Below are 144179 nucleotides of genomic sequence, written 5' to 3' on the forward strand. Positions count from 1 at the left end.
CATCGCTATTAGCGTCGCATTTATACCGACACTGATAGCGACGGTTTGCGACGCTGATAGCGACGCCAATACCGATGCTGATAGCGATGCCAATACCGACTGTTCTATGGCGTCGCCAATAACGATGCTTTTTGCGACGACGGGGGAAAATTTATTGTTTGCATTTTCGTCGCTTTAAACGTTGGTATAAGGCCTATATCTTATAGTGTTTGACAGTACATCAACTCATCAGGCATATCTCTTGTAACAGCACTATGAGTTATTCTATCAGCCCATAAAGCATAAGGGAGCAATCGTTGCCACTCTTTTACCTTCTCTCCACATGCTTTTGCCAATGCCTTCACAATAGGCAAGTGATCTCTTTTACTTTTACCATTTTCTTCAGGGTTATAAGTTGAAGTTAAAGCAAGCTTTATTCCCAACCATGCAAAGAAATCATGGGCTTCATCCACATCCAATGTATCCCTATCTATTGTTATTTATCCCACATAGTCATACCAACATCTCTTCTAAGAGAAAAGTACACACAAGATACCTTATTTGCCAAAGATCTATTGGTATCATGACTAAATCCATCACCCACTTAAAATGAAGAGACAAGGGATATGTGGGATATGCAGTCCATCTTGATGTCTCACAAATGAATACATTTGACATGTCATACATGTTTCCACAAAGTGAGGAACATCCTTATACATGTCCTGCCACCAATATCTTTCTTTGATTTTTGCAAAATACTCCAAATGCCTCTATGGCCAGCCCATAAGCTTTCACAAAATTCCTGCATAACATTTACTTACGAAGCTCTATCATCCAGAACTCGCAATGGCATACCCTATTTCTTCTTAATATGTTTCAATAAGTACCTATCCTTTCAGAGAAACCCATAGGCTTCCTCTTGATCTTTTTAAACTCCTCATTTGACTACTCTTCTCTCTTTGTTAATGTTATGAGGTATTGATCGATTCTCAACCACTCTCTTGCATATTTGTCTCCGAAAAACACTTCTACACAATATACATAGCATCTAAAGAGTTTTCTCTTTGTTGTCCAAGCTTCTGTTATTAGTGGTGTAGTAACTCCTTAGATTACTGAATTCACTATTACAACACTTGTACTTGATAAGCAAGTTGTTGTACTTAATGTATTTAATATTTTCCTTCCATTAATGAGATTTGTACCTGTAGTTACAACAGTTGCTAATTCAATTTCACCAATAAAGAGCAATAAAGTCATCTTCTTCCTCATCATCCATCATCCCATCTTCATTCTCATAGCATGCATGAGATAACACGTCTACCATCTGGTTATCTCTTGTTGCAATATACTGAAATTCACGATTCAAAGATTTGATGTATAAAATCTAGTGAAGCATAGCAATGTCTGGGGTAGCACATCTAGTAATCATACCCAATCCCATCAAACATTTAGTCTCAATGACTACAAAAGGGTCCATAGAATACTCCTTATCACATTTAAGGGCTGTCAAAATTCCCCATAATTCTCTTTTTACCTGTGGATACCTTCTCAGCCGTTTTGTCAATACTTTTGTACCAAATCAAATTGCATATCTTTGCTCAATAAAGGAAAAGATTTCAAGACTGCTTCAATTTCTTCATTGCTTTCTTATGCTTCCTTGCCTAGTGAAACCTCTAACCTTTTCTCAAGAGTTGTACTGTCAATGATTTTGTCATGAAATTCCTATTGGTGATATCAAGCACCTCTCCCAAGGTAAATTCCACCCAATTGTTTAAAATCCGTTCTTCAAGGACCTTCTTGAGATTGGTGGCTATCTCAATATCAGGCTATAGCTTATATCCCAACTATTTGCCTTTCTTTTTGCTCTATTGTTTGCTATCTTGTTTCTGCTAAGGCCCAACATCTTCCATAACATGCTTCGGAGGTGGTTGATTTGTAGCTTTAGGTTGCTCCACACTTCTTCTTGTCACTCTCTTAGATGTCCCTACATTATCTTCATCTCTCTTCCATTTCTCTTCCACAAGTATATGTATGTTTTGCACTTTGCTAAATATGCAGACATTGAATATGCATCTACCAATAGGGCAAAAAATGCTTCAAAAAATGTACTTTTGTTAATCACAGGATCAAGGAAAGGGCCAAAGAGAGTTTGCCATGTGTGCAAGAATATGGTATTCTTGTCTCCTCCTTTTTGGAGATAGTAGAGTCGACTTTGTGGTTCTCTTCTCTCTTTTAGCCAAAATCTCCAAACTCTGACATGTTTTGATGGTCCCGAAGTCCTTATTTAATTATAAAATCTAACAAAATCGATTATGATAATGATGTTGTGAAGTTAATACTAACTTTTTTGAAAGTTGAGAGCTTTTGGCGCCCCGACTATATTTTCATTAGTCTTTTCACTATTTCTTCTTTGTTCATTCGTCTTTCTCGGTGAGCTTCTTTCTTTGCTCATTTGCCTTTCTTAGTGAGCACTTTTCTCTGTGATTTCAATCTAAGTATGGCATCCAAAAGGCGCCCGTCTCGTTTAGTAAACTCGTGCACTATCTATGGCCAAGGAGTAGACAGAAAATGGGAGCCCAAAACCTTTTGCATAAACGATTGGGTGACCATGTTTCCATCTTGCAAAGGCTCTCACAAGGTCAAAAGAAGAAAAAGAGAGGATATAAAATATCACTGGAAAGGGCGTATTATTGCTTTCAAAATTACACATGAAGGGTGGTTAGTTAAAGTGCAACATGTTTACATGGCCAGGGATATGCACTTATCTCCTAATGAACGTGTTTGCCAGCAAACACATTGTAAGTATTAAGTTGATAACATATTTGATTTTTAAAAAAAGTTAAGCAAGTATTAATATTGAAGTCTTCGTCGTAGATATATTTCCATCAACAAGTATTGAATGGCAACCAGTGGAGAGTTTGAGTGGAACTTTGAATGTGATTCATAAGGCGTTTGCAGACATTATATATGCTGATGAGATCGTCGGTTCTTTCAGTGAGAGAAGAATTTTTATATATTATGCACAATATGTGGTTCCATCTAAAGAGGGTACATATGGACATATAGAGGATTTGCCATTGCCAAGTCTCTCCTCTCTTATTTGGGAGGTTCTTGATAAGGCAACCATGCATAGTTTTAAATTCAAAATATGTCATGATATTCAAAAGTCCATGACAACTGGAAGGATCTCAAGAAGAATAAGCCTGTCATGGTTTATCCCCTTACATATCTTTGTGGGTTGCTTCAAAATAGCAAACTTAGAGATGTTGACTATAAGGGCGACACCATGAGGTGTATTGTATGCCCCCAATCCTTGTCTCTGTGTTATAATATAGCACGATAAACTCTTGCTTTGGGTTTTGATTATAGGAGATACAAACTTAAACTAGACATGTGGATTCCCTTGAATTCAGATACAGATTGCATGCCCTTCAATCTTAAGGTGCAAGTTATAGAAAAGGAGGTAAATATCACTTCCAATTGGAATCTTAAAGATGTAAGGGATACCTTGGAGATGCTAGACTGTACATCCCCAGAATATAAGTTCAAAGTAAACGGTAAAGTAGTAGGGAAAAGAGTTGAACTCTTTTTCTCTTGTATGAGTTGCTTGCCTTGTTTAATTGTAAGCTGCGAGACATAAAATTGGAAACATTACATTGGACAAAAATCTTTTCATTGAATGAAGAGTTACAAAATTGAAGTGTAGATATACAAAGATCTTGCCATTTGTATCTATTTGTCTTCTTTCATCATTGTAACTTCTTCGTCACTTTTTGAAAAGATAGATCTTGTAGTTGCAGTGGCTTTTTTTTTTGGTTGGTTGAAGAATTTAACTTGGACATGCGCCCTCTTCTCTTGAGGGGGTAGATGAGAAGATGGATGAGAAAGTGTTGGTATTTATGTCTTTGTGGAGCTTGCCTTACTTGTCTTTCCAGATGACTTGCCTTTTGCCTTACTCTTAGTTAAGGATTTATGTGGAGGAGAGTCGGGGTTGACTAGTGTGATTACCCTATCCAAAATTAACTCAATACATCTCTCTCTTATCCACCATGTGTATGAATCGGGAAAATTGTAATAAGTTGTAAGGTGAGTGATAGTTCATACTTGTAGGGAGTAAAAACAAAGAAATGGAATGATTACAAAATTTGATAATAACGTTGTTGCTCAAAATCTAATAACGTTGCTAAAAATAGAATGTGAAAGATACTTACATTAACCCCATGTATCTTGAGAATCTTTGAATCTATTGTCCTACAAACATTTGAAATTACTCTCCATCCACGAGAATACACATCATTTTATAAGGGCACTTCTTGTAAGAGAAAACTATATGGTTTTTGAGGATCACCAATATCCTCATATGTAGTATCCAAAAAGGTTACCACCAACCTCCCAGCACTGTCAATGGAAACATGTTATAAAAAAAGGACAATAAATAAAATAAACAATAAACCAAAAAGTGAGGATTTGTATTCAATGCACATTTTTGCTTGACCGTGGATACTCCTAAGAGAGTTCATAAGGATAATTTCTCGAGTGAAAATATCAATACATATTAAGCTCCAATGTCCTCTGCAAAGTAAAATGTTAGTAAGAAATGCATACTATAAAGAAGTATATATAAATAAGTATACATTAAATCCTTTGCAAAATTGCATACCTTTCAATGTAAGGAAAAAAAATATGGTAGTTTATAATTGGATCAAACGATTTGAAAAATAATTCTATGTTTAAATGAGATTTTGAAAATAATTCCACTAATAACAGTGGATAAACGATAACCTTATGCAACAAAAGACTACTGAATTTGACAACAAAATATCTTTCTTAACAAACATTCCTTTGTCCTCAGGGGAAATACTAAGATAGTCTTCTAAAGAAGTGCAAGAGAAATTCACAACCATTTTCCCGTATACCTCATCCATTCTCTTCAGATTAACAGGACCAAGGACATCGAATTTTCTCTTGCAAACTTCATCCTCTGACTCTATAGTCTCTTATGGTTGTTCTTGATGGGCGACTTCTTTAGGTTCTTGATAGGCATACACTTTTCGGAGGTGGTCTTTGCAAGGTGTAAATGTGTCACGTCCTCAATCACTGGCCATTTGGCTCTCCATCTCAAATGCTTTTTTATCAGTAGTGGGCAAGGGCCTCAATACTTGTCAAACCTATACCTGATTCTGCTAAACATACTAAAGTCTTTGTTCATCAAAGTCATTCTATGAGCATGGGCAGCAGCAATGTAAGCATCGTTAATAAAATCAATAACGAAGTCTTCAGCAGCCTCCTGAAGGCAAAGAATGGTTGCAAGCTGCCATTTTTTTTGCATGCCAACTTCAGTGGACACCCTTGATAATCTAAAAGAAATATCTTTGACAACCCTAATAAATGCTATCTTTGGAATCACATGCTGTGTAGCTCTTTGTGCCTTCCTTATCTCACTAAAAATTTTCTGAACATAAAAAAATCTAGACTTTCTCTTTCTCCTTGGCTTGGAAGGGTCTTCTTCTCCATGGGCATAAGAGGGTCCAGGTTGCTCTGTCTGTTGAATAGGGGCTCTAAGGGAGGTTGGAAAATTAGCAGTTGTTGTAGGGTAGGACTGTACATGATGAAGCTTACTCTAGGTAGGAGAAGACACTGTCTCTGCACGAGATTGTTTAGATTCCATGGCAGGAGACTGAGGGCAACCAGGGGTAGGTGGGATCTTAGGATGAAAAGATTGAGAAGTTGAAAGCCTTGTCTCCTCCTCACTCTCTTTGCTGTCTATATATACCTTCCTTGCAGTCTGCTTTGTCCTAACCATGAACCTGCAGAAAAATGACACGCGTTAGAACATTTAAAAACTATGAGTAAAAAATGAGACTAGTTAGAATATTAAAAAACCATAAGTAACCCAAACAGAAATAACAAATACGATGCGATAGGAGAAAAAGCCTGTGTTTGAAGTGAAGCTCCTCGCACCGTATTTGCGGATGACCGATACAACGCGATAGGGAAAAACCGTGGGTAAAAAATGTAACTCCTCATGTTGTATTTGCGATAGGCTAAAGCATGGTTTAATTGATATGATGCGAATGTAGTGAAACGAAGTTTTAAAAAGCAACCTCTCGCACCGTATTTATGGTGAATGATATGACGCGAAAACAGTGAAAACAATGAAGCACGGATTTGTAGTGTTCGATATGGTGCGAAAATAATAAAGTGCATGTTTAAAAAGCACCTACTCGTGCCTTATTTGCGGTGACTGATACGGCACGACTATGTTTAAGCGCAGGTTTAAAAAACAACTTCTCGCATCGTAATTGTAGTGACCGATATATGGCGAAGTTGATCTCGACATGGCTGTGTATTCGCGCTCTAGATTTGAAAAGTGAGCCACGTAAGCTACAATCGATCTTTTCTAACTGTGGGGTCCATGACATGTGGCAGTGTTTAATTGGCTAGGTTTTATGCGGGCCATCCACGTGGGTGTCTACGTGGCATCGCACGTGGTAAATATTTTTTGCTCTATATAAACACAGTGGTCAGGCAATTTTGACTTTTTTTGCAAATTTACAAGCTTGTTTAGAGTTGAGGTCCACTTTCAATGTTTTGTTATGTGAATATGCGCGATTTTGTTTACCCCTTGATACGAAGTAAGGAGATATTATTCTTGAGGTCGCTTGGCCAAATTCGCGTTGTATCGTCGATTAGTAAATACGAAGCGAGAAGGCATCGCTCGTGAAGTGGTTGCATACTTTCGCGTGGTATCGTACTTTCACTCATGCCTGAACCTAAGGATGTTGTAGGCTCCCAAGAGCAGATAACCCCTTCTAAAAAAAGAAGAAGATTGTCATCAAGGTCACAAGAGCTTTTGGTTGTGCTGCCTTCTCCCCTGAAATCCCCACAGCTTCCTCCCCCTGTTTAGCAGCAAGTGTGGAAATTCCTAAGAAGTCTCCAATCAAAGGCAAGTCACCATTGAGGGTTTCTGGATTGTCTTAAATCACAGAGGTTTCTCCATCTGAAAGGCTCCTAGAATTTCTTCTTCAGAATGGCATGGAGTTATCTTATTACGGAACTGCAAAGGATATTTTCAACCCTGATTGGGATACTGACCATGTATTGAACTCATGTAAGAAGTTTTTCTTGGAGGAGTTTGCTGAGTTTGAAAGTCTTGCATTTCCATTGGTTGAAAAGGATGTAAAGGAATATGTTTACATACCTATTGGGAGCTCACCTTCAGAGAAGGCTTCGTTTTCAAGAAAGTGTACATCTCATTCTCTTGACTGGTTTTGTACATCAGATTTGTTTTGTTATGCTCATTCTAGGAAATGCAGGCTTATGTCCAAAATAACTGCATTCATTACATTTTCTCTTGTTAAATATCCTGTGAAATTTGATGAAAAACAATTAGAAGGTCCAAAATGTTTCAGCTTTTTCCTTTTGGATGAGGTAGCAAATTACAAGGATGCAGAGGAATGTTTGGACCCTGAGCAAGAAGAAAATATTACTGGCAAACTAAATGTTGCCCAATTCAAAGCTGAGACCATTATTGAAGAAAACCATGCAAATGCAGATCTTGTTTGTGACTCTTCTTTTTATACTGTTGCTTCACTTACAACTTTCCCTATCAAGGACAAAGAATACATACTGCTAGCAGACATTCAAAGGCTCTTCAATCTTAGGGAGGATTATTGTTTAGCCATCATTGCAAAGGCTTCTGATGCTGCAAATGGCATTGTTGACATCGAAAATGAATCGAAAGAAGAGTTACTTAAACTTGACATTGAAATTACAGACGACAATTTTATTGAAGCAGGGGATGCCCTTTCTCTTTGTTTTCGAAAGCCAAAGAATGCTGAGGAAGAGTATGGGATTACTGAAGAGGAATTCCACGGCTTTCAAGACCGACTTGGAATTTCCCATTTTGAAAGAGAAGAGTCGCAATATGTTAAAGAATTGGAAGATACCAATGAGGCACAATCATCAATTAACATATGGAATCCGACTAAACTAGAAAATGATGAAAATCAATTGGTACTATTATCTCAAATTTTGTAAGATGTATATACATTAATATGTTTGATTTCAACATTCATTTGACATTTATCTTTTTTTATAGTTGGAGATTGAAGATTTTGATAACTTTTTAGGACGGGGTAAAGGGACAAGAGTTGTATTAGTTCACATAAATATGTTGCACTAGGCCATTACTTAGCAAGGATTGATCCGCATGTTTTCTTGGTATTTCATAACATCTTCTCAGAGGAAGCAACATGGCCTATACTATGTATTAAGGCACTTACAAGGCTACTTGGTTTCTCTGGGTTACAATATAATGCACACAAGGTGATGATTTTGGAGAAGACTGCGGCAATTAGGATTTTTGGTTATGGTCCTGGTTTCTCTGCTTCTAGAGCAGGATACTTTCTGGCCCTCTCATCTTATGCTTTGGCAGCAAATCAAACTGATATAAAATCAATAGTTGGCTACAAGAGAAGAAAATTTTTGCGTTATAGAGGAAATATCCCGGAAAGAGAGGATGATGTAAAGGCTCCTGAGAGCTAGCTTTGTACTTTCTTTCTTGAATTCTCAAGTTAAAGTATTCATTCTTTGAAGTTGTCGTCAAAAAATACTATGAATTCTTAAGTTGAAGCATTCATTCTTTGAAGCTGTCATCGAAAAAATCAATTGAATAGCTCCTCAAGAGCATTGCTTTTTGGAACTCCACCTCCATGTCTTGTGCTTCGAAAAAAACTTGTACGTGCTTGATAGTGAGATTTTTCCATGCCTTGGCCGCTATAAGTTGCGCTGAGGGGGCCTTGCTCTTCCACAAAGTAAGGCCCATGGATATGAAGGATATGCTGCAAATTCATAAGAGTAACAATCAGTTTCTGCCAATGGAAATTTTATCGAAGAAAGCTTCGATTAAATATTCTCTCTTACCAAATAAAAAGTGATATCTTTTTCTCCCCATGCCTCCTTTATTGCCTGAACAAGATTTGTAATCAAACATTTGAACTCTTCTGGATACGTGTACGTTTTTGTTTGTTGCTTGAGGAGCTTTAGGAAGACATCAACATGTCTCCAAACCTCCATCCTTAGAAATGCAAGTCGTGGTGTGGTTGCAACGTTTGTCATTATCCCACATAGCTCTCTCCAATGCTCCCAAGTAATGCTCACCTATTTTCCTATATGGTTACCTAAAAAACGTCTAGCTTTTGAGCCTCCCATTGAGACATCAGCCAAGACATCTCTTGTTTTTCCTGAAAGTGTTGGATCTTTTCTTAAATGAACTTGACCTCCATGAAAACCCATTTTGGAGAGTAATGCCTCACATTTGTCAATACACTCATTCGATAAAGACAAAGGCTTAATTGAGTATGCAAAGTCAAGATGCAACCTGAGAAGTTTATCAATAATTCTAATCTCTGCATGCAAAGTACATATATGAACATTAGTAAGAGGAATTGAAAGAATTGGATCCCATATATCTTCCTTGTTTTTTTTAACTTAGATCTATAGAGTCTCTAGTTGGGGCTCTTTTTACAGGGCGCAAGTTGCTCCAATTTTTAGACCCAACACTTTCCATGCAATAAATACAAGGATATTTTGCATTATTGTTCTACTTTGGTTTGCCAATTGGATAAGCCACTGTGTAGGTTGCATTCCTTGCAAGCCAAGATTCTTCATTGTCACATCCATCATGATATTCAGTGATGAGCCTCCATCAATCAATGCATCTAATATAAAGCATCCTTCAATCCACATGCCAATCTTTGGGGTACCAGGATCTAGGAAGGCGTTAGCTATATCCAATTCTTTTACAAGTTCTAGGGCTTTATTGGGCTTGGTTGCCATTGAGGGAGCAATCATTAGGCCTCTTCTTCTTGTTAGTATGCTTTTGAATTTCTTTCGATAGCTAGGAGACAACATCAGAAACTGTTGGAATGTTAGATTAGGTTTAAAGGTGTCTAGGTCTTTGGCCAAGCCATATTCCTTGTTAGGATCCACGGGCTTCTCCAATCGACTACTAGGGAATGGGGAAACACCTACTTTTATCTTCCCTCTTTTTTCTAGGAGCGGAAACATATGTACGTCTTCTACCTCTGGAGGTACTTTGGAATCCTCTATCTCTTGGACTTCTAGTGTTGTCTCTACAACTCTCTCTGTAGCTCTATGTGGCTCTGGTAATGCTTTGTACTACATTGTTTTGTGCTGCACTATTCTGTTTCTCCTTGGGGAGATTGAACTTCACAATCTTAGCAGAGGAAATGTTCTCCTTTAGAACTATGAGTTCTCCTTTCTTAGCACGCATTATTGCAGAAACTTTTAGTTCCACCAAATTAGAAGCAAGTTCTTGGGTCTCCTGTTAGGTATCAGGAGTAGCTTTCACAAAAGATGGACTAGGACAATCTTTCACAATATGGCTTTCTCCTTTGCATTGACTGGTACAAGGGCTTGTAGTCCATGGAATTTCTAGGGTTTGGATAGTTTGATGAGATATGACCTTTTTCTCCACATCTGTAACACTTGACCTTTAATCTCTAGCCATCACCAGTAGACTGTCGTCTTCTATAACTTTGAGAGTGAAACCTCCTTGGACCAAAATTAGGAACAAACTCCCTAGGCTTTGGTCCAATGTCTTGCGTTGTCATCTTGGATTCCAGTAAGTTGAATCTTACTTCTTTATCTTTCTTCCTTCTTTCCTACAGCTCCTTCAGAGAACAAATATCCTTTGTATGGTTCTTCCTTAAAAAATATGAATAGAAGGCTTCTGGAATGGTTGGTCTTCGTGTACATTCAGTGGCTAAATGTCCCACTTGGTGGCACTTTTCACACCATGTATTAGAACACATCACATCTCTCCCACCTCCCACAAGAGTGGATATGTTGGTGGTATTCACATTCAACATCTGTAGCTATTCTATGATCATATCCATCAACTCCTTCTTGATGCTTGTGACTTAATTGAACATGTAGTCCTTCAGATTTTCACTTCATAGAGTACTTGTAGTAGGGTTTTGGGAAGCTTTATAATCACTACATACACTAGTTGAGTTGATCCAGAGGGTTCTTTGTTCTGGTTCTAATTTAGAGCTCTTGTTGAGACTTAGGGTTATTGATTCTGTAAGGTGAGAAGGATCGGATCTTGCACTCAAGAGCTATGGCCCACTTAAAGGTGAATTAGCCCTAGTGGGGAGTGAAAAGAAAAAGAAAAGAGACAGTACAACATGTACACATGTATAGCAGGATGAGGAAAGACGTCATCTCATCCCACGCCCATCAACCTCCTGAGGAAGGCAAAGCCCTCTGTAGAGAGGCTTTTCGTGAGCACATCTACAGGATTCTGGTTAGTCAAGATCTTGACAAGATCAACAAACTTGTCCTCAACGACCCCACGTATGAAGTGATACCTCACCTCAATGTGTTTTGTCTTCGCATGGAAGACCAGATTCTTGGCTAACTAAATAGCACTCATAGAATCTGAATGCAATGTAGGGATACCATCAATACCAAGGTCAGCAACCAAATGACCCAACCAAATGGCCTCCTTGCAAGCCTCAGTGGCTGCAACATACTCAGCCTCTGTAATAGAAAGGGCTGTGCATTTCTGCACCCTAGACATCCAAGAAACAACACCTCTAGCATAGGTGAATACATAGCCGGAAGTGGACTTCCTACTATCTGCATGTCCTGCTTAATTAGAGTCAGTGACTCCTGTATCCTGGCTGCCATAGCATATGCACATATCTGTAATGCCCTTCAGGTACCTCATGATACCCTTCATGACATCCCAATGCTTCTTGCCAGGTGTAGCTATATAGCGTGCCATAACACCAACTGCAAAGGCAATATCTGGACAAGTGGCTATCATGGCATACATGTTGAGATGACAAGCTCAACACATGCGGACATTGATGATGGACCGCCTGGTTAGATGGGTCCACACGTCTACACTTAGCACGTCGGTGGTCATTATGACTCTCACATGGCCACTGACTCATTACCTATTATATTCAGGTTGTTACACCTATTTACAGCTGGCATAGTTATAGCGCCAGTCGACTAGTGTAGTCGGTTATGCATTGTTTGACTTAGTAGGCCACTTTCCTTTTATGTTGTATCTTATCTATACTTTGTGTACATTGTAAAGAGTGTGGAAGAAGAAAAAGAAATCAGCAAGAAAACGTTTTGGCCTCCATCTCTCTTCTTGTCTCTTGAGTGAGCTTCTCCTTGTGCATTCTGTGTGTGTTCGGCGCAGCATCTTGAGCAACCCTCTCCACCACGCGATTCTTGACATGGTATCAGAGCCGCGCCATTGAGAGAGGCTGATTTCTAAGGTTGAAGCAAAGGAGAAGAAGCAAGGTTCGAGCAAGCAAGCCACGGGTAAGAAGCTCTCCCATCCTTCAACTCTTTCTCTTGGATAGTGCCTGTGGAGGCACCGGAAGCAGGGCAAAGCAAAAATCTCAGATTGCAGTGAGATTTGGTGTGCGCGAAGAGCGCTGTGTATTCTGCAGATAAGCCCTATAGGGCTTGCCACAGTTATTTTGGGCATCTGAGGCCGTTTCAGGGCCCGTTTTAGAGTCGCAAGGTTGCGGACAACAGTTTCAGGGTACGCAGTGACTTTGACTGTATTGACCGAAAGTGGGTGCACAGGTTACAAATTTCAGATCTGTAAGTTCAAAGGTGTTTACCAGCGAGTAAACACAAGGTTTATCTGCAAACTGGTTGCAGATTGCATGTATTGTTGGGCAGACAGTGAAAAAGGCTATTTGGTGTATTGCTGTGCACTACAGGTCGAGGGTTGCAGAAGATTTGCTTGTTGTTTGGTATTAGTTCTGTGATAATGGTAGAGAACAGTGGAAGCCCCATCATTGAGAAGCTCGACAAGAACAACTAACCTTCATGGAAGTTCCGTGTCATGAACTTCCTTATTATTTGGAAAAGGCCTCTACGAGTTCGTTTCAGGTGAAGAAAAGGAGCCGGAGATGAGTGATCCTCCAACTGCAGAAGAGACAAAGGCACGGAAAGAATGGAATGCAAAGGATAAAAAGGTCATGTATTAGTTGTCTGCAGTAATTGACAATAATATGTTGGGACACATTAGAAATGCAGAGAATTCATATGTAGCTTGGACCATACTTGAAAGTATGTTTTATGTAAATACAAAGGCACGAAAGATTCAACTCAAGCAAGAGTTGAATACATTAAAGAAAGGGAAGATGTCTATCAATGAGTATGCACTGAAGGTAAGAAGCATTGCAGATGCATTGGCAGCGATTGATGCAATGCCCGATGATGATGATTTGGTGTCGTCTACCTTGGGTGGACTTAACAATGAAAAGGCTTGGAAGTCTTTTGTAACTTCCGTATATGTCAGAAAGCCATTTCCAGATTTCGATGAATTGGTCTCCCTTATGATCACTGAAGAGATCAACATGCAGAGTGAGACATCTGAAAGAAGTGGTGAACAGGTCCAAGCTTTCTACTCCAGTTCTGGAAGGGGACGTGGCAGGTTCTCTTCAAGAGGCCGTGGTACAGGACGTGGTAGTGACAACCAGCAAAACAGATTGAATCAGCAATTTGGCGATATGCAGGTTTCAGGAGGTCGTGGTAACTTAAGAGGTAGGGGGAGCTTTAGAGGAAGAGGTGGATGGCAGAATAGAGGTTCTAACAACTCTGGTATTGTGTGCCACTACTGTGGCAAAACAGGTCATGTTGTAGCCCAATGTTATGCTAAGAAAGATGATATCCGCAGTGGTAAGTTGCAGCAAGGAAACTATGCATCGTCTTCACGACAGAATGAAGACAAAAATGAACGTTTGTTCGTTATGCAGCATATATTGAATGCTATTACAGGAAAGGGAACACATGAAGATGTTTGGTATGTTGATTCAGGTGCATCCAATCATATGACCAGCCATGCAGAATGGTTTGGAGAGATGCAAGATTTGCAGAATGCAGGTTATGTGCAGACGGGTGATGACTCATGCCACCCAATTTCACACATTGAAAAAGTTCCCTTGTCCTTGCATGATGGTAAGACAAAGAGTCTTTCAGATGTATTACATGTGCCATCTATTACAAAGAACTTGGTGTCACTCGGTCAAATGGTAGAGCAAGGGCTGCAAGTCAGATTTAATGCAAAGGGCTGCTTTGTGGAAGACTTCAATGACAAGTGCAGGTTGGTAGCAAAGGGAAGTAGAGTTGGACGTATGTTCACTCTAGATGCTGGAATTCCTACTATGAATGCTGCTATCTATGCCAAAGGAAAAGGTATTGTTGCAGGCATTGAAATTTGGCACAGACGCATTGGACATGCAAATGTACAAAGGCTGAAATTAATGCAGTCCAAAGGGTTGGTTACAGGTTTGCCTACATTTAGAGTTGTAGAATTTCAGAAGGTATGTGAAGCATGTCAGTTTGATAAGCAGGCAAGACAACCCTTTTCACATGACAGAGATGTAAGCAAAAATATCCTTGATGTTGTGCATACAGACATTTGGGGGCCTAAACAAAATGTATCTCTTGGAGGTAGTTCATACTTTGTCACATTCATTGATGATTGTTCTAGAAAGCTGTGGGTATATTTTATGAAGGAAAAGAGTGAAGCGTTTGAGCACTTTAGAACTTTCAAGGCTGCAGTTGAAAGAGAAACCGGCTTGAAAGTAAAGTGCTTGAGGTCAGATGGAGGGGGAGAGTACCTCTCTAATGAGTTCAGTGATTTTCTGAGGTCTCATGGGATAAAGAGATAGTTCACATGCAGGTATACCCCACAGCAAAATGGGGTTGCAGAAAGGAAAAATAGGCATATTGCAGAAGTTGCACGTGCCTTGATGGCTGAAAAGAATATGCCTAAGCATTTTTGGTCTGAGGCTATTCATACTGCTGTTTATATTATGAACAGAACTCCCATAGCTGCAGTTAATGGTATGACCCCCGAAGAATGTTTTACAGGTAAGAAGCATGATGTTTCACACTTGAAAGTATTTGGCTGCATTGCGTATGTTCATGTGCCAGATGAGTTGCAGAAGGAACTGGATCCAAAGGCTGAAAAGTGTGTCTTTATTGGATACTCTTTAGAGCAGAAAGGGTATCGCTGTTACAACCCTGTCACATGTAAGTTCAGAGTGAGCAGGGATGTCATCTTTGATGAAATGAGCAGTTGGTATGCATCTAATGGTGATGCATTGGATGATGATGATGATCATGACACTCATGTGCAGGCTGAAAAGCAAGAATCACGAACTCTTAGCAGACCAGAGACATCATCTGGTAGTCCTTGGTCTGGGAGACTAAGGAGTACCTCTACATCTTCGGGTGCATCTAGTAGCACTACAGGTAAAGACAAAGGAAAGAATAAAGTGTCAGAAGACATTGATGCAGTTCTTGATGGAGACTCCAGTGGCTCAGAGAGCTTAGATGATGAGCTTGGCATTCCTTCAGTGAGGACTCCAGGTGTGCAGAGAGCACGCGTTAATGCAAAGACTCCATTGAGTGATCCAGTGGTACGCAGGTCTAGCAGGGTGAAATACCCTGTTAAAAGATTTGGTTTTGAAGGTTATGCAGCTCACCATTATGCTTATATGGTGAAACTAGTTGAGGATGTTGAGCCCACATGTTTTGAGGAGGCTGTTGGTCATGCTCATTGGGATGCAGCAATGGATGAGGAGATGGCTGCATTAGAGGCCAATAAGACTTGGGATCTAGTATCATTGCCGAAGGGAAAGAAAGCTATTGGATGTAAGTGGGTTTATAAGATTAAGCACAATGCAGATGGTTCTATTAGCAGGTACAAAGCTAGGCTGGTTGCAAAAGGCTATGCCCAGACATATGGCATAGATTATGATGAAACCTTCAGTTTAGTTGCTAGGATGGCAACTGTCAGATGTGTGATTGCTTTGGCAGCAGCCAAAGGTTGGAGGTTGCAGCAAATGGATGTAAAGAATGCCTTCTTGCATGGTGATTTGCAGGAAGAAGTGTATATGGATCAGCCATCAGGTTATGAAGATTTAGAGCATCCCACGTATGTGTACAGGTTGAAGAAGGCACTGTATGGGCTCAAGCAAGCACCTAGAGCATGGTCTGACAAGATTAGAGAGTATCTTGTCAATATTGGCTTTTATGTTTCTGATGCTGATCACTCACTTTATGTGAGAAATGGAGATGCAGGTTTGGTCATCATAATCATCTATGTGGATGACTTGATTATTACAGGTGATAGTGATAGTGGGATTACTGAAGTCAAAGGCTGTTTGAAGATGAAGTTTGAGATGAAGGATTTAGGTGAGCTAAGGTACGTCCTTGGCATTGAGGTGATCAGATGTGATGATGGTATATGGCTGTCCCAAAGACAGTATGGCTTGGATATGTTGTCCAAGTATGGTATGACTGCATGCAAACCACTTTCAGTCCCGTTGGAGCAAAATGTAAAGCTGAGTGCTGATGTTGGGGATGAGATAGAAGACCCTACTATGTTCAGGAGGATAGTGGGGAGTTTGATCTACATGACCATTACAAGGCCAGACTTGAGCTACACTGTTGGTCTTGTGAGTCAGTTTATGCAAGTGCCTAGAAAGCCACATTTGGATGCAGTCAGACACATATTGAGATATATGAAGTCCACATTACATTATGGACTTTTCTATGAGGCAGGTACAGATGTACATGTATTTGGATACACAGATGCAGATTGGGCTGGTAGTATGTCTGATAGAAGATCTACCAGCGGGGATACATGTTCTCTCTTGGTAGTGCAGCAGTTGCATGGAGCAGCAAAAAGCAATCTACAGTTGCTTTGTCGAGTACAGAGGCTGAGTATAGAGGTGCTGTTGTTGCAGCATGTGAGGTAGTATGGCTGCAAAAGCTATTGGCTGATTTGGATGTGCAGGTGGAAGGTCCAGTTGTCATTTATTGTGACAACATGAGCAGTATACAGTTGGCTAGGAACCCTGTGTTCCATGCCAGGACAAAACATATTAAGGTACACTACCACTTTGTGAGAGAAAAGGTACTAGCAGGTGAGATTGACTTGGTGTATGTCAGCACATAGGATCAAATAGCTGACATCTTCACGAAGGCATTGGGTACAGAGAAGCTTCAAAAGTTTCGAAGCTTACTTGGAGTTGCAGAGATGCAGTTGATCTTGAGGGGGAGTGTTGAGATGACAAGCTCAACACATGCGGACATTGATGATGGACCGCCTGGTTAGATGGGTCCACACGTCTACACTTAGCACGTCGGTGGTCATTATGACTCTCACATGGCCACTGACTCATTACCTATTATATTTAGGTTGTTACACCTATTTATATCTGGCATATTTATAGCGCCAGTCGACTAGTGTAGTCGGTTATGCATTGTTTGACTTAGTAGGCCACTTTCCTTTTATGTTGTATCTTATCTATACTTTGTGTACATTGTAAAGAGTGTGGAAGAAGAAGAAGAAATCAGCAAGAAAACGTTTTGGCCTCCATCTCTCTTCTTGTCTCTTGAGTGAGCTTCTCCTTGTGCATTCTGTGTGTTCGGCGCAGCATCTTGAGCAACCCCCTCCACCACGCGATTCTTGACAATACATAAGACTACCCAATGCGGATGCATAGGGAATCTTGGCCATCTCAGCTCTCTGCTCATCTGTCTGTAAAAAATCAGCCTGTGATACCTTCACATAAGAAGGCAATGGACAACCAATAGGCTTTACGTCCTGCGTGCGGAAGCACTCAAGGACTTTATGAATGTACTCCCTCCGTGACAAGTAGAGGAGTTCCTGATGCGTGTCGCGTCTAATGCGCATACCAAGTATGTGAGCGGCCTGTCCCAAATCTTTCATCTTAAGCTCTTCTTGAGCTGAGCTTTAAGAGCATCTAGCTCATCATGAGCTTTATTTGCTATCAGCATATCATCCACATAGAGTACTAAAATCAATAAAGAACCATCACGGGCTTTCTTCGTGTAAAGACATGCATCCATAGCACTCCTGCTGTAGCCCTGTGACTGCATAAAGGCATCAAACTTATGATACCACTCCCTAGGTGCCTGCTGCTTCAAGCCATAAAGACTTTTCTTCAATTTGCACACTAGGTGCTCCCTGCTGCCAGGTTCTGCAAAGCCCTTAGGCTACTCCATACAAATCTCATCATGCAAGTCCCCATGTAAGAAAGCCATCTTGACATCCATTTGGTATAAATCCAAGTCAAGATGAGCAACCAAAGCCAAGAATAAGTGCAGGATGGTCATCTTAACCACAAGAGAAAAGACCTTATCAAAGTCCACACCATGCTCCTGCTTAAAACCCTTTGCTACCAATCTAGCCTTGTATGCCGGCTTGGGGTGTCCAAGGGTACTTTCAGCTTGTACACCCACTTGCGTGGCAAAGCCTTCTTGCTCGTAGGCAAGGAAACCAAATCCCAAGTGTCATTCTTATGCAAGGAGTCTATCTCAGACTGCATAGCCCTCTCCCAGGAGTGACTATCACCCTTGCGCATAGCCTCATCATAAGTGAAAGGATCTGCTGCATCTATAACCAAGACATAATGCATCGAGGGCTAAAATCTATCAGGTGGATGTCTGTCTCTAGTAGACTGTCTCACGGCACACTCTGCTGCCTGCCTAGCTGCATGTCCAACACCTTGACCATGAGCATCTGCTACAGCTGTAGGCTATCCAACTGGATGTGTGGGAGCTCTCGGCTCCTCTTGAAATATGACCCTGCGGATCTCAACAACTCTCTCAGGCTGCCGATGCATCTTGTCTTCATGGAAGACTACATCATGACTGCGGATGACTTTCCATGCCTGTGGATCCCAGAGATGGTAACCCATCTCGCCTGCATCCCCATAACCAAGGAAAATGCATTTGACACTTTTAGGATCCAGCTTACTTCTCTTGTCCCTGGGCACTTGGCAAAATGCCTCACATCTAAAGACACGGAGATGTGCATAAGAGGGAGGTTTTTCAATCCATATCTCCTTTGCAACTTGGAAATCCAAACCACTAGAAGGTGATCTATTTATGACATGCATAGCTGTACTAACTGCCTCAGCCCAAAAACTCTGTGGTAGGTCTGCATGGCTAAGCGTACTACGTACACGCTCCTAGATGGTTCTATTCATCCACTCAACCAAACCATTCTGGGGGGGTGTAGGGGTGGCCAACTGACGCTTAATACCAAATCACTGTACCAAGTTAAGAAATGACAGCTAAGATATGACCAACCATAAATGGGCATAAATCAGCACCAAACAGTCAATCAAGACCCTGAGCAAACACCCAAACATGTCAAGCATTCGTCAGCGAGTAGGCGTATCCCCTCGACAATAGGGCAAAGTATATATAACACTGGCAAGACTTCACACCAATAGGTGTATGCTCACAAGAGTGCAAAGCCCAAGCTCAGGTCAAAAGCAACTCTAAGATATCAGTGCATGAACCATGCAACATTTAAGTGTAAGAGATTCAAAAGTCTCAAGTATCTGCAAAATGCTCAAAATAGCGTAAACCTCCTGCTCAATGTCGGTCAAGCATACAAGATGCTCCCATTGGCTCAAAAGGCGGATAAACGAGCTCAATAGCTCAAGCAAACCAAGTCAAAGTACCAAAGACATGTAACAAAGACAATGCCTCAATAGCATCCAAAGTCGTAATGGAAAAAGCCAAGTCATACTAGAAAAATCCAAGTCAATGTCCAACTGCTCAAGGGAATACTCAAATGAATGTCGGGACGAGCTCAAACAGCTGCGATCCCACAGCCAAAGCGTAAAGCATTCACCAAGACATCATAACCCGTACTGGGTAGCCTAGGCATAAACCATGTCATAGATGAAATGCCTGAGAGCAGAGTTTTGAGCCTGGGATGTGCCTAAAATTTCCCAAAAAATCCAAAATTTAGGGGAAAAATATTTAACATTGAAGGCGGCGGCTCCAGCTAGGATGATTTTAAGCACCAAGTGAAAGACGGCTCTTAAAAGGCGCCCAAGCGACACTTGTTGATTTTTGATAATTTTTCAGACTACTGTGCGGGTTGTCAGGAGTTACCAGTCAATGTGCGATGTCAATCCAAACGCGCAGAAATTTACAGCACTCGAATTGGAGCCCGGACGGGAAAATGGCCACAAAAGGGGCAATATATGAAAAGGTGGATATTTGAGAGGGCCAAAAGGGGTGCCCTTTGGGGGAATTTTAACCCCCCTTCAATTTTTGAGTTTGGGGGCCATCAAAAAACATAGAGAGAGAAGGAGAAGCATGGCGTGAAGAATGCGCCCGAAATTTGCGCCATGGATCATGGAGATGGTGATTGCACGTTACAAACAACCCATCCAACTGATGTTATCCCTGATTTTCTCCCTCTTTGCCGGTCCTATCGCCTGTCTTCGCCCGTCCAATGGTGGCCTGAATGAAGAGAGCCAAATCTAGTCTTTCTCTCTCCTCCCTCTCTCTCTCTTAAGGGGCTGTTCTTGTGTGGAAGAAGACAATGAAGAATGGTGGAGGAAAGCTTGTCGGGATGAGACCGGATTGCTTCCGGATGGATGAAGAATTGAAGGGTGATGTTCTTGAAGATGCTGAGCATTAAATGCATGCTAGAAATCAGTCCCGTAACCAAGAACTAGAAACTGAGACCTGAAAATAAGCGGTAATGCTATTTTTACAAAGAAAAATGATCTTTTTATGCTATTTGCTTTATGAGACCTTGTTCATACGGGATGAAAGTTCATCATGATATTGTTTTCCATGAGTTTCAACAGTTTGCAACCTGAAAATAAGAAAATATAAGGCTACATGGCCAGAATTAGTGTCAAAATACATGAAAACACGCGTTTTAAGGGTAAAATTGGGGTTTCTTCTATATAAATGAGAAATATGATATGTCACGCCAACTAAATTTGAGTTTTGTTGTCAATGAGCCTAAGGGCCACAGCCCACAATTAACTTTCATTTTCAGTCATTATTTATTAAGAAAAATAGTGAAAAAATGCCCAAAAATGGAAAAAATGAGTTTAAAAATTAGGGACAAATAGAAAACGGGCTGAGGGAAATTAGGAAAAATTATATCTATGTTTGTGCAATGTATAACGATGGAAAAGTATGAGGTTAGCCTCGGTTTGTCCCCGTTCCTATGTTTTGTGCGTATTTATCATTCTTTTAAAAGGGAGAAATGCATAGAAACCATATCTAACCGATCAACGATACAAAATGCTAAGAGTTGGATGAAGAGGGCCTGAAACACTGAAAGATAAAGAAAAGATTTGATTTATGCATTGCACTTGGCATATAGGAAACAGTTTGAATAAAGAGGATGATAGCATGAGCATATGGCTCAGTGCCTCCTTTCAATGCAGTACGCTGTCGAAGGGTTTTCGAAAGCAAAGTCGCAACCACAGAGGTTCTTGAAAAATTCCAAGACGGAAGATCAATCAAGTGAATAAATACAAATTAACAACAGCAACTTTGACTTATTGTGCATTGAGCAAAAGAATATTTTTAACAATCATGCCCCAGCAATACTTAGTTTCAGTTCCAAGCTTGATATGATTGCAATTGTCTCATGTATACAACTTTTAGAAACCATATGTTCTATGACAGGCACTGAAGATGGATTTGTTGGATAAAACTCCCTCTTGAAAGTTCTCACTTGGAGATGCAGACAGAAAGGATGCATACAAGAGTATCTCTACCAGGTGGAAAATTGCCTCCTCTGTGTAGGAAGCCACTAAATGCATCTTATTCCTTTCTTGTATTTCCTGAACCTCCTAGACCAAATCCTTCTGACAAAAATTGTATGTATGCAGTGATCAACACAGAATTGTCTGACAAGCCAAGGGGTGACATATTTCTTGTAGCACCCTTATTATTAGCCTCAAGGTCTCTCAAGAATAACATAAACACAAATCCTGATGTGTGCACTCTCTCAGATACAGACAGATCCACATCTTTGTCTATTTAAAAAGGGTCAAATTCAAGCAGATGCCCTCAGAGCTTCCATTGTAACTCTTCAACCTGATTGAAGTTTAGCATAACTCCTACGTGGTATAGTAACACCATCATATCCAGGAACTCATCTTTCTGAATGGAGTCAGAAGTAACCAATCTGGAGCTATTTTTCTTTATTAAATGGAAAGATTAGCCTCTAGATACAGATTCAACCCCACCACTAGAACTTGTCTTTACTTCATCCTCCTCCGAATAGTTCCTTACACCATGTTCTGGTCTTGGTGTTGCACTGCTCTCATTTACTCTACTAACATGTATGTTGAAGCCTTTGTTGAAGACTCTTGCAGATCCCTTGCTGCACAGCTGATTGGACTTGTGGATAGTCCAGAGCAACAACACGGTTTCTGTTTACCCAGATGTGTAACTCTCCTCTCACTGTCTTCCATACAGCCTTCTTCCCATTCTGCAACTTCGTAATCCTCAGGAGTCAGGACAATTGTCTTGAGAAGATGACTAAAGGTTCCCCCAAGCCTTGCAAAATCATTTGCATACAGATCTGAATTCAGAAACAACTGTACATTAAAGCTTCTATTGCCTCCTTTAAGCGCTTTAAAAGATCACTTGACGTCTTCTCTGAGCGGATCTGTTTATTAGCATCGTCTAGTTGTGAGATACACTGTATCTGATGCTGTAGGTAATAAGCAGCCTGGTTATGTGCCTGCGATCATCTTCTTCATCGATTGAATTGCCATAATGCATGACAAACTCTCCAATTATTACAGCTGCACCTATGAGCTATTGCAGAAGAGTGCGAAGCCCATTCTCCAAGAGCTGGTTTTCATCCTAGATGTTAATCGTTTGCTTCTGATCGTTTTGACAAAGGAAAGAATTGGGCATGAAACAACAAGATGCGACCACAAAACATCACATCATTGGCCTTTGACAAGCGACGAAGCAACTAATTGCCTGTTCTTCTTCTCGGAATTCAAAGTACTGTTCTTTCATGGGAACAAAAAAAAACAACCATGGAATTACGAATTCTGCTTTTTCCCCTGGAAGATGTTTTTCAAACTCTTACTCCTTTCTCATTATGATGACACTCCGATTCTTTTTTGTTTTTCCTCCCACCCAAGTTTGCGTCTTCAGCTTTCTTTTGCGTTTTCTCCCCAGGCCTCCATACAAAGCAGGTCCTTTTTTATTTTGAGCCCCTTTTTCCCCTCCAGAAAAGCGGCCCCCTCAGAAAAGCAATGGTCTTCTTCTTATCCAACTGCTTCTCTTTCCAATGCAAGAATTTGGTGCTTCATTTCTTGCCTGTCAACAATCTCTCTTCCCTCTTCTTCTTTGACATCTTTAGCTCCTGCCAGGATTTCACCATTTGCATGAATATTTCCAACTTCCACAAAGCTGTGGCATTCTGCTGAAGGCATCTCCAAAAGGCTAGCCTTTTGCCCCGTCTACTCATGACTCAGTAGGATATCTGAGGATGAGAACTCGCAGGAGTTAGCATCAGCTATAGCTGAAGGTGGCACTTCTGACACAGCAACAGTATGCAAGTCAAACTGACTGTTGGGCTTCTTGAATATGTGTATCATTTTCCCTTGCCTCTTTACAATCATGAGTCAGCACAGCACCATTATCAGAATATGAGATATTTCTCTCTTTGCACAAAAATGTGCCAGCATCCAAGGATAGTCCTTCTTCTTGCATCTCCCTGAAACAGTTGAGCACTTCCTCACTGAGCCCATATTTGGAGTATCCAGCAATCATTGCCTTCCATGAGTTTGCATCTCAAACCTGCAATCCATTGAATACGTTTTGTCCTTCTGGAAGCAAGCCACCTTTGCCATACATGTCCACCACTATGCCTCCAAACTTCTCTCCACTGTACTCACACGCAGAAAATAAATGTAAACACAATGACTAAGTATGTACAAAGTAACAAATGTCACACATACAACATCTGGGTGGATTTCACACCTCGGATGCGCAGCAATACAACATCCACCCCCTCTAATCCTGCATATCCTCCGGATGGGCCAACTACCCATGATCATTATCATCAAGATCCACAAACAAATCAATCTCTTCATTGTGCATTTCCGGTATATTAACAAGATTATTTGTCATATCATCTGTCTCTTCCATTGGAGTTTCTTCTCGTTGATCTTCTCTTGCAAATTCTTCCAATGCATAATCCTCATCATCTATTTTCTTGAAAATCTTGATCCTTTTTCCTGCAATAGGCACTCTAAGCATTGTCCCATCCAATTCTGTCAACTCATATGTTGCATTATCAAAGACATGTATGAGTATGTACAGCCCAAACCATCTTTTCACAATCTTCCGAAGTGCAGTATATTGATTTTCAAGGCTGCTATCAAAGACTAATACCCAGTCTCCCTCTTCTATTGCTCTAGGCTGCAAGTGATGCTTGCTGTCAAACCTATCCTTATTTCTTAGTCTAGTAACCTTCAACCTGTCAATAGCTAGTTGAATATCCTCTGGTCTTCTCTCTAACTGTCAAATCCGAAGAGCTAAGAGCTCCTCTCTTGTCAAATCCTCCTGCCAAGGTAAAACTGACCAAGTCAAAGCACAAGTCTCAGTCGACATAACAGGTTTCTGACCATACATCAACTCTGCGGGCATATATCCTGTGGTAACACTGTGAGTCATACGATCAGCCCACAAAGCAAATGGTAGAAGTCTCGGCCATTCTCCAATTCATCCTCTGCATGCTTTAGCTAATGCTTTCACTATCGGCGGATGCCCTCTTTCACTCTTCCCATTTCCCTCTGGATTGTATGCTGTGGTTAGAGCCAACTTGATTCCTAGTTGAGAGAAAAACTCCCTAGCTTCATCTACATCCAATTCACCGCAATCCGCAGTGATCTTACCCACACAGCCATACCTGCAGAAAATTTCTTCCAATAAGAACTTACACACTGCACTAGTGGTCTTCGTTCTCAAAGATCTGCCCTCAACATGATTGGTAAGATCCTCTCTAGCCAAAACAATATATCTCATCTGCCATAGACCCATAGGCATAGTAACCAAGTCAACTACCCACTTATAATGAATGCATAGCGGATAGGTCGGATGAAGCTCATCTCAATGACGCACTACCGAATACATCTGGCAGTCTCTGCAAGTCTTTACAAAGTGAGAAACATCTCTATACATGCCTTTCCACCAATATTTCTCCTTGATTTTCTCATAAGTAGCCCACACTCCTCTATGACCAGCCCAAGGACTCTCATGAAACTCCCTCATCACCTGTAACTGTGTCTCTCTATCGCAGACAACCCGCAAAGGTAATCCGCCTCTTTTCTTCGGATGCTTCCAAAGAAATCCGTCCTTGAGAAAATAACCATAGGCTTTTCTTCTGATCTTCTTGAACTCTTCATCTGTCCATTCATCTCTTTTGCTTAGTGTACTAAGGTACTTACCAATCTGCAACCAATCTCCAACATAGAGTTCTTCTATGAAAGCCACAATATCATAGACATGGCAAACATGATCAACCATAATGGCTGAAATTTCTGCATCATCCTCTTCTGCAAGTAGTATTTCCTCATCATCATATTTCGCTCTAGATAGCATATCTGCCACTGGATTATCCTTCCCAGCTATGTGTTTAAATTCTGGATTTAATGACTTGATGTATGCAATCCATCTCAGCATAGCTATATCCGGAGTAGAGCAACTCGTAATCATACCTATCAATGGCAAGCAATCTGTCTCTACCACAACTGAAGCTCCAATAAAGTACTCCTTGTCACATTTGAGAGCCGTAACAATCCCTAGTAACTCCCTCTTGATTTGCGGATATCTCCTCTGTCTCTCGTTTAGGACTTTCGCCCCAAAGCGAATAGCATACCTGTTTCCATCTGCATCATCTTGACCCACAGCCCAACCTATGCCAATTGAACTAGTGTCAACTGTCAATACAATAGGCCTTCCACAATTATAATCCGCTTTCTTGAGAGTAGGAGCAATCTGCAATAACTTCTTCAATTTCTGCATTGCTCTAGTGTGGCTCTCATCCCAATAGAATTTCTGCCCCTTTTGAAGCAGCTGATATAAACAATCTGCTATGTGTGCAAAATGGGGAATCCAAATCATATAAAACACACAAGCTCCAATGAATCTCCGTACCTCTGAAGTGGTAGAACAATACTCCGTAATCTTGCCTATAGCATCCACCTTATCAGGTGAGGGTTTCCTGCCATAATATCCACACATATGTCCAACAATGACAACCTCATTCACTCCAAAAACAGATTTTTACCCTGATAGTGTTAAGTTCACTTCTTCTAACCTGGCCAAAATATTCTCACAAGCTGAAATATGATCAGCCACAAAGTATTTGCATCCTTGCTCATTTAGACTCTCATTCTTCTCTTCTTCTGCACACCCCTTAATGGGCACATCATCCAAGAAAGGCATGGTAAGCTGAGGTATATAATCACGAAGGACCTTATGCATGGCATTCATCATATGAGCAACAAAATTAGTGGCACCTTGAGGCAAGGTACACATCCTGACAAGCCCAATAGGAGTTCTCATAGTGGTTATGTCCCTGCTTTCCAAAGCCAGCTGAAACTGATCATATCCCGAATACAAATCACCTAAAGAATAGATGGCACATCCAGCAAATGCTTCTGCAAACTCATCCACAACTGGACCTATACCAACATTCCTGATAGTAACTCTGTTTACTGGCTGCATGTCCTGTATAAATCGGAGAGTACCATTCTTCTTTGGAACCGTAAACCATCTATTTGAGTATGGTGCAGATGAAGGATCTAGGATTCCCATCCTGATTTTCTCATTCAATAAATCAATCAGCTTTGGCAGGTGTGCCTTAGGCACTGGAATAGGTCGGAGGTTCCATGGAATATGAGGAATAGTAAAAATGACCATAGGAGCAACAATATCTGGATTCACACATCCAATCTCATGCGGGAAAAAAGCAAACCCCCTTCCATGTTGCTCAAGCATCTCCTGAAAGCATTGCTTCTCTGTGGGTAGCAAGAAATCACCATTTCCAATTTTCAATTCAGCAAGAATCTCTGCTGAAAATTTATGGCCTATATGCTCCGGATTCCTCAAAATTGGCTATTTGGTAGCCCTCTCTATTTGTTGATCACTGTCAAGTGGAAGCGGTACAGCTACCGGCTTCACCTTCTTATCCACAGTCTTGTATTTCATGTCAACCCTGGCTTCATTATGATTCTCTGCATTACTCAAATCTTGCTGTAAATCAGCAATTCTGCACTGGCTGAATATCCTCAGCCCTCTGCTCTATGGACTGCATAGGAACAGCCCTAAACTCTGGATGCTGAAATATCTCAGCAGTAAACTCTGTTGGTTGAAAGTTTTCAGCCCTCTGTGTCTTTGTAAGCTGATCATAATCAGCTGGAAACTCTGTTTGCTGAATTTTTTCAGCACTCAACACTTTTTGCTGAGCCACCTCAGCCTCTGACTCAATCTGTGACACAAAATCTGCAATAACATAAAACATGTCCAGGGATTGCACTAATACATTACTGTGACAACTCTGCATATCAGTTTTCAGCATATTTTCCATCTCTGTCATCGTATCTACACAAATCATACTGTCATACATCCCATCTATGTGCTCATCATCCTCTAAAATTCCTGCATTTTTCAAAATTTTCTCCTTCCTGCATATGTACTGCCTGGCAGCTCTAGGCAACTTAGAAGTCTTCTAATAACTCATCAAACTGTTTGCTGAAATCCCAACAAAACCGGAGGAGAAAACATTGCTACTAGGAGGCGAGAACTCCAATCTCCTCTGCTCTGTACCACCGTCGTCTCACGAAACGACGGTACCTAATGAAAACCCGAATCCCTCACAGTGAACAAAGGTGCATCTCTAAGAGTATCCCTGTTTCTAACATGGTTTACACACACAGTCATAAACTGTACTGCTCTCATGTCATCTTTACTGCAAATCCGTGCATAAGCAGATCCATCATCCATTACCTTTGTTTCCATGCGCATCTCTGTGATGAATGGCTGTCCAAGAATTATGGGATAAGAGCATGAATCCTGCACAAAGAAATGGAAATCCTCCTCTACATCTCCAATAGAAACCCTGACACTAGGACAGGCAGCATACAAATCCCCTGCAGTGTTGTTGGAGGCTCTCATACGCCACCCATGCTCTACATCCATAGGCCATCTATTACTTTCATAAACTCCACGTGCTATGAGATTAATCTCTGAACCATGATCCACCAAAGCAACATAAGGCACTTGTTTCTCTCCAATTTTTACGTTTCTGTAGTTGCTCTAGCCCAATGACTCCGCGAAAAGTGACTATGCGGTATCAAGACAGGCTCATCAATTTCAGCATAATGCATAGGTTGAACCCTCTTCTCTATCTGTGGAAAAACAGAAGCATTCTCAACCATAACCTCATCCTCATCCTCATCCAACTCCCCAATCAAAACTCCCTGTGTATCAGTAGTAGGCAATGCATGTCTTTTCCTCTTCAGGACCTCTTGGAACTGATCTTGAAACTCTCTTTTCGAGATGCCCAAAACCTCAGAAATAGTAAAACTCACCTCACTGCCAAGTATCTTGTCATTAAAGATTTTCTTCATGTGTGTAGATGTCTCAATATCGGACATCAATCTAAACCCTGGATGCTTTCTCTCTCTAGGCTCTTGCCTCTTTTCTCTCTTTTGAGCATCTTCCATCTGTCATTCTGGCCCTGGTCTCAAAGACGGTCCTGTAGTAGGTGGAGTAACAAACTCACCCCCTCTAGTCTTTTTAGCTGCACTTGGATTTTCTTCATCCCTCTTACGCTTCTCCTCAACAAGTACATCTGCTCCCTGAGACTTAGCCAAGTAGGCATAAATAGAGTACCTGTCAACAGGCGAATCCCAACCTGTCTCAGATCTGATGCTAGAGCCTGCACTAGTCAAAACAGTTTGCTGAATTTTTTCCTTGTTTGCCGTCTCCATAGCATAAGTCCATAATGCTGACTAATTCTCTGATCCTTTCTCAATCTGGACTCCATATGCTGAAGCATCTCCTCTAGCTGCCACATAAGAAGTACGCGCAGCCATGTCATCCACTAACTTCTTCATTCCGCCTTTCCCAAAGTTGGTAGCAAGCGGAGCTCTTGTTTCAGTCAACCAAATCTTACCATCTTGTCCCCAAAATACCAAATTCTTCCTCCTTGCATCCTGAAAATATTCACAATCCCTGCAATGCTGATGGTCCGTACTATCACACCAAATACATCTTCGATCTCTCCTAGGTGCACTAGGAGCACTCCTAGGTGCAATAGGAGCACTAGAAGAAATAGTAGGCGCAGTTGAAGCAAACTGGTCTTTCAATTTTCCCACCAACTCCGCTTTAACTGACTCCAGTGTCAAATCCGTTATGCCTTTGATTATGTCATCAAGAGAGGTAGGCACCGATGGAGTGGATGGTTTTGGAGCAGAAGGAGCCGGCATCGGTCTTGGAGCAAGAGGAATAGGAGGAGTGGAAATAGTAGGCACTGGCATAGGCCAAGAAACTGGCTGAGGAGGAGAAGAAATAACAGGGATAGAAGCAGGCATAGGAGCAGAAGACGGTGTCGGTATCATAGAACCATTCTGTAGGCGGGTCTTCCATATCCTCCTCTTGGTCAAAGTCGAGACTGCATCCTGGGCATCTTGCCAATCCGTTTTAAGACCCATAGGCTTCGTGCGATCTTCAAGAAGCTCTCCCAATTCTTCCTGAAGAGCAGGATCTGCAGCTTGCAAGAAAAGCTCAACTTTCTCAATATCCAATGCTCTTTGTTCAATGGCATCAAGCTGACTATACCTCTCTTCAAATTCTCGAATCAACTCTGAAGCAGCTAGACCTTTGTTTGGCATGTAGACCCACTCTCGGAATGACCGCCATGTAGCCATCCCAAAGTCCTCAAGGAAATACTCTTCTTTCAGAGCCTTCTTAAAATCTTGCCAATGCGAATTTTGAATAAAAAGATCAGTCACTTTAGCCCTCAGGGCGGGTGTGACTAGACGAAGGAAATACTTACTCATAAGTCCAGCCGGAACTTCAAAAAACCCCATCTTGATCTCATATGTCTTCAAATATGCTAACATATTACGGCCATCAAATAGCTTCTTCTCATTCTCAGCTACTTCAATCGCCTTAGTCGTGCTAATTGCATTCTTCTGCTCCGAATATAGTTGCCTTTGTTGAGACAACTGCTGTTGATGCAATTGCTGCTGCTGCTGCATATACAATTCTGTCTGCTGATTTTGAAGTTGCATATACATGGACATATTCTGCAAAATCTGCTTTAGATCATCCGTTGAAGTACTTGACGCAGCAATCAATGATGGAGCTGAAGTAGAGGATGCAGCAGGAATCGTAGAAGAGGCTGAAAATGATGCTGAAGTATCTCCCATCCTGAAATTTATGCGACGCTTTCACGTCGGGTTCACCAAAGATGTCGAAGGGTTTTTGGAAGAAAAGTCGCAACCATAGAGGTTCTTGAAAAATTCCAAGATGGAAGATCAATCAAGTGAATAAATACAAATCGACAACAACAACTCTGACTTATTGTGCATTGAGCAAAAGAATATTTCTAACAATCATACCCCAGCAATACTTAGTTTCAGTTCCAAGCTTGATATGATTGCAATTGTCTCCTGTAATGATGATCAGTTGGGAAGATACAACTTTTAGAAACCACCTGTTCTATGACAGGCACTGAAGATGGCTTTGTTGGATAAAACTCCCTCTTGCAAGTTCTCACTTGGAGATGCAGACAGAAAGGATGCATACAAGAGTATCTCTACCAGGTGGAAAATTGCCTCCTCTGTGTAGGAAGCCACTGAATGCATCTTATTCCTTTCCTGTATTTCCTGAACCTCCTAGACCAAATCCTTCTGACAAAAATTGTATGTATGCAGTGATAAGCATAGAATTGTCTGACAAGCCAAGGGGTGATATATTTCTTGTAGCACCCTTATTATTAGCCTCAAGGTTTCTCAAGAATAACATAAACACAAATCCTGATGTGTGCACTCTCTCAAATACAGACAGATCCACATCTTTGTCTGTTTAAAAAGTGGCAAATTCAAGCAGATGCCGTCAGAGCTTCCACTGTAACTCTTCAACCTGCTTGAAGTTTAGCATAACTCCTACGTGGTATAGTAACACCATCATATCCAAGAACTCATCTTTATGAATGGAGTCAGAAGTAACCAATCTGGAGCTATTTTTCTTTATTAAATGGAAAGATTAGCCTCTAGATACAGATTCAACCCCACCACTAGAACTCGTCTTTACTTCATCCTCCTCCGAACAGTTCCTTACACCATGTTTTGGTCTTGGTGTTGCACTGCTCTCATTTACTCTGCTAACATGTATGTTGAAGCCTTTGTTGAAGACTCTTGCAGATCCCTTGCTACACAGCTGATTGGACTTGTGGATAGTCTAGAGCAACAACACGGTTTCTATTTACCCAGATGTGTAACTCTCCTCTCACTGTCTTCCATACAGCCTTCCCATTCTGCAACTTCGTAATCCTCAGGAGTCAGGACAATTGTCTTGAGAAGATGACTAAAGGTTTCCCCAAGCCTTGCAAAATCATTTGCATACAGATCTGAATTCAGAAACAACTGTACATTAAAGCTTCTATTGCCTCCTTTAAGCGCTTTAAAAGATCACTTGACGTCTTCTCTTAGCGGATCTGTTTATCAGCATCGTCTAGTTGTGAGATACATTGTATCTGATGCTGTAGGTAATAAGCAGCCTGGTTATGTGCCTGCGATCATCTTCTTCATCGATTGAATTGCCATAATGCATGACAGACTCTCCAGTTATTACAACTGCACCTATGAGCTATTGCAGAAGAGTGCGAAGCCCATTCTCCAAGAGCTAGTTTTCATCCTAGATGTTAATCGTTTGCTTTTGATCGTTCTGACAAAGGAAAGAATTGAGCATGAAACAACAAGATGCGACCACAAAACATCACATCATTGGCCTTTGACAAGCGACGAAGCAACTAATTGCCTGTTCTTCTTCTCGGAATTCAAAGTATTGTTCTTTCATGGGAACAAAAAAAAACAACCTACAAATTTTGCTTTTTCCCCTGGAAGATGTTTTTCAAACTCTTACTCCTCTCTCATTATGATGACACTCCGATTCTTTTTTGTTTTTCCTCCCACCCAAGTTTGCGTCTTCAGCTTTCTTTTGCGTTTTCTCCCCTGGCCTCCATACAAAGCAGGTCCTTTTTTATTTCGAGCCCCTTTTTCCCCTCCAGAAAAGTGCCCCCCTCAGAAAAACAATGGTCTTCTTCTTATCCAACTGCTTCTCTTTCCAATGCAAGAATTTGGTGCTTCATTTCCTGCCTGTCAACAATCTCTCTTCCCTCTTCTTCTTTGACATCTTTAGCTCCTGCCAGGATTTCACCATTTGCATGAATATTTCCAACTTCCACAAAGCTGTGGCATTCTGCTGAAGGCATCTCCAAAAGGCTAGCCTTTTGCCCCGTCTACTCATGACTCAGTAGGATATCTGAGGATGAGAACTCGCAGGAGTTAGCATCAGCTGTAGCTGAAGGTAGCACTTCTGACACAGCAACAGTATGCAAGTCAAACTGACTGTTGGGCTTCTTGAATATGTGTATCATTTTCCCTTGCCTCTTTACAATCATGAGTCAGCACAGCACCATTATCAGAATATGAGATATTTCTCTCTTTGCACAAAAATGTGCCAGGATCCAAGGATAGGCCTTCTTCTTTCATCTCCATGAAACAGTTGAGCACTTCCTCACTGAGCCCATATTTGGAGTATCCAGCAATCATTGCCTTCCATGAGTTTGCATCTCAAACCTGCAATCCATTGGATACATTTTGTCCTTCTGGAAGCAAGCCACCTTTTCCATACATGTCCACCACTATGCCTCCAAACTTCTCTCCACTATACTCACACGCAACAAATAAATGTAAACACAATGACTAAGTATGTACAAAGTAACAAAGGTCACACACACAACATCTGGGTGGATTTCACACCTCGGATGCGCAGCAATACGACAACGCGTTAGTGAAATTCATGGAAAGAATGATTTATGCACGATACACAATGCTGATTTTCTTTTGTTTGTGTACTAAACCATACATGATTTGCATTAAGCATAATAATCAAAAGGTATAAAAAAAAAACCTCCTGAACTGCATAGCAATTGTTTTCTTAGAACTTTGACCCACGATTGAGAGTGTGAGGTTATCCCTTGCCGTAGGGTAGAGGGTTGGTTTCCTAAGGGACTGTTAAGTGAGGAAGCATGGTATATCTCCTGGAAATACGAGAAATATAAAAGAGAGGAGTTTGTGTTTGTTTGTGTCATATGTTAAGCAGCGCATCAAAGGGCCAATCCCTGCGATGTACGAGAGCTGCAGTGGGGCTCCGACTATTAGTCCGTGGAGTGCCTCCATATGTGTGTGATCGTGGCATTGCCAATCTGTGTGGGTTCTCCCTTTGAGGAGTTTAAGGGAAATGTTGGACTATGAACTATAAACACATGAATTAAGCTTTAGGGCAGTTTGTCCTTTAGCATTAGATTGACGCTCCTGGTCCGCGAGGCCATGAGGGTGTTTGTGTGTCATGAGCATGAGGTATGGCTAGTGCTATAGCCAGTGCCGGCCCATTTTAGGTCCCATCAGTGGTGCGTCTGCCGAGAGCTACCGATAAGTGGTGGTCTCTGAATCTTGGTCTCATAAGGGACCTATTAGCTTTATTCTATTGGTCGATAGTTGCCTTGAAGCGGTGGATCTCAAGTTAGTCTGATAAAAACCTTGGTCATCAGTATGATGGTCAATCCAAGAAATCCCCAACACCCAAAGGATACTTTGTCTATCTTGAACAATCTAGTGGGATCTTTGACACGTTGGGTGATTGACTATTTTACCCTTTGCCCTCAAAGTGATACCATGCTTGAGTTTGGGTCACTATGGAAAAATACCCATGGAGCTACCTCTAAGATTAACAGCCCATGGAGATTAGAGAAAAGGGAAAGTGAAAGTAGTGCTAAGATGACACAGTCATCTATGATCATTCATGATGATAATGTCATAGAAAAGACTATGACAACAATGGTTAATATGCACATAGGAGGACATGATGATTAGGATCTAAAGATACATCCGATGCTAGTGCCCAATGCAGTTGGGTACCGTAGTGTGATTGCCAAGATCCATAAAGCATTGGATGATGTCCATGTGTGTGGAAAACCATTGTTAGTAAGGAAGACATCATTAGGACCTATCCTAAGTTCTAGCAAAGTGGTGGCAGATGAGAATAGGCTTACTAGAACACCACTAGCAGATGATGGGATAGATTCCCTATTGCATAGTGTTGGACTCCCTAAACCAGTTTGTGAGTTGGCAAAAAGGGAAGTTCATGGAATTAGTGACTCTTCCACACCGGTAAAGGTGGAAATGGAAGAGATTAAAGACCCTAACACACTGGTATTAGGTCAAGAGGAATAAGAATGATGACCCAGTCTTGATCCCAAAGGAGAGGACTAAATGCCCTCCTCTTTATAGGGATCTCCCAGTGTTTTATGGGTTGCCAAATGAGGATCCGATGATTCATTTAAGAGAATATGGCCTAACTTGCATTGCAAGTGGGTTTGACAATATACATCGGATGCTCGTATTCCCAAGTACCCTAAAGGGGGAGGCAAGGAAATGGTACTGGAGCCTCCCAAGAGGGTCGATCAAATCATTTGAGGAGTCTTGTGATAGATTTCTAGATGAGTATGAAAAGCAGCTCCCTATGATTCAGGTCTTAGGGCAGCTTAAGCAGTTTAGACAGGAATCTTATCCTTCTGTTAAAGAGTATGCTAGAGCCTTTGATAGCACTCTCAGGCTTTGGCCAAGAAGAGCCAGTGCACTACCAGATGATGTGCTATGTGAGCTCTTTCTGAATGGCTTAGAGATTAATACACAAATCCAAGTGGGACTGCGGAATCCTAGGTCGTTAAGGGAAGCAAAAATGCATGCCATTGATTATGAGGGTCATGTTCAAAGATGTTGGGAAAACTTTTGGAGTTTTCCCCGCTTAGTGCAAGTGCATCCTAGCTTCCAATCATTTCTGCAATAAGAAGACAGCTCACTTGTTGATACCAAGACAACCTATGAGGGGAACCTTGGTGGCCAAAATCTCAAAGCAGAAAATGGCCATCCTATGAGTAGTAATGACATGCCTCTTAGTGAAAAGATTCCAAGTCATGTAAGTCCCATTAGGGCTTGCAAAACTTCCACGAGAGGTAGTTTGTATGGCAACATGGATAGAACCATTGGGCCTATGAGTGCTGATAAGAATTCTGTGTGTGGTTCTAATTCTGTTGCTAGTAAAGCTTTTGAGAGACCTTTATCGTCTCCAAGTGAATCATGCTTCCGAGTGGATGTTGTTCCCTTTAGTGAAAGCATGGTCCCTACGAGTAACAAGTCACAGTGTGGACGCAAACAAGTAAAGACATCTTTTGTAAAGAGGATGCAAAATGCTAAAAGTCCACCTGTGCTTCATAAAGGTCATAAGGATGTGAGGCCATTTGGCCATAGGGATAAGTTTGCATTGAGTTTGTTAGACCAGTGCAGCGAATTGAGGGAATGCAAGAATATTAAGGGAAATGTGAGATGGGTTTGGGGACCCAAAATCTCCAAAAGTATGGCAGGAGTGTCGAATGCAAGGCCAAGGATCCCATCTGGATATATTTTGTCGAACCCCCAAGAGGATAAGATTGGATATACATCTGACAATATACACTGCCTTGCGATACACCCATGTGATGTGCCTAGGCTTGAAGCTCTACCTAGTTTGGGTTGCAGCACTAATTTATGTGAAAACCCAAATAGGGGAGGTTCGAATGAGTATAATGCTATGATGCTTTCTCCTGAAAGAGCCACTCAGCCACTTGAAGGACTAGTTTATTCGGATTGCAATAAATGTGGGACATGCGAGCCCATGGAGGCCGTTCATTCAGCTCATAGTGCCAAAGAAGGGATCGGACTTATTGATGAGTTATTTATGGAAAGGCTTGGACTTGTAGCTCTACAAAAAAAAAAAAAAAAAAAAAAACCTAAGATAAAAAAATACAAGATCAAGCTTTTAGCTAACTTGCATGAGTAGCATGGGGCTAGTTGACCTATGATATGCTATCCTTGGCACCCTGGGTATTCTGTTAGGGTGTAATGTATATGCCAAGGACATCAGTAATACGTGGACTAAAATGACCTATCTAGTTTTAAGCTAGGAAGGCTAGCTGCTTTGGATATTACGTCCAGATTTCGTTAGGCCAAGAGGGCTGATCAGTTTTTATCGTGAAATGCTTTATTTCATTAGGCCAAGAGGGCCAGTTGTCTATTTAGTATAGGTGCGGTTAACATTTTCTTGTTTTAATTTTGTGCTAGATAGGTTCAAAAGAAGAGCTTGGAAGGAGCCTTTTGTTGCACGGAAGCTTCTCGTGGCCCTATCCAGGTGTTATTTCTCCTTTATGAGTACCATGTTTTATGCTATATGTGTCTGTGTACTTGTAGGGGATTTTCTTTTCTTGATTGGGGACCGGCGACCAAGGCATGAAGTCCCAGGTTTAGGTTAAGTATGACTGAGGGAGGCCTGAGTAGTCGTTGCCTCTTGTAAAGACATTGTCAGGCATCAAAAGACCTATTTTTGAAGGGAGTCTTAGTGACCCTGTTCTGCTAGCTTGCTAGGCAGCCGTTCTAGGAGTTCTTGCTAGTTGTGAGGCAGTTAGAGAAGCCTGCTAGAAGAAAAATGATAATGATAGAGACGAAAAGAAACCCTGAATATCTTAAACAAAATAAATATATACAAAGGTGTGTAAAAAGGGGTTCTAACCCCCTATCAAAATAGAATAGAAAAGAAATGAAAATTTATAAGCAGTTGATCATCGCCTTGCGAAGGCCTGGTAGGTTCCTGGGGACGAGTCAGACCTGGGGCCGATGCCTTGTCTTCCTAGGGGTGGCATCTTGCTGGAAAAGAAGAAAGTAAGGAAGGTTGGAGCGAAAATAAAAGTGAGCATCAGAAAAGGATTAAGTGTCACCTTGCAAGGGCTTGGTAGGTTCTTGGGTACCGAGATAGGACCTGAGGCCGATGCCCTATTCTCCTTGGGTCACTACGCTCAGCTTCCTCCTTTCTACACGCCCGAGTATGGAAGAATAAAAACCCCTAAAAGAAGAAATGTGCTAAAAGAAAATACTTCTTGATCAAGCTATAGGAGTCCTCACCTAGTAGGAGCTCCTGGTTGTGTTGTCCTTAGTTAGGTAGGTAGTTTAGACCATCACTTAGGGCAACCTCTTTGATAGTTCTTTTTAGTTTGGCCGTGTTGGAGCAGTTGGTTAGTGACTAGCTTCGGATCTTCTATCAGATTATGCTAGGCCTACTCCTTGTGGATGTCATGCCTTGGTATTGTCAGGGGGTAGGGTGAGCATTGTGCTGTATTTTAGTATGTATTTCTTTTGTATCAGCTTGATGCTTTCTTTGGTTGTTTTGTGCAGATCTGTTGTGGGATTCGACGGGCTGAGTCGCCATATCCCATGGTCGCCAATGAGAGCGGAGTTTTGAGCCCGGGATGTGCCTAAAATTTTCCAAAAAATTCATAATTTAGGGGAAAAATATTTAACATCGAAGGCGGCGGCTCCAGCTAGGACGATTTTAAGCACCAAGTGAAAGACGGCTCTTAAAAGGCGCCCAAGCGATACTTATTGATTTTTGATAATTTTTTAGACTGCCGTGCGGGTTGTCAGGAGTTACCAATCAATGCGCGATGTCAAGCCAAACACGCAGAAATTTATAGCACTCGAATCGGAGCCCGGACGGGGAAATGGCCACAAAAGGGGCAAGATATGAAAAGGTGGATATTTGAGAGGGCCAAAAGGGGTGCCCTTTGGGGGAATTTTAACCCCCCTTCAATTTTTGAGTTTGGGGGCCATCAAGTGAAGCATGGCGTGAAGAATGTGCCCGAAATTTGCGCCATGGATCATGGAGATGGTGATTGCAGGTTACAAACAACCCATCCAATTGATGTTACCCCTGATCTTCTCCCTCTTTGCCGGTCCTATCGCCTGTCTTCGCCCGTACAATGGTGGCTTGAATGAAGAGAGCCAAATCTAGTGTTTCTCTCTCCTCCCTCTCTCTCTCTTAAGGGGTTGTTCTTGTGTGGAAGAAGACAATGAAGAATGGTGGAGGAAAGCTTGTCGGATGAGACTGGATTGCTTCCGGATGGATGAAGACTTGAAGATTGAAGTTCTTGAAGATGCTGAGCATTAAATGCATGCTGGAAACCAGTCCCATAACCAAGAACAAGAAACCAAGACCTAAAAATAAGCGGTAATGCTATTTTTACAAAGAAAAATGATCTTTTTATGCTATTTGCCTTATGAAACCTTGTTCATATGGGATGAAAGTTCATCATGATATTTTTTTCAATGAGTTTCAATTTTTGCAACCTGAAAATCAGAAAATATAAGGCTACATGGCCGGAATTAGTGTCAAAATACATGAAAACACGCGTTTTAAGGGTAAAATTGGGGTTTTTTCTATATAAATGAGAAATATGATATGTCACACCAACTAAATTTGAGTTTTTGTTTTCAATGAGCCTAAGGGCCACAGCCCACAATTAACTTTCATTTTTAGTCATTATTTATTAAGAAAAATAGTGAAAAAATGCCCAAAAATGGGAAAAATGAGTTTAAAAATTAGGGAAAAATAGAAAACGGGCTGAGGGAAATTAGGAAAAACTATATCTATGTTTGTGTAATGTATAACAATGGCAAAGCATGAGGTTGGCCTCGGTTTGTCCCCATTTCTATGTTTTGTGCGTATTTATCGCTCTTTTAAAAGGGAGAAATGCATAAAAACCCTATCTAACCGATCAACGATGCAAAATGCTAAGAGTTGGATGAAGAGGGCCTGAAACACTGAAAGATAAAGAAAAGATTTGATTTATGCATTGCACTTGGCATATAGGAAACGGTTTGAATAAAGAGGATGATAGCATGAGCATATGGCTCAGTACCTCCTTTCAACGCAGTACGCGTTAGTAAAATTCATAGAAAGAATACTTTATGCACGATACACAATGTGATTTTCTTTTGTTTGTGCACTAGACCATACACGATTTGCATTAAGCATAATAATCAAAAGGTATCAGAAAAAAAACCTTTTGGACTGCATAGCAATTGTTTTCTTAGGACTTTGACCCACGATTGAGAGTGTGAGGTTATCCCTTGCCGTAGGGTAGAGGGTTGGTTTCCTAAGGGACTGTTAAGTGAGGAAGCATGGTATATCTCCTAGAAATACGAGAAATATAAAAGAGAGGAGTTTGTATTCGTTTGTGTCATATGTTAAGCAGCGCATCAAAGGGCCAATCCCTGCGATGTAGGAGAGCTGCAGTGGGGCTCAGTGGAGTGCCTCCATATGTGTGTGATCGTGGCATTGCCAATCTGTGTGGGTTCTCCCTTTGAGGAGTTTAAGGGAAATGTTGGACTATGAACTATAAACTCATGAATTAAGCTTTAGAAAAGTTTGTCCTTTAGCATTAGATTGACGCTCCTGGTCCGCAAGTCTATGAGGGTGTTTGTGTGTCATGAGCATGAGGTCTGGCTAGTGCTATAGCCAGTGCCGGCCCATTTCAGGTCCCACCAATGCCAGATGCAAAGAAGTGACAGTCAAACCAAAATCAAGCTCTAATATCAGCTCAAAAGCATTCGAGAGCATAAACAAGACATGTGGCATAGTCCAAATACATCATGACATCATACCGAGTAGCCAGGAGCACCCCATGACCAATAGGCATAATCCAACTTAGCATAAATAGCTTTAGCCCTGAAGTTTCTAGCAGTATGTAACCTTTGTAAACTGATCCAAGCTCAAATCCATAGGCAAACCATAGGCATACCTTCCTGTATGTATAGACACCAACCGGGCATAATCGGGCATCAAATGCCAAGACTTGTAAGCATAAAATTGAAGTAACAGGTGGCTGCCCTATTTTGGACAGATTTGGGATTGTTCAAAATAGTCAATGGCTGAGCTAAATCAGCTCCAAATGTGTCTCACATAAGAGACATAACATCCACAATTGATCTGATATCAATAGACATCAGTAGAAGCATCACATAAGCCATAGGCATACAAATACATACTGTCTCAGACCTGAAATCTGTTGCAGAATATTTTTTTATCAGAATTTGGAAAATCTGACATCACCATTGCGTTTGGAGCGTGCCAAAACCCCAACTTAGACTCTTACCTTGCCTGAATTGGGTTTCAAACTCTCGAGATATGACAAAAAGAGTGATTTTTTGGCTACATTTTGAAACATGCGCAAAAAAAACGTGAGCTGGTTGGGGGGATCTGTTGTCCCACGTGTCAAAAATGGGGCCCAAACGGGGCACAAATGGGGGCCAAAGAAGGCCTACACCAAGCCTTAACAAGCCTTGATAGGTTGGAAGCAAGATCTAGGTGAAGGAAGCTCCAAGAGGTATGAGCAAGATCTAGGTGAAGGAAGCTCCAAGAGGTGTGAGGAAGATCCAGGTGAAGGAAGCTCCAAGAGGTGTGAGCTATGACTGCCCACAACCTACGAAAAGCTTGTTTACCTAGACCTATGGACTGAAGTAAAACTCTGAAATAATGAAGCAATACCTCAATGTCAATGCCCTGATGGTGCCTCAATAGGCCGGGAAGAAGCAGAAGCTCAGGAAACCGGGGAGTGATGGGAGCTCAAGAGAATGAGCTATGGCTGTCGAGAGGGAGACCCAATGTGAGTGAGGAGTCGATGGGAAGCTAAAAAATGCCACGAGCAAGGTTCAAGGGTCGGGAAGTCGTGCTCTGATACCAGTTGAAAGGTGAGAAGGATCGAAGCTTGCACTCGAGAGCTATGGTGGGAGAGCAAGAGCAAGAAAGAGAGAGATAAGAAATGGGAACTCCAACAGTCACAATGTGTGACCGGGCCTTCCTTTATTCAAACTGTCACTAAAAGAATAAAGAATAAAGTGACGGTGATGGGCACCCGCTACCTGCAGTGTGCAGCGAGACTGTGACTGTTAGTGTAATAATACATGAGCGGCTAGGCGGAGGCGCCTTTACCCCCAATAGATTCCAGTTGGTAGGATTCCAATGTTGTTGAGTCGCCATTGGGGGAATTGTTTGAGGCCATTGTTATTGTGGTTGAACCATCATTTGAGGCATTGTCATTTGTGGTGGCTATTGTGGATTCAGTGCACTGTATTTTGCGGTACTTTTTGCATCCATTAGGAAAAAAATGAACTCACAAATGGGCCCTTAAAAATTAATATAGTTTAAGATGTGGGCCTTTTGGATTGTCCAATGCGAAGACTAGATGTTGACATCCATGGAGGGTGAATCTTCTCTCTCCAAATCTTGGTTTTCTATTAAAAAAAGGGGTAGTGAGTGATTTAAAAAAGGGAGAATGAATAGTACACAAAATTTGAGTTTCTCTCACCTCGTATTTCTCCCCTTTTTTGGAGAATTTTCAATTTTGGTTTTTTTTCCTCTCACAAAATCAGTTTGAGCCAAAAGTTGAGTAACAAACCACTTTCCCTCTCTTCTCTATACTCGTGAATTTTCATCTCCATTGAAGCTCCATACTGAGAGTAATTAGGGTTTTGAGCATTTTGCTTACCTCTACACTTTCTTCTCCATGTAACTTCAGATTTTGGGCAAAATACAAGTGCCCATCTCTCTTTGCATTTTCTCTTGTTTGCTATTTTTTCAATAGGGTTTGATGTCGTTTCTTATTGTTATTGTTGTTTTATTGTAGAGGTTGTTTGGGGCACAAGACAGATGTGCTCATCTCTCTCTCTCTCTCTCTCTCTCTCTCTCTCTTTTCTTTCCTCCCTCTCTCTTTGTGTTATTTCTCTTTTATGTTGTGTTTTCTATAGAAATTGATGTTGGTTCTAATTATTGATTTCTGCAGAGTTTATTTGTAGCAAGAGGCAAATGTGTTAATCTCTCTCTCTGTTTGGTTTTTTTTTGCTAATATCTTTTCAATACAACATAAGGTTAGTTCTAACCCTCGTTGTTGTTTTATTGCAGAGATAATTTTGGGTGACATTGCATAAGTGCTCATCTCTCTCTCCCTCTCTCTTTCTCTCTCTATGTTTCCTCTTTTCTACTGTTTTTTCAGTATACCTTCATGTCAATACTAACTCTTACTATTATCTTTTGCAGAGATCAATTTGGGCAAGATTGGATAGGTACTCATTCACTACAAGGATACGGAGGCATAGGGGTGGTGCTTTCCGATGCAAAATAGTAGCGTCGCTATTTGCATCGCAAATGTGACGCAAATAGCGACAGTGCTCAGATGAAAAAACACAGGTCGAAACCCGAGCGTGTTATTTTGCGCGAACAAACAAAAGAGAGAGTGAAAGGGAGAGTGAACTCCATCTTGCATTTGAGAGGGAGAGGGAGAGAAAGAGAGAAAGAGGGAGAATTAAAGCTTCTCACCGCCGCTACTACCGTTTGCGAAGAAGAGGAGGAAGTATACGGAGGGTGAAGAGGAGCCGCCGAATCCATCCTCGGGCCTTTACTGTGAGTGCATTGTTCCTTCTTCCTTTGTTTTTGTTTTTTCTCTTTTTCTTTTACGTGTTTTTATTAAAAATCATGTGTGGAAAAAACAAAAACAAGGGCTCGAGGATGGGGAAAGAGAGAAAGAAAACATTAAACATAATGGGGAAAGAGAGAAAGAGAGGGAGAGGGAGAGGGAGGGAGGAAGGGAGGGAGAGAGAGAGAGAGGAAGGGAGAGGTTGTTGTTATTGTTGTTGTTGTTTTATTTCTTCTTTTCTTTTTTTCTTGTTTGTAGTGGTAGTGGTAGTGGTAGTGGTAGTGGTTGTGGTTGTTTAATTTCTTATTTTCTTGTTTGTGTAGTGGTAGCAGAGCGGTAGTAGTAGCGGTAGTGGTAGTTGTTGTTTAATTTCTTATTTTCTTATTTAATTGTTATTGTGGTAGTCGTAGTAGTAGTAGTAGTAGTGGTAGTGGTAGTGATAGTAGTAGTAGTTGTTGTTTAATTTCTTCTTTTCTTATTTGTTGTTGTTGTGGTAGTCATAGTTGTGGTCGTAGTCATCATAGTCGTGATTGTAGTAGTAGTACTAGTAGTAGTAATGGTAGTTTTCTTGTTTGTTATTACTGTAATAGTAGTAGTTTTTTTTCTTTTCTTGTTTATAGTTGTTTAGTTTTCTTGTTTCTTGTAGTAGTAGTAGTAGTAGTAGTAGTTTTTTCTTCTTTTCTTTTTTGTTATTATTGTAGTAGTAGTAGTTGTTGTTGTTGTTTTTTTTTCCTTTTCTTCTTTATTTTAGTGGTAATGGTTTGTTCTTGTGGTAGTCGCAATTGTAGTCGTAGTCGTAATCCTAGTCGTAGTAGTAGTAGTAGTAGTAGTAGTAGTAGTAGTAGTAGTAGTAGTAGTAGTAGTAGTAGTAGTAGTAGTAGTAGTCTTATTTGTTGTTGTAGTAGTAGTAGTTTTTTTTTTCTTTTCTTGTTTATTGTTATTTAGTTTTCTTGTTTGTTGTTGTTGTTGTAGTAGTGGTAGTAGTAGTAGTTTTTTCTTCTTTTCTTATTTGTTGTAGTAGTAGTAGTAGTAGTAGTAGTTGTTGTTGTTGTTTTTTCTTCTATTCTTGTTTATGGTAGTGGTAGTGGTAGTGGTAGTGGTAGTGGTAGTGGTAGTGGTAGTGGTAGAGGTAGAGGTAGTGGTAGTGAGAGAGAGTTGTTGTGATAGTCGTAGGTGTGGTGGTAGTCGTGATCGTCGTAGTCGTGATTGTAGTAGTAGTACTAGTAGTAGTAATAGTAGTTTACTTGTTTGTTGTTGTTATAGTAGTAGTTTTTCTTTTCTTTTCTTGTTTATTGTTTTTTAGTTTTCTTGTTTGTTGTAGTAGTAGTAGTAGTATTTTTTTAATTCTTTTCTTATTTGTTGTTATCGCAGTAGTAGTAGTTGTTGTTGTTATTTTTCCTTCTTTTCTTGTTTATTGTAGTAGTAGTGGTAGTGATAGTGGTAGTGGTAATGGTTTTCTTGTTTGTTGTTGTTGTTGTTGTAGTAATAGTTTTTTTTTGTTTTCTTATTTATTATTTTTTAGTTTTCTTGTTTGTTGTTGTTGTTGTAGTAGTGGTAGTAGTAGTAGTTTTTTCTTCTTTTCTTAGTAGTAGTAATAGTAGTAGTAGTAGTTGTTGTTGTTTTTTTTTTTTTTCCCTTCTTCTTCTTTTCTTATTTATTGTAGTGGTAGTGGTAAAGGTAAAGAGAGATATATTTTGTTAAAGGAAATTGGTAGTAGAGAGAGATTGATGTTTTGTGAAAGGAAATGAGAGAGGGAGAGGAAGAGAAAAAGGAAGAAGGAATGAGAGAGAGGGAATAAACATGTAACATAATAAAGAAAGAGAAAAATAGAGAGAGATGGAAGGAGAGAAGAGAATGAATGGATAAAAAACAAAGAGAGAGTGGTGGCGAGGTCCGGTGAGGTCTAGTGCAATACCACGAGATGGGAAACACTCTGACATACATTAATTTGTGGGTGGATGGAGACTTTACATATGTTAATTTTGTTGAGTTATAAGAGAAGAAATCCCTTCTCAAACAATTTAAAAAAGAAAAAAAGAATGATAACAAAAACAAATTGTTTGTCATAACGTAGAAAAAATAGAAAACGATGAAGGTCGTGATATTCAAGATCGCAAGGTGTATCTTAATCAGCATGTCCTATGTTCTTGCTCTCAATGTAAGTTGGAAATTAGATGAAAACATCGATTGTCTATAGAATACGTACGACGCTTTGGCGAGTTTCAATATGAGATCATTGATCATGCGATCTTAAATTTTGAGCAAACGGTAAGAAAAGTATATATCAATCATGCATTGTATTCACAAGCTAATTGAATACCATATACGAAAACATTGGGTGTGGTAAGCAATTTTTCTATCAACGGAGGTGACTTCTTGTCCCAAGGAGGAGTGCATCCTTTGTGGCTAGTTAGAAGAGTTCGTGGGCATGTGATTGATGGAGTTCATGAGCCAATCCACCACTTGGAAGGTACCACCTAATCTGTACCGTCAATACCAGAGGAGACATGCAACCTTCCAGACTTACCTACAATCTTGGAGCCTGAGATGGATGCAATGATTGATGCATTGATGCCCATGGATGTCAGGACTTCAGATCCACTTAGAGAGGAAGCATCCATACCATTATATGATGGGTGCTGAGTATCTCGCCTGAAGACACTACTTGCACTCCTAAGTGTGCAAGCAAAATACGGGTGGAGCGATGTGAGTGTAACCAAGTTGTTCAGGTACCTTGTACGTACGCTTTGTTGATTTCTTTTTGGCACTATCATTAAAAATATTTGTGCTTTTTTAAGGTTTTTTATGATTTTTTTTCAAGTTACTGAAGTATCATATATTACCACTTACAAATACCATGCCTGAGTCTCGTGATGATGCACGATATGTTTTACGAAAGCTTGGCATGGACTACAACAATATCCATGCATGTATCAACGATTGCATACTATTTTGAGAAGAATAGGAGACTATGGAGACATGTCCAAAGTGTGGTGCTCACAGGTATCGATAGGGCTTGCAAGGGCAAACCGTCCCTCAAAACGTTCTTAGACACTTTTCGCTTATCCCCTGCATAAACCACATGTTTTGTACGTCCGACATGGCGAACTTGACAATGTGGCATGCGCAGAATAGATCCACAAATAGAGTTCAATGAATATCAACGGATTCACGCACATGGATCCACATTGACTCTACCTTCCCAGGCTTTGCCCGGAGCCAAGGAATCTTCGGCTCGGTCTTGCTATGGATGGCATGAACCCATTCGGTTTGCACTCAACTTCTTATAGTGTGTGGCCTATAGTCCTTGTCAACTACACTATCCCTCCATGGATTTCTATGAAGAAAGGACATCTCATCCTTAGCTTACTCATTCCCGGCCACTACAAAGTTAAAAATATGGATGTGTATCTTCATCCATTGGTCGATGAGCTTAAGATTTTGTGGGAGGAGAGCGTCACCGTGCAAGATATGAGCAAGCGCAATGGGTCCGCCAATATTCGAGCCATTCTCATGTGGACGATGCATGACTTTCCAGGATTCGGAGAGTGTTCAGGTAAGTAGGCTTCCATTCTCGTTGGTAATATCTATTATAGCTCATTCAAGTTTGTATTCACTGGATAGAGGTGTTGGGACATGCCTGGTTACCTTAGGTTATCATGCATGTCCATTGTGCGGGCCATAGTAAGACTCCTAAATATCACAAACCATGAGGAAGATGGTATATCAATAACATATCACTTTCTTGCCAGAGGGTCATGAACTCAGGGAAGGTTTTCTTGGAGGACCTATAGCACATACGAATGCCCAAAGCTGGTACGAGCTGAAAATGGTCCACACGGAGTCACATCCAAATGGAATGCGGTGGTTCTCATTTTTCTACGAGTTGCCATATTGGACCCACTTACAGATCAACCACTTGTTGGATCCCATGCGTGTTTTCAAGAATATGGGCAGCTTGCTATGGGATCACATCACAGGAAAGAAAGACACTGTAGGGGCACGAATGGATTTAAAGGAGGTAGGCAAGATGGAGGTGCTTTGGTCGTAGTCGAGTGCTGATGGTTGCTTGCAACTACCTCGCACTCCTTGGGTTTTGTCCACTAAAGAAGAGCACATTGTGAAGCAAATAGTCAAGTCTATCCACACTTCGATGGATATGATGCGTTCTCTCAGGTCTACGTTTTCTAAAGACGACCAATTATCAGGGCTAAAATCCCATGATTGGCATAAGATATGTTAGGTTTGTACTACGAATGGATTGTAAGTGGCCTACGTATTTTCTTATTTGGAGTGTAGTCGTTGTTCATAATGCTTTCTCGTTTGTGGCAGTTTGTACTACCGATCGCGATTGCAAGATACCTTACTCCAGAAATACACGGGGCGATTTACAGGTTATCGAATTTAGTGCAATGGATCTCACAGAAGGAGATTAAGACGTCCTGTATTGAATCTGTGAGGCGGGGAGTAGTGGAGACTGTCTGTCTCTTTGAGAAATACATGCCTACCAGCATGCTCACGATACAAATCCACCTTCTTGTGCATCTTGTAGATGAAGTGGAGATTGCTGGACCTGTCTATATGCGATGGATGTTCTTCTTGAAGCACTTCATGAAAACCTTGAAAGGCTTTATATGTCAATGAGCTCAGCCAGAAGATAGCATGTCTAAAGATTGGTTGGTGTCTGAGGTGCTAGTGCATATTTCACAATGGCTACCAATGGTGGATTCAGACAACAATATGCTATGGTCGCTGAAGGATGATGATAGACTGATGACCGGAGATGTGGTGGTTGGAAATGGGGTAGAAAAAAGAATGGATGCTGCAATGGAGGACAAAGTGAATCACTTTTGTATGTTGCACCATTCCTCTATGGAGACGTGGCTCGCTAGGTACTAGCAAGCTAGGAAAGATTGAGAGGAAGTGCGATCTGAATTTTGACGCAGTGCGTGCCATCGACTGATTCGATATCCTGAGGGCATGGAGGAGATGCCTCAATTTATATCAACGTGATGGTTGCATGGAGCTTTGACCACATTGTCTCGCGAAGGGGTGGAGGTCTCAACCGAGGAGTCAGAATTCTTGAGGGGATGTAGTCCAAAGGTGATGACGTATTTAGGGTTTTTCGTATCTATATTTTATATGCAACAACTAATTGAGTGTTTCAATGTACAATACAAAATACATAGCGTAGCGTGGTCACGTAGATGGCATTTTCGCGTGGAGCATATTGAGAAAATGCGCTCCACAACATATTGTGGTATCATGGCAAGGTTCAAGCAAGAGAGCCGAGGATGAGCAACGGATCCAAACACAGCTATAGATGAGATAAAGTATTTTGGAAACTTGCAAAGTATTGTCACGGTGGATTACCGTAGCTTCTCCATAATCCTATTTAATGTGTAGTGGTTCAAAGTGGTACTTGAAAGAGCTGGAGCAACAGTTTGATGAGGTCCATCTGGATTTCTCAAAATAGATTCTGAAAAAAAATGGATGGGCGATACATTTGTGTTGTCGATCCATTGTGAACAGGTGCATGAACTCATGTATTTTTTAATTGTATTATGACATGGTACATGTCACAATAGTTAAATCTCTCTTGTATGTGATAGTGAACATGTAATTTTCTATCCAAACCCCGACAGCCTCGATGGTGGTATTTATACCTTCAGCTCCCCGAAGTGCTAGAGTATATGATCAAAGCGATGTTCCAAGCATAGATGGAAATACAAGAGTCCAAGAATTCTTTGAGAATGAGGTGGACTCATCCTTTTGTGGTGACATGTCTATCAACCTTCCAATATATGCGGAGTTGTGTTAAGAGATTGATATGGGACCATAGGGTACTTCATACTTGGAGCATCCACCTACTCAATTTGTTGACGAATCGCGTATAAGGGTACATAAGATATGAATTTTAAGTAAGATTATTTTTTAAAGATTTATATTGCCCTGCTTTGTATGATTTATATTGATTATGCTAACATCATTTTTTGTCTGTACAGGTGACATTTGTGGATATTTAGATCATCAGGATGAGTCGAGGGCCCAGGAGTTGTCTTGGACACCGTCAGGCTGCTCTATTAGATCTATTTCAGCGTGGTTTGATGCTTCAGTTTCTAGCAGATGAGGTCAATGCTCTAGACTTGGGCCAGACGAAGGGAGTGGTTCAGGGGGATGCTGTAGAGATCCAGATGCAGTGAGCCCGCGGTTGGCTCAGGATACATGTACTACTTCTCGCTCTCATGGGTGGCGGTTTGAGAGAGCATAGCTCAGGTGGTTACTGTGGAGGTACGGACGCGGTGTCTCCGTCTCCTCGTTCTGCTGGAGTTGCGTCATCTTTGGGATTTTTCACACTTGTGGGGACGTCTACTCCACTCACTCCGGCTTTTGCTCTCAACCGTCTGCAAGTGGCACCCCTATGGGTGCTACTTCGATAGAAACTACCCCGATAGATACACCAAATGTACAAGGGTCTCCTGGATATGCCTAGGAGCGTGGTCATAGGTGGGAGAGGACCCATCTTAGGCATATCCCAGAGGGGTATGCCTACTTTGTAGATGATAGGTCAAGAGCCATCATCATGAATGATAAGGGAAGGAGGGTGATGGATCGCATGAGAGAGTTGTGCCAATAAGTTTTTTGGCACAACGTCTTGGATCATTGGAAGAACATACCGGAGGGGAGTAAGGACTATATAGTAGCATCCTTGCATGAGGATTTTTCGGTACGAGCCGCAACAGATAAGTTTTCTACGGGCTGGATGATGGAGTGCATGTGTGCATATATGTCACACAGACGATCGGACGCATGCAAGGCACTCAAGAGTGGGGCTTCAAAGCTCGAGTGGCTAGACGTGGATGGCTGGCGCTGAATCAGGGAGGAAGATACAAATTCTCCAGGACGTTGGAGACAGCAACACGAGGCGGCGAGGGCATGAGTGGAGGCCAGAGCGGTCCATCATCTTGGGAGTGGCGGCCACAGGACATATCTGGAGGACTTTATAAGTTTTTCTTTTGTTTTGCTTGCTTATTTATCCTTTGTACTGACAATCGTGTTTCTAATAGTTGTATTTTGTTTTCTTTGCAACACTCCATTACAAATCGCGATCCCACCTGCTTTGAGACTCGATATGCAGAGAGGCACGATCTCACTGCATTGATCGACCGATTGTATGGACGTGGCGGCCGTGTAAGTCACTCATCTTTCTTGTCCATAGTTACCATGTTTGATTAGAATGCATTATTGTATGGTGGACTGATATGTAGTTGTTTCTTTTTTTGCAGAGTCTGTTCGATGCTCCTTTGCGACAGGACTAATATAATAATTTTGCACATGGCTTGACAATTGCAGATTACCTTCTGCCCTGATGTTTCTAATCAGTGCCCCCTTTCCTCCTTGCCTTCATGACTGTAGAAAAGGGAAGGAAAAAGTATTGTACCGAGCGAAGGAGTGCAAAAATATGAGCCATGGGCCTGCATAGAAGAAGCTGAGATGGAGAGCCAGAATAATGAAAATCGTTGGGTTCTTGCGCCATGGCTGACAGAAGAATGCGAGGGAGAATGTATTGTTCTTGTAGCCTTGGAAACCCAAGCAGCCACTTGTATAAAAGCAGAATTGATGGCTTAATAATCTTTGCAGTGATACTCTTGACAATCTGATGATGATAGCAATAATGATGATATTAGTGATAAGAATAGGAATAATGATGAAAGGGAAGAAGGAAGAGGTGGTGATGTGACTACTTCTACCATAGCCAGTCACAATTGAGAGGAGAAAATAGCAACAAAACTAGAAGAGAAGGGAATGACGTCCTCTTTGTCCTCCCCAAAAATCACGTAGCTTTCTCTATGCGAGATGACTAATATTAGCTTTGCTTTTCCAAAGCTTTATGACTTTTCTCAAATTTAGCCTCGTCATGCCCATGCATATCAATGCCATCATCATGTAGGATAGCCATTTTTGCCATTCTGCTTAAATTAGCAACTATAGCTCCAAGCAATGCCTAATGATTGTTGAGGCTACGAATTTGCACAATGAAAGCATGAACACCATAATCATGGCCATCTATAAGCAGACATGCATAAACAATTGCATGTGTTAAGACTTTCCCTAAGCCTCTTGGCCACCATTTGGTAGCTGTTAAAGTTGGAATTTGTATGACAAACTCATCCATTGAAGGGTCAAAGGTTGCACATAGTTTCCAACCCTTGTGCATTTGATCCATGCCCAAGTTCTGGTGTTTGTGCATAGCATCCTGTAATAGATTGTCTATATGCAAGAAGCATGTGATTCTTTCCTCTTCAGTAAATACATAGAACATGAAGCCATCTCAAAGCATGAAAGGTAGAAGTTCTCCCCTTCCTTCCCTCTTAGGTAGTGCACATGTGAATAAATCACATGACAAACCATAGATCTCCATCTGCATGTTCCCCTTGACTGCTGCAAGTGAATACAAAATTTTTTAGGATGGAACCAAGTAAAATCAAATTTTCAAACTGAACGGAAAACAAAAAGACACACAGAAAGGAAAACAAATTCCTAATGATGCTGACTAATGAGTTCAAATTCCAAGCGAAAAACTCTGCCGTCAGGTTCGTAATGGTTGATGCACAACGTCACAACATCTACGTCCCCCTCCAAACCTACATATCCTTTGGCATGTGCCAACTTGTTTACCACTTATAGCATTGTTCCCACTAGGATCATATGGGTAATCATCTAGATATTATGGCAAGTAGGTAAGTTGGCATAGGTTATCACAACATCCTCCTAGATCATATGGACAAATCAAATTAGGTAAGTTTTCGTAGATCATCACATCATCCACTGGCCTGGTCTTCTCTCCTGCAAAAATCTTCTCCATAGCATCTTCCTCTTCTTTGGCTGGTTGATCATCAGACAAATCCCGTGACTCCAATCTTCCTTTGCTCCTTCAATGGAACAAGTCTTATTTGTGCCTTGAACACATTGACATTTATATCCATATCCATCTATGTAAATGGCATAAACATTGACAAATCCTCATCAATGTCCAAAGATAACGGTTCTGCAAAACTGATCTAACTTGCTTGTCAACTGAATTATATTTTGTTTGTACTCTAGCTTCTTTGCTACAACTTGCAAATTTCAACCTTTGTTGTAAATACCCTAGTAAACACGAATTTTGTTGCGTATAAATAGCACCCAACTCTTTTGACTGACAAAAATCATCCATATCTTTTTTCGACCACATATGAATAGCCCAACACTGAGACTCACAGCTTACTTTAGCTGTAAATTGTGTTTGTTATTGTAAATTAGCACCCTATAAATGTTTTTGCTAAAATATTTCAGTAAAGAATACTTTTTGCTAAGAATTCTTAGCACCCAAATTTTATTGCAGCATGAAATCAGCAATTTTGCAGTACATCATCAGAGAATGGACGTGTAAGATATATGACAACTCTTGAATTTTTGATTTTTAGTAATGCTAAAAGATCCTCCATAGTATCGAAGCATGACAACTTGTCATAGAGACCATCCACCCTATCTTCATCCTATAAAAGTTCTACAAGCTTGAATTCTTTTTCCTTTCTCTTCAAGTACTACCTGGCAGCGGCATGTTCATAATATGCTGAAAACACAAAGTACTTTCAGTAGACACACCATAAACTCTTGAGAAAAAACTATCCCGCTGCTAGGCGAGGGCTTTCCCTATCTCGTACCACTGTCATCTTGCAAGACAGTGGTACCTAACAAAAATCCGACTCTTTTGCTTTACTGGAAGAGGGGAATCCCTCAAAGAATCCTTATTCCACTGATGGTTGACACAAATTGTCATGAACTAGACAGCCATCTTTCCATCCTTGCTTCTGATCGACGCATAGGCAGACCCATCATCTAAAACCTTAGTCTCCATCAGAGACTCAACACAGGAATGAATGGCTGCCCTAAAATAATAGGATAGGAATAAGATTTTTGCACAAAGAAATGATAAGTCTCATCCACATATCCAATAGAAATCTTCAAGTTTGGACAAGCAACATACAAATATTTTGCAGTGTTGTTGACCGCACGCATGTGCCAACCATGATCCACATCAACTGGCCATCTATTAGTATCATACAATCCACGCACTATGACATTAATCTCGAAGCCGTGATCCAAAAGAGAAACATAAGGGGTCTTCGTATCACCAAGCTTGACTACCATCTTCATAGTCGCATGAGCCCAGTGACTGTGAGAAAAATGGCTATGAGGCACCAATCTAGGCATGTCATCACTCTATGCATACTATACAGGCTGAAGTAAAGGTTGAAGAGTCTTCTTGGACTGCATACATAAAGCTCCATCTATAGACTCCTCAGTAATCTCCTCATTAGAATAAATCTCCTCAATTTGCAAAGCAATAGATAATAGCCTCAACAATTGCTAAAGTTTCTCGATGGATCATATCTTGTGTCAGGTTTTCAGTAATCTATCATTTCTTTTAATGATGTCAATGATAACATCATGAAATTCTCTTTTGGCAATTTCCAAGACTTCTCCAAGAGTGAATTCAATTTTGCAGTTTAAGAATCCAATCCTCAAGTACCTTCTTCAAGTTCGTAGTTGTCTTAATGTTAGAAAGTAGCTTGAAACCACATTGCTTTTTTGGCTTCAGATCCTTTGTCTTCGGGGCTTTCTGATCTTCCTTACTTTCAGCTTTTGAATATTAGCCATACTTTGCTCTTTTCCTGAAGAAGAAGACTGAGAAACTGGACCACTCCTCCTAGTCACCCTCTTCGAACCTTCATGCTAATCATCATCTCTTTTTTGCTTCTCCTAAACAAGCGCTTCGAATCCCTGAGATTTTTTCATATAGGCATAGATAGAAAACACATCAACTTGATCATCCCATCTAGTCCCTTTCTTGATTGCATCACCTTGGCTGAAAGTTCAAATGTTCCCCTTTTTCTTTGCATGCAATGCATAGGATCATAAAGGAGATTTGTCCTTCAGCAAAACTACTCTAATTGAAGGCCATAGGCAACAATTTCTCTTGCCACCTCTCACATCACATAGAAAGAGTGCAAAATATATTCCTCTAACAATTTCTTCATACCACCCTTACCGATGATTTGATCAGTTGCTCTATATCTCCAAAACATATCATCTTGTCTTTCTAGACTACCAACTTTAGCCTTCTCGCCTCTAAATCTTAAACAATCCTTTCTCTCATGATCTCGACTGTCAAACCACATGCAACGATAGATAGGATCACTCCTGTAAGAATTTGCAGGAGTAGAAGAAGTTGGGGCTAAAATAGGAGCTGGACTAAGCGGTTGTTGCTCCATTCTAGTCATCTTGATTTGTAGGTCTTTTAAGTTCTTTGATATCTTTTCCACCATATCTTTGACAATTGATTTTGTAGTTGGTCTCACAACCACATCAAGAATAGGCATATGCATAGACACAGGCTGAGAAATAGGGGATGGTGCAACAAGAGAAGTAGGAGAAGTTGTGGTAGGAGAAGACATCACTCGTGGTGACTGCATCCCATTCTACCAAGTGAGCCTTCCATCTCCGTCTCTTAGTCAGTGTAGAAACCACATCAACATCATCATGCCAATCTGTCTTCAATCCCATAGGCTATGTACGGTTCTTTAGAAGGTCTCTGCACCTCATCTCCCAAAGTGCAAGATCAGTCGCTTATAAGAATAACTCTACTTTGTTTGAGTTCAGAGCTCTTTGCTCTAGTGCATCCAACTAGTTGTATAACTCTTCAAACTCTTGCAACAAGTCCTTCGTTGGGTTGATAAATCCAATACAAACAAACTCGGATAAGTTTCTCATGAAATATATGTGTGCATCATGTGGGTTCAAAATAATTTATTTTTAAAATACTATTTTTATACATTTTTTACATATAGAAGGGTGTAATATAAAGGGGCTATTTAAAATGCACGTGATGTAAAGGATATACATATAATAACTTCCCCGAGCAAATAGATCTGTCACTCTAACCCACAAAGTAGGCTTGACAAGCCGTAAGAAATAGTTGCTCCAGCTGGTTGGAACTCCGAAGAAGCGCATCTTGCTTTCAAAAGACTTAATTTAGGCTGAAACATTCTATCCATCAAATAATTTTTGCTTACTAACCACAGTCTCGATTGCCTTGGTCACACTAAGCGTATGCTCCTGTTTTGCTGCTCATGTAAGTGTTGCTGATACTCCATAGATAATTGCATTTACTAATTTTTCATCATAATGGTTGAAGAAAGATTTTGTAACAAAGTTTTCATCTCATCGGTCGAAAAAGAAGAAACAGTCGCACGATGAAGGTGTAAAATATTACACGGCGCAGTGAACAGAATCTGAGAAAGAGATAGAGAGTACACAACAGATAAGAAGAGAATCAGTAAATTCTTTAACTTCAAACAACTGATACAAAGATGGCTCTGTCCACCTGTGCACTTCCACTATGTGAAGCTTAGATGGGAATCTAGACAGAAGATAGGTGAAGAGCTTAAGGCTAGCTGGAACAACAACTCTGATGACTAGGTGAAAGATAAGTGAAAAAAGGCTGCGAAGGGGTTTAGCTTTTATAGCCAGCGAAGGTCGTTAGGTCGCGGCCTGCTGACCGACCTACCATATGAGCCTCCACTAGTCGGCCATGGAATATTCCAAGGAATATTCCCTTTACCATTGGGCGGGGGGCGCTGCCCCCGGACCCCTGCCAGGGGGGCCGTTGGTGTCAAGATTGTGGGAGAGAAGGAAGGAGTCTCACTTGTAGCTTTCTTGCTTGCACAATGGGGGAATACACACAAGGGTGGAGGCTGAAAACAGTTTTCCTCTTCTTAGTTGTGTAAGCCAAAAAGAAGTCTCATACAAAGAAATAGAAGAACCCTATATATGGGTCTCAAACCAAAGACAACTAACTAAGGTGGCATACTAACTGAGCCACGAACTAGAGTAGATAAGGATAGCTGTCATCTAGCTATTATTCATGGGCAGTGTACCAACCGCATCTACAATTGACAAGTCGGTGACATAAATGCACAACAGTCACCCTGGCATATCATGAGTGGAGCTCGATATCTCAACAGCTGGCCCCCCTGGGAACCCCCAACCAGGGGCCGCTTCTGCGGCCCCCGGACCCCACAATAGGGGCCCCTTTTAACTCCCTTACATCGCAACTCGATGCAATGCGCCTCGAGTTGCTACCAACTTAACCACTCCATCTAGCCCAAAGATTAGACCCAAAACAATCACCTTTTTGCCATCCGGTCACATAGACCTCATCTGATATACAAGTCAGGACTCAACCAATGTCCGGGCTCACATTTGGCTTCTCCTCATAATGGGGGCCTTACAACTTTGAGCAACATGGATCATTGGTAGCACCTAATGAGGGTAGGGCATTGATCATATCTAACACCCCCCCTCAATGTCCACCTATAGGTGAACTATCTCCTCGGCCCAATGCCGAGTCTCTGAAGATGAACTTGAAGCAGATCCTTCGTAAGTGCTTTGGTGAAGATATCTGCTGCATTCTCCTCTCTTGGACAGTAGACCAGTTTCACTATCCCATCCTCCATCAAATCACGCACATAGTGATACTGGATCTCTATATGTTTGGTGCGTGCATGAAACACTGGATTTTTGGCAATGGCGATGCAACTTTGATTGTCACATCTTAGCACAGTCGGTTCTTCATCCTATACTCCCATATGCCATAGAATCCTTCTCAACCATACGACTTCACATGCAGCAAAACAAGCTGCCTTGTACTCTGCTTCGGTAGAAGACAATGCCACTGTTGGTTGCTTCTTACTAATCCAAGAGAAAATTCCTGAATCCAAAGAGAAACAATAACCATAAACTGACTTCCTGGAATCAATGTCTCCTGCCCAATCTGAGTCACAAATCCCCACAAGAGAAGTTCCGAAACTGTATGTGATACCATAGTCAAGAGTTTTCTTCAAGTATCTGAGCACCCGCATCCTAGCCTTCCAATGACTCTCATGAGGTTTGTTTGAGAACCTGCTCAAAACACCAACAGCAAAACTGATATCTGGTCTGGTGTTATACAAGTAGATCAGACTGCTCACCAACCTCTTATACCTCCCAATGTCTGCTAGTGCTGATGTATCCTCAACGGATAACTTTGCATTCACCTCCATAGGTGTAGCTATCTCCTTGCACTCGGTCATGCCAAATGCCTTCAAAATCTCCCATGCATACTTCTTCTGAGAGATGAAGATCTTTCCTGGCTCTTGCCAAACTTCAATCCCCAAACAATAGTGCAGCAAGCCCAAGTCTGTCATTTCAAACTCAAAACTCAAAGCCTTTCGAGTTTGGTTGATCATATCTTCATAGTCACCTGTAATAAGAAGGTCGTCCACATATAGGACAATCACTACAGACTTTTTACCATCCCTGTAAACATACAAGTTAGTATCTGAGGCACATCTTTTGAAGTTTAGGTTTAAAAAAAACTTATCTATCTGCTGGTACCATGCTCTGGGGGCTTGTTTCAGCCCATATAATGCCTTCTTCAGCTTACACACCTTGTTCTCAGAATGGGGGGCCTCAAACCCTGGTGGCTGAGCCACGTACACCTTCTCCTTGAGGTCACCATTTAAGAACGCTGACTTAACATCCATTTGGTACACTGGGCACTTCTTGTGGGCAGCCACTGCAAGTACTGTACGAATAGTGGTCATTCTGGCAGTTGGAGCAAATGACTCTTGAAAATCAAACCCTTCAACTTGTGAAAATCCTTGGGCAACCAGTCTAGCTTTGTACTTTTCTAAGGTACCATCAGCCTTGTACTTTACCTTCCAGATCCACTTGGTGCCAATAACCTTCCGCTTTGCTGGTCGATCCACTAGCTCCCAAGTGTCATTCTTCATTATGCTGTCATACTCCACCTGCATAGCAGCCTTCCATGATGGATCTGCAAGTGCTTCTTCTAATCAGTTGGCTCCTTTACTTCTCTCATAATCTCAACCATCAAGGCCATATTGACTATGTGAGCAGAAGCCCTCCTTTGCTCCTCTATTCTCTGAGACCTCCTTGGTCCGTCAATGGCTTTTCCGGTGGGGTGATGTCAGGTTGGTAAACTTTTTCCTCATCATCTGAAGATGATGCTTCCTCCTCCTTAAGGATAGGGATAGCTCTCGGGACAGGTTCATAGTGGACTACTTCTTTGCTTGATGATAAAGTGGAAGAACTTGCCTTCTCCTCCTCCACTGTATGCGGCTCCTCCCTGAAAACCACATCACGGCTCGTGATGATCTTCTTTGCCTCTTGGTCATATAATTTGTAAGCCTTTTGCTCATCACTATAACCCAAGAAGATACATTTTCTGCTTTTTGGTTGTAACTTGTTTCTCTTCTCATCTGGAACATGTGCATAACATTCACATCCAATAATTCTGAAATGTGAGACAGATGGTTTCTTACCAGTGTAAGCCTCATGAGGTGTTTTTCCCTTGAGAGCCTTTGTGTAGCTCCGATTTAGAATGTAGATTGCAGTATTAACAGCTTCAACCCAAAAATGGTTAGGCAATCCCTTGCCCTTTAGCATGCATCTTGCCATCTCCACAATGGTGCGATTCCTGCGTTCCACAATACCGTTCTGCTGAGGTGTGTGAGGCGTCGTCAATTGATGCTTGATCCCTTTGCTCTTGCAAAAGCCTTCAAACTCCTTTGAGTTGAAGTCACCACCACCATCTGTTCTAAATTTCTTCATACTTTTCCCTGTTTCATTCTCAACAAGTTTTAGCCATTCTTTAAACTTATCAAAAGCTTGAGCCTTATTACGAAGGAAGTACACCCACATCTTCCTACTGTAGTCATCGACAATCAACATAAAATAAGAAGATCCCCCCAAGGCCTGTGTAGGCATCTTACCACACAAGTCAGTATGCACCAACTCTAGAGGAGCCTGTGCTCTATTCTTGCTTTCTTGTGGAAATGCCTTTCTCTGTTGCTTGCCCATCATACAAGCTTCACATGGTTCCTTCAATTCAGTTATTGTAGGTAGGTGAGCAACCATACCTTGCTTTTGCATCTCCTTCAACACTGCAAATCCGATGTGTCCAAACCTTTCATGCCAAAGCTTACTTGTACCCACTCTAGCAGTGGCTGTAAAAGCACTTAGCTCATACAGGTTGTTCCTTCTTTCTCCTTTGCCAACAATTGTGCCAGCACTATCAAGAATTTGTGCACCTGTCTTCTTGAACCTCACTTCATGACCAAGATCAGTTATGGCAGCAAACTGATAAGAGATTTCTCCTAATTTCGGGAACATACAACACATTTGAAAGCTTTTTGACTTCACCATTTGCAGCAACAAAAGAAATAGTACCTGTGCTCGCAGCAGGGCATTTAGCATCATTTCCAACCGTCACAGTGATGGATTCTTGTAGAGGCTGCATAGAACTGTATAGACCTTTCTTGTTGGTCATGTGACGAGAGGTCCCACTATCCAACACCCATGAGTCAGTGGTAGATTCTTCTTGCGCCGAGGAGCACACTTCCTCAATGGTCGCCATGAATAATTCCAGCTCTGTTTCAGCCATATTGGTTGTCTCTTTCCCTTTACTTTTAAGGGTACCATTCTTTTCATCTGCCTTCTTGACACGACAATCTGCAATTGCATGTCCTTTCTTCTTGCAGTAGAAGCACTCTCCTTGAAACTTATTCTTTCCGCCCTTCTTCTTTTTGTCACCATCATTTTTGGTGGAGGAACCACCTTTGCCTTTTGCATTGGCAGAGAATGCAGCATCTCCATTGTTGCTTCCTTCTCGGGCTTTCAGCCTCAACTCCTCCTCCATTAATAATGCACAAAACTCCTCAAAAGTCAAAGTTTGAGGTCTCACCTGAGTATTAAGGGCAGTTACTAGTCCATCAAACTTTTGTGGACAAATCCGAAGACACCTCCGAGCTAGCTCTTCGCTAGTCTTTTGTGTCCCAGCGCCAACCATCTGGTCGCGCAGATTCTTAATCCGAGTGATGAATGCTTCAACCGTCTCTCCTTCAGCAAACTTCTTCGCTGCTAGTTGATTCTCCAAGTTTTGAATTCTCGTTTGGTTTCGTGTTTCATACTGACTCCTTAGTACATTCCAAGCTTCTGACGCTTTGGTTGTATGCTGAATCAAAGTCAGAACACTGTCAGAACAGCTTGTAATTGAGGCACACAATGCGTCTGCATTCCTTCGTTTCCAAGCTCGTAGAAGATCTGCATTCGGAGGAATCATCACACTAGGATTTGATGGGTCGGGGATAGGCTGTGGTTCTGCGTCAGTCCCCAGCGCAGTCTCCAGAAGCTCATAAGAATCAAGGATAGTTGTAATTTTGAACTTCCACAAGGTGTAGTTTGTACCACTAACTTGCCTTCGTTGAAGGTTGGTGGACGAATCCTCAGTGTTTGAATAGCCGGTACAACAACACCACCTCCTGCACCGCTTCCTGATGCGCTAGAACCGCTTCCGGAAGTCGACATAGTTTCTCTTTGCTATTGAATCCTTTGTCTCTTGCACACTCTCCGATCTCTAGAGCCCCCTGGGCTCTGATACCATGTAAAATATTACACGACACAGCGAACAGAATCTAAGAAAGAGATAGAGAGTACACAACAGATAAGAGGAGAATCAATAAATTCTTTAACTTCAAACAACTGATACAAAGATGGCTCTGTCCACCCGTCGGCTTCCACTGTGTGAAGCTTAGATGGCGATCTAGACAGAAGGTAGGTGAAGAGCTTAAGGCTAGCTGGAACAACAACTCTGACTGGGTGAAAGATAAGTGAATGATGGCTGTGAAGGGGTTTAGCTTTTATAGCTCGCGAAGGTCGTTAGGTCGGCCTGCTGACTGACCTACCATATGAGCCTCCACTAGTCGGCCAGGGAATATTCCAGGGACCCCCCAACCAGGGCCCCTTTTAACTCCCTTATACCGCAACTCGATGCAATGCACCTCGAGTTGCTACCAACTTAACCACTTCGTCTAACCCAAAGATTAGACCCACAACAATCACCTTTTTGCCATCCGGTCACATAGACCTCATCTGATATACAAGTTAGGACTCAACCAATGTCCGAGCTCACATTTGGCTTCTCCTCATAATGGGGGCCTTACAACTTTGAGCACCATGGATCATTGGTAGCACCTAATGAGGGTGGGGCATTGATCATATCTAACAGAAGGTGGATTATTTAAAGGGTCTCCCATCTCGATGAACACAAGTGATGCTTTCACGTTGGGTTTATAGCAGATGTTGCACAAAATACGCGCAAGAGTTTGTAAAATTAGCTCGTTGCTGGGATGCTATGCAAGATGGGAGAAAAGGATTATGAAGAGTACTCAACTCAAGGTTAATACATGGAGTACGAAGAATGGTTAGGATACACATTCAATCAAATTCATATGTCAGCAAGGTAAGATAAAGCACGGATACAAGGAATTCAATCTTCACAATACATCTTTTTAGCTTAGATGAGCATGTTCATGTTTACGTATGAAGAGTTCAAGGTGTGTGCAAATATATATTTTATTGGCATAGCTTCATAATACACATGGCATCAATCTTGCTATTGATCTATCTATGTTTCCTTGTAGTTTCCTTGATGAACTAGACTTCAAAGCTCTCTTTAATAGCTCCTTGATGCCTTTTGGCCTCCCATCTTACGGCCTCATCAATGTAGATATTACTTGGGTAAGTTACTAATGAATATATATGTGCATCACGTGAGTTCAAAATAAGGTATTTTTAAAGTACATTTTTTACATACAGAAGGGTATAATATAAATGTTTTATTTACAGATTGAATAGAAAAGGGTTATGCTTTATCCATAAAAAATTCATAGATAAGGATATTTATAAATAGGCCTTGAACACACGTGATATAGAGGATATACATATAATAACTTCCCCGAGAGCTATTATGAATTCAAGATTCTTTCCTGATGTATACCCATAGTAGTAAACTTGAAGCGTGCCTTCTAGATATGAACATGACAAATCTCCAAAACTAAGAGAAAAAAATGAGCTCATTCAAAGAGCTCCCATCCTTTCAAGTATCGTCACCTTGTCCTTGCACTCGGCTTTCTCGCATGAAGTTATAGTTCTTGTGAACACGATAGGCCATGATCATGATGGCACCGTGCATGTGTTGGTTAACCCTTAGGCTTTGTCCATTAGGGAAAGGTTTCCAATCACACTAGTCAACATCAAACATGTAGCTTTAGCATGTAGAAAATCAGCCTCTTCCTTCATTCACGCTAATACACTGGCCCTGCCTTTTGATCAAGACATCGCCACCTCCTTTTGAATGTTGATGACTGCAATTTAAAGATGATGACTAGCCTTCTACACTACTGACTTCATGCAAGGAAAGGTCCCACTCTAATTATGTACTGATGTTGCTCTCCTACTCTGGTCAGATGTCTTCTAAAGTAGCGCAAACTCGGTAAACTGCCCCCGTTTGACATTCGCCTGATGCTCCTCTTGTTGTCACGTTCTTCTTCAATAGACATCAGTCCAGCACCCTAAAGCACATGGCTTGACAATTGCATATTACCTTCTGCCCTGATGTTTCTAATCAGCCCCCCCTTTCCTCCTTGCCTTCACGACTGTAGAAAAGGGAAGGAAGAAGTATTGTTTCGATCGAAGGAGCACAAAATTATGAGCCATGGGCTTGCATAGAAGAAGCTGATGATGCGGAGAACTAGAATAATAAAAATTGCTGCGCTCTTGCACCATGGCCGAGAGAAGAACGTGAGGGAGAATGCATTGTTCTTGTAGCCTTGGGAACCCCAATAGCCACTTGTATAAACGCAAAATTGATGGCTTAATAATCTTTGCAGTGATAATACTCTTGACAATCTGATGATGATAGAAATTATGATGATGATAGTGATAAGAATAGGAATAATGGCGAAAGGTAAGAAGGAAGAGGTGGTGATGTAAGTGCTTCTGCCATAGCCAGCCACAATTGAGAGGATAGAATAGCAACGAAACCAGAAGAGAAGGGAATGACGCCTTCTTCATCCTCCCCAAAAAGTAGTAACTTTCTCTATGCGAGATGGCTAATATTAACTTTGCTTTTGCAAAGCTTTGCTCCTTTTCTCCAATTTGGCCTCGCCCCCATGCATAGCAATGCCATCATCATGTATGGCAGCCGTTTTTGCCATTCTACTTAAATCAGCAACTGTAACTCCAGGCAATGCGGCTACGAATTTGCACAAAGAAAGCATGAACGCCATAATCATGGCCATCTGTAAGCATACGTGCATAAACAATCACATGTGTTGAGACTTTCCCTAAGCCTCCTGGCCACCATTTGGTAGCTATTAAAGTTGGACTTTGTATGACAAACTCATCCGTTGAAGGGTCAAATGTTGTAGTAGTTTCCAACCCTTGCTCATTTGATCCATGCCTAAGTTCTGTCTGTGCATAGCATCATGTAGATTGTCTATACGCAAGAAGCATGTGTTTCTTTCCTCTTTAGTAGACTGCACATAACATGAAGCCATCTCAAAGCATGAAAGGTAGAAGTTCTCCCCTTCCTTCTCTCTTAGCTAGTGCACATGTCAATAAATCACATGGCAAACCATAGATCTCCATCTGCATGTTCCCCTTGACCGCAAGCGAATACAAAAAAATTTAGGATGGAACCAAGTAATCAAATTTTCAAACTGATAGTTCAAAGTGAATGACAAAGAAAAAGACACACAACCGAAAATAAATTCCTAATGACACTGACTAATGAGTTCAAATTTCTCTGGCAAAAAACTCTGCCCTCAAATTCGCAGTGGTGGACACGTAGCATCATGACAATAGTCCCTTACAATGGGCACTGTAAGTCGACTCCCAAAAGAATCAAAGTCTTTGTCAATGGGTGAATACCTCCTGCCTGAACTCGAATTGACTTCTGAAGTCACCAGTGACTACAAGATAGAGGCATGGATGAATTGTTCTCCCTGTTACATGGTGACAACACCTATAAACAATGCCTAATATTGAAACTTTTTTTTAGCAAAATTGTACATAATTTGTTACCAAATTTTTACGTTAATTTAATGTAGATATGGTGCTCGTTGTTGTACAGGAGAAAGGTAGTCCTATAGATAAAATCTGATAGATTTCCTTAGTGAATCCCAACCATGACCAATCTAAAATTTTCCCATAGGGAATTATTATCACCTAGAGAAGATAAGATCTTGTCTTCTCTCCCATGATTCCCCTCTTTCCAACACCAAATTTGATTTTGATTTAGTGAAAAGAGGCAGGTTTAGGAGCTTTGTGGTGGTTCGGCACATCACCTAAGTAACAATTGCATGCCCCTCATAACTCGCAATGCAAAGCACATGATATCTCCTTAACCAAAGTATCCTTACCTTGGCCACCAAGCCAAAGTGTTACACTCTATGAGCTCAAAGTAAGGATCATTTGACACACCCTTATTCTTTTAAGGGTTTGATGCATGAACCCTGTACGAATACCTTGCACCTAGTCTATCCACAACTATATACAAATCTAATGACTGTATGTAATTTGGCAGTCAACAATGAGAGATTGTACCATTAGATTTCAAAGTTCTTAAGAGTGCCCATTCTAAGGTTTAGAGGATTGGAGAGAGAGGAGTTGATTTGGAACTACTGTTCACAAATGGTATGGGGAACAAAGGAAGAGTTGGATTTTTTTGCAAAGGAGGACATTAAAGCAGGGACTGAGTTGACATACAAATTACAACTTTGAATGGTAATGGGGGTTGTGGATTGCCTTGCCAATTTGGGGTTAATACTATGTTCTATGCAAAAAATGCATGTGGGCAATGTTGCATCAATCAACACAAGAACTATAATAATGATTTTATTAAGGTTTAGAAAGGTGGGGGGGTTGGGGGGGGGAGGAAATGAGTTAAAAGAAACAAATGAAAATTAGAAAAGAAAAAAAATAAAATTGCAGGACGTCTCAAGAAAGGAGTGGTCATGAGCAACAGGAAGAGGCGTCGATTGATCGATACTATTGAGGAAGACTATCAACGCAGGCAAACAAAGAGAGAGAGAGAGTGAGAGAGAGAGAGAGAGAGCGAGCCATGGGCCACCCCTCAACCTATTGCCATGCCGCGACCTCCTCCACCCCATGCTCAAAGTTCAGAAATAAGTCTAGAAGATGCATCACAAAAATGTGATGATAGTAAAGTAGAGGGCGTGCACCATAAAACCAATATAGAATGTAAGAATGAGAAGGAATTTGTTGGTGATCAACTAGTTCTTCTCAGAAATGACATTGAAGCCTTACAAAGAGAGCTTCTTGAGTTAAAAATGCAAAATAGAAGCTTGGAATGATCCCTCAAGGTAATGGCATCCAATCACTTCAGTGAAGCATCAAATACAACCACATCCCTTGTTGACCTTGACAGAGTTTCAAACGCATCAAGGAAGCACCCTCATCATGATCATGCCGCCGCAACTGCAACAACAAAGGAGCTTCTATACCTTCCAAAGGAGGGCACAAATCCGCCACTTCCACCACCACTTCCGGGGTTGCCATAGAAGTAGTCGTAGCCTCCTCCACCTTCTTCCTCAAGTGGAGCATGAAAAATCTCTGGCTGACTGAAATTAGTAAAACATCATCGTATATTGCTGATGAGTAGAGAAGTTAGTAGTGTCGTGGATGACCTGTCCTGCCAGCCCGTTGTGCTATTGATTCCTTACTTATCCATTGTATTTCATACCCTGTCATACACAGATTGGTATCCAATGCATAAGCAACATCTGAATGCAAGCAACCTATAGTTGCACTCTTTAGTACTGAGGCAGAGTATAGAGGTGCTGCATAAGCTGCATGTGAGGCAGCATGGCTCATGAAGCTTCTTGATGATTTGGGCATGCAGAAAGTCAGGCCTGTCACACTCTATTGTGACAACATGAGTAGTGTGCTCCTAGCTACTAATCCTATCTGTCATGCTAGGACTAATCACATTGAAGTACACTATCACTTTATCAGAGAAAAAGTGATTGCAGGTGACATTGATTTGGTCCATGTGAGGACAAAAGACCAAGTTGCAGATATCTTTACCAAGTCATTGGGTAAAGATAAGTTTGTGCATTTCAAAGAACTACTTGGAGTGAAGTACCCCACTTGAGCTTGAGGGGGAGTGTTGAGATTCAAGCTCATAGGCTGACCCTAGTTGAATAAAGTTAAGTCATACTGACTTAACCATGGTTAGTACTAGGTCACTTTGTTTTGTATGTGTGTAGTACATACAGTTGATTTTTGAGACTATGATGATGGAATGTAATGAACACAAGGGAGCATGTTTGCTACCCTTTAAGCATGTGCCTTTGTCATGGCCCACCTCTCTCTCTTAAAATGTTAATGTATCCTTGTATTATGCCGTATAGGACATAATCTCATTCCCAAATGTAGGTGAGGTCCTCAAGGGTTGCAGTTTTGTGAAGGCTCAACACCATGGCACTTTCAGGAATTGCGGTCCATCTGTTCCTTGTGTTGCAGCAGTGGCCACTCCCAAGCGTCTTAGTTTGGGCCTCAACAAATAAGTCAAGTTTAAGACCTCAGATATAGACTAGACAATGGAGTACATGTGTGCATACATGTCACATAGACAATTGCATGCATGTAAGGAACTCAAGAGTGGTGTCTCAAAGCCCGAGTGGCTAGATAACCACAAGAATTATTTGGAGGACTTTGTAATTTTTTCTTTTGTTATTCTCTCTTTCTTATTTGCAATATCACTTGTACGTAAAATCTTCTTTCTAACAGTTGTATTCTATTTTCTTTGCAACACTCCATTACAAATCGCGATCCCACCGTCCTAGAGACTCAATATGTAGAGAGACAAAATATCACTGCATTGATCGATAGACTGTATGCACACAATAGCCTAGTAAGTCACTCATCTTTCTTGTCCATAATTACTATTTTTATTAAAATTCATTATGTATGGTGGACTAATGTGTAGTTGTTCATTTTGCAGGCTTCGTTCAATGCTCCTTTGCATCGGGACGAGCTTTCGGATGGCAAGGATCTATAGCTCGCATTTGGATTCATGGAGCACACATCCTCTTTCTTTTTGGTCTTGTGATTTATGTAGACATCTTCTATGTACTATTTTATTATCATACTTTGTATCTTGCCATAATTCCATGAGTTTTCATCAGCGATCTTGTATTTATTCTATGTATCAATCTTGTGGATTCAAGTACATTTTGCGCTCATCTTGATGACCATTGCACACTCAACATGTAATCCATTTGTAGAATATAAATACATCACATAGTGTTATATGTGTCAAGGCAGCTTAGTGCCCTGCCAAAATTTTTTTTCTCTGTAAAACTATCGCTATTAGCGTCACTAGTTCACTGCACATGTCGCTATTGCCATCACAATACACATCGCAAACCGTCGCAATTTGTGCCGATATTTGCATCACAAAACCAATGCAAATTGCAGTGCAAATACCGACACAAATTGCGACGGTTTCATGGAGATGCTAATACCAACGCAGTTAGCAAAGATGGAGGCAAAAAATTTTATGAACATTTTCATCGCTTTGAACGTCAGTATGAGGCCTATATCTTGTAGTGGTAACAACCCGAATAGAAAGAATACAATCAGCAGTGAGTGAGCAGAGATCCTTGGTATTGAAGACTATCACAAACTCAAAGAATTAGTAGATCATACATCCCATAAGCATATCCATCATGCATGTAAAATATCTCAAGAGCAACTATAAAGATCCACCAATTGCATAATGATTGAGCAAAGAGCAATGTTGCTCAATACATAACCAATATGCATGTAATATAACTGAGAAACTCTTGATAGAGGGAAGTGATAGTGTCCAAAGCATACAAAATAAAATTAGCCCACAAGTGGAGGTAGATGCATCCAATAACATCACAAATCTATATGGGAGCATAAGTATCCAATTGAAGCTTCAATATCCATAAGTGAGTAAGTATCGAAGCTCAAAGAAATTGACCAAATTCCAAGTACATCAAATGTAGCTCAAATTCAAGTTCCAAAGCATATTATAATGTAATATTTCAGCTCGAAATATTAAAGGACCTTGATCACCACACACCCATTCAAAAGCCGTGCAAAGTCATCTCCCGCAACGGAATAATGATAGTGACAAAGTCCCTACTCCGCACATGCAATAATGAGCCCATCCGCATTGTACAAATGAGGCCGTGGCTTAAAAACCGCAGCCACATGAGAACACCCATCTAGAAAAAGGAAAATTTGGATAATGGGTAAGATTAGTGCAAATTTTTTTATTAATTACCCCTCCCCTCAGCCGATGCATGGCAGGGGGAGAGGGAATGTGTGGAGGAGTGAGTTAAGGAGGAGTGTGGTGTGGATGCATGAGGGAGGAGGCGCACGAAAGCCTCCACGTGGTGGATCTCCCCACCTCCCTTACACTATATAACCTCCCCCTTAGACTTGGGGGGGAGGCATGATTAGACAGAGGAGACCAAAATCTGCCGCCTGCCATGGAGAAGCCGCCGAATCACTGCCAGGCTGCCATTTGCAGCCACGCTGCTGCCGCCCACGATCATCCTCATCATCATCATAATTTCTCCCCCCCTTTCGTCATCATCTCCTCTCCACCAATCATTGCCCCCTCCACCCACGTAATTCTAGGAAGCAAAAGCTTCTTGGAAGCTTCTAAAGGCAAGCCCCTTAAGCCTTGTGCATATGCCTTGTCCCTGAGGTTTAAAATCCAAGCCTCCAAGGGCCTAATCCCATGCAGAAGAGAAAGATGGCAGACTGCAAGTCTTCAAGACGCACAAATAACCCGAGGGAACCTGCTACAACAAAAACTACGCTGCATAAATGGCCCCAAAACAAAAGATGCAAGGCGCACGTGTGGAGGTCTCAAACCCGAGCATACGCGTTGATATCCTCGCAAGCCCTCAAGCCCAGGTTCTACGAGTTTAATTCCACGTAAAAGAATTGCATTAGACACGTTAAATTTCATGGGAAGAATGCATTTGTGCATGTTCAAATTCACGTAGCCTAGTTTAAAAACATAAGGGAACTTATTCCCTTGGATGATCTATGAAATTTGTGCATAGCGTGCATTTCCAAAAGTTATGAATGTAAATTACTTATCCGTCTTATGAGCTTAATTTCATGTTTCCCTTTTGTGCATTTCCAAAGTGACAAGCCTAAATGCATATTGCTTAGGGTTAAAAGATGAAATCGTTAAGTGTATCTTTGATTGGCCGTGGAAAGAATAAGCGTATATTGCATTTAGGCAATAACTTCGTTGTTGTGATTCGCATGAGGAAAAATCGTTAACATCTGTTAGATGTTGTCCGAAAAATAGCATAGCATGAAAATGAAACCATGGACTTGCAAGGTGCATGCGAAGATGCTTGTAAAATGGATTAAGTCAACATTAGTCTTATAATATTCATTTTGCATGAACTTCATTAACGATGTTGTATCTAGAAAAGGGTTGCATGTTACATATTCGTCATGCGTAAATTTCATTCATCGAAGTTGCATTTAGAAAAGATTGCATGTCATATCAAAGCATGAAATTCAATTGCATTAAATGAAAGATTGTAGGCATAGTTCCTTGACGTAAATTGTTGTAGGTTTTATGTAAGTTATTCTCCAAAAAGTTATTCGTCATGACTTTAGCAAGAAAAGAAAGGGTTATTGCAAACCTTATAGTGCATGGAGATAATGAATCACATATTTGAAAGTAATATGATGTCTTGAAATTATTTACACCTTTAGAACAAGATTAGCATCTCAAAGAAGAGATCGTTTCTTGTCGAGAGACAAGTAGACCAATTTGGTTAGATCACTTGTAAGGGTATAACCCTCAAGGGATTCGTATAAGCATAGCTAGTTAGTACAACGAACACCTCAAAGTGCTAGCTAGGATTTAGCATGTTAGAAATTCTGCCTAGTATCGCACTTGGACGCCAAGTCAAGACCCTCAAACCCAAAAGTCCTACCCACATTCATGGAATAATTGGGTTAATTGGATGCCCATACACTAACAATCTAGGGTTTTACCCTAAGGATCGATCGACCTAATACTAAACTTTGATTGAGTTTAGAATCCCTAGGACTAAGTGTGGTGACCTTGAAAGGTTAGGGATTGGGTTGGGTAAGAAGACACCCCAAACCCTACAACTTAATTAAACATATGTCTTGACCAAGGGACGTCATTGATGGGAGATTGAACCCACAAGTTAGATGCGACTCCTATGCAACAAGATTGCAAAGTCGCATGCTTTTGTGTTAAATCAGAAAGTAGAGTTGCCACTCCTTAGAACAAGGTTGACAGGTTCTAGCGCAAGTCTAACTTGCAAGAGGATAAGTAATCCTGCTACTGAGTTGCCAAGTTAGGGTAACGAGCAATTGACAAATCAAGTCAGAGTGACAAAGTGGCCAGGATTTACTGTCTTATTTTAAGAAACCTAAGGTGTTGGTTAATTTGGGTTGACAGGGTATGACCCTAACCCAAGGATAAAAGGGTAAACAAGCAATGGAACCCTTGGGGATCTTGCCAAGTTGCAATTGATCCCGGATCGGATGCTGGATGCATTCAGAGAGAAGGATTCACTCCTTAGTAGTTGGCCAAATAAACGACCACTGGATTGATTGTGTTTGCTCAGTTTAGAAGCACTGTTTGTAATGGTTTGCTCAAAGAATCTAAGGCTGGGAAAATAATTAATTGCTTCAGGTTGAAGGCCTGAAGGGAGAGGCAGCATCAATTACCCTCAATTGTCTGCCTGACCCTAACCAAGGGGGTTGTTAGCTGCGCTGGGAACATGGACCGAACACGCCGCGAGAGGTCTCTCTGTTGGGCGGTACTTAGAGCAGGAGGATGCTTGGGTGCTAGGGGGGCTCTGGATGTAAATCCCTTGCCTTCCGGGCCCTGCATAAGAGGCCGACGTGACTTGGGATTGGATCTCGAGGCCCACATACTAGTCTATAGGCAGAATCTTAGATTAGTAATCCATGTGGATTGCTATATTGCCTTCGAGCGGATTATGGATTAGCCTACAAGCTGGATTATTATGATGTATTCCAAAGATTGATTAATAAGATAACCTGTTGAAAAGGAACTTGGTTGACACTGTTTTTCTATGTCAAGTGCTAAGATTATGTGAAGGAACCAGTGACTAATTGGCTAATTAAGAAAGCTTTTTTATGCGTGTCCAACTAAAAGTGGTAGGTAATTAGACAACTAAAGCAAACCTGAGGAAAGTGCAATGATGTGGCCATGGGTCCATCCTATGGATGGGTGGTCCTGGTTGGCAAGGAACTTTTCTCAAATAGAATTGACAGCAGGGAATTCTTCTCGAAGGAAATGAATAGTAAGGAACGATGACCTAGAGTCTAGGTTACTAGAATCTCGATTTATGCTATTTTAGGGGAATGGAATGGGACTATGCCTTATGGGCAGAGAGGTCCAGCTTTGCATCCCTCTCGTTTCCCGTTCTCCTTGAACCAAGTGCAGCATGAATCCGTTTCGACCCTAACATTTCTGCGTAAAGTATGCCAAGCTGCCGTTCTAGGAATTTGACCACTAGGAAACCCTGATTCAGGTTGATCCTAAGCGGGAACGGCCGGAATGCATCCGCTTCGTGACAGACTCGGGAGGACCTAGATCGCAAACCCCGTAACATTCCATGGGAGCGTCGGGTGGCACTTTCTAGAGTTTCTTCCCAATGGGCTGCTAAGACATGTCCTGCAAGCTAATAGGTGGACATGTTACAGTTGGTATCAGAGCCAACCAACGAAGGATCTATCTTATAAGAAAACTTAATAAGGAAAAGTAGAGCAAGTGTTGCTGTTAAGATCGTTTGGTCAAGCTGAATACGTATGTGTACGAGGAAGTGACCCGGATAATCCCTGCCGAGAGAATCAAGGTGTTGGGACATTACGAGAAGAACGGGTACCAAAGGAAAGGATACCCTAATCTTCCAATGACCTATCGATTCCTGAAAATCCATGACCCCAATCCATACTATTACCCAGTTTCTGTAGCTGAATGTAACACAACCTTATTCTCCCCGAATTAATGTATCATCTTGTTCCATCTCCCCAAGAATAATTGTACTCTGAAAGGGCTATGCCCATATGAATGAAATAAGACTCTTTTTTATCAATGATTGTCTTGACTGTGAGTATTGATAAAAAAAAGTTAAGTGATTAGATCTCTTGGCAAAAAGATGAATTGGGCATGAAATGTAATGTGAGAAACATTTATCGAGTTGTTAACATTAAGAATCCCAATGTCCAGGCACAACCTCAATTGTAGATCCCTAGTTCGACCCCTACACCAAGTACGGCCGTGATTCAGGAGAAGAAGTTTCTTCTCAAGAAAATCAAGCCACCAGAATTTGATGGTAAGGGAAGGTCCATCCAAACTGATGCTGAGATCTGGATCGAATCCATGGAGGATTACTTTGAAGCGGCAGGTACTGCACCTGCCAACCAAGCAATGCTCGTCAAGTTGAAGCTTACCACCGAAGCAAGACTTTGGTGGAAGCAATGGTGCAGAGACCAAGGGATCTCGGAAGGATCCGTTACTTGGGAAAAGCTGAAAAGAGCTATGCAAGGAAGATACTTACCACCTGCATACCGCACGCAGAAGATACTTACTTGGGAGAAGCTGAAAAGAGCTGTGCAAGGAAGATACTTACCACCTGCATACCAAATGCAGAAGATGAATGAGTTCTATGAGGTGAAACAGCTTGGTTTATCCCTTGATGCTTACTACTCAAAGTTTGTCTCTCTTCTGAAGTATGCGCCACAAATGGATATGATACAACAGGTGTAGAAGTTTTGTGCCGGATTAAACCCACCTGTAAATACCCGCCTCGAATCAATGCGCCCAATAGACCTTCAAGATGCACTCATTCGAGCTGTGCCCATAATTCAGGAGGTGCAGACCAGGCCAAGAAATAACAAGACTTGGTCTTATAAGGATCAGAGCAAAGGATTGTATAGGTCCCAGGCGAAGAGAGTTCAAGGTCAAAACCAGGGACAAAGGAAAAAAGCTAGGACCAACAATGTCAATAATTTTGTGCTGAGCCCCAAGGTAATGGCTGCAATCTCTGTTGCTTCCATTGCAAACGAGCCCGGTCATTTCAAAAGGCAATGTCCCAAACTTGGCATAGGACAACGTCAAGGACCACTCCAAGGAACCACCCGTGGTCAAGGAGCCGCTACCTGGGGCAGAGGAAGAACCGCCTGTGTTGCCAACAAGGAGTTATGCAAAGAAGAAGATCCAACCATGGAAGTAGACTTTGAGAGGGCAACAGTCCATGCCGCCCTTCATAAGAAAGGCCCGAATCGCCAGTTTTCGGTGATTCAGACACCATCCGATTATCAAGGTAAAGGCTTCAAAACCTTGATTGATTGTGGCAGTACGCATTCCTTTATTTCACTAGCTTGTGCAAGAAGATTAGGAATAGCCAAAAAAGATGCACCTACCTTGCTTGTGGAATTAGCAAATGGTCGTGAGGTCACTTGTACTAGGCAAACTGCTAAGGTGGAATTCTTACTGGGAGGAAAGTTGACTTTGATCAGATTCAGGGTTATGAACCTAGGTATCCATGAGTTTTTGCTCGGAATGGATTGGCTTAAACCTAATGATGCCCACATTCATTGTGGAAAGGGCCAAGTTTCCTTTCAAAATTCTGAAGGGGAATTGGTCACAACACAAGGAGGGGCTGGAAATCCAAAAATTCAATTGGCCAAAGCATCTCGAATAATAAAGGGAGTTAGAAAGGGACTACCTGCCTATTTGATTAAGCTTAATAAGCTAGATCAGAATCAGGAGTCTAGTGAAGAACCTTCATGGCTAAAGGAGTATGTAGACGTATTTCCTGAAGAGCTAATAGAATTTCTGCCTCAAAGGGAAGTTGATCATGAAATCAAGCTAGCACCAGGAGCTGCACCAATTGCAAAGAGGCCATATAGAATGTCCATCCCGGAAGCAATTGAGCTGGAGGAGCAACTCAAGCAAATTTTAGATTAGGGCTACATCCATCCTAGCAGTTCACCATGGGGAGCTCCAGTGCTGTTCTAGAAGAAGAAGGATGGAATGCTTCGGCTGTGTATTGATTACAAAGGGTTGAATCAATCAACCATTAAGAACAAATACCCTATTCCAAGAATAGATGAACTTCTTGACCGTCTTCAAGGTGCGAAGATCTTCTCCAAGATTGATCTCAGGTCTGGATACTACCAGATAAGGATCAAGGAAGAAGATATCCCAAAGACGGCATTCAACACAAGATATGGACACTTTGAGTTCCTAGTCATGTCATTCGGGCTGACGAATGCACCTACCATCTTCAATAGGTGAATGCAGGATATCTTTAGGCCATATCTTGATGACTTCGTACTCATCTTCTTTGACGATACCTTAGTCTACTCCAAATAGGAAGAAGATCATGAACCCCAGCTTTGCATTGTCCTTGAGACAATGAGGGCACACAAGCTTTATGCCAAGAAGAAGAAGTGTGCATTCTTCAAATGACAGATTGAATATCTGGGATTCATTGTTTCAGTGGAAGGAATCTCAGTGGATCTGGCCAAATTCAGAGATGTTCTGGAATGGCCAACACCAAAGAAATACGAAGTTTTCTTGGATTGACAGGATGGTACAGGGTCTTTATAAAAAATTATGCTTTGATTGCAGCGCCTTTGACGGATCTACTGAAGAAGCAAACATCGATTGTATGGTCAACTGCTGAATAATCTAGCTTTGATAAACAAAAGCAAATTTTGGTATCAGCACCTATCTTGAAACTTCCAGACCTCAGTAAGGAGTTCGAAGTAGTAACTGATGCTAGCACACTTGCCTTAGGATGTGTGCTTATGCAAGAAGGTCATCCTATAGCATACTCTTCAAGAAAATTGAAGAGCCATGAGAAGAATTATGCTACCTATGATCTGGAGCTGTTAGCTATCATCCATGATCTCAAGCTTTGGAGACACTACCTGATGGGTAATAAGTTTACCCTGGTGACGGATCATAAAAGTCTCAAGTGGAACTTTACCCAGAATGAGCTTAACATGAGGCAATGTTGATGGATTGAAGTGCTGGAGGAGTATGATTTTGAAATCAAATACCAGCCTGGAAAGGAGAATGTAGTTGCCGATGCACTTAGTCGCAAGGCATTTCTAAATTCTCTAATCTTGCAAGATCCATCAATAGCTAGATCTCTAGCCACAAAGGTATCCATGCCAAACAACCCAATACTTGAGCTAGCTAGAGAAGAAGCATGTCATGATCCAACCTATCAGAAGATGATAAGGGAGATCCCTATCAAGGATCAAGACCCAAAGCAGGCTAAATATCAAGAATTCTCCATCAATAATGGACTTGTCTACCATAGAACGAGATTATGTATACCGGCAAGCCAGTCACTCAAGCAAAAGATACTCTAGGAAGCTCATGATTCCCCTTTTTCAGGACAGCCTGGCTATGCCAAGTCCCTCAATACAGTCATCAGAAAGAGCTACTATTGGGAGAGGCTTAAAGGTGACGTTCTCAAATATGTCACTGAATGTTTTTCTTGTCAACGTATTAAGGCCGAACATGTCAAAATGCTAGGAAAGTTGCAACCACTTGACATTCCCCAAATGAAATGGGAATTCATAAGTATGGACTTTGTTGTTGGCGTGCCCCAAGTTTAGGGAGGATACAACTCCATTATGGTTGTGGTGGATATGCTCACCAAGGTTGCAAATCTTATTCCCATTAAGACAAACTATAAAGCCTCAGACATTTCAAGGCTGTTCATCATCAAGGAGATATTCAAACTGCATGGGTTACCCAGAAGAATCATTAGTGATCGTGATTCTCTCTTCACATCACACTTCTGGAGAGCTATCTTCGAAGCCATTGGGACTCAACTCTGTTTTAGTACAACTTACCATCCCCAAATTGATGGCCAAACGGAGCGAGTCAACCAAGTCATTGAGGATATGCTGAGGGCACACTGCTGTCGCGAACCCAAGAAGTGGATTCAATACTTGCGACTGGTTGAGTTTGCCTACAATGCTTCTTACCAACAAAGCATTCAGATGACCCCTTTTCAAGCATTGTATGGGCACGACTGTCGAAGTCCTTTAAACTTCTCGGATCCAATCTTGAGTGTTGAAGCTTCAAAGCAGATGTTGGAAGATATGGGCGACCAAATGAAATTAATAAGACAGGACATCCAAGCCGCCAAGGATAGACAGAAGGCTTACTATGCGGATTTGAAACGTCAAGATAGAACCTTTGTTGAAGGAGACATGGTCTTCATTCACGTATGCCCAAAGAAGAGTTCCCTATCCTTAGGTGAATGCAAGAAGCTAAGCCCAAGGTATTGTGGACCCTAAAAGATTCTCAATTTCCCTGAGAGCCTAAAGGTTCATGATGTATTTCATATTAGCCTACTGAAGAAGTATGTACCTAATCCTAGTCATGTACTTGATGATCAACAAGTTGTAATGCCTAGTCAAGGAGTCCTTGAGCTATGGCCTGACAGGATCTTAGATGTTAGGAAGAGACAATTGAGATCTAGAGCCTTGAGAGAATGTCTCGTCCGCCAGTGGAATGATTATCCCGAGGAGGATGCCACTTGGATGGATGAAAGTACTCTCAACCAACAATACCCCCAGTTCTTCTCGAGATGAGGACATCTCAATTCTTCTAAGGGGGAGAGAATGTAATATTTCCGCTTGAAATATTAAAGGACCTTGATCACCACACACCCGCGCAAAAGCCATGCAAAGTCATCTCCCGCAACAGAATAATGATAGTGACAAAGTCCCTACCCCGCGCGCGCAATAATGAGCCCATCCGCATTGTGCAAATGAGGCCGGGGGGCTTAAAAACCGTAGCCGCATGAGAACACCCATCTAGATAAAGGGAAAATTGGATAATGGGTAAGATTAGTGCGAATTTTTTTATTAATTACCCCTCCCCTCAGTCAATGCATGGCAGGGGGAGAGGGAGTGTGTGGAGGAGTGAGTTAAGGAGGAGTGTGGTGTGGATGCATGAGGGAGGGGAGGCACGAAAGCCTCCACGTGGTGGATCTCCCCCCCCTTACACTATATAACCTCCCCCTTAGCCTTGGGGGGGAGGCACGATCAGAAAGAGGAGACGAAAATATGCCGCCTGCCATGGAGAAGCCGCCGAATCGCCACCAGGCTGCCGTTGCAACCACACTGTTGCCGCCCACGATTATCCTCATCATCATCATAATTTCTCCCCCCCTTTCGTCGTCATCTCCTCTCCACCAATCATTGCCCCCTCCATCCATGTAATTCTGGGAAGCAAAAGCTTCTTAGAAGCTTCTAAAGGCAAGCCCCTTAAGCCTTGTGCATACAACTTGTCTGCGAGGTTTAAAATCCAAGCCTCCAAGTGCCTAATCCCGTGCAGGAGAGAAAGATCATAGACTACAAGTATTCAAGATGCACAAAAATAACCCGAGGGAACCCGCTGCAACAAAAACTACGCTACATAAATGGCCACAAAACAAAAGATGCAAGGTGCACGCGTGGAGGTCTCAAACCCGAGCATACGCATGGACATCCCCACGAGCCCTCAAGATCAGGTTCTACGAGTTTAATTCCACGTAAAATAATTGCATTAGACACGTTAAATTTCATGGGAAGAATGCATTTGTGCATGTTCAAATTCACGTAGCCTAGTTTAAAAACATTTGGGAACTTATTCCCTTGGATGATCTATGAAATTTGTGCATGGCGTGCATTTCCAAAAGTTATGAATGTAAATTACTTATCCGTCTTACGAGCTTAATTGCATGTTTCCCTTTTGTGCATTTCCAAAGTGACAAGCCTAAATGCATATTGCTTAGGGTTAAAAGATGAAATCATTAAGTGTATCTTTGATTGGCCGTGGAAAGAATAAGCATATATTGCATTTAGGCAATAACTTCCTTGTTGTGATTCGCATGAGGAAAAATCGTTAACATCCGTTAGATGTTGTCCGAAAAATAGCATAGCATGGAAATGAAACCATGGACTTGCAAATTGCATGTGAAGATGCTTGTGAAATGGATTAGGTCAACATTAGTCTTATAATATTCGTTTTGCATGAACTTCATTAACGATGTTGTATCCAGAAAAGGGTTGCATGTTACATATTCATCATGCGTAAATTTCATTCATCGAAGTTGCATTTAGAAAAGATTGCATGTCATATCAAAGCATGAAATTCAATTGCATTAAACGAAAGGTTGTAGGCATAGTTCCTTGACATAAATCCATGTAGGTTTTATGCAAGTTATTCTCCAAAAAGTTATTCGTCATGACTTTAGCAGGAAAAGAAAGGGTTATTGCAAACCTTATAGTGCATAGAGATAATGAATTGCATATTTGCACGTAATGTGATGTCTTGAAATTATTTACACCTTTAGAACAAGATTAGCATCTCTAAGAAGAGATCGTTTCTTGTCACGAGACAAGTAGACCAATTTGGTTAGATCACTTGTAAGGATATAACCCTCAAGGGATTCGTATAAGCATAGCTAGTTAGTACAACGAACACCTCAAAGTGCTAGCTAGGGTTTAGCATGTTAGAAATTCTGCCTAGTATCACACTTGGACGCCAAGTCGAGACACTCAAACCCAAAAGTCCTACCCACATTCACGGAATGTTTGGGTTAATTGGACGCCCATGCACTAACGATCTAGGGTTTTACCCTAAGGATCGATCGACCTAATACTAAACTTTGATTGAGTTTAGAATCCCTAGGACCAAGCGTGGTGACCTTGAAAGGTTAGGGATTGGGTTGGGTAAGAAGACACCCCAAACCCTACATCTTAATTAAACATACTTCTTGACCAAGGAACGTCATTGATGTGAGATTGAACCCACAAGTTAGATGCGACTCCTATGCAATAAGATTGCAAAGTCGCATGGTTTTGTGTTAAATCACAAAGTAGAGTTGCCACTCCTTAGAACAAGGTTGAAGGTTCTAGTGCAAGTCTAACTAGCAAGAGGATGAGTAATCCTGCTACTGAGTTGCCAAGTTAGAGTAATGAGCAATTGACAAATCAAGTCAGAGTGACAAAGTGGCCAGGATTTACTATCTTATTTTAAGAAACCTAAGGTGTTGGTTAATTTGGGTTGATAGGGTATGGCCCTAACCCAAGGATAAAAGGGTAAACAAGCAATGGAACCCTTGGGGATCTTGCCAAGTTGCAATTGATCCCGGATTGGATGCTGGATGCATTCGGAGAGAAGGATTCACTCCTTAGCAGTTGGCCAAATAAATGACCACTGGATTGATTGTGTTTGTTCAGTTTAGAAGCACTGTTTGTAATGGTTTGCTCAAAGAATCTAAGGCTGGGAAAATAATTAATTGCTTTAGGTTGAAGGTCTAAAGGGAGAGGCAGTATTAGTTACCCCCGACTGTCTGCCTGACCCTAACCAAGGGGGTTGTTAGCCGCACAGGGAATGTGGACCGAACACGCCGCGAGAGGTCTCTCCATTGGGCGGTATTTGGAGCAGGAGGACGTTTGGGTGCTAGGGGGTGCTGGCCGTAAATCCCTTGCCTTCCGGGCCCTGCACAAGAGGCCGATGTGACTCGGGATTGGATCTTGAGGCCTGCATACTAGTCTATGGGCAGAATCTTGGATTAGTAATCCTTGTGGATTGCGAGATTTCCTTCGGACAGATTATGGATTGCCTTTGGGCGGATTATGGATTAGCCTACGGTTTGGATTATTATGATGTATTCCAAAGGCTGATTAATAAGATAACCTATTGAAAAGGAACTTGTTTGACACTATTTTTCTATGTCAAGTGCTAAGATTATGTGAAGGAACCAGTGACTAATTTTCTAGTTAAGAAAGTTGTTTTATGCATATCCAACTAAATGTGGTAGGTAATTAGACAACTAAAGCAAACCTGAGGAAAGTGCGGTGGATGTGGCCATGGGTCCCTCCTATGAATGGGTGGTCCCGATTGGCCGAGAACTTTTCTCAAACGGAATCGACAGCAGGGGACTCTTCTCGAAGAAAATGAATAGTAAGGAACGATGACCTAGAGTCTAGGTTACTAGAATCCCGATTTATGATGGTTTAGGGGAACAGAATGGGACTATGCCTTATGGGCAGAGAGGTCGAGCTTTGCATCCCTCTCATTTCCCATTCTCCTAAAACCAAGTGCAGCATGAATCCGCTTTGACTCTGATGTTTTTGCGTAAAGTAGTTCGCCTGGGGTTTGACGCTAAAGCTACCATTCTAGGAATTTGACCACTAGGAAACCCTGATTCAGGTTGATCCTAAGTGGGAACAGCTGGAATGCTTCCGCTTCATGGTAGACTCGGGAGGACCTAGATCGCAAACATTCCATGGGAGTGCTGGGCGGCGCTTTCTAGACTTTATTCTTGATAAGACGTGTCCTACAAGCTAATAGGTGGACACGTTACATATAACTATATTTGGATTTATACATCAATGTTAGACATCACTGTAGACATATAGCATGCTTAAAATATCATGTACTAGGAACAATGGGCATTCAGAGCATACACTGTTGTATGCTTATTGTCCAAACTATTATGATAGAAATAAACCTCTACAAAATTGAGATAATCAAGCTTTTAAAATCCAACTAGCATTTCAAAGCATTATCAAACATTTGAGTACCAAGAAAGCATGTAACCATGGCCAATAATGTATTTGAAAGAGGAAATACCGGGCAACCAAAAAATCAAATGAAAAAAAGCACATACTGATTAATAACTACAAAGATGGTGTCAACATAAACCAATAAGTATAGATGAGAGACTCATGCAATCTCTCAAACCAAGCTTTGCAATCAAATATGAAAGTTCACCCATTGGAAGAAAAAGTGAAGTATCCAAGAGCAAAGGAAGCTCAATACATGCATGTCATAACATTCGAAAGCCGAAAGGTACCAAATAATATGTCCTAGAGCATGTAAATAGAATAAGCATCCAAGCTTGTAAATAAGAGATCATTAAACCATTCAACCTCTATAGACATGGATATAAGAGATTAGAATTAAAGCTCAAAAGGAGAGCATATCCATACATGCCCAATAGTGGCAAGCATACACATGATCAAAGACCATTTCCACATGGCATGTAAGCATAGATTTCATTGATATTCAAAGCATATGCTTCCTATCCACTATTTATGAGAACAAACATCCCTTCATCAATGGTTGAGTAAAATGAGCTCTATTCAATTTGAAGAGCATCCCTAAGATCAATATATCATCCTAGCATTAAAACCTATGTGAATAAGCATCAGTAAAGCATAAGGATTCAAATGATTTGTTATCCAAAACTGTGAATAGTAAGTTTTTATCCCCAAATGATGCCGAAAGTCAGAGTCAAAAGTACTAAGAGAAGTCCTCAAATAGCTAGATATGAAGTGTAATAAACCGCCTCCCTGTGTGTTCCATAGGAACACCCCCCCAATATAAATTTTCACTAAGTTTATTTCAAATTTTCTTATTTCCCCCTGTCGATGCTACCAACTAGCAGGAGGGAGGGGAAACAGAAGAAGACGACGAAGATGATGAGGGAAGAGGGGCACACGTGTAGCACCTCCCTCCCCCTCCCCCAACTCCTCTACCTGGGCTGCCCAAAACTAGCTGCCGCCATGCAACCGTCTAGTGGAGGGTGAGGAGAGGGGGCATTGTCACCTCCCATACCACTCCTCCTCCCCTTCCCTATAAACACCCCCCTATAGAAAAAGGTGATATCCTTCTCCCCCCTGTTGAACTGGGCAGAGAGAGAGAGAGAGAGAAAGAAAGAAAGAAAGAAAGAAGTTATATTAACGTCTTCTAAAGACCAAAACTGGCCTGTGAGACAAACTGTGATACAACTGATGAGGTCCAGCTATCCAAAATAAAAGTGCTGAATGAAAATCTAAAAACTGGAAACTGAAAATACGGTGCTGTGAGTGTGATAAGTGTCGTGTATGTGTATGTGCGTATGTAGCTCTGGTACTCCAGATAATGGCTAAAAAAGGGGAACAAATGTCGGCTGTGATAGGGGAACAACTGTCGGCTGTGATAAAGTGGTGCGATGTGTATATGTAACAGATGCAGGGAGATATACTAACCTGGGATGTAGTGGCAGTCGTCGAAGTCGCTAATAGCAGGTGATCCCTCCTGGATGCAGGATGTGGTACATCGGCGGTGGAGGAAGAGCAAACTGGAGATCTGAGATCCAATGTGTCGAGTGTCGTCGGATCTCAGTTTGCTGTCGATGTAGATCAAGAATCCTATGGATCTCCTGTCGGTGTGGCTGTGGGGTCCGAAACCCACGGATCCTCGTGCGGCGTCGGGTACGCTAGTCCTCAGCCTGCTGTAGTGTGAGCCCGAAGGTCTGGCTAGAGGCTAGTACAGTAGCTCTCACTCTGTCTATCTGAAAGAACTGTGTAATAGTCGTCTGGGTGGGCCCCTCTCTGACTGGGACCTGCTGTGTGCTCTGCTAAATCTGATGTGCCATGCCTCTCCCAGAAAACGGCCAAATGATCTTTGATCCATATCAATCATACATCCCTGAAGTGAGCTGCTCAATGTGTATCTAGATCTCAACTCTGAGTATGCCGGGCATCTGAGAACAAAATGCTCCTCACTCTCCACCTCTGATCTGCAAAGGGGGCATATCCTCTCCTCCCGTGGGATGCCACTGGCTCTGCTACTCTCAATCATAAGCTGATGTGATGATACCCTGAGCTGTCCAATAAGAACTCTCAATCGATGTGGCATATAGATCTGCATATATCTCGGAATCTCTATGAATCCCTGCTCTGATATGCTCAAGAACTGTGTATAATAATGTGGCATCTTCGATGGTAGTGGTTGTGCAGGGCTGACCCATGTCCTCTGTATATAAATATGCCATATCTCCTGTCTGATGACTCTGTTCCTCTCAGAGAGAGAGAGGGTGTAAGTGGGAGCCTGAGTATCATATAGAAGAGGTGGGAGTCTATCAATGTCCCTGTCAAACCAAGCTCTAGTCTGTGCATACCATGATGTGGTATCCCCCGCTCGAGCCATTTCCTGAGATGCCATATATACTCTGTATGCAATGCGATCTCTGTCCATATCCTGAAATCTGTGTAGGAAGCAGACTGTCTGAAATAATGCCTCGACTAGCATGGGCGGTGTGGCAAGCTCTGCTCGCACAATGTCATGTGGGACTGAGGCCTTGCTGCGAATCAATCTAGATATCATGATCACCTGAGGTCTCTCCATCAATGTCCATACATAATCGGCAAGGCCTGGCCCCCATATAGCTGCTCCATACATCAGTGCTGGAGTGACTAGAGTATCAAAGAGCCACCCCTTGGTGCGGGGCTCGTGGAAATGTGCCTGATGACATTGTCGCTCCATAAGAGCCAATGCTGAGTATCCTCTAGTGAGGCGGTCATGAGCTGCCTGTGTCATCGAGAAAGTCCCTGAAGCTGCTGTAAAGGTGACTCCCAAATATACATATGATCCAGTGACCTCAACACTCCCTCCTGCTGCCATGAAAATACTCTGTCTGTGTATCTGAGCTGATGTATGGAATATAAGAACCTTGGTTTTACCAAGGTTCACTGTCATGCCTCTCTGTATGCAAAAATCATCCAATGCTAATAAATGTTGCTGTAATCCCTGAGCTGAATCTGAGACCAACACAATGTCATCTGCATATAGTAAGATATGAACTGTGGCTCCACTAAGATCTATACCTCCACCGGCTCGCTGTTGAATAAACTCTGCTATCTCATCAATGTATAGCCCAAATAGAGTCGGTGAGAGTGGGCATCCTTGTTTCACACCAATGGTGCTCACAAGGGGATCTGATATACCTCCCGAACATCTGACTCTGCTAGTAACCCGCTCATAGAGAGAGAGAGAGAGAGAGAGAGAGAGAGAGAAGAGAAGAAACTTCTCTAAGTTTCCAAGCCCCCCCCTTGGGAGGGATTCCCACGCACTAATTTTGTGAGGCATATAATCAGCAAGCCATCTACTAAGGATGCAGGCACAAGGAAAGGTATCCAATGATGGCCCCCAAGCGAAGATTGCCTCACCCTGATGGAATCTCACAAACACCTATGGAGTTACTAGTCAAGGCAGTACGACAAATAACAACTCAGGTTGGGGTGTAGATAATACATCATTGAATAACTAGGTGCTATTGTTAATCTTTCCTAAGTAGCAAATAGTAGATAAAGGAAAACGATTCAATTTACAAAAGATCATACTTCCTTGCATTGAAATGATCTTACGTTGAAATGATAATGTTTTATTGCATGGAATTGAATAAATTGGTGCATGATATTAGATTTATTTTTACAGAAGTGCTACCTGCAAATCATAGGTCATTCACACTCATAAAATCACACAACTAGCAAAGCTTGCATAAATCCGCACACGAAGAGTAGATATATGTGTTAAGTAGCTCATAGGAAGAGATAAAAATCTTAGTCTTTGACTCATAAAGTTGCACTCTTAGGTGTATGTGCCAATACCTTTTGGTTTTAAGATACATCTTTAGAAAAATTATAGAATTGATTTATTGTAAGGGATGGGATCTCAAGGTGTGTTTAGAAGAGATAGCTTGCATCTCCATATTAAGCATGAAGGAACACACATTACATGGAAAGCATTTGCTCTTAAGAGTGTTAAAATTTGCATCCTGATTCTCTTGATATCATAGATATGATTTTGATTGTAATGCGCATAGGATATGGTCTTCATCTAATTTGTACTAAACCTAGCTTGTAAGAGGAAAATTCATTAGGCCATCCTTTCAGCGGTAGCAAACTAAGAATTCAACCACAAGCTAGATCAAAAAGTGTTACAATTGAAGCTAGAGGGGAACCGAAATTAGTAATGGATTCTCAAGAGGGTGGAGCCACCCTCAAACGGTCCTTGTGGATATCTAAGATTGGATTATCTAGATCTTGCCGAAAACCCAACCCAAGAGCTATGGAACTTAGGAAAAAATTACCATCCAAAAATCAATGGGTGTTGCTAATTGGATGTAAGACCAAATGCATAAATTCTCGTTATGGTTGTATAAGAATGAGGGATGAAACAAGGGTATTGCCTACCTCCACAATGGGGAATTGCAGTGGACATCAAGGCAAGAAAAATCTGAAGGTTGAATGGTAAGAGTTCAAAAAGGGAACTCCACTTTAGAAGGTGTTTGAGCACTCACCGACATTATTATATGTGCTTGTAATTTTAGGAGCACTATCTGTGAAAGGATTTTTTGACCTAATATCTCATAAGAATCTGGTATAATGAATCACATTAAATTCTTGGAGGGATGAGCCAAGCCATCCCCAGGTGGCTGCCAACCCTATCCAAGGGGTTCTAAAAAACACTAATGGGAATGTGGACCAAATCCGCTAGAAGAGGTCTCTCGTGGATTAGTTTGATTGTAGGAAGACACTTGGATGCCGAGGGGGCTCTGGCTGTAAATCCCTTGCCTTAGGATCCTACTCAAACAGTCTACGTGGCTTGAGATGGATTCTTGAGCTATGGACGGGATTTGTATCTCAGTTGAAATTTTAATATAAAGTTTAATTTCAATAAATTTGTATGAACTGTTTCGTGTTAGTGCATAAAATTATGTAAAGGAACATGTGGCTAATGGGTTAATTAAGGAAACTGCTTGTATGTGTTACCACTAATGTATCCTTAGGTAAGTAGAAAACTAAAGCTATCAAGGGAAGCGGATGGATAGAGCAGATGGGTTCGTCCTATAGCTGGGTGGTCCTAGAGAACTTTGAGGCTTCTCAAATTTCAAATCACGATGACATATTAACCTTAGATAATGTAGGATAAAACATTGGCTCATATTGGGGGACTGGAATGGGACTTTACCCTATGGGTGGAGAGGTCGAGTGATGCATCCCTCTCATTTCCCATTCTCTTTGAACCAAGTGCTATATGAGTCAACTTCTGTTCAAAACCTCTAGGCAAAGGAGATCGATGCTAGAAGGCTGTGGAATGGATTTGACCATTAGAGACCTAGTAAGATTCAGGTTGATCCTAACAAGGTTGGCGAATATGTTTCATTGCGGAGTAGACTCGGGAGTCCCTCATGGACAAATCCTGTGACATTTTGTGGGAGTTCCAGATAGAGTCTTTTAGATCAGACTACTAAAAAATGTCAAGGTCCAGACACGTTACAAGAAGTAGGAGAACTACTAGAGCCAAATGTACGAGGGGAAGTGAGTAGGAAAGCCTCTAGAAATATATGACCAATTGTGGGCTAATTTCTTGGGACTTCTCCTACTATTCCTAACTCTTTGGGTTTGCTAGGCATTGATCAAAGGTTGTGGTGAAGATGAGAAATGAGTTAAAGAAGGTGGGGAGTTGATATTTTCCTTAGATGATTGAAGCTCTAGCTACCATGGAAGTTGGGGTAGAAGCTCTCTTTCCCAAACTGAAGTAGAATGGGTGAAGCTCCTTGAATTCCTACTAAAATATCAATTTGAAAGGGTGAGAAAGAGTGAGAGAGAGAAGACTACAAGGGGAAGTAAGAGGAATGGCTATGGAGCTTTGTATGCAAAAGAGTAAGACTAATGTGTGGAAACTCTAATAGTCGCAATGTGTGACATGCCTTCTTCTTTATTATTCTATCATAGTAAAGAATAAGGAATATACATGACAGTGGTGGGTAGCCACCACTTGTAGTTTATCCCTAAGTACAAGGTACATGAAGTTTGCTAGACACATGTGGCCTCAAATCCCCAACATTTGGACTATGGATTATTGAGCTACTTCCATAGAATTTGATTATATCCCTATATAAAAGAATATCTTTTGAGCATATAATGATAGCATTGATAATGGTCATTGTGGTCATGAATGAGGGTTTTTATTCTCTATCTTCTTTCCTAGTTAGGATCCAAAGAGAAAACATGCATCATATACATATTTACAAAGAGCTTTCCAACGGTTAAGGGAGAATTCACAGCCTAATTGAATTACTTTAAATGATAGAGTCTCCTGAGGAGTTTGCCATGGATAATTTAGGAAACCATTAGCTGCAAGGGAGGGGGTTTTCCCCAAAAAGTGCATAACGATTCATGTAAGTGCAAGGGAGGGTTTCCCTTTTCAAAAAGTGCATAAGGATATACATTAGGGATAGGCCCCTATTAATTTGCCCTTCCACCCATAAAAATAGGGGGTATGGGGGAGGGGAGGATGATTAATGAGGTAGGGGAAATATAATTTATTTGTTATATTTGTGAAATACTACATTTTTGTTCTTCAAGACAATGCACCATCATGAAATACTACATTTGGAGTGATGCCACAATGTATCACCTTTAAAGTGTAATGTACAATTCTTAAATTAGAAATATTCTAGTCTCTTAAGCTTAATCAATTTGAGGAAGTAAACATAATATACAATCTTATATGTGAAAAAGGAATTCACAATAAATTTTATTGATACATTGTATAAGTGTAAAAAGGGGGGTGGGGTCATATAACTCTTGCACAAGCCGAAGATAGGGGTTTTCCACAATTCTTTGCTCGTAGGTGACATGTTTGGTTTATGAAGAGTGAACTCCCTAGGCAGATTCTCTTTCAAGCAATAAGGATTTTCTATATTCCACTTAATTTGGCTATTAGAACTTAAAATCCCTTTTAAACATTATATAGACAAGGGTTCTGGCATGAGAGAGGTAGAGAAAACAAGAAAATTTTAAAAACTTTAGCTAGGCTTCTTCAAATGTGGAGTCAATGACTTTGTTAGGAAATTTCAAAACCAAAACCTGGGCCTCATGAAATAATGAAGGAATCTATATATTTAAAGTGACACAATGATGTGTTTGATGCTTAATGGAATTGGGAAGGGAAGATGTTAAGAAATTCTTGGAGAGAACTTAGCTCAAATGGGACAAAGATATAGATCTACTGGGGTAGTTAAATTTTACAAGCAAGATACTTACACAATAAGGGGGGACATTATGCTATTTATGTGTGCCTTCTTTGAAGCTCTTGTGAGGCTTAGTTGATTAAAGAATAGTTTGTAACAAGCCTTAATAAGCATATACCAAGGATAGTTGGGCCATTAGGCATGACTATGGATAGAGCCATAGAATGACTTAGCAACTCATTTGATTTTATTGCTATGATAAAGGATAACAAGATTATTATCTCAATGGGTTAAGGCTTTCAAATTGAAAGCTATGGAGAAGCCTCACCAAATGGAATGATGAGTGGATGTTTTGCATGTATTATATCTAGCGATGGCATTCTTAGTAGCCAAATACTCCAAGTGAGGTAAAAAATCTATATATTATTCTTTAATAGCTTGGGTTGGGGCATGAGGATGGTTTGACATAATGAGTCATCGTCTCTTTCTTTTCTTTTAGAGTATGATGGTAGACAACGCCTTCTTCCTTCTTATTTCTTACCTTCATTTCAAACCATAGCCAAAGTAAAACCTTTGGAAGCCTTTCAAAGAAATATACACTCAAAGGAGGAGCTCAAGAGCCTATGAAGGTTTACAAGCATGGTATAAAGGTTGTGGTTCATAAGCCTACTCCATGGGCTTAATTGAAGAAAGTTCATCATTTTGTTCATTATTTTTTATGGGTCCACGAAGTCATTTCTATAAGTAGATATAGAGATGGTGTTTTAAACCTCATGATGATCCATATAAGTAGATATAGAGATGGTGTTTTAACCCTCATGATGATCCAACTACTTTTGCTAATGGTAGTCCAAGAAGTGGAGTTCATTCTAAAGCCTCAAGAAGCAAGTGTCCTTCCCAAGAAATAAAGTCAAAGGCTTGTTGTATCACTCATAAGATCTCACATTAGGAAAAAAAATGAACTCACAAATTCCCTTAAAAGTAATATAGTTTAAGATGTTGGCCTTTCGGATTGTCCGCGACTAGATGTTGACATCCATGGAGGGTGAATCTTCTCTCTCCAAATCTTGGCTTTCCATTAAAAAAAGGGGTAGTGGGGGAGTTTAAAAAAGGGAGAATGAATAGTGCACAAAATTTGAGTTTCTCTCACCTTGTATTTTTCCCCATTTTTTTGGAGAATTTTCAATTTCTTTTTTGTTCCCTCTTACGAAATCACTTTGACCCAAAAGTTGAGCAACATAGCACTTTTCCTCTATTCTCTATACTCGTGAGTTTTCGTATCCATTGAAGCTCCCTGCTAATAGTAATTAGGGTTTTGAGCGTTCGGCTTACCTCTGCACTTTCTTCTCTATGCAGCTCTAGATTTTGGGCAAAACACAGGTGCTAATCTCTCTTTGCATTTTCTCTTGTTTTCTATTTTTTCAATACGATTTGATGTCGTTTCTTACTATTATTGTTGTTTTATTGTAGAGGTTGTTTTGGGCAGGAGGATGAGGTGCTCATATATATATATATATATATATATATATATATATATATATCTCCTTTCTTTGCCCCCTCTCTCTATGTGTTGTTTCTATTTTATGTTGTGTTTTCAATAGAATTTGATGTTGGTTCTTATTGTTGTTTTCTTGCATAGTTTATTTGGAGCAGGAGACAAAGGTGTTAATCTCTCTCTCTCTGTTTGTTTTTTTTTTGCTGCTAACTTTTCAATACAACATGATGTTAGTTCTAGCCCTTGTTGTTGTTTTATTGCACAGATCATTTTGGGTGGCATTGGATAAGTGCTCATCTCTCTCTCCCTCTCTCTTTCTCTCTCTATGTTTTCTCTTTTCTACTATTTTTTCAATATACCTTCATGTAAATACTAACTCTTGCTATTGTCTTTTGCAGAGATCAATTTAGGAAATATTGGATAGATGTTCATTTTTTTCTCTCTCCTACATACTCACACACTCTCTCTTTTTTCCTCTCTCCATTATCCTTTTTCTACTATCTTTACAATAGGTTTGATGCTAGTTCTAACTTAAGGATCAATTGTTGTTGTAGCACTTAACACAAGGTAGAGCAGAGATTCTGTAGCTCAATTTACGGGTAAATCTACCATATTTTGTGGTGCCAAAATTTATTCATTAAATTAGTAACTTTTATATTTGATGGGATTGATATTTTCTTATGTCCATCATTTGCAATGGGTTTTGATCAACAACGATTCAATCTTATGTTCAGCAGATCAACTTATAGGTAAATTGGCCCTATTTTGTATTGCTTCTATTCATGCAGTTATCTAGATATTTTTTATTAAAAGGGATTCATGCAAGTATTTTTGTTAAAAGGGATTCATGCAGGTATGTTTTTGTACATGCAGGTATTGTACAAGGTTTAGGTGAAGCACATAAATCTCCATTGACTATTTTGGTGCGGTGAGTGATTCCTTTGTGCTGGATGATATGGATCTGCTAGAAGTTGATGGTTCAAAAATCCTTTGCTTTATTGGTCCTGTGTATCCATTCGGATCTCCATGCCAATTGGCAATGATCCATGAAACTCTTGTATCATATCATCCATATAATGCAGAATGTGTTGAGTCATAGAATGTCTTAGGTGTCAATCCAATGCACATATTAAGATGTGCATGCCATGTGGTTGCTATCCTTGTAACAACTACTCTATAATACCCACGTTTCATACAATGTATTGAGTCAAATCAGACTCCTATTCATTATAGTAAATTTTATTTTGGAAAAATTATCTGAGTATTCTTGTGCTATTCTTTTCATTATATTTCATGTACATGGTATGATTAAAGTGATGCCTTGAAATTGAATCTATACTTTTTGTCAATGTACATATCCACATGTGTTAAATATCTCTTAATTCCATGTTGATTTGTATGGCATATTGGTGATTACTAGACAGACTTAAAATCTTATTATTTAGGGGTTAATACATACTTATTTACATCTAATCTGTAGGTTATAATGCCTGAGAGAAGAAAAAACATTCTCTTGATAGAAGTACGTAACAAAAAATATGAAGAAGGGAACTGGATCATTGATATGATCATTGCTCGTCTTGGGTACACATGCATCTAAGTATGAAGGGAGCTTTCAAGATGAAAGCATCCACAATTACAGATGTATCAAAGCACTAGAAGTGTAAAATTTTAGGTCTCGGACAAAGAAATATTGATTCTCACCTTGTAACAGAGGCATTTTTACAATATCTATTCATGCAAAAACAAATACATATTGTGCCCACTGTTCCATTGCAACGAAACATTGCAAACAATTAGTATTTGCAACTCATTGAGAATGATAAATTTCATGATATCGATACAACTACTTGGTATTTATAGAAGTATACCCTTCAAATTGCTATAAGTGGAAAAATGTTGAGAGTTTCACAGGTTCTTTTCAGTGTTACCACCTCGAAATTAGTAGATTTCTCTTTGAGGGGCATATAACTAAGCAGCTCGCAAAGGACCTTTTTTTTTCTATGACTCTAAGTACATATTTCCCAAGGGGGGTCGAGAATATGGAACCCTTGAGTCTATATCGAATCTCAATAGCATAGAATGGCCATTGTGTAGTAGTGATATTTTGCACATGTGTAGCACAAAAATTTTAGTAGACATTCAATTCTATGAAGCCAAGCACTGACTCAAAGAATGTACATCTAAGCTGGTTCATACCGATTGCAATTTTTGCACACATGTTCAAGGAATGTAAGGGTTTGAGACATACTAAAAGCATGTACATCATAAAAAGTGCATCAAAGGATTATGTAACAAGGATTCTAGGCAAAACTTGGACATAAAAAATAACTCATAGTTCTGATACAGTGGAGTGTCGAGTCACAACAAGAGACATGGCTTTCAGGTAAAATTTTTCTCTCTTAGTTGAGTATTATCTTACTTTGGGATGAATCGACTAACTTTCCTTTCCATTTACAGGTACTTTGTCACATGACAGACTTTATGCCTAGTGTTCAAGTATCATAGATGGAGGATGCTGAAAGGTAAATGGTTGTGCCTTGATCAAGACATGTGTGAAAGTGCAGCTGTGGATGTTACTGTAATTTGTGAGGGCCACGAGTTTCAAGTGTTGCAAATGGAGGATGATTGGCCCTTGAGTATAATGCGCCAAGAAATTACAATAATAATGCAAAATCCACCTGTTAGCTTCTATTTTAAACTAGATGGTAGGAAAATTCAAAGCCGAGCTGAGGATACTATTACCAGTGGAAAGTGCGTGGCTCCACATATTTTAGAAATTGTAGAGTCTCCCTAAAAATCCCAACACCACAAGTTGTAATATCCAACACCTATAAATTTTTGGATTTTTTTTGCTAATAGATATTGTCACTTGTAAACTTTTAATATTTAAAAATTATAGTATTTATGAAAAATCATAAACTTGTTATACACTTTTCATATCAACACATTTACATATCCATGTAAACTTTACAAAGACGTAAGTAAAGCCATAGCTAAATATCGTATGCAAACAACCCTTAATGGTTTAAAACTTAAGATTTTTAAGGTAGAACTAGTTTAGTTCTTGTTTCATTATTTCATTTCACACTTTCTCTCTTCATCTCTTTATGTCCACCACATCCCTTCTACCTGCTACGATGGATGCTCATGCACACTTTGATGAGTGGATCCATGAGACTATCTTTGCCAGCTAGGGTGACTTCAACCTTGAAAGCGTGCTCTCATCTTTGGATCCTCCCTTCAAGTATTGGAAGACTTTGTGAGCACCATTGTTACCTGCACATACTCCATCAAGGGATCTGACATGACTTGGGTGCCTTTAAAACAACTCATGGTATTTTAGACAGGGAAGAATCACCAAAAAGTGGTGAATAGGTTTTTGGCCCATGTGGATCCTTTACACAGAGTATGCATTGTTCCCATGGACAGTGCACTAGGTACAACACCTTTGGATCTCATGGAGTGTGATTGCGCATTGGCAATTTACCTCCTTGCATTGGATACACCCCTAGAGGAGGAGAGTGATGAAGATATAACTCCACATATTGTTGCTATCACATACACGGGAGAAGAATCGATTGAAGAGCTCATAAATGCTGAAGAGAAACATGTGGTGGCAAAGCAAGGGTTGTTGGCTCTCATGGTTCCATCTTCTTTAGAACAACCACAAGTGGATAAACCCAACCTTTCCTCCTTGATTCCCATTGAAGTAGATGGTGTACAATACTTGCTTCTATCAAATGTGTTGCAATACTTGGAAATGAAGGAAGAAGAGTTGTTTTCCATCCTAGTTAGGGATTCAATGGAAGACCTGATCGACTATGATTACATGGATATACATCCGACGATGGCAGAGATTGAAAGATATGATGTCACAAGCTTAGATATAGTGAGTGCTATCATAGCAACACAAGAGCATATTGCCTTGATTGAAGAAGATTACCTTGTGCTAGATGCTGAAATTAAAGCACTACAGCATGTTCTATTCAGACTAAGGCCTGAGCTTCCTACCAAGGAGTTTGCAGATCCCTCTTCCCAAAGAGATGCCGCATGACACTTGAGGAAATGAAGATACAAGATGATCTAGAGAAGGTGAGATTTCTAACTACCATATATTTTTATGTGATGAAACTTAATGATAGGATGTGTCAAGTCCCCTAGAGTCCACTGGTGAAATATTGGCAAAAAATGATACCTATAGCTGCCCTGTTCAAAGCCTTGTGTCTGGGACCACTTTTAAGGCACCCGTCAGGTCCCCCAGAGTCCCCCGATAAAATCATGGCAAAAATTGATACCTACACCTGCCCTGTCCAAAATTGGCTGAAAGTGGCCCCATATGTCCAAAGTCTTGCATCTCGCGCCACTTTCAGGTCTCAAAGTAGCCCCAGACACGAGACTTCGGACAGGGCAGCTACACACATCATTTTTTGCCAAGATTTCATTGGTCGACTCTGGAGGATCCGACGTACCCTACCGTCAAGTTTTGTCACTTTCTTATAACTCTAGGTTAGTTGCTAAATATATTGTTTGATTTGACTTTGGCATTCAAGACATACTGTATATAGATGAGTTTGCATCAATGCAAGGAGGAGCTCGGCATGCAGATCAACAGAATTATTTAGCTCTAAAGGACTACATTGACAATCTTGTTGCAGACTTGCTAGTCTTCGATAAGAAGTGCTCACCACGAGGGCAAGAAATAATTATGAAATTTTGAGCTTTGACCAAGTTTGGACCTTTTCGAGCGATACCTGTGACATCTAGCTTAGAGAAGGTGATGCTAATCAAGCGGTCAAAGCTTCTTTACTTGTTTGACCAAACGCGTGGTGGAGCAATGTGTGTGCTTGCTACATTAGGTGACCTTGCTAAAGTGTCAGATCCACTTCTCCTAGAGAAAGAGCTGAAGGGGGAGCACATCATTTTTGAAGCAAAGAAGGAACTTACATTTTCATCAGAAGCTTGCCCCTCCTCTCCACTAATGAGAAAGCCAAAGAACAATTGAGAGTTCTTGTTGGCTATCGGCTTTTTGTATATGCCATCACTATCAGCCATTGCATGTATTTTTCTTAATGAATATAATATATTTTTCTTTGTCCCTTTAAATAAATATTTATTGAATAAATGTGTGGTTTGTGTAAGTGTGACGATAATGTGTCTTACGTGAATGATGCATTCGCATACGTTAACATAATCCAATTGAATTATGTCAACGTGTAATACTACACTTGCAATTGTGCATAAGCAATAACGTAACTCGTATCCATACGTATTACTACTTTTGATGCATTTGTACATTAAACAAAAATTAAGAGTCATGCATTTCAAGAAACAAACCAAAACAACTTTACTCAATTATTTGATTTCAATATACATCGCATGAGATATTATGTATACATAAATAAATATTCCCATGTGGCAGAGTATACAAAAAATTTTAGTCCTCCAAGATGCTATGATGCTTTAACACTCATTACAAAATCTTGCATCATTAATATCATAACCTATGGAGGAGTCCCCTTGCTCTATTGAAGCCAAACGATAAAGGTCATGTCTTTATTTGTGATTGTGACACGCTTTGCATGGATGGCCGCTAGTTGTGTATCATCGAACAAGTCAATGAGAAACCCTCAGCTATTTGTAGGGCCTCCATAGCTACAACAGTCCACCTTCTTGTTGGTGGGCCATCCCGCACTTGCGCCTAAAATCTTCCCATCCCTTTCAGCTCCAAGTCTCGAACACAATTTTAGTGAGTTTGAGAATCTCCCATGAATTCTCATTTTTTGAATATTAAAAGGGTGGCACCCGGATAACATGCCCATAAGTTTCTCAAAACCATATGGTGTGACCTATTATTGGAAAGTACTTGAAAAATGGAATCTATTGAGCTATAAAGCGCTCAATTTGGAGTTATAGTGTTTAAGTTATGACAAATCCAAAGATTTGACCACGTGTCCCAAACTTATGGAAAATTCCCATATTCCCAAATGTGGTGTTTTTGCATGATTTCCCAAAAAACCTTATGAAAATATCTTTTTGGGATGAGAAGATCGTATCCGCGTTGGATTCTCCTTATCTCTTGAAGGGTAACAGTTCCATGTTTCCATCTCATCTTCTTATGTGGTGGTCGTTGCGCTCTCGGAAGCACCTGTTGCTGCACTGAAGGAGGCTCCACCTAGTACTCCAAGTGGCGGGCCTTGGCGTGAGGTCTTCCTAGGGCCAAAACGGCGACATGCTTTTTCTTGGTGCGTGCCATGCAAGTTGGAGGAGGGCAAGATGGAGAAGAGACAGAGGTCAGGGGTGTGAGAATGGAGGAAGCAAAGAAAGCAAGATGTGAAAATGAGAAGAAGAATGAACTTTTAACCCATTTAAATTTCAAAACCAGGTTAATGCAACTTCATTCGAACTATCCATCATGTGATCGTAAATCCATTGTAAAATATTACACGGCGCAGCGAACAGAATCTGAGAAAGAGATAGAGAGTACACAACAGATAAGAGGAGAATCAGTAAAATTCTTTAACTCCAAACAACTGATACAAAGATGGCTCTGTCCACCCGTGCGCTTCCACTGTGTGAAGCTTAGATGGCGATCTAGACAGAAGATAGGTGAAGAGCTTAAGGCTAGCTGGAACAACAACTCTGACTGGGTGAAAGATAAGTGTGAGATGGCTGCGAAGGGGTTTAGCTTTTATAGCCCGCGAAGGTCGTTAGGTCGGCCTGCTGACCGACCTACCATATGAGCCTCCACTAGTCGGCCAGGGAATATTCCAGGGAATATTCCCTTTACCATCGGGCCGGGGGCGCTGCCCCCGGACCCCCGCCAGGGGGGCCGCTGGCCCCCCTGGGACCCCCCAGCCAGGGGCCGCTTCCGCGGCCCCCGGACCCCACAATAGGGGCCCCTTTTAACTCCCTTACCACGCAACTCAATGCAATGTGCCTCGAGTTGCTACCAGCTTAACCACTCCGTCTAACCCAAAGATTAGACCCACAACAGTCACCTTTTTGCCATCCGGTCACATAGACCTCATCTGATATACAAGTCAGGACTCAACCAATGTCCGGGCTCACATTTGGCTTCTCCTCATAATGGGGGCCTTACAACTTTGAGCACCATGGATCATTGGTAGCACCTAATGAGGGTGGGGCATTGATCATATCTAACACCCCCCCTCAATGTCCACCCATAGGTGAACTATCTCCTCGGCCCAATGCCGAGTCTCTGAAGATGAACTTGAAGCAGATCCTTCGTAAGTGCTTTGGTGAAGATATATGCTCCATTCTCCTCTGTTGGACAGTAGACCAATTCCACTATCCCATCCTCCATCAAATCACGCACATAGTGATACTGGATCTCTATATGTTTGGTGCGTGCATGAAACACTGGATTTTTGGCAATGGCGATGCAACTCTGATTGTCACATCTCAGCACAGTTGGTTCTTCATCCTGCACTCCCATATGCCATAGAATCCTTCTCAACCATACGGCCTCACATGCAGCAAAACAAGCTGCCTTGTACTCTGCTTCGGTAGAAGACAATGCCACTGTTGGTTGCTTCTTACTAATCCAAGAGAAAATTCCTGAACCCAAAGAGAAACAATAACCAGAAACTGACTTCCTGGAATCAATGTCTCCTGCCCAATCTGAGTCACAGTTCCCCACAAGAGAAGTTCCGAAACTGTATGTGATACCATAGTCAAGAGTTTTCTTCAAGTATCTGAGCACCCGCATCCCAGCCTTCCAATGACTCTCATGAGGTTTGTTTGAGAACCTGCTCAAAACACCAACAGCAAAACTGATATCTGGTCTGGTGTTACACAAGTAGATTAGACTGCCGACCAACCTCCTATACCTCCCAATGTCTGCTAGTGCTGATGTATCCTCAACGGATAACTTTACATTCACCTCCATAGGTGTAGCTATCTCCTTGCACTCGGTCATGCCAAATGCCTTCAAGATCTCCCATGCATACTTCTTCTGAGAGATGAAGATCTTTCCTGGCTCTTGCCAGACTTCAATCCCCAAACAATAGTGCAGCAAGCCCAAGTCTGTCATTTCAAACTCAAAACTCAAAGCCTTTCGAGTTTGGTTGATCATATCTTCATAGTCACCTGTAATAAGAAGGTCGTCCACATATAGGACAATCACTACAGACTTTTTACCATCCCTGTAAACATACAAGTTAGCATCTGAGGCACATCTTTTGAAGTTTAGGTTTAAAAAGAACCTATCTATCCGCTGGTACCATGCTCTGGGGGCTTGTTTCAGCCCATACAATGCCTTCTTTAGTTTACACACTTTGTTCTCAGAATGGGGGGCCTCAAACCCTGGTGGCTGAGCCACGTACACCTCCTCCTTGAGGTCACCATTTAAGAACGCTGACTTAACATCCATTTGGTACACTGGCCACTTCTTGTGGGCAGCCACTGCAAGTACCGTGCGAATAGTGGTCATTCTGGCAGTTGGGGCAAATGACTCTTGAAAATCAAACCCTTCAACTTGTGAAAATCCTTGGGCAACCAGTCTAGCTTTGTACTTTTCTAAGGTACCATCAGCCTTGTACTTTACCTTCCAGATCCACTTGGTGCCAATAATCTTCCGCTTTGCTGGCCGATCCACTAGCTCCCAAGTGTCATTCTTCATTATGCTGTCATACTCCGCCTGCATAGCAGCCTTCCATGATGGATCTGCAAGTGCTTCTTCTAAGTCAGTTGGCTCCTTTACTTCTCTCATAATCTCAACCATCAAGGCCATGTTGACTATGTGAGCAGAAGCCCTCCTTTGCTCCTCTATTCTCTGAGACCTCCTTGGTCCGTCTGCCTTCTCCTCAACAGATGCAGGCATAGGATTATTGTGGTCATAGAGCTGCTTCACCCAGCGCGGCAATGGCTTTTCCGGTGGGGTGATGTCAGGTTGGTGAACTTTTTCCTCATCATCTGAAGATGATGCTTCCTCCTCCTTAAGGATAGGGATAGCTCTCGGGACAGGTTCATAGTGGACTACTTCTTCGCTTGATGATAAAGTGGAAGACCTTGCCTTCTCCTCCTCCACTGTATGCGGCTCCTCCTTGAACACCACATCACGGCTCGCGATGATCTTCTTTGCCTCTTGGTCATATAACTTGTAAGCCTTCTGCTCATCACTATAACCCAAGAAGATACATTTTCTGCTTTTTGGTTGTAACTTGTTTCTCTTCTCATCTGGAACATGTGCATAACATTCACATCCAAAAATTCTGAAATGTGAAACAGATGGTTTCTTACCAGTGTAAGCCTCATGAGGTGTTTTTCCCTTGAGAGCCTTTGTGTAGCTCCGATTTAGAATGTAGACTGCAGTATTAACAGCTTCAGCCCAAAAATGGTTAGGCAATCCCTTGCCCTTTAGCATGCATCTTGCCATCTCCACAATGGTACGATTCCTGCGTTCCACAACACCATTCTGCTGAGGTGTGTGAGGCGTCGTCAATTGACGCTTGATCCCTTTGCTCTTGCAAAAGCCTTCAAACTCCTTTGAGTTGAACTCACCACCACCATCTGTTCTAAATTTCTTCACACTTTTCCCTGTTTCATTCTCAACAAGTATTAGCCATTCTTTAAACTTACCAAAAGCTTGAGCCTTATCACGAAGGAAGTACACCCACATCTTCCTACTGTAGTCATCGACAATCAACATAAAATAAGAAGATCCCCCCAAGGCCTGTGTAGGCATCTTACCACACAAGTCAGCATGCACCAACTCTAGAGGAGCATGTGCTCTATTCTTGCTTTCTTGTGGAAATGCCTTTCTCTGTTGCTTGCCCATCATACAAGCTTCACATGGTTCCTTCAATTCAGTTATTGTAGGTAGGTGAGCAACCATACCTTGCTTTTGCATCTCCTTCAATACTGCAAATCCGATGTGTCCAAACCTTTCATGCCAAAGCTTACTTGTGCCCACTCCAGCGGTGGCTGTAAGAGCACTTAGCTCATACAGGTTGTTCCTCCTTTCTCCTTTGCCAACAATTGTGCCAGCACTATCAATAATTTCTGCACCTGTCTTCTTGAACCTTACTTCATGACCAAGATCAGTTATGGCAGCAACTGATAAGAGATTTCTTCTGATTTCGGGAACATACAACACATTTGAAAGCTTTTTGACTTCACCATTTGCAGCAACAAAAGAAATAGTACCTGTGCCCGCAGCAGGGCATTTAGCATCATTTCCAACCGTCACAGTGATGGATTCTTGTAGAGGCTGCATAGAACTGTATAGACCTTTCTTGTTGGTCATGTGACGGGAGGCCCCACTATCCAACACCCAAGAGTCAGTGGTAGATTCTTCTTGCGCCGAGGAGCACACTTCCTCAATGGTCGCCATGAATAATTCCAACTCTGCTTCAGCCGTATTGGCTGTCTCTTTCCCTTTAGTTTTAAGGGTACCATTCTTTTCATCTGCCTTCTTGACACGACAATCTGCAATCGCATGTCCTTTCTTCTTACAGTAGAAGCACTCTCCTTGAAACTTCTTCTTGCCGCCCTTTTTCTTTTTGTCACCATCATTTTTGGTGGAGGAAACACCTTTGCCTTTTGCATTGGCAGAGAATGCAGCATCTCCATTGTTGCTTCCTTCTCGGGCTTTCAGCCTCAACTCCTCCTCCATTAATAATGCACAAAACTCCTCAAAAGTCAAAGCTTGAGGTCTCACCTGAGTATTAAGGGCAGTTACTAGTCCATCAAACTTTTGTGGACAAATCCGAAGACACCTCCGAGCTAGCTCTTCGCTAGTCTTTTGTATCCCAGCGCCAGCCATCTGGTCGCGCAGATTCTTAATCCGAGTGATGAATGCTTCAACCGTCTCTCCTTCAGCAAACTTCTCCGCTGCTAGTTGATTCTCCAAGTTTTGAATCCTTGTTTGGTTTCGTGTTTCATACTGACTCCTTAGTACATTCCAAGCCTCTGACGCTTTGGTTGTATGCTGAATCAGAGTCAAAACACTGTCAGAACAGCTTGTAACTAAGGCACACAATGCATCTGCATTCCTTCGTTTCCAAGCTCGTAGAAGATCTGCATTCGGAGGAATCATCACACTAGGATTTGATGGGTCGGGGGTAGGCTGTGGTTCTGCGTCAGTCCCCAGCACAGTCTCCAGAAGCTCATAAGAATCAAGGATAGTTGTAATTTTGAACTTCCACAAGGTGTAGTTTGTACCATCTAACTTGCCTTCGCTGAAGGTTGGTGGACGAATCCTCAGTGTTTGAATAGCCGGTACAGCAGCACCACCTCCTGCACCGCTTCCTGATGCGCCAGAACTGCTTCCCGGAGTCGACATCGTTTCTCTTTGCTGTTGAAGCCTTTGCCTCTTGCACGCTCTCCGATCTCTAGAGCCCCCTGGGCTCTGATACCATGTAAAATATTACACGGCGCAGCGAACAGAATCTGAGAAAGAGATAGAGAGTACACAACAGATAAGAGGAGAATCAGTAAAATTCTTTAACTCCAAACAACTGATACAAAGATGGCTCTGTCCACCCGTGCGCTTCCACTGTGTGAAGCTTAGATGGCGATCTAGACAGAAGATAGGTGAAGAGCTTAAGGCTAGCTGGAACAACAACTCTGACTGGGTGAAAGATAAGTGTGAGATGGCTGCGAAGGGGTTTAGCTTTTATAGCCCGCGAAGGTCGTTAGGTCGGCCTGCTGACCGACCTACCATATGAGCCTCCACTAGTCGGCCAGGGAATATTCCAGGGAATATTCCCTTTACCATCGGGCCGGGGGCGCTGCCCCCGGACCCCCGCCAGGGGGGCCGCTGGCCCCCCTGGGACCCCCCAGCCAGGGGCCGCTTCCGCGGCCCCCGGACCCCACAATAGGGGCCCCTTTTAACTCCCTTACCACGCAACTCAATGCAATGTGCCTCGAGTTGCTACCAGCTTAACCACTCCGTCTAACCCAAAGATTAGACCCACAACAGTCACCTTTTTGCCATCCGGTCACATAGACCTCATCTGATATACAAGTCAGGACTCAACCAATGTCCGGGCTCACATTTGGCTTCTCCTCATAATGGGGGCCTTACAACTTTGAGCACCATGGATCATTGGTAGCACCTAATGAGGGTGGGGCATTGATCATATCTAACATCCATAACCTTGTATATCGGAATGCGATGAAACGTCACACGTGCACTCGTTAAGTGGCCAAGAGCCCAAATTATTATTCCAGATACCAAATCAAAGCACACTCATTAGGTAGCCAAGAGCTCAAATTATTTTTTCACGCACTAGACGGAAGTGCACTCGTTAGGTGGCCAAGAGCCCAAATTATTTTTTCCATTTTGGGCTTGGGCCATCTAATGAGTACGTGTGTGAAGTTTTGTCACATTACGATACAGTTTAGTATTTTAATAATTATAACACACCAAATTTATCGAGGGATTGATAATCGAGAAATCACCATCGGGACTACTGGCCCTTAGAAACTTCGCACCACATAAACTATACAGAGGCATTATGAGTAAATACTACAATAAAAAATGGTAAATTTAGCATGTTTTTCCTATTGAAATTGACAATGCTAGCAAAAATTGTATGTAAGAATTGAAAATACAACGAAGATGCATAGTCAAAGTTGAGAGCGAAGGACAAGAGAAAAAATTTAATTCATATTTTAAGGGCGCGTCCAATAGTTTTGCACTAGGACATAGTCATATGTCCAATGCACGAGAAGAACACTATGCCAAAAAAGATAACATTACAAACTGTGCTCATTCCATTGGAACGAATGCATCCTTCACTACTTGAAGATTTCTTACAAGTTGGAAGTCCTTGGGAGTTATAGTGATGCATTTTGCATGTATTGCACAACGCTGAGCATCAGTCATCAAGCCAACTAAAAAGGCATCTACAGCACATTGTAGAGCATAAAGAAATTATTTTGCGAAGTGACCAGGTCTATCCTGACCTTGTGCAAAAAACCACCTCCTTCTTTCTATGCGGTAGAGGTCTTGCACAATCTTGCGAACAAGTCTAGAGAAGCTTGCCTTCGGAATGATGAGATCAAAAGAGCGTTGATACCTCTTAATTTCTCTTAGGGCCATTGTACCTGGCTTCCACTTGTGTTTCTTGTGGGGATGTTGAGGAGGACCCTTGTGAGGGCGGCTTGAGGAAGCTAAGTTAGGTTGAGAAGGGGGTGCGTATAAGCTAGTAGATGCTCCAAGGGACTGAACACAATATGGGGCTTTGAGTGGAAGCTTATTTGCAACTACCTTAGACCAAGCCATCTTTCCTGCACAAGATATGTGAGAACTCAATGAATAAGATAGAAAGTGAAACCCTCTTTTATATAGCCCTAAACTATAAGACTCATTCACATAGATGTGCACACACACACTCTTTATTAAACTATGAATTGCATTCACACTGAATACATTGTTCATCTTACTATCTTAGCTCTCTTTGAAGCCATTTCTTTCCTTGTCAAAGCCTTGTTTCTAGCCACTTGGCATAGTTTTCTTTGGCACTTGAGGCTTCATAAAACACTCTTTTAGTGACACAACGTGATTTCATCATGTCTGCAACCGATTCATCAGCACTTTTATTTGATCTCTTTTGCAAGAGTTTAACTTCATCTGCTACTATAATCCTATACCACCAAGATAGCAATTGGATCATTGGATTGCTATTATTCACCGCTCTACCATGATTGGGTTTTCTTTGGTATGTATCATACACTATCCAATGTGAATTTTCCATCCCTTGTGTGGACCAAATTCCAATGCTTCCTTTTTTGCAAAGTATGGCCCATGTGCCTCAAGGATATGCTATAAAGACACATAGCACACATGAGTAAAACTATGCTCAATAGTTTATACAATTCATACAACTTTAAAATATTAACTTAGTATGCACCATGTAATGTGTGATAGAGCTTTTGCCCCATGCTTCCACCATGTTTTCGTAGAAGCTATACACAACATTGATAAATTCTTGCTTATCTTCATTGTTAAAACTTATCCAATTTGTTAAACCTTGTTTTTCCTCTATTACTTTGATCAGGAACTGCAAATGTAACTTTTTCCACCCATCATAATCCTGCAGCCTACAAACCATGACATTCCCTTCCTTATTGATGGGTGCTGAGAGAAATTTCCTAGCCTTTGCTCCTCCAAAGCAAAGCTTTTTTGGCAAGTTACCATATTTTCATGATCTCTTCTCATATTTTTCAATTGTCACTTGATGCTTGTGTAGCCCAATTTCTCATAGCACTCACTCCACATTCCTACATGTTGCAATAGCTTCTTTTTCTTGTTGTATCCTATAAGCAAAGAAAATGTATTCATATACAAGTTTCTCCATGATTTTGACGAAAGCATGCAATGAACAAATGTGAATACGATCCAATGGAATATTGAAGATGGGTATCCAAGTGGGAGCTTCTCTAAAATTGCATGTTGGTGCAGCACTTGTCACCCTTTGCCAATTCTTCTTTCCTATCCTTTCCTTCCACCCTCTCTATCAAGAAATATAGGCATGGATTCTTTGTATTTGCACCATTGGAGATTCCACACGTGCATTTTAAAGTTTTCAAGTCTCTTGCAAGATGCCATTCAACCAAGTATTGACCATGCCCTTAAACTGAGAGCATCTCACCATGTTCTTGATGATCAATGATGCTTGGAATGCTTGTGTGCATAAAGAACAGCTGTAACACCTCAAATGTTTCCTTAGGAACTTCAAATGCAACAAGCCACCATACATAGCACTCCGATTAAACACTAAAGTTCCCTAGGTTGTTCTTATTGAATTGTGAAGCTCTTTTCATCAAATTTTACACTAACTCTTTCAAGATTTACTCCTTTGACGACCTCACTTTCATTTGATTTTATAATAAATTGCAATTTACCATTACATTCCTCAATAGACATATTATACTATATTACCATTGCCGATTGCACCTTGTACGAATCTAAATAGTAATTGTTAAGTGCGGTGAACTTCACCTCATATGCATTTTTGTGTTGAGAGAGAGAGAGAGTACGAGAGAGATACACAAGACATGCTCCCAAAGAATGATTCATATTGATGTAGAGTTAGTATATATAGGTGAGACCCAAGTCAAGTGAGAGATGATATATATAGTTGTAACATCCCCACTCAAACAAAGGTCTCTAGCTGCGAGTGAAAAAACCCTTGGGGAGAACAAGGGAAAAACCCGAGCCCCTACACATACCTACGATACAAAAATGATTTACTATAAAGTTTTCTTGAATACAATGATGCATGCCTCAATTAGTGAGACAAGAACTTGGAACAATACTAAGTGCATGTCTTAATGAACTAAAGTGAGCTTCACTAAGAGCTTTTGTGAAGATGTCTGCAACCATTTGATCGCTGGGACAATGCTCCACCATAATGGAACCTTTCTTGACTTCATGTCGAACATAATGATAATGAATAGCAATATGCTTTGATTTACTATGTTGTATATAGTCTTTGGTAAGACTAATAGCACTTTGGTTATCGCATCAAAGAGGTGTACTAGATGATGAAGAATGTCCCAAATCTGCAAGTAGTTGTCAAAGCCAAACTAGCTCGCGAGCTGCTAATGATGCAGCAACATATTCGGCCTCAGTTGTAGAAACCGCAACACATCGTTGTTTCTTGTTGGACCAAGAAACCAAACATCCATTTACAAAGAAACAATTCCCACTTGTAGATCGCATGGATAAGTGTGAACTTGCCCAATCAGCATCTGTATATCCAATAAGGTCAAGAGAAGTTGAAGAAGATAAAGAAGAATCCTCTCGACGACGATAAATAAGACCAAATTCCTTAGTACCCTTGAGGTACTTAAGAATACGTTTTGCAGCATTCCAATGAATAGTGGAAGGGGAAGAAAGATACTGTCCCAAAAAGTTAGCTGCAAATAAAATATCTGGTCTTGTGTTTAAACCAATAAATTGAAGACAACCAACAAGATTAGCAAAAGGTTGATGAATGGCCGATTCTTCATTGCGTGTTGTAGATGTACCCTTGGTAGAGCTCGAAAGAATGGGAGTGTTGGCAGAGTGCGCATTTGTCAACCCGAACTTCTTAACAATATCATTAATAAACTTTGTCTGGTGAAGAATAAGAATGCCTTGTTGTCGGTGTCATTGAACTTGAATACCCAAACAAGAATGTATCTCACCAAGATCCACCATTTCAAATGCAGTCGATAAAAGCTTCTTCATAGCATCCAAGAAAGCAATATTATTTGACACAAGAATAGTATCATCAACATATAGAGCAAGAATAATAAAACATTTGTCCTCCCTTTTGATGTAAAGATTTGGATCAGCAAAACATGCAACAAAACCTTTAGATGTAAGGAACTGATCAATCTTAATATACCAAGCACGAGAGGCTTGCTTCAATCCATATAATGCATGATAAAGCTGGCATACAAGATGCTCCTTTCCTGCAATCATAAAACCTTTAGGTTGCTCCATATAGATTTCTTATTCAAGATCTCCATTGAGAAAAGTCGTTTTAACATCCATTTGGTGAATTTCTAGATCAAATAGTGTTGCAAAAGCCAAAATCATACGAACAGTTGTGGAGCGCACAACGGGAGAAAATGTTTCTTGATAATCTACTCCTGCAATCTGCGAGTAACCTTTTGCAACAATTCATGCTTTGAACTTATCAAACGAGCCATCAGCTTTGGTCTTGGTTTATAAACCCATTTACATTTGATAGGAACACGATTTGGGGGGAGTTCAGTAAGAATCCATGTACCTTTGGATATTAAAGAATCGTACTCAGCTTGCATAGCTTCTTGCCATTGATCCCTTTGAGACGAATTGATAGCTTCCATATACGATATTGGATCCTCTTGGAGAGACATAGCATCATCAAAGACATCATATTCAATAGAATAGAATCCATGCTCTATCTCAATAGCAAGATTGACATAGATCTCCAAATTTTCATCAATCTTCTTTGGAGGTGAAGGAGGTTTATGATCATAAGAATTAGTAGACTCACAAAGTAAGTAAGGAAATTCACTAAGCAAAGACTGTGTATCATCTGAAACATCTGACGACCATGTGCCACCCAAAGTCTTCTCATCAAATATAGCATCACGACTAATGATAACCTTTTGAGTAGAAGGATCATAAAATTTGTAACCTTTGGAATGATCTGAATAACCAAGAAAAATAACCTTAAAACGTGGAGGATCCAACTTATGTCGAGTGTCCTTGGGCACATGAATATAAGCAATGTAGCCAAATGTGCGAAAGTGAGAGACTAAAGGTGTCTTCCCTATCCAGATTATTATAGGAATTTTACCAACAGGTGCAGTAGTTAGAAGATGATTTTGAATAAAAACGGCTGTTAGAAGTGCTTCAGTCCAAAACTTTCGAGACAAATCAGAGTGTATAAGCATGCAACATATAGCATTAAGAATAGTGCGATTTTTGCGCTCAGAAACACCATTTTGCTGAGGAGAATAAGGAACTGTAAACTCATGATGAATACCTTGATCCTTACAGAAGTCATCAAATAGATTGGATACATATTCACCGCCATTATCACTACAAAGCGTCTTTATAGAGAATCCAGTTTGAAGCTCCACACTTATCTTGTATTATTTAAATATAGATAAAGCCTCAGACTTATGTTGAAGAAGATAGACATGTGTGTACCATGAGAAATCATCAATGAAAGTTATAAAATATCGATATTGAGACTTTGAGTCAAGAAAAGGACCACAAATATCAGTATGAACCAAATCCAAGAGAGCACAGGAATGTGATGAAGTAGAAGTGTGGAAAGGCGAACGATGGTGTTTTCCAAGTGCACAGTACTCACATATTCCCATACGTGGATGAGATTTAAGATCCATACCTTGCACAAGACCATGATGATGAAGATCAAGAATTTTGGCAAAATCGGAGTGTGCAAATCATTGATGCCATAATTTGCAATCTGCATCTCCAGGGGCAGTAACAACATTTGCAACTGTATCGTTCAATGATAGCTCAAATAGATTACCATGTCGAGGAGCCACTGCTATAGTATGTCCATCTTTCTCTATACGACATTGATTATGATCAAAGCCAACAAACAAACCAAGATCAACTAGACGAGCAACAGAAAGAAGATTTCTTTGCAAATCTGGAACATGAAGAACTCCTCTTAATATTCTAGTGGATGAAACAGTCCCCAGATATAAATCACCCACTCCTTTGACTTGACAAGTCGTATCATCCTCAAGGTAAATAAACTTCTTGATAGGAAGAGAATGATAATTGTGAAGCCACTGCGATTGGTATGTCATGTTTCCAGTGGCACCTGAAACAACGATGAATAGAGAACCATCATGAACATGAAGTACCTTTTCTTGAGAGATATCATGATGGACGAAATTGAGTTCTTGATGAGTATAATCATCATCAGTTGTAGTTTGTTGAACAATATAAGCTTGAGATTGTTCTTCATCATATCTGTGTTTATAACAACGACGAGATGGATGATCTGTATGTGCATAATAATCACAAGGAGGAAAACTTTTGGAAGAGCGAGGTTGCTTTGTAGTAACTCCATGCTCCTCATCATATTGACGTGCCGAGCAATCAGAAGCCACATGGCCTTTCTTATCATAATAAGAATAATGTTTGTTAGGATAAGCAAGACGAGAAGATTTACTACCTTGATTAGGGCGTCCACCCTGCTGAAAACGTGAAGCGGGACGCTTGCGAGCAACAAAAGCAGCATCAAAATCCCTTTGTTTGCGAGTGACCAAAATAGCATCAAATTTTTCCAAATGATGCTCATGACGTTGAGAATATTCAATAAGAGATATACATGCTTTGTCAAAGTGGATATCATCCTTGTTAGAAAAAATAATGATGATATTGTCATATAAAGGATCTTTGATGGTATGGAGAAGTTGAGTAACAATCTGATTTTTAGCAACAGGAGCGTCGACAGCACCAAGCTGATTAATAATGTCTTTAAAAGCCTCGATATGAGAGTGCATAGAAGTACCAACCTTATATTGAAGATTCTTCAAACAAGTTTGGAGATATAAAATTTCGGTGACCGATTTCTTCTCAAACGTTGAGATAAGATACTCCCAAACAGCATGAGAGGTTTCCAGATGAAAGATATCCAACATAAGTGAGTCACGAAGTGCAGACAATATATAACGACGAGCCGCTTTGTTAAGAGACGAATCCAATCAGTATGATCAATTTTCCATTGTTCAAATAATCACAGAATTGTTATTCATCACATCAATAGGTTGAACTGGGCAAGACAGGTTGCCCAAAACAATATCAAATAATTCGTCACCTTCAAGAATTAGCATCATCTTTGCTTTCCACCCAGGAAAGCCTTGTCCTTGGAAGAAGGGAACCGAACGTTGGCCAGAAGGATATCCGTTAACAATTACGCAATTGGTCATGCCTGTATGTCGAGAGAAAACAAATAAGATGAGATTGCAGAATCTGCAAACCATGATCAAGACAAGCGTAGTTGAGACGCATGACAATCAAAATAGGGAGATGCACGTAAGAACGGCGAAAAGTATTGAGTGACTAAAAAGAAAGCCCAAATAGAGAGACGTAACGTGCAAGACGAGATGACGCATATAAGAAAAGTGCTATTTCGGTCGAGCAAAGAACGTGAACGATAATAAAACATCGCTAAAAATAGCAAGATGTTTGCTTGTCGTAATCAACGTCATTAACGAAGATGAGCGATTAATGAACTGTAATTGGGGATTAACGAATTGTAATTAGAATTACAGTTTTAAATAAAGAATCGCAGATTCGAGTAGAACTGCTGTCTTGAATCCTGAACTGTCATAACTTTTGATCCAGAACTCCGATTGACAAGCAGTTTTGACAGGATTCGAGAGCACAAAAAGCGGTTTTTAAAGACAAAATTAACTAATACTTCTAATTTGAACAAGTTTATGTATCAAATCATCACTTGTGCAAAGAATTCAATCAAGTATAAACAATGAAACAACTTGTCTTCCTTGTTGTTGCTACACATCCATAGCTCTGATACCATGTTGAGAGAGAGAGAGAGTACGAGAGAGATACACAAGACATGCTCCCAAAGAATGATTCATATTGATGTAGAGTTAGTATATATAGGTGAGACCCAAGTCAAGTGAGAGATGATATATATAGTTGCAACATTTTGGTCCCAACCTTTAGTATTTCCACGCATTGAACATGCATGGGATCTCCTATCAGATCTAAAACCTTTGTATTAAGTTGTCGTCAGGCCTCTGTTAACTTTGAAGGTTGAGGAAGAGGCACGATTCTATTTCTCTTCAGCATACGACAAAACCAGCCTTCACTCCTTTGAATATCTTTGAGTAAGTCATTGTGCTAGTACTAGCCCTATCACAAATGGATTGTGCATCCACAGTTGAGAACTCATTTGACATATCTTTTAATGTGCACTCAATCACCTTTTCCTTCACATCCTTAAACTTAGGATTGCTCAAAGCATTTTCCAATACAATACTTGCTTTCAACAATCTACTAATACACGATCCAACCTCACCCTCACCTAGGTTCTCATTCTGAGCTACCTTACATGCTTTGATACGTCGCTTCCACTGGTCGTTGTTCACAATTAACTCATTGATTGGCTTCTTCTTTCGTTTGTGCTCGTGTTAGCTTGCTTTCTCAGGTCGTCCAATTATGCCTTTGCCTCCTCATATGAGATACCAATGTCATGGATAATGTCCTGCATTGAAATAATTTGATTGTTTTGTTGAATTATAGTGTCATTCAACTGTACCACTTGTCCTATGAGCTGTTGTATATGAAGTTAATGTGCAACGATCACATCATGGAAATTTTTATGGTTGCTTGGTAAGTTGTAAATACTTTGAATGCCTAATCATTGAGCTGCCTAGTATAATCGAGCAACCCATTTTCACCCTTGCACACATACTTCAGCAAATTTGTGATTCCTGAGAAAGTTGAAGGTCTATTGTTTAAGGGGTCAATTGGGTAGATTCCCCCATCAACCCACAAATCCACATGTTTCAATCCCATTTACTTGTAACTCTGCAAAACCTGAGGGTTGACACTGGTACATTGGGTTCTTTTGAAAATTGGGGCATATTCAATCTCTACCTTCATATGTAGCTCCTTCTTTCCTGTATTCATTTTACTATTAATAAAAACGGGGAGTCTACTTGGTTGTCATAGGAGGTAGAGTGGATATGCATAGATAGGCACACAAAGGTGCCAAGGAAAAGGAGGGTGTAAGTAATTCACTCTGTTAATGAAGGTTGCATAAACACAGAGAAGAGGTCACAATAGAGCTATGAGAGAGTATAGATATGGGGGAAAATAGCTCAAAGGGTAGGGTTGTCCAAGTCTTTTTGTATTTTAGACATTTCTATTTTACCTCCACAAACGTTTCCAAAAAACACAAAATTTGACCAGTTAGTTTGTATTATGACCAAAAGCTAGAATATAAAAAATCCACAAAATATCTTAAAAAGAACTTTGAAACTTTATTTTCCTTGTTCTCGATTTAAAAAATAAATTACCTTGTATCTAGTAATCATTTTGCATTGAAAACGAAGCACCACACTCCAATAACTAACTCCTTTTATATAAAATTTGGTTGAAAAGGACTTCTTCAATGAGAAGAGAGAAGTAACCTGAGTATATCTTTGTAGATAATATAAAAAAGGCAATACAAGATTGCAAAAGTAGAGAAAGAAGATTATTTTACTATTCTTCTCTCCTCTTTTCCTTGTTTTAAAAGGAGGAGAGAGGGGGGGCTAAAATGCCCATTTGTGAGTTTATTTTTTCCTAATGAGAACTTGCTCCCATTGGCAAGTATTTGTTTTGTGAAAAGGCAAGTCTATGTTTTGTGTGGTATGTCTAGAGCCATGGGTCCAAAAAGTGCATGTAAATGGTATTTGAAATTTATTCACCTTACAATAGGTTTATTGTAATCAGAATCTCTACTCTCAAATAGTAATCTCTACAAGTCTACCCAATGACATAATTGATGTAATACCTTATCCCTACAAGTTTACCCAATAGCATAATTGATGTAATACGTTACCTTGAGGAAGGATCTCCATGTGCAAATTTGATTTTATGATCCTTCTAAGATGAGTGAATACTCATCTTGGACTTTCCTTCCTATCCAAATGTGGTGTATGGTGTATTGATCATTACTATTGAAAGATGAGTTTTTCATTTAAGAACCTTGTTACCCTTGCCTTATTACAAGTTGATGTAAAAAAATCACACACTCCATTGTACATTCTATGTATTGATAGTAGAATAAGGTTTTTTGTAAGAAGAGTTTCATGGTCTTTTGTAAGGAGTTTCTATTTTTGAGTGATTTATGAGCTCCCATTTTTTGTGGTTTGATGATTCCTTGTATGGGAAAATGGCTATGGTAGCTCTCATTTTTGTGCTTTGATGATTTATTGTATGGAAAAATGGCTATAGTGTTTTGTATTGCTTGTTTCTAGTAACAATGTATTGTAGTTTATGGAGGTTGTGTGTTGCCTGTTTTTAGTGACTTCCAATAATGTATTGTAGTTTATGGAGGCTATAGTGGTTTGTATTGCTATTTTCTAGTGACTTACAACAATTTATTGTAGTTTATGGAGGCTATGTGCCCTCCAAAGGGATGGAGACTTGAGCATATAGGTTAAACTCCACCTTATGTGAATGTAGCCATGCAAAGTGGATGCCTATGCATGGTAATTGATAATGATGATGAGGTATGCATTAAAAACTTGACACATTTTCTTAATGGACACAATTACATGATTGCCATTGGAGCTATGGATGGCGACACTAATGATGAGGATGGTGATACCTTCCTTGTATGTGATTTGAAATGTGTCTAAAAAATTAACACTCCTCATAAGCATTTCAAAATATGGCATTAGCATAATGAAGAGACCCAAAGGAGGATAAAAAGCGTCTTTATTTACGATAGCACAATAGATGATTGAGTTTTGCTGCCTTTAGAAGCTCTACAAAGTGAGATGTCCTAATGATGCTTTTGTCTAGCAACACACACATTTCCATGGGTGAGGAAATAAAACATATTCGTTTTTTTGTGTGATATTGATTGTCATGTTTTTATAATGTAGTTGGCCACTATATAAAATATCAACTAGTTTACACATTTGTTATATCTATGTTTGGGCAATGTTTAGAATGTTATCTAATAGACACATGTAGCATGTCTATGTTCAAAAAACTTGGTAGACATCATAGCCAAAGCTAGCTAGTAGACAATCTAGTCCACCACATTTTTGTTCACTCTTGTGTGAAAGGTTTGTGTTTGGAAAATGTTTAGAATGCTATCTAATAGATGCATGTAGCATGTCTATGTTAAAAAAATTGGTAGACATCATAGCCAAAGTTAGCTAGTAGACAAGTCCAGTCCAATACATCTTGTGTGAAAAATAGTTAATTCTTTCAGTATATTTGTAATAAGATACTAGACACTCTACTTATTTTACATTCTTCTCTTCCATGCACACATTATGCTGCTTACATATGCTTGTGCTAGTTTGTCCTTTAAAATATCCTCTCATCAAAGTGTATGCAGATCATACACAATAGATACTTGCAAGAATATACACACAGATTGGATGTGATACCACTTGAAACCATTTCTATTCATCCACCATAAACACATGATTCTCTTTTAGAAAATACTCGCTCGAGGCACCGAGGATAATTGAATTCACACCATGATCAAAATCGAGCTAGGGACATCCCTCTTTGCAATGGTGCTGCACTACTACCCTCATGGCAATTTATTGATGAGGGATGGGATACTAGGACAAAATGAAAAATTATATGTAAGATAGATCAAGACTATATAGCTTGTAAATATATTATTGCTACTCAAAATTTCCTCCTTATCTTTTATTACAGTAGATTGCATTATGTTGGTGGTAGTTTGGTTGCTTTAGACCAAAATCTTGATAATTTTAGCAAAGATTCTATAGTGGATCTTGATGTTTGGTACAATGATGATATTATTGCAATCTTAAAGGTTAGATTATCATGTACACTACATCAAGTGAGGATGGATTTACAAAATGAAGATATTGAACTACCATACTCATTTGTATTCCAACTTAATAACAAAGGAGTAAGTTTTTATATCATATTATATCCACTTACATGTATATATGATTTCACTTCTTGATTAATAAACATTTGTAACATGTTTTTTAACAGATATCAATGAGGAGAGAGAAGAGTATACAATGCAAGGATATTGAAGAAAATATCTCTCTATTATCAACATAAAATACATGTACAAATTTTGTGGCAAATTTTTGCCAGCCATCTCCATGACTTATACACACAAGGGCTTACAAGAAATGAGGCAAAGATACTTTTTTTTTTAGAACTTTTCTTAAGAGAAGGGACATCCTTTCTAAGAGTCCATTTACCTTTCTTTGATGCTTTGGTTGCCTTGGGTGTTGAAGGCATAGCTACACCTGATGTAGTTACATGCACCTCCTCTCCTTCAATGTCCAAGCCCCCACTATTTTTCATTTTTATCACTTGCATACAATTAACCATTATGTAATTCATGACCTTTACTTTTATATACCAAACATGCTCACTTTTATAGCAATCCCTTGTAAACTGTTATACATTTGTAAAAAAAGTTTTTTAGTTCATTGTTATTTTTTTCTAATGGACTATTTTGTAATAAATCTCTATCTTTAAGTTAAGTATCTTTCACACTACCGTTATAATTTTATCATCATTGAGATAAATAAACTTAACCAATCTTTTAGCATTTACAATTACTCTCCAGCAGCACAAGAGTGACTATTGTCCTAATAATGACACTGCAATCAACCATATAAAGTAAAACTAGGAGACTTGTTTATGGTAGTTTATAGAATAAATTTTCTTATTATATTCCAACCATATTGATCAAGACCTTACCGCACCTTGTCTATATTGCATTAGTTCAAGTAAATTAAAAGACATAAGAGGCTTTTTCTATAGTATTTCAATCAAACTTTTTACAGCTCTGTATCAAAAGGCAATACAATTTAGAGTAATTGCAAAAAAAAAGATCAAAATATATAGAATAATTTTTGCAAAAGCAAGATCAAAATATCAAGGAGACCCTAGATTATATAACTTATAACTTGGCATTTACATGGCCTCCTTTCATAGAATTGATAAGGAAACATTGCCTCTCCACACTGTCTATTCCAATTAGGCACCAATGATAATTGAAAACAATCATATTTCAATAATCTAGCAAAACAAGATCTCATAATATCTAAAATAATATCAAATTACTTACTTTTCATTGTATGGAATAAGAAGAACCTCCAAAGTTTCAAAGTCAATTGGATTGAGCCAATGATCAAATACACTTGAATTAAGCTCACTCCTCATAGAGTATGAGATATATGGATCAAGAACATCAATTTTTTATTGTATATCAAAGGGGATCTCATGCATTACACACCTAGCAAAGGAATGGAAATAGTAGACATCAACATGAAAGTCTATTGCTAAAAAAATATAGTGAGTAAAAGAAAATTTTGTGTAATATGCCCGTGCCTTTCTCTCCCCCCCCCCCCCCCCCCCGCACATAGGAACTTCCCCCCCTTTTAATGGAAAAAAAAATTATTATTAATGCAAAATTTTTTCACTCTCTCTCTCTCCCCGCTGACAGCATGTCAGGGAGAGAGAGAGAGGAAGTGATGTGGTTGGTAATGGGGGGCATGCAGCCCCCAGGGGAGGGGTGGCGGCCATGCCCACCTCCTCCTCCTCCTATAAAAGGGGAGGCTCCTCCCCCTCCCTCTTCGACTATCAAAATGGCCCCCCCTTCCATCCTCTGTGTAGGCATTGCTCCTTGGTCGTGATGATAGAGACCCCCCTGCTGGCGATTACAGCGCCGGCCCCAGCAGCAATAGCGCCCCCCCCTCCCCCCCACTGGCGTTTGATCAGCAACCCCTCTGTGTGATCATTGTGAGGAAGAGAGAGTAGAAGAAGAAGAAGGAGAAGAAGAGAGAGAGAGAAGAAGAAAAGGAGGAGAAGAAGAAGAAGAAGAGGGAGAGAGAGGAAAAGTAGAAGAAGGAGAAGAAGAGAGAGAGAGAGAGAGAAGAAGAGAGAAGGAGAAGAAGAAGGAGAGGAAGAGAGAGAGAGAAGGAGAAGAAGGAGGAGAGGAAGAGAGAGAAGGAGAAGAAGGAGGAAGAGGAGAAGGAGAAGAAGAGAAAAGAAGAGAAGGAGAGGGAGAGAGAGTAGGAGAAGAGGAAGAGAATAAGAAGAAGAATAGGAAGAGAGAGAGTAGGAGAAGGAGAGAAGAAGTAGAAGAAGAAGAGGGAGAGAGAAAGAAGGAGATGAGAAGAAGAAGAGAGAGAGAGAGAGAGAGAGAGAGAGAGAGAGAGGGAGAGAGTTGGTGAGAGGTGAAGGTTCGAGGAGCCACACTCAAACCACCCCCTCGGCGAAGGACCCCCATCTAATGATCTTTCCTACCCGAGCCTATCGTCATGAAGGCCATTAAGGTCCGGTGTATCCAAACTCCACATGGAAATGTCTCCGAAAAAGAAAGTCGCGGGAAGCATAGGTGCCAAAGCTACCATTGGTACCGGTAATGTGGAGAGGCAAGCGGAGCGACCAATGCAATGAATGCCCCTACAATCACGAATCAAACCCAGGTTCTTTAAGATTTATAATTAATTATAGAAGAAATGAAGAGGTTAGCTATGTGCATGGAACAAAGACGAGTCTTAGGATTTTTGTTTACTCTAAGTGCTAGGTTGCATGCGTGAAATGATAGAATATGGAGTTCGCATAAGTTTATATGCATGAGATGATAGCTTGTACACACATAGAATGATAAGGTTTTTGCATCATTTCACATAAAATAATAGCTTTTAAACTAGTTCAGTGCATGAATAGTCATTTAGAATTCATGCTTCATGATCATGACTAAAAGAAACACATGAAATGATAGTTTCCGTTCATAGGATGCAATTGCACTGATGGTTAGAAACCTAGACCTTCATGAGATCCGGTGCATTAGGAATAAGTATAATTGCCTGCGAATTGTTTTATCGACTATCGCAAATGGATACGCTCCTAGCTTAATTGAAGTTGGTGACCTAACCCTAAATGGATTGTTGACCCAAGTTATGCTTGGTTGTTTGAAAAGGTTGTAAATCCCTTGAGCAACTGTTCTGATACATCCAAGTTAAATTCTGATTGTGCATGCAATGGGATTGCGATGCCTTAAAGCAAGAGGTTGTGCATTCAACTGTTTGTTAATGTGGTTTTGAATGTTAACCCAAGTGGCGTGTGATTGATGATTGCATGGCTGGGTCTGAGATGACTGATTGCCATGGAAAAAAAAGGGATGTTTCCCCTAGTAATTATTTTTAAGCTTGTTGCTTCAGCTGTGGTTGATTTCCTAAAGGGATAATTAAGGAAGGATGGTGCTAGCTACCCCCCGCGAACCGCCAAACCCTAACGAAGGGGGTTGTGAATCCGTGCCGGGAATGTGGACCGAACCCGCCGAGAGAGGTCTCTCCGTGGAAATTATTTGGCGTAGGAGGATGTTTGGGTGCCAGTGGGGGCTCTGGCAGTAAATCCCAATGCCTCCCAGCCCTACACAAGTGTTCTACGTGACTCGAGATGCGATCTCGAGGCCTTGATACTAGTTACAAGGCGGAATCTTGGTAGGATAAACCTTCGGGTTTTATTGCCGGGAGATGGAAGGATTTTTCTGCGGAGGCAGAAAGGAACACTTAATTCTCCTGTATGGGCAGGAGGCAAACATTAATCTGAAGATAAGTTAAGGAATTGTTTGATCTTGTTTTATCTTGTCTTCGTGTCGTGCTCTAAATTACGTAAAGGAACCTGTGATTAACGGGATTATTAAGGAAGCTACTTTTATGTGTCAAACATAATGTGGTAGGTAATTAGATAACTTAAACAATCCCTGAGGGAAGCGTGGTGGATGTGACCAATGGGTCTATCCTACGGAAGGGTGGTCTCGGTTAGCCGAGAGCTTTCTCTCAAAGGAAATGTTAACGAGGAGTATTAGGAAAGGTCAAGCGATAACCTTGGAGAATGTTGGTTAGAACCCTGGTTCATATCGTTTTAGGGGTCCAGAATGGGACTATGCCCAATGGGCAGAGAGGTCGAGCGATGCCTCCCTCTTGTTTCCCATTCTCTTTGAACCAAGTGCGGTATGAGTCTGCTTGGGTCCAGTTGTATCTACGCAAAGTGAAGCGGCTGTCGACCGACGTTGGAAGGCTGTTAGGAAGACTTGACTGCTAGGAACCCGGACTTCAGGTCGATCCTAGTGGGAACGGTCGAATAAGTTCCATTGCGAGGTAGAATCGAGAGGCCCTAGTTGGCAAACCCCATGTCATTCCTTGGGAGTGCCGGGCGGCGTCTTCTAGATTGATCTCCCAATGGGCTGCTAAGACGTGTCTCACAATTTGAGGGGCAGGCACGTTACATTTTGGTATATACCTCATCCCAACAAGAAGAATAGTCATTTACTTCTCTCATTTTATTCTTGAGAATTTGAACACAATGAGAGTCATAAAATACTATATCAGATATTTTCTTAATATCACCAGGTCAAAAGGAATAAACCTTGAAGCCCTTAGGGTTAGCCCTTTCAAGAAGGGTATATAGCTCTTCTTCAAAATATGGGAGTTGATCTACTTCCTTTTCTTCTTCCTTATTTCTTTTATACTCCTCCATTTATCTACCTGTTGTTTTGTGGCATTTTCCTCTTTCTGGTGTAGTCTTGTGTCCTTTTCATGGGTAACATCTTCAACCTTAAGGCTTGGATCACCTTTCCTTTTTCTATATGGAGGCACATTTAAAATATTGAAAGCCTTTACATCAGAAAGGGGGAGTGTCTAAAGGACCTTTGAAAACCTATATCTCAACCTCCTGAGAATTATCATGTCTTTATCCATAAGTGTAAGCCTATGTGCATAAGTAGTAGATATATAAGAATCTTGGAAAAACTCAATCAAACAATATTCTATAGCCTCTTGAATACAATTGAGAGCTGCCCTAGTCCATCTAAAACTATCAAGACCATGCTTGTCACAAATTTATCTGACAAGCCTTTGAAAAGGAAGTTTTGAAATTGCATTATCTAGAGCCTTTATTGCACTTCTAATCTCCTTTAGGCATCTAACATGCTGTGAAAACCTTCTCCTTGGCTTTGATTTCCTTGTAAGTTTGGAATGCTTGGAGGACTAATGAATCCTTGAAGCAAGACCTCTAGGATCAACTTTTTGCTTCCTTGCAATGGCCTTAGTTCTAGCTATCTGAAACATCTAGAAAAAACAAAAAATATCTCAAAATTAGGACAAATCTCCAAATCTCTGATATAATGTTATCTACAATCACTTACTAGTAAACAAACACTACTCCCATAGTCTACCTCAAATTTCAATCAAACAATGTAAGCCAAAGATGTATGAAATGCGAATTGGGCCTTCTAGAAAATAGAAACCTACACCTTCTCGTGTTTCACATGTCACTTTTTTTTAAATACATATTTCATCAAATACAATGTATATCATGAAGTTTTACAAGTCTCACAATAGAACAATGGTCATCTAGTAAATCTCAAATCTTATTCTGAATCAATTCAATCCTTGAGAGAAGATCTACCTAAATATTCACATCAGTCATATTTAAATATTATCCACTATGAAATCAAACCTCAATGGGACTTTCAATTTGAATGCCAACATCAATATCTAAACCTCAAAATGAATAATCTATTACTCATATAGTTGATGCACTCATAATTATTATCAACATCAGTGGAAGAAAAATTATCCTTCTATGTGATCTAGTTCTATTGATCCATCATTCTTTTTTAGGAAACTTGGATTTCTTTTAACATATGAAACATGAGATGACTATTGTCGGGGGGAGAGCCACACGTAATCGTGTTTCATATGTCACACTATTTTTGGAAACATTTAGTAAGATTCGTTACACTGATACAAAGCTAGCTCAAATTTAGCAAAACACTTAAATTTTTGAGGCCTTGGCGCATATGGCACTGGGCGATGAAATCTTCCCAACTTGCCTTGTGCTGTGAAATAATTTTGAGCTATGAGACAAAGTTAGCCTTGTGTTGGTATTATTGAGCGTAGAAAGAGATTTGTCTTAAAAAATACTATTTTCTAGTTTAGAAATTGGGTTTAAAAGGATGTTTGTTTACACATTGTCATGGGATTCTTTGCCCATGGTCTAAAAACAAAACTTTTACTCTCTACATGTAGCTCATGGTAGCTTCTAGCCTAAACATGATACATGATGATTTTCTTACTTCAAAAACCCTAAGTCACATAATTCCACTAGAATGTGACATAATGTATTAGTGATGGGTTCTTTGCCTTGACAAAAATATTACCAACTTGGAAAATTTACAGGAAGAAGTCGGGTTTTGATTCCATTATCTTCTCCTTTCTTGTATCTCATAAAGCATAAAACAAATTCTTTAAGTCATAAAGCATAAAACATGGTATGTATGGTTCTAAGAACTTAGATGACTTGAAGGAGGACTCTTGGGTTGTTAATACCATAATAATGGAGTTTCCTTTAATTTCATAAAGTTCTCTTATGATGATCAGAGTGAAGAAAGCCCTCAAGTTTACAAAGTCATCGAGGTCTTATACATAAGATATGGTGTACGAGTTATGTGTAACTTATGAAGTCTAGGTCTTCAACATATTAATTCAGAGGAATAGAAGAGTTTAGTGTAGAACCTGCCACATTTTTTGAGCTTGGACTGGGCTGAAGAGGGCACATACACATGATAAAGGGGAGGATCTCATAGCTACCTCACAATGAAGAAACTATCATGCAACTAAAGTAGAAGGGTTGGACAATGCTCATCCCAAACACTTGTCATGTAAGTGCACTCCTTACCCATGCATTGACTGAGTTTGAAGCTTCTTGTGGCTATCATAAATATGGGTAAAGTGTGTATTTAAGGGTAGTAGCCCACTCTTGTTGGCTCTCGAATCATTCTGGAGGAAAAAAAAAGGGTTAATCTTGATTGTACCTTCATCTATCTGTTGTGATTGATCTCTTCTACGAAGAGAACTATTAGAAGTACTTTCTTGGTTACATTTAGAGTTGAACGTGGGCTACTGTTGGCTGCCCAAACCTGTAAACTATTGGGCTGAAGCTCTTCTTTCGGACTTTCCCTCCATTCTTGCTACTTCAAGGACTACTCTTGGCTTGATTCTTCAACTACATGCTAGACCTTGTATCCCTTACCTAGAGAGGCATAAAAAGTACTTTCATGGTGGATTTATGAGATGATTTTGGACTACTATTGGCTATTCAAAACTATCATTTGATGGGCTGAAGCTCATCCTATTGTATTTTCATCTACTCTTGTCACATCAAAGGGGTATCTTGGCTTGAGAATTTACCTACATGCTAGACACAAGATTCTTGTAATGAGTTTCATCAAATATACTTCTTTCCTTGTTTATGAAGTACATGAAGATTGGTTTTGATTGTCCAAAACTAGAGTTTTCTTGCCAATAAATCACACACTAATTTATACTATCAATTGTAAGCATCCTATGGTGGATTTCGGACTTGATCATACTCCTATACTCTATGATTATGTCTTCTTGATGGATAGAGCCTTTGTGTAGCTTCTCAAATGATTTATGTGCTTCTTTTGAGGCTGAGATAGGTAGCTTATTGTAGGGATTATTGGGGCAACTGTTCCCATCCCTTTTTCTTGAAGCATTTCTCATCATATTCGGATCTTATTTGACATTGGATGGATTGAATGTCCAGTGCAAGCTGACATTGCACTAGCATACCAAATAGAAGATTAAGAATCTATCTTGCTTGTCCTTCCTCATGCTTAGACTGAAATAGGTAGCCACTTATAGAGGCAGGAAAGGGTAAGAAAGATTACCAACCATCTCTCTTCTTCTATAAGCATTTTATATGCTCTATTTTTCTTGATACATTAAGTTTATGAAGTTTAATGCCTCGAAATTCAGGATTGCAGAGAAAAAGTGGCAAGAAAAATTTTGATACTTTGTTGTTTTCAGGATTTGGTTTTGTGAGCAATCAAGATGACTAAAAGGAAGTTTTCTTTAGAGGGAATGGATGAAGAGGATATGGAGGATACATGTGATAAAAAGCTCTTTGAGTTTCTCCATGCAACTGGAAATTCATCTAGATTTGTTTACATCAAAGATATGCTCGATGTTCCCTTTGATTTGCAAGATCTCTTGAAGGATCTTGAAAACAAAATGAAGGATTTTAGGGAGTTTTATGATAGACATGTGGAAGGCCTAGAGATTGAGATATTTGTCCATTACAGTGATGTAATGGAAGCTACCAAAGCTGCTAGAACAAATTTGCAAACAAGGTTTAGCCTTATTGATGAGGAATTCAAGAAGTGGGAAGCAGATTGCCCTTTTCATTGGAATCAACATCAATGTCTTCTTGTACAGAAGGATGTTGGATTTCTTGTATATCTTCAATATATAGATAGTTTTTCTTCAGATACAATACAAGAGAAGAAGATAGATGATATTGCAAGAAAAGATAAAGAGGTTGAAGGGAAGGGAGAAATATTTCAGGAGAATATTGAGAATCAGCTTAGTGCAAGGATTTGATGTTGCCTTGTTTAAAAGTGAGAATATTACAAAAGTGGAAAAAAAGGAGATAGAGTTGAGTGCAGAGATTGAAATAGGTCCTCTTGAATGTGTCTCAATATTTCCCAGTTATCTCATCAACAAAAAGAGATATGTATTCCTAAATGATATTCAATACCTCTTTGATCTTAGAGAAGATTGTTGCTTGGCAATCCTTGCAGCATGGGGTCAAAATGATAAGAATTTTATAGGTTATGAACATGAGTTGCTAGAAAATCTTGATATTGAGAGAGAGAATTTTCAAGACAGTTCTATAGCCTTGCATTCATGTATTAATTAGATCGTGGAATATGAGAAGGGGAGGATACCTACAAAGAAAGAGTGCTTATAAACTCAACAGAGACTTGGTATTGATAACATGGGGTATGAAGAGAAATTGAAGTCACATTTATAGGAGAAACCAAAAAGTTCAATAAATCTTTATGATGATAGTCTTCTTGAAGAATATGAAAACCCAAAGGTATGAAAGATAATTCTAAGATATCCATTGTGGTTTACATTAGAGTATGTTATGCATTATAGACAAATATTATCAGATATTTATCTACTAACATCTTACACTATTGTAGTTTTTTGTACATATACAAATTGAAGATGCAAACAACTTTCTTAGAAGAGCCAAGGGCCCAAGGAAATTGAAGCTTGGCAAAAGTCAAGGCCGTGGCCATTATATTGGAAGCTTAAATAATCAAACAGTTGTAATTTATCATAGCAGGTTATCAAACTCTCAAAGCTTGCCAATGGTGGCTTTGAAAGCTATCTCCAAGGTGATTTGATTGGAAGTTTTCAATAGAGGTTTAGAAAATATAATTTTGGTGGAGAAGAAAGATGCTGTAATAGTTTTTGGCTTCATATCTAGATATACTGGATCTAGGGTAGGATACTATAGAGTACTTGGCTCTTATTTGCCCTCACATGTAGAAGATGCCAAGATTTTGAAGCTCCTTTCAAGCTATAGGGAAAAAGTGTTTCTAAAATGTAGAGGTCTCATTGAATGGGATGAAACAAAAGATTCCTCTAGAGGACCTAGTGAATTGCTTGAAACTAAAGAATCTTCTGCAAACACAATCAGACTAAAAGATGTTAAGGGTTTCTTGAAATCCATCTTTTTCCATCTCTTTGTCTAGTTTGTGACCATTCACAAAATCTTTACTTTGCATAAGAGTTTAAATATCCCTCTTTTCTTTTTTGGGTAATAGTGGATATAGTCATTGCCCAAGATGATATATTACATGATGTGATTGTGTCTTTGAGCTTGAATTTGTGCCAAATTTGTCTATAGAACCATTGAAAGACCTCTAATAAAAAAATTTCTTTCTATCTTCCACCTCTATGCCTTGTGTGTTTAAAGTATTTTGTTCTTGCTTGATAATGTGATTTTTCCATACCTTGGGTTGACCGAATGGATAGAGAACCATATTTCTTGATAAAATATAGAGTATGGTTGTATAAAATATGCTACATAGTTAACAAATAAATAAAGCCATGAATATAATTGTAGATAATACTTTTTCAATCTTTGTTATAACATCTGTTCTAGTCAATAATGGCTTCAACTTCCATGAAAATCCTATATAAAGATGAACAAGATTTTCAATTATCTTGTAAAGCGTTGTCGAAGCGTTTAGGGTTGAAAGTCTACAACAGCGGTAAGAGACAGTAGGGTGAAGGGAGATTCATGGAAAAGAGTAGATGAAAAAGAAGGGGTTCAAAGAAATAGAAGATATAGAAGAATACTTCACAGAGGTGAAGCTTGCATTATGAGAAGATAAATCTCTTGTAGACAAAAATGTGCAGAAAATTATACCTTCCTCTATACTGCTCAAAAACTTATCCAAAAATCTAGTATTTTTTAACCATCCACACTATGAATATTGACATTAATGACTAAAATGGCATTTGCTATCAATAATAAAGCCACACTCTAGATTTTTTCACACTATGACCACGTAGTGGCATGACATCCACCCCCTTCTAACCTACACATCCTCTAGCATATGCCAAAGTCTTACAGATCTGCAGTGTCACAACAAGTATCCTCTGCCATATCAATGTCTTCATGTTCTACCTCTCTTCCATATTATCATGTTCATGTTCAACAAAATCTTGAATGAATTCATACATCTCTAAAGTGTCAACATAAATAACCTCTTTTTCTACCATGTTTTCAGCATTAATTGTTGCAGAAATTTCAACCATTGTATCAACATCAACCAACCCTAAAAATAGCCCTGAAATACCTTCATTTTTTCAACCCATCCTACATATTTCTTTTCAGCCTTCCACATGACTCAAATATTCTTAAAACTGCCAAGACTACATGCTCGCCATTCTTGCAATCCAAACATAAACACAGTTTCCCCTTTCTTGGAGGCATATTTATCTTCCTAGAGGCACTGCTGTAGCCTCCACTTACAGTAGTGCTGTCTAAAGACCCTTAAACTCTTATGCATAAGATGACATAGGATTATCCTGTAGCCTACCTCGATTGTGGGGATGTTTCATGCAAATAGTGAGAAACTGTACTACCTTTGTATTGTCTTTACTCCAAACTCGAGCATAGGAAGAACCATCATCCAAGGCTTTTGTTTCCAGCCTTGATTTTGAAATATAGGGCTGTCCCAAAATCACCGAATAACTACATGAATCCTGCACAAAAAAATGATATTCATCCCTAACATCTTTAATAGTCACGGGTACATTCTAACAAGCTGCATAAAGATCCCCTGATGATGAATTGTTTGCTTCTCATATGCGCCATCCCGGATCCACATCAATCAACCAACCTCCATTCTCATACAAGTTGTGTTCCATGACATTGATTTCAAAACCATGATCCAAGAGAGCTAATGATTGTCTTTGTTGTAGCACCAACCCAATGCATTCGTGAATAATGACTACTTTGAATAAAATGAGCATATTCTTCTTCATGTGCTTGTTGATGGACATCCCCATAATACATAGCCTTCTCTCTATGCTTATTGCTACCCACCATAAGACCAATTTTAGCCACAAGCTTGCTATCTACACTCCCATTTAACAAATTTTCAACATTAGCTTGTTCTAAAATAGCATTACATGCATCATCATACTCCCTCTGAAGTTATTTCTCTATGTCTTTGTCAACCTGCATCAATGCTTGCAAAACTTCACCACCAAACTCTCTTTTTCATTTTAGCATATCAATGATTGCATCATGAAATTCACACTTTGCGATTCCAAGAACTTTTCCAAGTGTGAATTCAACTCTACTCGAGTATGCAATCTTTCAAGACCTTTTTAAGGTTTGTGAAAGTTTCAAGATCCGATTGTAACATGTAACCGAGCTGCTTGCCCATCTTCTTTTCTTTTTGTTTCTTCTCTTGAGATGCATCCTCCATAACATGCTCAAGTATGGCTTTTTCAGTCTCTTTCTGCTTTATACATTTAGATGGGTATGAAGAGGAAGGACTAGCAATGTCCTCATCTCTTCTTGTCTTTTCTTCCAAAAGAGCTTCTTGATTATGAACCTCAACCAAATAAGCATAGGCTGAAAATGAATCCACTGGTGCACTCTATCCTATTCTCCCTCTATATTGTGACTTGCATCATTCAATTCAAACTTTATTGTTTTGCCCTTTTCCATGCATTCTAATGCTTGCATCCAAACATGAGATTTTGCTTCAATCATGCCTCCTTTACGAGCTTCATTAGTCCTTTCAATTCTCAAACCTAATGTCATATTTTTCTAGTGCATAAGCACATACAAAACTCTCATGCATGCATAGGTTCCTTCACAATGTGTAAGTACCCTCTCCTATTCTATAGTACAAAGCATCTGAGTGACTATCTTCTTGTTATATCCTTGGTCCCTAGAAAAATGGAACCAAAATGTTGCACTACATGAGCTCAATATTAGGACTAATGGACACCTATTATTTCAAGAGTTCTGATCTATGAAGTACTTAGACCAGCTCTCACATAACCACTGACACAATCCACAAACATGATGATTCCTTTGTAGTAAGCTTGCTAACCATTCCATCAAACATTATAGAATCATGTGACAAAATTCCATGATCCAAGTGACTACTCTTCGGTTCTCAACCCTCTATGATGTCCACATGCATGAGAGGAAGCATGGAAATTAAAAGAGAGAGCTTAGAGAGAAGATGGAAGAGCTTCACTCACTTAGTCCCTCACTCACACACACACATACTCTCTCTCAATCTCTCACTCACTCTATCACAGTGGGCAGTTGGTGCTCAAATCCGATGATGATGTATGCGGCGGCGTAGTGAATGCCAGAAGATCCCCAAGAAAAAGAACTCTACAAAAGATTCATAAAAGTAAGAAGAGAGTTGGCACGATATGAGACAAAAAGAAAAATTGGGTGCAATCTCCCCCCATGCCTTGTGTGAGTGCTTCATAAGGCATGTATTTATCGATTTATTAATCTCCAAGCTTAAAAATAGCCCACTTTACAATTAGCATGGTTTTGGCTTTTGTGTTTGCTTTTGCCCAAATAAAGAGTAAAGCATTTGGGAGTCCCAAAAGTCAGTTTATGCCCAAACACAATGTCAAATAATAAAATATTTAACCAAGTGCCTATGCCCATACAAAATAATAATTTTTTTCAAGTGCTTTAATAAATAAGCGCGCCTGAATAAATATTGGTGCAACACCGTTAGTGATAAGGCACATGTCCATTAAAAATAATAATTCTTCTAGGTATTTTGAATTCACGCCATCGCCCGATGCTACCCAATGCCTTCGCTGCCTACTCTACACATCAACTGAAGCATTCACAATTTTTAGAAAATAATAAGATAAAACCCATAAAAGTGAATATCTAACAGTCTTTAGCTACAAAATAATTAAATAGGTTGGAATTATGTTCTAATCTTTAATTAATTTGAGTGCACTCTAAACTCATAAACATCTATTAATTTAATATGTATTTTTTACGAAATTACCCAGTGCACATTAAATTAACCTGACACTTGAAAAGGACAGGTGTTCCCGTCAACTTCTCGCACAAGGAATCCACCTTGTGTACGAGCCCCAGCAAATAAATGTAGTTTTACGGAATCCATCGAAAAATCTCACAAAATCTAGCATGGAATATGCATCTTGGAATCATATCCCCAGGGTGGGATAGCAATTGTCCTCAATTGCTATTAGCTCAATGTGGAGCGAGCAATGAGGGGTAAGCACTTAGGTCGCGGGCATGCATCCATTGGGCTTCTTCAACATGATGATTTTTAAATTTAACCAAAATCTAGAATATCTATGGCTAGGTCTAATGGTCATATAGTCAGTGCCTAGAATAGTTTGAGGTTCAAGGATTTCAGTTTCTTCTTCTAACAAAGGAGGGTTTTCATAGACATAGTGGATAGGTAATTGGCCTCTAAAAGGTCGTAGTAAACTGATATGAAAAGTATCATGGATCTTCCAATGTTGGGGCAGTTCTAATTTAAATGCATTGTCACTGATCTTGTGAGTTATTTTGAAAGGTCCATAAAATCTAGGTGCTAATTTAACAATAGGGTGTTTCTCAATACTTTGCAATATTCTCTTTTCAATATGTAACCAGACATAATCATCAACATTGAAACTCATGGCTTTTCTTTTCTTATTAGCTTGTTTAGTGTATGATTGCTGCGCTTTCATAATCATGTCTTTAAATTGAGCAAAAATAGTAGCATGTGTATTGGCAATATCATCAGCAGCTTTAACTTTATTTGACAATGATGTAACAAGTGTAGGCAATCTATGTCCGTAAGAGACTTCAAAAGGTGCTTTATGTGTAGTTGTGTGTGGTGTATTATTGTATGTAAATTGTATCCCATGTTTGTGGTTTTATAATTGTGTATGTGTAACGTATCCACCTGTTCCCTTCCAAACACGTCTTAGCAGTCCATCCGAAAGGAGGTCTAGAAAGCTCAGCCTGCTAGCACTCCCATGGAATGTCATGAGGTTTGCGATCTACGACTTTGCGCGTCTGCCACGTAGCGGAAGTATTCTGGATGTTTCCACTTAGGACCGTCTTGAATCAGGGTTTTCCCTAGTGGTCATTTCCTAAACGGCAACTAGCGTCGAACCCCGAGCGAACTACTTTACGCAGAAACGCCAGGGCCGAAGCGGATTCACACTGCACTTGGTTCAAGGAGAATGGGAAACAAGAGGGATGCAAAGCTCGACCTCTCTGCTTTGTGGAATGCAAGGGGGAAAAGGGCTTAAATCCCTGGGTTTGAAAAAAACCGCTTGTAGGGGCAATGGAAAAGGTTTTAAAGAATACCGGGGAGTAATATGAACTTGAGTGGGGATTTCCACGGGAAGGGGTGCTTAAATCCCGGGGGGTGAGGCAAGGGGAAGGCTTAATTTCCCAGGGTAAAATCCCCTTGTGTAAGAATGTAAGGGAAAGGGCCTTAAGGAGCCTCCCCTTAGTGTTCGCTATATATAGTCTGTCTATATATAGCGTCCTAGTAGCTATATATAGTCTGCCTATATATAGCGCCCCAGGTCCCCTCTATATATTCCTATCATGTGTGCTCAGTTGACACACTTCTGGGGTTCCACTTTTGGTGTCTCATATCTCTCTTCTCTCCTCTCTTCCTTTCATCTCTCGTCTTCCTCGCAGTTTCCAACATGGTATCAGAGCAAGGTTCTACAACATCAACATCGCCTTGCTTATCAATGTCAGTATCGAGGAATAGGAATAGCATGTTCTAGAGAATCAGAAGGCGATGTAGCAGATGATGATTCTGCTGCCCTCCTCCCCTCGCCCCTCCCCCATGGACTCCTCTTGCAGTAGCCCCTCCCATGGCCTCTTTAAAGGCCACGGTCGTGACCGTGATCGGCCCTGTTCTGCTGGCCCTGCCGGCCGCCACGACGAACTGAAGCACTCCACCCCCTCCCATGACCGCGAGAATGGAGGAGCCTCGCACGAGCATGGCAGCAGTGACCGACGACTTATTTTATTTGTATTCTATTCATGGGGCCCCACATGTGTTATGTTGTCTATAGAGCGGCGTCGCGAACCGTCTCTATAGACTTGTGTTGTTCTACTGTCACTGTAACGTTTTTCTTTAAGTTTTGATGTGACAGATATATTGTTTACATCCCAAGTTCAGTTGAAGGAATTTCTTGGAGATTTTATCTTTTGCAGTAATGTCGCTTATCCTTATTTTACATGTTGTATATTTAGGAGTGATAAAGCTCTTTTGATGCCTCTAAGTAGGCTGTTGTAATTCAGGAGTGATGTAGCTTCTGAGTGATGTAGGTCCTTCTTCGTTGATGTTGTAATTCACGAGTGATGTAGCTCCTTTGATGCCTATGAATAGGCTCTTGTAAGTTCAACTTTGTACTTTTATATTTTGAATATTAATATAATGGTAAGCCTATATAGAGCTGTGGGTTTTTCCCTTGAGCCCACAAGGGTTTTTTCATCCATAGTAAGGGACCTTTATTTGAGCGAGGGTGTTAGCTATATATAGTCTGCCTATATATAGTGCCCCAGTAGCTATATATAGTCTGTCTATATGTAGCGCTCCACGTCCCCTCTATATATTCCTATCATGTGTGCTCAGTTGACACACTTCTAGGGTTCCACTTTCGGTGTCTCATATCTCTCTTCTCTCCTCTCTTCATTTCGTCTCTCGTCTTCCTCGCAATTTCATACACTTAGAAGCTTCTAAGCTTCACTATTGCATGTGGCACAGAGATGGCCTTTTGAGGACGGCGGCCAATGTGGCCAGGTGGCAACAACTGTGGCTCTTCTGCGGGCAGCTCTTCCTCACGGCGCAGCACACAGCGATGTTGCTCTCCTCTCTCTCTCTCTCTCGGCCTGGCGGTGTTACGACTCTTCCTCTCCTTACTCCCCCCCCACAGGGGGTTTTTATAGGATATGGAGAGGAGACCTCTCTCCCCCATGCAGCCAGTTGCATGGCAATTTTCCCCCCCATGTCATGCGCTTAATCATTAGCGCCTTACTCCCTCTCCTCTAACACGGCCTTCGGATAGGGAAAAGAAGGGATAATATAATATTTTTTTGAATTTTCATCCCCTTAATATCCTTTTATCCTCCTCCCAAGAGGAGGTTCACATGTGGATATGCGGGTTTCTTTAAACCGTAGTCTCAATTTTTACCAGTGGAGGGTCAGGTTGTCGCGTACTATTAAATTTCACACCGTCCCTAACTTTGATGCCGGAATTGTCCTTGCATGAGACTCACACGGGCTCATAATATTTTTCAATAGAAATATTACAGTATACACACAAAAAATCTAGAATTGTGTTGTTAGTAGCTTCTGTTTGTCCATTGGTTTCAGGATGGAAAGCAGATGAGAAATCAATCTTAGTACCCAAATTAGCAAGCAAAGTAGTTCAAAAATTATTACAAAATCTAGAATCACGATCGGAAATAATAACTTTTGGCAAACTATGATTAGTGAAAATAATCTTCAAAAACAATTATGCAACTTGAGATATAGTTAATGTTTTCTTGCATGGTAGAAAATATGCTTGTTTGCTAAATCGATCTACTATAGTCCAAATCATATCATGATTAGCTTGTGTGTTAGGCAAACAAGTTATAAAATCCCTTGAAATATGTTCCTATGGACGTTCACCAATTTGTAAAGGCATTAACAAACCTTATTGCTTACCATGGTGTCACTTGATTATTTGACAAATTAAACGCTCAGAAATAAAGTTAGAAACATCAGATTCTATTTGTGGCCAGCAAAAATCTTCAACCAATGTTCTTAAAGTGGAAATAATACCTCTATAACCTTGATATGGAGGACAATGAATTTCTTACAACACTAATGATCTAAATGGAACAGTTGCACAATATTTTCTCATAAAACATTAATCCATCAGAATAAGACAAAGAATCAATTGGAATCCAGTTATTAGCAACTAATTCATTCCAATTAGCTTGAAAACTGGGGTCATGGTTATAGGTATTCTTCATAGGAATAAGGGAATCAAAAGATAGAATGAAAAGATTATGGATACTTGGTCTTCTACTCAATGCATCAGCAATAACATTCTCTCTACCGTGTTGATATTGGATAAGTGGATGAAAACTTTGAATGAAAACATACCATTTAATATGATGATCAGAAATTTGTGGCTGACTAAGGAGATGTTTTATACTTTGTTGGAAAATTTTGATCATAAATTCGGATCCCATTAAATAGTATTTCCATTGACGTAAGGAGCTTGAACTATAGCTAACAATTCTTTATCATAGATGAAATACTTTAATTCAGAGGATTTAAGTTTGCAACTAGAATAGGCTATGGGATGTGAATCTTGCATGAGGACAGCTCCTATTCTTGATTTGCTAGCATCAGTGTGACTACTAGAAAGAATGGTTGATTAAAATCAGGTAATTGCAAAACAGGTGCATGTATTAAAGCATGCTTCAATATATCAAAAGATTTTTGTTGATTGTTAGACCAATGATACACAACACCTTTCTTTAACAATTTTGTCAAAGGCAATGCAAGCAATGAAAATTTTCTCACAAATTTTCTATAAAAGCTGGCAAGACCTAAGAAAGAACGTAACCCATGCACATTTTTTGGGATTGGCCAATTCGAAATTGCCTCTATCTTTTTAGGATCAACACAAATACCATAAGAAGAAACCATGTGACCTAAGTATTCAATTTAGATTTGGAAATATTCACTCTTGTCAAGGTTAGCATATAATTGATTCTCTTCCAACAATTTGAAAACCAAAGATAGATGTTCACAATGCTCATTCTCATTCTTACTGAAAATCAATATATCATCAAAGAAAACAATCACACAATTCTGATACTTCAAAAATATATGATTCATCATATGATTGAATGTCGCTGGTGCATTGGTCACAAACTAAAAGGTATAATAAGAAATTCATAATGATCAAATTGAGTTCTAAATGTACTCTTGAAAATATTAGGTGTATCCAATTGTACTTGATGATATCCATATTTGAAATCTATCTTACGAAAAATAGTGGCTCCTTGTAGTTTATCCATGAGGTTGTCTACCCTAGGGATCCGATATCTATTCTTAACAGTAATCTTGTTTAGGGCACGATAGTCAATGCACATCCTATAGGTATTATTTTTCTTCTTAACTAATAGGACATGTGTGCCAAAAGGAGAAATACTGAGCCTAATGAGTCCTCAATTCCAACTTGTGCTTGGATTTCTTTTTGCTCAATCTGATTGTGCCTATAAGGTGCTTTACATGGTGGTTGAAAACCAGAGATTAAGTCTATTTTATGATCTTTGGGACGTGTAAGTGGTAAACCAGGTGGTAAATCAGCAGCAAAACAATCTTTAAATTGTGCATTCCTAGGATGCATCTAATTTTTCTTAGCTTCAATTTCATTCACCCATACTAAGTATGATTTGCTACATTTTCTCAATGTACATTTAGCCTGTGTGTGACTAAGCAAGGGAAAATTATCAAAGATGTACAATCCATGTAATGTGATTTGGTTTCCGTTAGAATGAATTTTCATGGAATGTGTGGAACAATCTATGCCAGGATTATATTTATGATGCCAAGGCATTCCTAAAATAATATCACTTGCTTGCAAAGGCACAACCAATAAATCTTTGCTCTCGACATAATCACCAATGTTAATCTCTAAGTCATGAACTTCTTGTATACCATTATATCTAGTGCCTAAGAATGAAGCCTTTATGCGATAATGAGTTAGAACAATAGGTAAATTCAATTATTTTACCAACTTTGGAGAAATAAAATCATGCATGCTTCCATCATCATGCAAAACAATTTTTTCTTGACCATGTACAAAACATTTCATTGTTAATAATGAATGAGGATTTGGCATACTTGGTAAAGTATCTGAAGCATTGTCGATATCCTCATCATCTTTAGTGACGTTTGGCATATCTTAATGGTCTTTGTCTTCAGTCACTCCCAAGTGATTGACTTGAACAACTTGCTTCTTGGATTGACAATTCAGCGCTAAGTGTCCAGGTTGATGACACTTGTAGAAAACTATAGACTTTGCTTTGGAGACATTATTGGTAAGGACTGGAAATTTGGGTATGTTGGGACTTGGTTGGAGAGAAGGCTTAGGGTTTGAATTTGTGTTTGATGGTAAAGTAGGAGGTCGAGTCCAAGGTTTATGGAAAGAAGAAGAAACAAAGAGATTTTGATTGAATCTTTGGAAATTAGAATTAAATTTCTTTGTACATTGGCCCTCTACTTGAGAGGCCTTTCAAAAGAAATTTTGTAGAATTTCCTTCCACCTCAATTCCATGAAAAAACAATCAAATAGTGGGATCTCCTACAACAAAGAGATCATGAATCTATCCCACAATACCCTGAGTGTTTTTGGAGTGCTTTACTACAACTTTGAATGCTTGAAGCTGTTCTTGAGGTGATCCACAAGCATAAGTATATGTTCGGTTTGATCGCTCACTTCTATGTGGAAGTGAATATATTCAAGCCAAAGACTTTGGATGATGTAATTTATTTAGCGCATAATGCGGAAGATAAAATTTGTGGACAAGAAAAGCGATCGCAACAATTTTCGACTAATGGTAACACTCTTGCAGACAACAGTCCACCATAATGATGCTCTGTTTGCTAGATGGTTAGTGACGCACTTAAGTTTATCTTTTTCAACATATTACTCTTCATGAAAATAGTAATCAAACTAACTAATGAAAGAAAGAACAATTTTGTCATCACGTTGCCCATTAAAAGTACAAAATTTGAAATTTATTTTACCTATCTTGGCTTCTTTCCTGAGAGACTATGCATCGAGTGTCACGTCAATCGTACGTTGAATAACATCTTTAGGTTGCGCTCCGTCTTGATCGATAGTGGATCATTGAAGTGTAGCTAGTTGTGCTTGCAAAATTTGACGTGCTCTTCACTCTTCTTGAAGTTTCATCATAATTAGATTCAATTTTTGCTCCATAGTCGGCTCTGGAAAATCACCTTTTCCCACAAAATCTTCTATGTTTTGATCGGACATCCTACAAAATCTCAAACAACCTCCCCGACTCGAAATCTCATTAGAAGGATGAAGGTAGCTTAAATTTGGGTTTACAAGACTTGCTTTCTTTTTTTAAAATGGATTTTACGATCTTACTTTTCTCGGGTATGCAAATTGATAACGATCTTCTTCCAAGCAAAAAAGTCTTCCACATAAAGTGCGTGTGATAGCCTGCTTGCTGTGAATCAAGTCTACCAAATTGCAGGTGTGAACAAAGGCTTTCTGGGTCTACGAGACTGGTTCAGGAGTAACATGATGTAAACAACCACTAGATAGGATATTGAATATTGATATTGAAGCCTTAGTAAAGCTTAGAATTTTATTCTTTAAAAAAAACTTAAGAATTTTATCAATTCGTTGCAAGATGGCGGCACATCCTGATCAGAATTGGCGGCCGCAAGTACATGATACCACCATAGATCATGAAATTATGGAGAGCTTAGTTAAGCTCTCTAATCTTAAGCTCTTTTTTTAAGCTTATTAAGCTTAACAATTTACAATTTCCTTCTGACAAAAAATGTATTGACAAATAGGCTTTCCAAGTGGTCCTCCGCCTCCTTCTAGGAAAGCTCCTTCACAATACGAAAGTGCAGTAAGGGGTTTTTCACCGCCATGAACACGCTTGTATTGATGGAGCCCCTTCATTCCAAGAGCTTTGTCTTTGCGCAAGATGGTAAGCGATTGGAAGCCCTTGATCTCAACTTTTCTCTGATACCACTAGTGTACAAATCGGATGCGGTAAGCTCACGTAGTGAATGTCGAAAGGTCCCCAAGAACAAAGAACTCTACAAAAGCTTCATAAAAGCAAGAAGAGAGTTCGCATGACATGAGACATAAAGACAAATTGGGTGCAATATCCCCCCATGCCTTGTGTGAGTGCTTCACAAGGCATGTATTTATAGATTTATTAATCTCCAAGCTAAAAAATAGCCCACTTTACAATTAGCATGATTTTGGCTTTTGTGTTTGCTTTTGGCCAAAAAATAAAGAGTAAAGCATTTGGGCATCCCAAAAGTCAGGCTTGGCTGTGCCCAAATGCAATGTCAAATAATGAAATATTCAACCCAGCACCCATGCGCATACAAAATAATAAATGTTTATCAAGCTCTTTAATAAATAAATGCACCTAAATAAATATTGATGCCACGCTTTAGTGATAAGGCACACACCCATCAAAAATGATAATTCTTCTAGGTATTTTGAATTCGCGCTATTGCCCGGTGCTACCCAATGCCTCCACTGCCTGCTCTTGACATCAACTGAAGCATTCACAATTGTTAGAAAATAATAAGATAAAACCCAAAAAAGTGAATACTTAGTAGTCTTCAGTTATAAAATAATTAAACAGGTTGGAACGCTGTCCTAACCTTAATTTAATTTGAGTGCACTCTAAACTCATAAACATCCATTAATTCAATATGTATTTTTGCGAAATCACCCACTGTGGAATCACCCACATGCACATTAAATTAACTTGATACCCGAAAAGGATAGGTGTCCACGTCAACTTCTCGCACAAGGAATCCACCTTGTGTACTAGCCCAGTCAAATAAATATAGTTTTACAGAATCCACCAAAAAACCTCACGAAATCCACCCTGGAATATACCTCCTGGCATCAACAGTATGAAAGCAAGCACACAAAGTTTTCATACACATGAATAATATTTTCCATTAGTTTTTATCATTTTCATGTAATAAGTTTCCATTAATTCTTATCCTTTTTATACAAGAAGTTTAGGGTTAGGATTTCCCTATGTCGCTTGGGTATCGTGTCCCCTTTAGTGGCCTTGTCATGGATTATATTCATGCTTCTACACCTCTATCTTTAATTTAATTTGATTAATACAATTGATAACTTCAAAGCATCAACAGGTTGTTGCAACTTGCATGGGTAGGAGCCAGGTTCTCAACAAAATAGTAGCATAAGTTGTTACAAAACCATTCAAAAATTTATGACTCTCTTTTTTCTATTTTCTCCTTACAATTAATACTCACATTCTTACTATCTGATACTATATGAGGCTCTCGCATAGGCTAGAGAAAGAAATTGGATTGGTGAGGATTTGAGACTTGGGAAATTCCCAAATTCTCTAATATGGTGTTGTGGTGGGAAGGTTTTGGAAAATATGAATCCATTCTTGAGATATAAACCCTCCATTGATTGTGGGTAGGTGCGAATAATTAGGTGAGGCTCTAGGATTTCAATTTTGCATTAGGAGGGAAAGTGAAATGGTAATGCATGCTAATAATATTGCTAATTCATGCAAATAAAATTCAAGAATTCTCCCCTAGCTCAGATACCACATTAGAAATATGATTAGAGTAATAAGTAGAGTGTAAGAATGATTTATTCTTTATGATTTGAGGATTTTTCTATAGGAAAATACAAAGTGTTGAGAGCCAAATCAATTACCTACAAAACCACGGTACAAAATATCACTGGTCACTCAATTGGTTCCATCAGACTTGGATCTAGTCTTCGCCATGATGGAAATAGTTCCTATGCCAATAGATTTCTGTTGGGAGCTCATGCATGACTACCAAGACCCACGGACCACTTATTCTTTCAAGCGTTTCAAGCTAAGCACTGATGTCTACCTCTCACATAGCCGACACGCTATCCCTCTCTACGAGTGTAGTGAGCTTACCTCAATGCCTAATTGAGTACCCTCCTCCCTGTGCACATTGGTAGCTCCACAGTTCGTGATGCAAGCTCGAGCAACCTCAATCTCTCTTCTTTAGGCTCTATCCTCCATAATCGCACGAGACAAGAGAAGAGAAGAGAAGAGAAGAAGAAGAGAGGAGAGATGGAGAGCTTCTTCTCCAAGATCCCTCATCCTCACACACTCCCTCATTCACTCACTCACACTCCCTCACTCCCTCACTCAAGCATGAGCAAGAAGGCAAGAAGAAGAAAAAGAATAAGAAGAGCTTTACCATACACCAAAGAATGAGTTTCTCATTTACTTTTTGAGTTTATATACAAAACCCTTATCCCTTTTGGGTGATCATCCCCATTTTTACATGCCCTTCCTATTATCTACCTAGCTTCCTTTCTACAACCCATCTACCTAGCACTCTTTTACAAGGATTTTGGCTGCACCATTGCATTGAAAGGTGTACTTTCTCTTTTTTAGCACTTTTTGGGCTCCAATGGCTGTGCCTTGGACTTCTTGTGGCGATGCTTTCACTTTTGGGCTCTTCAAGGTCTGATTTCTTTCTAGGCCACCTCTTTCAACTTTGGACTTGTGCTTTTTTTTTTTGTGCTTTTTCTTGTGCTGAGATTAACAGTACCCCTCCTAGCAGAGTGCCAGTCCCATGGCACTGATAAGTAGTAGTTGGAAGGTGGGGTGGGTGTAGCCAGTTGGCTTTTTGAGCTAGTATACAAGCCCTTGCTGCTGCTGAGGATGGTGTTGGATGGATCTATCATTTGAAAATTGAAGATGGTGTTGGACAGAGCCTTCTTGGAGAATGGCGAATAGACCGATTTGTCCTTGAAATTGATGATGGTGTTAGATGGATCCCTCCTCATACCCTCTAAGGTCGATACGACAAAATCTCAACCTGCAAGACAAAGTTCTCCACTTCCTAAGGGATGTATCTACCCCTCCGTGTAGTGCATGGTGCAGATGCTAGTGGAGCTGGGAGTTTGGTTGAGGAACCTTAAGCAAGCCTATGGTGTTGTCCCACACTTGAGGACCCAATTTATGCATTGTTGTAGGTGCAATGCACGGCTTAGGAAGATAGGTCTAACCATAGGTGAGTGTGACCTTGCTAGGTATGTCTTGCCCTTGATGTACCCTAAGCATGATGTGGGGAACCAAAATGAGCTAGGGGATTAGGGATGGAGCCAACCACAATTGAAGCCATCGGTGTCACATGGAAATTGAGCGAGGTTTCTAAAGTTGCTCTCTACAGGGAAACTTTGAGATGGGAAAATTCAACCAAATAAAACTTATCCAAAAGAATTTTGAATGAGAAAACAAATTCTTGATTAAAAATATAGGCAAGTTACATGTTCATAAGACTTTCAGATTAGATCAAAATCAATCTGAGAAAGAAGAGAATAAGGTGGAATCACTACAAGATACATGTCTCATACCGACGTTTAAAGCGACAAAAATGTTCAACAAATTTTTTTTCCTTGTCGTCGCTAAACCCGTCAGTATTAGCATCCCCATAGAACTATTGCTATTGGCGTCACTATTAGTGTCGCTATATGCGTCGTTATTTGGTGTTGCATTTGCGACACGAATAATGACACAGATGACGACACTAATAGTGACGTTTTGTGATGCAAATTGCGACGCCAATACCAATGCATGCAAGTAAATTTGTGACACTAATAGTGACGGTTACAGAGAAAAAATTTTTGTGGCAGAGCAGTAAGCTTTCCTGCCCCATGTAGCACTATGTGTTGTATTTACATTCTACAAATGGGTTACATGTAAAGTGTACAATGGTCCTCAAAATGAAGGCAAAGTGTACTTGAATCCACAAGACTGATACATAAAATAAATACAAGATCGCTTAATGAAAGTGCTCATGGAATCATGGTAAGATACAAAGGATGATAATAACATAGTGCACATGAAATGCTTACATAAATCACAGGACCAAAAAAGAAGAGGATGTGTGCTCCACGAATCCAAGCGCGAGCTATAGATCCTCGCTATCGGAAAGCTCGTCCCGACGTAAAGGAGCATCGAACGAACTTTGCAAAAAAAGAAACTATGCATCAGTCCACCATACAAAAATGCATTTTAATTAAAAATAATAACTATGGACAAGAAATATGAGTGACTTACTAGGCCGCCACTTGCACACAATCTATCGATCAATGTAGCAAGACCATGTCTTTGTGCATATCGAGTCTCTAGGCCGAGGCCGGTGGGATCGCGGTTTGTAATGGAGTGCTACAAAGAAAAAAATACAAGTATGAGAAACATGATTGTTAGCACAAGCGATATTGTAAAAAAATAAGAGAGAAGAATAGAAGAAAAACCTACAAAGTCCTCCAAATAAGTCCTGTCGCCACCACTCCCAAGATGATGGACCACTCCTGTCTCTAGCCATGCCCTCGCTGCCTCGCACTGCTGTCTCTCCAATGTCTTTGAGAATATGTAGCCTCCTCCCTAAGTTGATACCAATCATCTGCGTCCAACTACTTGGGCTTTAAGGCCCCACTCTTAAATGCCTTACATGCGTCCGATTGTCTATGTAACATGTACACATATATGCACTCCATCATCCAACCTGTGGAAAACTTATCTGATGCGGAGGGTACCAAAAACTCCTCATGCAAAGATGCTACTATGTAGTCCTTGCTCCCCTTCGGTATCTTCTTCCAATGATCCAAGACATTGTGTCAAAATTATTATTGGCACAACTCTCTCATACGAGCCATCACCCTCCTCCCCTCAGCATTCATGATGACAACTCCTATCCTATCATCTATAAGGTATCCATATCCCTCTAGGATATGTCTTAGATGTTTTCTCTCCCACCTATGACTACGCTTCCAAGCATATCCAAAAAACCCATGTACATATAATGTACCCACGGGGGTGATATCTCTTGGAGTAGCACCCATAGGGATGCCACCTGTGGATGGTTGAGAGTGACTAGAGTAGACGTCCCCACATGTGTGACAAATCCCATAGGTGATGCAACTCTAGTGGAACGACAAGATGGAGACACTACGTCTGTACCTCCACAACAACCACTTGAGCCACCCTCTCTCAAACCTGCATGAGAGCAAGGAGTAGCACATGTATCTCGAGCGGACTGTAGGCTCACCATATCCATATCTCTACAACATCCCCCAGAAACACTCCCTTTGTCCGATCCAACTCTGCAGTATCAACCTCATCTACTGGAAATTGAAGCATCAGAGCGTGCTGAAGTAGATCTAATGGAATGGCCTAATGTCATTCGAGACAGCTCCTGTTTCACCGTATCTCTAAATCGAGCCATCTGATCTAGAGACATACGTGTGAAGTTCTCTTGCAGTACCTTATCGCTCATCCCTCGACTCATCCTGCTATTCAAATATCCACAAACATCACCTACACAAACAAAAATTGATGTTAGCATAATCAATATAAAGATTCAAGCAAAGCATGGTAATATAACTCTGACAAAAATGATATTACTTAAAATGCATATTCTAGAGTACCCTTATAAGTGATTCATCAACAAATTGAATGGGTGGATGCAACAAGTATGACGTAGCCTATGGTCGCATATCAATCTCTTGACACTACTCCGCATACACTAGAAGGTTGATAGAAAGGTCACCACAAAAGGATGAGTCCAACTCGTTCTCAAAGAATTCTTGGCCTCCTGTCTTTCTATCATCATCACCCAATTTTTCCTCCTCAAGAATGGAGACCTACTTACCTGAGCACTCCCCGAATACCAAAAAGTCATACATAGTCCACATGAGAATAGCTCGTATACCATGGACCATCGTGCTTGCTCATATCTTCCATGGTGACCCCCTCCTCCCACAAAACCTTAAGCTCATCAAATAATGGACAGAGATAGATGTCCATATTCTTGACTTTGTAGCGGCCAAGAATGCTAAAATACCATATTGGGGAATATGAGAATTTTTCATAAGTTTGGGACACGAGGTCAAATCTTTGGATTTGTCATAACTTGAACACTATAACTCCAAATCAAGCGCTCTATAGCTCAATAGATTCCATTTTTCAAGCGCTTTTCAATGATAGGTCACATCATATGATTTTGAGAAATGTATGGGCATGTTATTTGGGTGCCACCTTTTGTGTATTCAAAAAATGGAAATTGGGAGATTCTCAAACTCACTAATATTGTGTTCAAAGGATTAGGTGTCCTTTTTTCATAGAAAGCCATGGTGGGATGTTGTAGTTAAAAAGGACTATACACCATACACTGTAAGAAGTTGAGCGAAGACCAAATGGATTCACACCATCCATAGTAAGACAAAGCCAAAGATTCCTCGGCTCTTGTGCAAAGCCTAGAAAGGTAGAATCAATGTGGCTCCATGCGTGTGACTCCACTGATATTCATTGGACTCCATCTGTGGATCTATTATTCGGCATATGCCATGTTGTCAAGCTCACCAAGCCCAATGTAGAAAACATGTGATGTATACAGGGGATAAGTGGAAAGTATCTAATAACTTTCTGAGGGATGATTTGCCCTTGCAAGTACTATCGATACCTATGAGCACCACACTTTGGACATGTCTCCATAGTCTTGTACTATCCTCGAAAAAGCACACAATCGTTGACACATGCATGTATGCTATTGTAGTCTATGCCAAGCTTTTGTAAAACATGTCGTGCATCATCACGAGACTCACGTATGGTATTTCCAAGTGGTAATATATGATACTTTAGAAACCTGAAAAGAAATCATGAAAAAGCATAATTGTTTTTTATAATGGTGCTAAAAAGAAATCAACAAAGCATACGTAGAAGGTACCTGAATAACTCAATCACACTCGCATCGCTCCACCTATACGCGAGATACTTAGCACCCATCATATAATGGTATGGATGCTTCCTCTCTAAGTGGATCAGATGTCTTGGCATCTATGGGTATCAATGCATTGATCATTGCCTCCATCTCAGGCTCTAAGATTGTAGGAAAGTCTAAAACTTTCTCCTCTAGTATTGATGGTATAGACGCCTTCCTAGTGGTGGATTGGCTCAGGCATTCCATCCATCGTACACCCACGAACTCTTCTAACTAGCTACAATAGGTACACTCCTCCTTGGGATGAGACGTCACCTCCCTATATATACTTTACGACCATATCCAATGTTTTTGTATATATTCAATTAGTTTGCGAATATAATCCATGATTGATACATACTTTTCTTACCGTTTTCTCAAAGTTTGAGATCACTTGATCAATGATCTTCAATTTAAACTCGTCGAAGTGTCATGCATGTTCTATGAAAGGTGAGAAGGATCAAACCTTGCTTGGAAGAGCTATGGCGGGAGAGAAAGAGCAAGAAAGAGAGAGAGACTAAATGGGAACTCCAATAGTCACAATGTGTGATGGGCGCCTGCCACTTGAGTGTGCAGTGGTAGGTACTATCAGTGTAGTAATACATGACTAGCTAGGCAGAGGCGCCTTTACCCCCAACAACCTTCCACTTAAAGGCAAATATGCCCTAGTGAGGAGTGAAAAGAGAAAGAAACGACAGTATAATGTATACATGTACAACAAGATGAGGAAAAACAACATCTAATCCAATGCCCATCAATCTCTTGAGGAAGGAAAATCACTCAATAGTGAGGCTTTTCGTTAGCAGATCTGCATGATTTTTGTCAGTGGAGATCTTGAGAAGGTCAATAGACTTCTCCTCCATGACCCCACATATGAAGTGATATCTTATCTCAATGTGTTTCGTCTTCGCATGGAAGATCGGATTCTTGGCTAAATAAATAGCACTCATATAATTCGAATGCAAGGTATGTATAAAATCAATCCCAAGGTCATGAACCAAATGGCCCAACCATATGCCCTCCTTGCAAGCTTCAGTGGGGCTGCAACATACTCGGCCTCAGTGGTAGAGAGAGCCGTATACTTTTGAACCCTGGACATCCAAGAGAGCACCTCCAGCATAGGTGATACATAGCCAAAAGTGGACTTCCTACTATTTGCATATCCTGCATAATTGGAGTCTTTGTACTCCACAACTCTTGTATCCTGGCTGCCATAGCAAATACATATATATCTGATGTGCCTTTTAGGTATCTCATGATACCCTTCACAGCATCCCAATGTTTCTTGCAAGGTGTAGCCATATAGTGTGCTAGAACACCAACTCCAAAGGAAATATCTAGTCGAGTGGCTATCATGGCATACATCAAACTGCCCACAGTTGATGCATAAGGGATCTTGACCATCTTGGCCCTCTACTCATCTATCTGTGGACAATCGGCGTGTAAAACCTTCACATAAAAAGGTAATGGAGGACAGCCAATAGGCTTCACTTCCTATATGCAGAAACGCTCAAGGACTTCTCCCTTTGTGAGAGGTAGAGTAGTCCCTGATGCCTATCGGGCTTAATGCACATACCAAGAATGTGAGAGGCCTATCCCGAATCCTTCATCTCAAATATCTTCTTCAGCTAAGATTTAAGAGCATCTAGCTCATCATGAGCTTTCCGTGCTATCAACATATCATCCACATAAAGTACCAAAATAAGCAATGAGAGATAACAAGCTGTCTTAGTGTAAAGACACAGATCCATTGCGCTCCTGCTATATCCCTCTGACTACGTAAAGGCATCAAAATTATGATAGCACTCCCTAGGTGCCTATTTTAAGCCATAAAGACTTTTCTTTAACTTGTACACAAGGTGCTCTTTGTCAGGTTCTACAAAGCCCTTAGGCTGCTCCATGTAAATCTCATCATGCAAATCCCCATGCAAGAATGCAATCTTGACATCCATTTGCTACATCTCCAAGTCAAGTTGCGTGACTAAGGCCAAAACCAAGCGTAGGTTTGTCAGCTTAACCATAGGAGAAAAGACTTCATCAAAGTCAACTCCATGCTACTGTTTAAAACCCTTTGTAGCAAGTCTTGCCTTAAAAGCTGGCATGGGATGCCCAGGGGTACTTTTCAGCTTGTACACCCATTTTCATGGCAAAGCCTTCTTCTAGGCAATGCAACCAAATCCCAAGTCATATTCTTATGCAAGGAGTCCATCTCAAACTCCATAGCCCTCTCCTAGTAGTGACTGTCACCCTTGCACATAGCCTGATCATAGGTGAGAGGCTCTCCTATATTTGTAACCAAGGCATGATGCATCAAGGGATTTAACCTATCAGGTGGACGTCGAGCTCTAGTAGACCGCCTCACTACAGGCTCAGCTGCATGTCTAGCATCGTGTCCAATACCCTAGCCATGTGTACCAACTACTGCTATAGGCTGTCCAAATGGATGTGAGGAGCATGTGGCTCCTCTTGGAATATAATCCCCTTGTATATCTCTACCACCTCTCAGGCTTCCTATGCATATTGTCTTCATGGAAGACTACATCATGGCTGTGGATGACTTTCCACACATGCGAATCCTAGAGGCAATAACCCATCTCGCCTGGATCTCCATAGCCAAGGAAAATGCATTTGACACTCTTAGGATCCAACTTAGTCTGCTTGTCCTTGGGCACATGGTAGAATGCCTCACATCTAAAGACATGTAGATGCGCATGAGACAGAGGTTTCCTAGTCCATACCTCCTCTGCAATCTAGAAATCCAAACCACTAGAAGCTTGTCTATTGGTGGCATGCATAGATGTACTAACTGCCTCAGTCCAAAATCTCTATGATAGGCCTGCATGGCTAAGCATACTGCATACACACTCCTGGATGGTTCTATTCATTTGCTCAACCAAAACCATTCTAGGGTGGGTTATAGGCGGTGATCAACTAACGCTTAATACCCGTCTTGTCACATAGCTCCTCAAAGGCACGTGACACATATTCTCCCCCATTGTGAGTCCTAAGGCATTTCAGCCTAT

Source organism: Lygodium microphyllum, chromosome 2, assembly GCF_053477565.2.
Source record: "Lygodium microphyllum isolate KBCC chromosome 2, Lygodium_microphyllum_v1.1.10, whole genome shotgun sequence".
NCBI classification, from domain to species: domain Eukaryota; kingdom Viridiplantae; phylum Streptophyta; class Polypodiopsida; order Schizaeales; family Lygodiaceae; genus Lygodium; species Lygodium microphyllum.